Source organism: Astatotilapia calliptera, chromosome 2, assembly GCF_964374335.1.
Source record: "Astatotilapia calliptera chromosome 2, fAstCal68.1, whole genome shotgun sequence".
Taxonomy (NCBI): Eukaryota; Metazoa; Chordata; class Actinopteri; order Cichliformes; family Cichlidae; genus Astatotilapia; species Astatotilapia calliptera.
The window spans coordinates 3407201-3548469 of NC_137423.1; the positions used below are offsets into that span (position 1 = coordinate 3407201).

General features: G+C 38.5%; 13 protein-coding genes, 1 long non-coding RNA gene and 2 pseudogenes across 21 annotated transcripts in view; 5 read left to right on the forward strand and 11 right to left on the reverse strand.

The window, feature by feature from the left end:
• The window catches only part of LOC113009384 (signal-regulatory protein beta-2-like), a 4272-nt pseudogene extending 1045 nt beyond the window's left edge, over nucleotides 1-3227 (reverse strand). The window contains exons 1-3 of the transcript XR_013910407.1: nucleotides 3052-3227; nucleotides 435-758; nucleotides 1-350 (exon numbers count right to left, since the gene is read on the reverse strand). The exon at nucleotides 1-350 is cut by the window's left edge and continues 1 nt beyond it. The product of XR_013910407.1 is annotated as a signal-regulatory protein beta-2-like (transcript). The remainder of the gene's footprint in view (nucleotides 351-434; nucleotides 759-3051) is intronic.
• Nucleotides 3228-9952: 6725 nt separating this feature from the next.
• On the reverse strand, nucleotides 9953-13612 carry LOC113017917 (signal-regulatory protein beta-2-like). The gene is made up of 6 exons (XM_026161017.2): nucleotides 13570-13612; nucleotides 13096-13410; nucleotides 12647-13006; nucleotides 12174-12302; nucleotides 12041-12084; nucleotides 9953-11949 (listed from the first exon to the last, which is right to left on the reverse strand). Exons 1-6 carry the CDS (start codon nucleotides 13610-13612, stop codon nucleotides 11818-11820), a joined length of 1023 nt encoding a protein of 340 aa, XP_026016802.2. The 3' UTR covers nucleotides 9953-11817.
• Nucleotides 13613-16426: 2814 nt separating this feature from the next.
• Nucleotides 16427-17336, forward strand: LOC145420447 (uncharacterized). Its single transcript, XR_013901759.1, has 2 exons — nucleotides 16427-16630; nucleotides 17013-17336. It is a non-coding gene; the product is annotated as an uncharacterized LOC145420447 (long non-coding RNA).
• Nucleotides 17337-22286: 4950 nt separating this feature from the next.
• LOC113009377 (uncharacterized) lies at nucleotides 22287-24018 on the forward strand. Its single transcript, XM_080304298.1, has 3 exons — nucleotides 22287-22453; nucleotides 22586-22930; nucleotides 23027-24018. Exons 1-3 carry the CDS (start codon nucleotides 22411-22413, stop codon nucleotides 23395-23397), a joined length of 759 nt encoding a protein of 252 aa, XP_080160424.1. The 5' UTR covers nucleotides 22287-22410; the 3' UTR covers nucleotides 23398-24018.
• Nucleotides 24019-32039: 8021 nt separating this feature from the next.
• On the reverse strand, nucleotides 32040-33645 carry LOC113023092 (signal-regulatory protein beta-2-like). Its single transcript, XM_080309223.1, has 5 exons — nucleotides 33197-33645; nucleotides 32752-33108; nucleotides 32510-32638; nucleotides 32388-32428; nucleotides 32040-32281 (listed from the first exon to the last, which is right to left on the reverse strand). Exons 1-5 carry the CDS (start codon nucleotides 33537-33539, stop codon nucleotides 32138-32140), a joined length of 1014 nt encoding a protein of 337 aa, XP_080165349.1. The 5' UTR covers nucleotides 33540-33645; the 3' UTR covers nucleotides 32040-32137.
• A 9495-nt stretch (nucleotides 33646-43140) lies between these two features.
• Nucleotides 43141-47816, forward strand: LOC113029865 (uncharacterized). Of its 2 annotated transcripts, none has more exons than XM_026180896.2 (6): nucleotides 43141-43226; nucleotides 43388-43726; nucleotides 43814-44152; nucleotides 45653-45763; nucleotides 47004-47077; nucleotides 47458-47816. In XM_026180896.2, the coding sequence occupies exons 1-6, from the start codon at nucleotides 43184-43186 to the stop codon at nucleotides 47581-47583; spliced, it is 1032 nt and encodes a 343-aa protein (XP_026036681.2). In that variant the 5' UTR covers nucleotides 43141-43183; the 3' UTR covers nucleotides 47584-47816. The 2 variants fall into 2 exon arrangements, with proteins under 2 accessions (XP_026036681.2, XP_080165343.1); XM_080309217.1 differs by having other exon boundaries at nucleotides 47004-47069.
• A 3092-nt stretch (nucleotides 47817-50908) lies between these two features.
• Nucleotides 50909-52674, reverse strand: LOC113009368 (uncharacterized). 2 transcript variants are annotated; one of them, XM_026147633.2, is made up of 6 exons: nucleotides 52609-52674; nucleotides 52150-52470; nucleotides 51705-52061; nucleotides 51485-51601; nucleotides 51164-51213; nucleotides 50909-51067 (listed from the first exon to the last, which is right to left on the reverse strand). In XM_026147633.2, exons 1-6 carry the CDS (start codon nucleotides 52649-52651, stop codon nucleotides 50969-50971), a joined length of 987 nt encoding a protein of 328 aa, XP_026003418.2. In that variant the 5' UTR covers nucleotides 52652-52674; the 3' UTR covers nucleotides 50909-50968. The 2 variants fall into 2 exon arrangements, with proteins under 2 accessions (XP_026003418.2, XP_080165331.1); XM_080309205.1 differs by having other exon boundaries at nucleotides 50909-51213.
• A 3919-nt stretch (nucleotides 52675-56593) lies between these two features.
• On the reverse strand, nucleotides 56594-60407 carry LOC113009360 (uncharacterized). The gene is made up of 6 exons (XM_080289922.1): nucleotides 60368-60407; nucleotides 58049-58372; nucleotides 57618-57974; nucleotides 57402-57515; nucleotides 57194-57243; nucleotides 56594-57106 (listed from the first exon to the last, which is right to left on the reverse strand). Exons 1-6 carry the CDS (start codon nucleotides 60405-60407, stop codon nucleotides 56990-56992), a joined length of 1002 nt encoding a protein of 333 aa, XP_080146048.1. The 3' UTR covers nucleotides 56594-56989.
• A 2847-nt stretch (nucleotides 60408-63254) lies between these two features.
• LOC113029875 (uncharacterized) lies at nucleotides 63255-65321 on the reverse strand. 2 transcript variants are annotated; one of them, XM_026180901.2, is made up of 6 exons: nucleotides 65166-65319; nucleotides 64749-65072; nucleotides 64223-64561; nucleotides 64009-64122; nucleotides 63687-63733; nucleotides 63255-63578 (listed from the first exon to the last, which is right to left on the reverse strand). In XM_026180901.2, the coding sequence occupies exons 1-6, from the start codon at nucleotides 65206-65208 to the stop codon at nucleotides 63465-63467; spliced, it is 981 nt and encodes a 326-aa protein (XP_026036686.2). In that variant the 5' UTR covers nucleotides 65209-65319; the 3' UTR covers nucleotides 63255-63464. The 2 variants fall into 2 exon arrangements, with proteins under 2 accessions (XP_026036686.2, XP_080145833.1); XM_080289707.1 differs by having other exon boundaries at nucleotides 64749-65321.
• Nucleotides 65322-72042: 6721 nt separating this feature from the next.
• LOC113009352 (uncharacterized) lies at nucleotides 72043-76900 on the reverse strand. The gene is made up of 6 exons (XM_080304305.1): nucleotides 76836-76900; nucleotides 76364-76693; nucleotides 75924-76280; nucleotides 75705-75815; nucleotides 75454-75497; nucleotides 72043-75358 (listed from the first exon to the last, which is right to left on the reverse strand). Exons 1-6 carry the CDS (start codon nucleotides 76879-76881, stop codon nucleotides 75242-75244), a joined length of 1005 nt encoding a protein of 334 aa, XP_080160431.1. The 5' UTR covers nucleotides 76882-76900; the 3' UTR covers nucleotides 72043-75241.
• Nucleotides 76901-81687: 4787 nt separating this feature from the next.
• LOC113029792 (immunoglobulin superfamily member 3-like) lies at nucleotides 81688-83764 on the reverse strand. The gene is made up of 6 exons (XM_026180805.2): nucleotides 83660-83764; nucleotides 83164-83493; nucleotides 82727-83083; nucleotides 82521-82637; nucleotides 82152-82201; nucleotides 81688-82060 (listed from the first exon to the last, which is right to left on the reverse strand). The coding sequence occupies exons 1-6, from the start codon at nucleotides 83700-83702 to the stop codon at nucleotides 81944-81946; spliced, it is 1014 nt and encodes a 337-aa protein (XP_026036590.2). The 5' UTR covers nucleotides 83703-83764; the 3' UTR covers nucleotides 81688-81943.
• A 3028-nt stretch (nucleotides 83765-86792) lies between these two features.
• On the reverse strand, nucleotides 86793-90409 carry LOC113028592 (uncharacterized). Its single transcript, XM_026179006.2, has 6 exons — nucleotides 89933-90409; nucleotides 89430-89747; nucleotides 88993-89349; nucleotides 88784-88897; nucleotides 88498-88547; nucleotides 86793-88122 (listed from the first exon to the last, which is right to left on the reverse strand). Exons 1-6 carry the CDS (start codon nucleotides 89973-89975, stop codon nucleotides 88003-88005), a joined length of 1002 nt encoding a protein of 333 aa, XP_026034791.2. The 5' UTR covers nucleotides 89976-90409; the 3' UTR covers nucleotides 86793-88002.
• A 25901-nt stretch (nucleotides 90410-116310) lies between these two features.
• On the forward strand, nucleotides 116311-119448 carry LOC113029846 (uncharacterized). Its single transcript, XM_080304309.1, has 5 exons — nucleotides 116311-116850; nucleotides 116967-117311; nucleotides 117657-117779; nucleotides 118442-118512; nucleotides 118659-119448. The coding sequence occupies exons 1-5, from the start codon at nucleotides 116796-116798 to the stop codon at nucleotides 118773-118775; spliced, it is 711 nt and encodes a 236-aa protein (XP_080160435.1). The 5' UTR covers nucleotides 116311-116795; the 3' UTR covers nucleotides 118776-119448.
• A 4257-nt stretch (nucleotides 119449-123705) lies between these two features.
• On the reverse strand, nucleotides 123706-125766 carry LOC113029800 (uncharacterized). The gene is made up of 5 exons (XM_026180846.2): nucleotides 125452-125766; nucleotides 125024-125374; nucleotides 124799-124927; nucleotides 124666-124709; nucleotides 123706-124561 (listed from the first exon to the last, which is right to left on the reverse strand). The coding sequence occupies exons 2-5, from the start codon at nucleotides 125304-125306 to the stop codon at nucleotides 124430-124432; spliced, it is 588 nt and encodes a 195-aa protein (XP_026036631.2). The 5' UTR covers nucleotides 125307-125374; nucleotides 125452-125766; the 3' UTR covers nucleotides 123706-124429.
• A 3800-nt stretch (nucleotides 125767-129566) lies between these two features.
• Nucleotides 129567-130392, forward strand: LOC113015785 (histone H1 pseudogene; annotated as a pseudogene). Its single transcript, XR_013912668.1, has one exon. The product of XR_013912668.1 is annotated as a histone H1 pseudogene (transcript).
• Nucleotides 130393-138512: 8120 nt separating this feature from the next.
• Nucleotides 138513-140750, reverse strand: LOC113029857 (uncharacterized). Of its 3 annotated transcripts, none has more exons than XM_080304318.1 (6): nucleotides 140534-140747; nucleotides 140086-140394; nucleotides 139553-139900; nucleotides 139255-139395; nucleotides 139110-139165; nucleotides 138513-139031 (listed from the first exon to the last, which is right to left on the reverse strand). In XM_080304318.1, exons 1-6 carry the CDS (start codon nucleotides 140574-140576, stop codon nucleotides 138903-138905), a joined length of 1026 nt encoding a protein of 341 aa, XP_080160444.1. In that variant the 5' UTR covers nucleotides 140577-140747; the 3' UTR covers nucleotides 138513-138902. The 3 variants fall into 3 exon arrangements, 2 of the variants coding, with proteins under 2 accessions (XP_080160444.1, XP_080160449.1); XM_080304323.1 differs by having other exon boundaries at nucleotides 139255-139392; nucleotides 140534-140746; XR_003273511.2 differs by having other exon boundaries at nucleotides 139553-139850; nucleotides 140086-140750.
• Between the last annotated feature and the right edge of the window lie 519 nt (nucleotides 140751-141269).

The following is a 141269-nucleotide window of genomic DNA, read 5'->3' on the forward strand; positions in this document are numbered from 1 at the left end:
TTGAATATTAAGTATAGTTCCATTTCCAGATATTATTTCCCCACATGTGGCCACAGCACAGTAGTAAGTCCCAGCATCAGAGGAGCTGACGCTCTTAGAGAAGCGATAAACACATCTTTTCTGAGGGTTAGATCTGTTCTCATATTCATTATGTCTTTTCCCGTCAGTGTAGATGATGTTTGGATGAGATCCCGCTCTGAACCAGAAAACATTATGATCTCCTGGACACATCTTGTTCTCAGAATCGGAGAAGACTGAACACTCGAGAGTCGCTGTGTCTCCTGAATAGACTGGATTTGATTCCATCTGCTTTTGGACAACGATATAGTTTGATGACCTCTGAGTGTTTCCTGTGTAATACAAAACACAAAGACATTCTTCAAAACATGCTCAGAGATTTTTAAAATGTTTGTAAAAGTAGAACAGTTGAATACCTTTTACTAACAAATACATCCCGCTCCATTCACCACTAACACAACTGCCTTGCTCACAGTGATAGTAGCCCTCATCTTCTTGGACTGTCTTCACAATAGTCAGGTTGCCAAAATGTTTATCAATTTTTGCCTTAAATCTTGATTCAGGAAACTCTGGAGTATAAACAGGCTGTGTAGTTCCATAAAATGTAACAACTAATTTAAGAGCATCTCCGACACTCTGCTTGTACCACTGGACTCTACTGCTGATCTCTTTAGTAGTTCTAGCGCATGTTAAAGTTGCTGCTTCACCAAGATGAGCGGTTTTCACTGGAACCAGAGAATCTGAGTGAAAACAAAACATAGAAAAAATCACGAGACAAAAATAATTTAAAATTTAAAAATACTCTTGTTATTGTATATACACACAAATCTATTCAACATAAATAATTATATTTCAGACATATAATCAGAATAAAAAAGCACTTACAGCGTTGATGGAGAAAAAGCAATCAAATCAAAAAAATCAAATCAAATCACTTTTATTGTCACATCACATGTGCAGGCACACTGGCACAGCACATGCGAGTGAAATTCTTGTGTGCGAGCCCCACAAGCAACAGAGATGTGCAAACACAACAACACAAACGAGCAAAATACAAGAATGGCCAACCTGAGACTAATAAATATATGTACAATATATAATAGTGTATGCATTTCTGGATGTGTATACTAAATATTTTCCTACGTGTGTGTGTGTGTGTGTATACACATTTTTACAAATTAAATAGTAAAAAAAATAAAAATAAAATAATAATAATAATAATAATAATAATAAAATATATAAAATATACAGAGTTGAATATGTGCAAAACAAGTGGCATTTATATACAGTATGGAGTGCATAATGTTAAATGCAGCCCATAATATGATCATCTTGACACTGCTCCTTTGTTGTGGTGTTTCAGCAGGTCTAAGAGGAGAACTGTACATGTTGGGTTAGACTATAAAATGTATTTGATTGGTTAACATAGAGCAGGCTTAAAAGTACACTTCCTGTCACACTGGATGTGTACTTACCTCCCCACATGAACGTTCTAAAACATATTTAGAAATTTTTTTAGAAAAAACTCTTTTTCTTGTTTTCTGAATATTTCAGATTAGTCAATTTTCACATTTGACTATCTGATAGGAGAAGTTAATCACAGAAACAGTAAAATGCAGTTCTATTCCTGGTTGTACTACTTGCTGCAAGAAATATCTCAAATACATTATACTCTGCACTTTAGAGAAAATTTGCAACCTGCATGTTTCATTGGTGCAAGGCCATGTCATGTTATTCTTCGGAAGAGCTGAAGAGCAGGATGAACAAATACTAAATGGTTTTGCTTCTTCAAAGACAGAACTAATATGCAAGTTGTAGAGCATTTCATAGAAAACAGCAGCAGACACTTAATTATCTTAAGTTTATTACTTAAGTAATAAAATTCTATCCATCCACTTTGGTTACCTCAGTTTTGTTAAGAAGAAATGCCAGACATCTTTATCGATAATCTGCAGCATTTCCAGGATTAATACTAAGGTGTGTCTCCTACGTTCAGCTCCTGCTTCAGTGGGAAATCTATGACATAACATGTCCATGTCTTGGCCGATATCCTGTAGTGTAAAAATGCATTTACATAGTACTTATAGAAACACATGAAATAGGTGGGAGAAACAGCGGTGGTGCCAAAATTTCAAAATTAATCCTCATTCAAAACCAGCCCAGTGGACAACTGGCAAAAGCTCCAAGGGTAAAGTTTCTTTTTCATTACCATCCAATATAAGATAAGATAAATTATGATTACCGCTGCAACAAAGTACATAAGCATCTAGAATAATAGGTGGCTGTAGCTCAGGTGGCAGAGCCGGTCAGCCACTAATCAGAAGGTCGGTGGTTCGATCCCAGGCTGCCTCCTGGCAGCATGCCAAATATCCTTGGGCAAGATACTAACCCCATGTTTGCCTACTGGTGGTGGTCAGAGGGCCCGGTGGCGCCAGTGTCCGGCAGCCTCGCCTCTGTCAGTGCGCCCCAGGGCAGCTGTGGCTACAACGTAGCTTCATCACCAGTGTGTGAATGTGTGTGTGAATGACTGAATGTAGTGTGAAGTGCTTTGGGGTCCTTAGGGACTAGAAAAAGCGCTATAGGGTTTTATCAATAAAACCCTAAACTGGCACAATTTTGCTGACAGACGTTAGAATGAATAAACAGTACAGATAATCTGTTACCTCAAAATGTCTTCATTTATTATTCATTCATTGGTTTAACTGATAGATCGACACATTTGTATGGATGTATATTGTTCAATTACTTTAGCTCACTTTAGCTCACAAGACAGCACCAAATGCAAACGTGCACCCGGTCAAATCCTTCTGCTCACCGGACCTGGAGTACCTGATGATTAAGTGCCGGCCATTCTGGCTACCGAGGGAATTTACAGCAGTATTATTACGGCTGTTTACATTCCCCCACAAGCCGACACTGACCGAGCACTCAGGGAACTGTACAGCGCGATCAGCAGCGAGGAAACCGCACACCCAGAGGCAGCGTTTATCACAGCCGGAGACTTTAATAAGGGAAACCTGAAGAAAGTCTCACCCAAACTCCACCAACACATCCATTTTAACACTCGTGGAGATCGGCTACTCGACCACTGCTACACCTCTTTCCGGGATGCGTACAAAGCCCTCCCCCGCGCCCCATTCGGCCAATCAGATCACCGCTCCATCCTGCTCCTGCCCGCCTACAGGCAGAAGCTGAAACAGGAAGCTCCAACCCGGAGGGCGGTACACTGTTGGACGGACCAATCGGAGTCTGCGCTGCGGGACTGTTTTGATCACGCGGACTGGGAAATTTTCACGTGGCTGCTAGGGACATTGATGAATACACAGACTCAGTCTGCGGATTTATCAGGAAATGCGTGGAAGATGTCGTCCCATCCAGAACAGTCAAATCCTTCCCAAATCAAAAACCCTGGATTAACGGAGATGTTCGCGCGGCACTGGCGGCACGGAACACCGCCTTTGCCTCCGCGAACACATCGGACTACAAACACGCACATTACCAACTCCGGAAGACGATCAAAGCAGCCAAACGTGAGTACAGGGACAGGGTGGAGCAACAGTTTGACAACCCTCGGAGTATGTGGCAGGGACTAAACACGATCACAGACTTTAGAGGGAAAACCAGCACACCGCAGACCACGGCCTCTCTGTGTGAGGATCTAAACGTATTCTACGCTAGATTCGACACAGCGAACACCATGAGACCGGACAGTGTGCGCACCGCGGATGACGTCAGTGCGCACACTGTGTCTGAGGAGGATGTGCGGAAGTGCTTCAGGAAGGTGAACGCACGCAAAGCTACTGGTCCGGACGGGATTCCCGGCCGCGTCCTCAAGTCATGCGCGGCTCAGCTGGCTGGAGTGTTCACGCACATCTTCAACCTTTCCCCCTCTCTGTCTGTAGTCCCAGCCTGCTTCAAAGTGGCCACCATCGTCCCTGTACCCAAATCCTCCACCATTTCCTCATTGAACAACTGGCGACCTGTAGCCCTGACCCCCATCGTAAGCAAATGCTTCGAGAAGCTGGTCAGGGACTTCATCTGCTCTGCACTACCCGACTCACTGGACCCTCTACAGTTCGCACACCGCCACAACAGGTCCACTGATGATGCCATAGCCCTGACACTACACACTGCCCTGTCACACCTGGAGAAGAGAGACACGTATGTGAGGATGCTGTTTGTAGATTACAGCTCAGCATTCAATACCATCGTTCCCTCGAAGCTGGACAGGAAACTGCAGGATCTAGGACTGAGCAGCTCCCTCTGCAGCTGGATCCTTAGCTTCCTGTCTGACAGACGCCAAGTGGTCAGACTGGGCAGCATCACCTCATCCCCCGTCACACTGAACACTGGTGCTCCACAGGGGTGTGTACTGAGCCCTCTCCTGTACTCACTCTACACCTACGACTGCACAGCCACTAACAGCTCCAACATCATTGTGAAGTTTGCGGACGACACTACAGTGGTGGGTCTTATCACCAACGGTGATGAGATGGCTTACAGGGAGGAGGTCAGCGCCCTGACCCACTGGTGTCAAGACAACCATCTCACCCTCAACGTCGCAAAGACAAAGGAGTTGATAGTGGACTTCCGGAGGTGCAGAGAAGTACACACCCCCATCACCATCAACGGCGCTGCTGTGGAGAGAGTGAGCAGCTTCCGGTTCCTTGGCGTACACCTGGCTGAGGATCTTACGTGGTCAGTACACACAAACAAAACAGTGAAGAAGGCGCAGCAGCGCCTCTTCTTTCTCAGGAGACTGAAAAGATTCGGCATGAGCCCCCGCATCCTCAGGACCTTCTATCACTGTGCCATTGAGAGCATCCTCACTGGATGCATCACCACCTGGTATGGCAACAGCACCGCCTACAACTGCAAAGCTCTCCAGCGAGTAGTGCGGTGCTCTGAACGGATAATTGGAGGTGAGCTTCCCTCCCTCCAAGACATCTACAGGAAGCGCTGCCTGAGGAAAGCGGGGAGGATCATCAAGGACTCCAGTCACCCCAGCCATAAACTGTTCAGACTGCTTCCATCAGGAAGGAGGTTCTGCAGCATCCGGTCCCGTACCAGCAGACTGAGAGACAGCTTCTTCCATCAGGCCATCAGACTGATGAACACGTCATAGACACCTCAGCTTCATTACTGGAACTTTAACATTATGCACTCCATACTGTACAGTAACACCACTGTTTTGCACATGTCTCACTCTGTATATTTTATTTTAGATATTTTATTTATTGTTTACTCTATTTAATTTGTAAAATATGTGTACACACACACACACACACACACACACACGTAGAAAAATATTTAGTATACACATCCAGAAATGCATATACTATTATATATTGTACATATATTTATTAGTTTCAGATGTAGCCATTCTTGTATTTTGCTTGTTTACATTATTGTATTTGCACAACTCTGTTGCTTGTGAAGCTCGCACACAAGAATTTCACTCACGTGTGCTGTACCAATGTACCTGCACATGTGATGTGACAATAAAAGTGATTTGATTTGATTTGACAAATAAGAGTATTCATCATTACTTTTATTACATTTTAATTGTAGAACCAGCTTTTGTGGTAGAAGCAGGACTAATGTTAATGAGGTAAAATCATAAACAAGTAACTAATACAAAAGTCATTTGTGGCTGATTCCTTGCTTTTTGTTTCACAAGCTGTGCGAAACAAATGATGCATGGAAAATTCAGCAGTGATGAGGCTGCCTGGTTTGAATCCACACAGGATTTTTTTCTCCTTTGATTTTTAGTGTCTGTGCATGGGGGTTATTGTTTGCAAACCTTATCAGGATTTCCAAAAACTCTAAATTTATATAAAGCATCGCTTCCTGTTTTGTACTCAGAACTGAATTGTGCCTGCCCTAATTAATGGGTTTGAGAACCTATGAGAGAGGAAGGCTAGGGTGCCATTTAATATCATATTCTGAAAGCTACTGGTGCAGACAGTTGCATACAAAGTGTCCTTGTGTGCTATGTGTGGCATGTTGCATGTGTGCTGTGACACACATTTGTTAAGGCATATGTGAGAGAGGACTGTCCACTTCTTTTGCGCTAAACTATTGTATTTGATCTTTTTGTAACCGCAACCTAGCTGTGGGTAGTGCCTGCACCCAATCAGCAAGTCGACATGAAAGACAAAGTCGTAACACTGTGAACAGGCTACATACACATCCTGTAGATAACAAAATACTTGTGTGTTCGGAGTAAACAGGTTTGCAGAGAAGTAGCTAGCCGCGGCCTGTATCTCACAGTTCAGCTGCCACATGTGGCTTTGCTTGTTCTTTCACAGGCACTAACGTACAAATACCGCTGCACTTTGAAATGAAAAAGGATAAGTCAATTCGGTTAAACTATCTTTGCACAGTTGTGTGTGCACTGGCCATTGTTAGCTTTTTGATGTGCTCCTAAGTGCAACATTTTTGTTTTCATATGTAAACAGTTCCTGTACATGCAGCAGTCATGTCAAAGTTTCTCTGTTTCTGCAGAAAACGTGTTACTGCCTCTTTCTAAAAAGTACTTACTGGTTTAGCTTGTAAATAAGGCTGTTATATATCAGAATTATCTGGTTGCCTCAGTGTATCCATTCATCCTTTCCTTTTCTGCCACTTATAAAGGTTTAGATCACAGGAGAAGCAGTGTAAGTACAGCTGGAAAAACAGTTCATGCATTTATTATTGGGCTACTGTAATGCCTTATTATCAGGATTTCCTAAAAACTCCCTAAAAACTCAATTGATTCAAAATGATGCAGCAAGATTACAAAGAGGGATTACAAAGGGCGACCGTGGCTCAGGGGGTTGGGAATCGCATCTGTAACCGGAAGGTCGCCGGTTCGATCCCTAGGCTCTCTGTCCTGGTCGTTGTGTCCTTGGGCAAGACACTTTACCCTACTTGCCTACTGGTGTTGGCCAGAGGGGCCGATGGCGCGATATGGCAGCCTCGCTTCTGTCAGTCTGCCCCAGGGCAGCTGTGGCTACAACTGTAGCTGCCTCCACCAGTGTGTGAATGTGAGAGTGAATGAATAGTGGCATTGTAAAGCGCTTTGGGTGCCTTGAAAAGCGCTATATAAATCCAATCCATTATTATTATTATTAGAAAGCGAGAGCACATTTCTCCTATATTGGCTTCTCTTTATTGGCTGTTTGTTAAATCCAGAATTTTAAAATTTAAAATCCTGCTCCTCACATACAAGGTCATGAATAATCAGGCCCCTTCTTGCCTCAATGACCTTATAGTACCATATCACCCCTATCACAGTATTTAAACGTAGAATGGGAAGCAGAGCCTTCAGTTTTCAAACCCTTCTTCAAACCAGCTGCCAGTTTTGATTCGGGTGACAGACACTATCTGTACTTTCAAGATTAGGCTTCAAACGAGATAAGAAATAAATTAAGGATAGCGTTAGGGATGAATCAGGTGACCCTGAACTCTCCCTTAGTTAAGCTGCAGTGCGTCTAGGCTGCTTGAGGATTTTTTAGTCACCCTTTTCATTCACTATTTATTTTTTAAAATTATAATTTATAATAATTAATTATAATTTGTTATAGATATTTTTTTTTATTATTAATCTCTGACTCTCATCCACATCATCGGTTTGTCTTGTCTTTATATCTGGTTCTGCTGGAGGTTTCCTGCTGTTAAAAGGAAGTTTTTCCTTCCCACTGTCACCAAAGCACTTGCTCATAGGGGGTCATGTGACGTATGGTGCGCTCTGTTTTCTTTGTATTATTGTAGGGTCTTTACCTTAAAATATAAAGAGCACTGAGGCAACTGTGGTTGTGTTGTGACATTATATTAACAAATCTGAATTGAATTTAATTTAATTGAATTGAGGCTACCAGATGTCCCTCTCCTCAGCCACTGGGTTATTGAATAGTTTATTTGTGGCTTGTTATAGTGCATCCTGTGAATGCTTGAGTCTGAAGGTTGGGCAAAATGTTGCATTCCTTGAGTTGTTCAGGAGAAGTTTTGTGGCATGAGAGGGCTGTTGTTCTTCTAGGTGAGGGTGATGAAATTGGTGACTGACTTTGCCACGAGAGGTTTGCTTGGGCTACAAAAGCGTTTAGTTGGCTGATATGTATCGCTGTAATATTTACACAAATGCCAGGGCCTGGTTTCAGCGTTAGTGGTTTTAATGTTACAGTTGATGAGCGTAAAAGAGGACGCCACTTGTGTGGCAGGATCTTATACCATTTCCTTTCATCATTTCTCACCTGTCAGGAAATTGCACAATAAGCTAAAGCTTCTTCTAATGCATGTACCGAACTACAATGTCACGTCAGATGAAAACAAGCCAAAACTGTCAATTGTTTGTCATTCATGTTTTGAGGGTGTCAGACTAATTTCAGCCTTTTAAATCTCATATCACAGGATTGCTAACACTTCTTGCTCAACTGTAAGTTTGTTAAGAGTACTGAATTTGCTGTTAGTCTAGATGAGCCCTCTCACAACAAAAGAAGATGATCTGTGAAAACAGAGAAGTGTCTCAGAATACGTCACGGGGCGATCGTGGCTCAAGAGTTGGGAGTTCGTCTTGTAATCGGAAGGTTGCCGGTTTGAGCCCCGGTTCCGACAGTCTCGGCCATTGTGTCCTTGGGCAAGACACTTCACCCGTTGCCTACTGGTGGTGGTCAGAGGGCCCGTTGGAACCAGTGTCCGGTAGCCTCGCCTCTGTCAGTGCGCCCCAGGGCAGCTGTGGCTACAATGCTGCACACATTCACATTGTGTGTGAATGTGTGAGTGACTGAATGTAGTGTAAAGCGCTTTGGGGTCCTTAGGGACTAAGTAAAGCGCTATACAAATGCAGGCCATTTACGTTTGTCTTTGTCTGACCAAAATCAATTTAGAAAATATTCAGATCAGTTTTAAAAGTTTGAATACCACACTGTAACAAAAAGAGGGGATCTCTGATTCCGAGGACCCAAATATACATATTTGGTTTTAAATTTTTTTGATGCATTTAATTTATGAAACAGTTAAACAAAACGAGTGAGGACAAAAGAGAGATAAAAACCAAGAGGCCAAGTGGAGTAAACAGTATCCTGACATCATATATTGAATTACAATTTTCAGTATAATTACAATCTTAACTGAAATGAAACACTTTACTGCAGTTCAGCTCTGCTAAAGTGGACATGTAATATCCCTGGGGATGATGTTGGCTTATTTTACTGGTATAAAGTGAATTTTGGATATATTACTGAAACAATTACTTCAGGAAGTTTTTGCAAAATTTTATGACTGACTTAAAATATTACTAATCAGTGAAACGTATTCAGTAAATGTATTCAGAGTTTTACTTTATTATTATTATTATTATTATTATTATTATTATTATTATTATTATCCATCAATCCATCCATTCGCTTCCACTTACCCTTTTCAGGTTCGCTGGGGGTCATAGTGGGAGAGGCAGGGTACACCCTGGACAGGTCGCCAGTCTGTCGCAGGGCTAACACACAGGGACAGACGACCATTCACACTCACAATCACACCTATGAGCAATTTAGAATAATCAGTTAACCTATCCCCACAAACTGCATGTCTTTGGACGGTGGGAGGAAGCTGGAGTACCCGGGGAGAACATGCAAACTCCACACAGAAAGACTTTGCTGCCCTATTATTATTATTATTATTATTATTATTATTATTATTATTATTATTGTTATTATTATTATTATCTTATTTATTATTGTCTTATTTATTATTGTCTTATTTCATGTAGACACCAAAGGTTTTTCTTTGCTTTAGAGCACCAAAGCACCAAAGTTCAATCAAGGCCTGTTATACTGAAGTTATAATAGTCATTGTCAGAATATCCTTTTATTCTAATATTGGCATGTTTCATTAATCAATAATCCACATGTCTGAGCATAACACATGCTCTGGATGACACATTTTTTGCAGAGCTCACAAGCTCTAACTCTGAGACTGACAGAAAGATATATGACTCTCTGTGTGATACATATATTTTTTTCATATACTCATTGCGTCATATTGTTAATGCATTAAGTTGTTGTATGTCATATTCTGTGCCACAAAAATAGGTATATACCTGTAAAGTCTACACAAAGTATAAAAGTCTGCCTGTTCATGTAAAACACTGTATATCTACACCCCACATATTATCAGACATTACTGTTACCTTTATATTTGTATTGATTGTTATTGTGCTTTTGCACCAGTGTCTATTATTATTGTATATAATATATTAGACAGACTATGTAGCACCACAAAACCTTTAACTTCTACACTGAATGTTATATTTTAGTTTAATTGCTTTAATAAATTTGTAAAAATTTCAAGCAGCCTTTCTTCATTTTGTCATAGCATATGAGGTAAAAATGTATTTAATCCATTGAAATAAGGCTATAACATGACACATGTGGAACAAGTGATAACCTGTGAAAACTTCTTGAATGTTATATATACAATTATTACAACATGTAATAAAATACAGGAGCAGACAGTTATGTTATTATTTATAATAGATTAGACAAACTATGCAGTGCTACGAATCCTTGCCCTGCTGGGTGATCACTACAGGGAGACTGTGTTGCATCCCCCTCCTTCCCTCTGCCGCCCCAATTTTAACAACAACAGGTAACTAACTGAACATCCATCTGAAGCACAACCGGCCAAAAGACACCAAAAGACAATGAGCAACAATTTTTAACAATAAAATCTTCCAGAACACTGACGGGATGAAGGACCAATATGTTAAGCCAAGCAGGGCTTTGTAACCTTTTAATAAAAAAAAAAAGAAAAAAAGAAAAGCTGTTAAAAATGATAGCAGTGTTGGATGACGTTAAAAAGGGAATAGTCAAGTTTGGTTAACAAGTTTTAGCATACAAAGAGAAAGGAAAATCTTATGTCTCATTGATCAAGGATATGCAGTGGAACACAGATTTTCTTGCAGTAATTTTTTATTTCAACATAAACACTGATTACAGTACAAAAAGACGGTCTTTCACACAAACACCATGATAAAAACTTTACCATTCCATTAATAGTTTATTATTACAGTCTCTATGCAGGTATTTTAATGTTTTTTTCAGTGGAAACAGTGGAAGACTAAATGTGTTTCAATCTCAAAATACTTTTTCTACATATTCAAATTCTGACATGTTTAACATATTTAATCAGGTTGCTCTTGATTCTTTTAACTATGTTTACACAGTTGTTTGATTTCGGAAATTTCACAGCAATTGTTATGTGCCGAAAGATGAACATTTTTTATGCAAATCAGAGATGGTCGAGCAGAAAAGGTTCCAAGAAATGTGCTGCTCTGGAATTAAGTGACCCTTGAATCAAATTTGAATCAGAATACTTTATTAATCCCTAAGGAAATTGTGTAGGCTACTGGCTACCTTTTCCTGGTACATGAATATCACCCTGAAAATAATATTTACATTAATACTTTACAACAACCTTGCAGTAATTTACAGAAATGTTAATTAAAAAGGAATGGGTTGTTAGCATGACAGGAAAGAAAGTAGGGGAATTATGTGGGCACCCATGTAATCACACCCCCGGTGCAGTAATGTCCATTTTTAACATAATTACTTTGATAACGTGGGCTTTATTAAAGACAGCACATAAGATTGTAAATAAAACAGTCATGACCAGACTACAGTAGGAATCTTGCAGCTTGGATGTGTATGCAAGTGTATATGTAAAGAACTAGAGCATAATTTCAACACATAAAAGCGCATTATCTATAAGATGAAAAAAATCCTCTACTGTAGATTGTTTCATACCAAACAACGGTAAGTAGATCTAATCCAGCCCAAAAGCTTTGATGGCTGTGTAGATCTGCTGCTTCTCTGCTGCCTTTGCATCCTTTTTGTTGCAAATATCAGCTTCCATCACGGCAAAGACAACAGCAGAAAACATCTGTGTGTCCTTAATCTATTCAAAAATGTAAAAATGCTTATTAACCTTTAATATTTATTTTTAATTTTCATATTTGTGAGAGTAATCGTAGCATTTAATACTTTACCTGTTGTCTTTTCTGATCACTAAGGTTTTTCTGCAGGACAGGAGCTTGATCATAGTACAGAAAGACAACAAGTTAATATCAATTTAAGAATCTTTTATTTTGTTTATAGTGAACTGTGAGTAACTTCAATTACCTTTGTGATCACTGTTGTTGTTTTTTTTGGTTAAGTAAATGAGGACAGCAGTAACAATAAGATTTATACCCATGACAGCACAAAGCACAAAAACAACTGTACTGGCTGTCTGTGATGATGCACTGCTTTCTGCAACAATAGTAAAAGTGAGAAAACAAAATTAGAGTTGCCTAATAGTAAGATTACAGTAGTTGTGAAATAAAAATGTGTATTAATTACTGGTACTTAAATATAAATGTATATGTAACATGTATATATCTATCTACTTAGCACTTTTAATTCTTATTCTTATTTTTGTTTTCATGTCTATTTAAGCGTAATTTATGACAGTATGTTTGCACTGAAGCACCGCAGCAATTTCCTAATGTTGTAAACCTGCTCAACATTTGGCAATAAAACCCTTTCTGATTCTGATAAATATTATCTGATTTATGTATATTATATGTCTTGATTTAAAAATCAGGCACAGATACCTTGAACATCCAGTGTAGTTCCATTTCCAAATAATATCTCCCCACATGTGGCCACAGCACAGTAGTAGGTCCCAGCATCAGAGGAGCCGACGTTCTTAGAGAAGCGATAAACACATCCATCCTGAGGGTCAGATCTTTTCTCACATTGATCAGTTCTGTTTCCATGAGTGTAGATGATGTTTGGAAGAGATTTATTAGATCCATCTCTGAACCAGAAAACATTATGATGTCCTGAACATGTGTTGTTCTCAGAATTTGTCAGAACTGAACACTGAAGAGTTGCTGTGTCTCCTGGACGGAGTGGATTTGATTCTGTCGGCTGCTGTACAACAATATAGTTTGATGTCCTTTCAGTGTTTCCTGTGTAATACAAAATGTAATACAAGTAAATTATTCACCACATTCTCAGAGGCATTTAATAATTTTGTAAAAGTTGGTCAGTTCATTACCTTTTACTAACAAATATGTCCCACTCCATTCAAGTTTAATCCAGGTGTCTATTCCACAGTGATACATTCCCTCATCCTCTTGGGCTACATTCCAAATGGTCAGGTTGCTAAAATCTTTACTATTATGTGCAGAAAATCTTGACTGAAAAAACTCTGAAGAAGGTTTTCCAGAAAGTGACACTAATAATTTAAGAGTATCCCCGACTCTCTGCTTGTACCACTGAACCTTTCTGCTGCCGAGCTCTTCATTTGGTAAAACACATGTTAATGTTGCTGTTTCACCAACATGGACTGTTTTCACTGGAACCAGAGAATCTGCGGTAAAAGAAAACGTTCAGTTTTTATGTTATTATCTCTCTTATTATCTCTATGTCTATCTATATATGAATCTATTCAACATAAATAATACGTTCAGTTTGGTCAGATGGTCAGATAAAACAAAAAACAAACAAACAGAAACAAATCCCCCCTTACTTCCTCGATGAAGAAAAAGCAATGTAATCCATAAGATGACCATCTTGAAAATGCACCTTAGGGTTTTTCAGTAAGTTACGAAGGGGAAATGAGAACACTGGGTTAGACCATAAAATGCGTATGATTGGTTAACACAGAAAACACTTAAAATAAACTTCCTGTGACACCAATTTCATCTTGATCTTTTTCTAAAACATATGATCTTTTTTCATCTCCTGTCACAATGTTTGTTCACTTCCTTTTTTTGACTCTCTATGTATGGTTTAATATGTACTGCAAAAACTGCCTAAAACACCACAAGTTCTGCAGTTCAGGGAAATGTTAAGTTGAGGGACCATAACATTTTGTTCTTCAGTAGTGTTGAACAGCACACAGCATGATTTATTTTCTTCAAAACCAGAACTTATGTGGGTACCACTTTACAATAAGGCTCCCCTTATAGATGCTAATAAATAGTTTATAGCTATATTATTAATTAATCTGTAAATGCTTTATAAACCATTATTAATGGTTTATTATGCATTAGTTAAGGGTGAGAAAGAGGAAAAAATCTGACCGGTTTCTTGCCAAATAGTGAGCCAAATGTGTTCACCTATATATTTCATCTAGAGTTGCTATATTAAACATTTCAGACTAAGTTACTATGCTGTAAGCACAATCAGCATTTGTAAACATATTTTTTATCATATAAAATTGTACTTCAGAAATGCATTATAAATATCCACAACTATCAATCGGAGCTTTGTTGTAAAGTGTAAAGCATAAAACCATTTATTAATGAATAATAAATATTTATAAATGCCAAATGGGAGCCTTATTGTAAAGTGTAAAGCATAACACCATTTATTTATGACTAATAAACATTTATAAATGACAAAAGTGAGCCTTAAATGTATAATGTCACCATTTATAACACTTAGACCTAAATTACAATCAGTGCTTGAAATAACATTTAACTACTGTCAAAAATGGCAATGTATTGTAAGAGTAACACATGTAACATTAAATGTGTTTTTTAAAACACCAAACAGTCACCCACTCCAAAAAAAGTTCATGCCAGACTGGTTCAAACTGGAAATATTTTTTGTATGTCCTTAAATAAGCGTCCCAGTGGTCCATCAGGGTGTCGCGAACCAAGCCAAGATGACCACTCAAGAACCATCAGGTGTTCCTGATGGACATGTTCTACGGACATGTCCTTTGATGGTCATCCAAGCCCTTTCGATATGCTGTGTATGACTGCCAGATTGAGGATCTACAAACCACCTGCTGTGATTTACAGTGTAATGTCTGTACCCTATGTTTGTCAAAACATTCTTGTAGGCTCTCCACTCATCACTGATAATGGCACTACCCAACTTAACATGCTGTCTGATCAGAGGAACAAGGTGGCGCCTTGATCGTTTTTCAGCAAGTTTTAACACGAGCCCTCGCCTTTTGTCTTTAATTCCCATCATTCCAAATACCCATTTCTTCCTTTTCCATGTATTTCCAAAGCGTCCACATGCATACTGAAAACAAAAAGAATAAAATTAAACAGAATTAAAATTAAAAAGAATAAAATTAAATATCTACAAAGAAACATTCAAAAAGATGGTTGCTTCTACTAATTTTTTTTACTTATGGTAAAGGTTTCCATGTTTAGAGGACACATTCAGATCTGCATTGATTCTAACAAACCTGTCTGAGAGTTTACCAACCTTTCGCTGATGACGGAGACAACTTTCATCTATAACCACAAATTCTCTGTCACCACCAAGACGGTGTCCATTGTTTATTCTGTGTCTTTTAATTGCACGTATACAAACATGTCGAATGTGTCTTGCCATGCTACTTAGTGTTCTGGAGCTGCCAGCCACTTCATCATCGATCATATCTATTTGTCTGAGCCTGAGCCCTTGTGAAAATCTGTGATAGAAATTGAGGCAATTATTACTTACTGAGGCCCTAATTTTATTTCACAAGTCTCGTATTAGTGTTCAATTATGAAAGGTGCATTGCTATTAATGTCTACATCTACATATACCTGTAAATGAACTTCATCCAACTGAAAAGAGATGTTTTTGATTTCTCAAAGAGGGAGCCAGTTCTAATTGTTCTGGAAACTTTCCTATGACTTGCTCTTTTGCAGCACCTGAGAACATATCAATGAGTTAAGTAAAGAAATGGACCCTTAAACAAGAGCATTAATTGAAAAGATAATCACAAAATTAAGTATGAAGAAAATAATAATGAAAAGAGGTTAATGCTCCCTCTTGCATTGATAACCGAAATATTTTGTTATATTTACTACATGCACTACATTATCATGCATTATACATACCACATATATTGGTCTTTCTTCACCACGGAAATCATTTTCATCTTATGGTGACAAACTGGACATCTAAGCTTCTTTTTTAGCAGGTGTTTCTTCTGCAGCCATTTAATGAGCCTTAGTGCCTTATATTTAGTTTGTTTTCCTTCTATTCTGGCGCGCAATCTCATTCCCAGAGACATTCTGGTGGAAAAAAATGAGTAATTTATTTTATTATCACCTCGAAACACCGTAAAATACTCTATGGGAGTCTAGTGCAAATCGGTTCAGAGTTAAAGAACTTCACATGCTATATAAAACAAGCCCTATAATCAAAAATAGTCCCACGCAAAAAAGAGGATTGTCTCACCTGTTATAATGTGTCTCCGACTTTGTTATGTAGATCTAACCCGCTGGATTCATGCTAAAGAAATATGTTCTGCCGCCAAAGGGAGGGAAAACAAATTTAATTTAAACGCAGAGGAGCTTATACAACCATCCAATCACAGTTAACTTTATTAAGGAAAGCCCCTCCTCTCAGAGCGTGACAGGCAGTGGAGCGCTCTGGAAGGTCAAGCCAAAGGGGCACGAACAGACACACTGAAGGCGCTCGTTCAAGTTGCTGCGCCATGGATGGAGCAGAAGATAAAAATTTGTGTGCGTCTGCGACTTACACAGTTAGCACACGTTCGAAGAGATACAAAAAGCAGAGACTGGATGATCTAGATTGCACTAAGCCAACGACGTCAGCAGTTAGACATGAAGGTGAGTATAATGCTAGCTAGCTAGCTACCGAGCCATTTGGCTGCTAGCTACAGTGGCTAACTAACATCACATAACATGTGAATAGCTCTATTACTATCGGTTATTCCAAACGATTGATATCACTTAGTTGTATATTTTTAGTTTTGTTTATGTGCATCATTACATTTATATTAAACACCCTGGTAAGGCAGTACACATAAGAATTATTTGCCTTGTTTTAGAAATGTCTGAACCACCACATGTGTATATAACATAATTTTTACAAAGTGGCTTTTTATAAATTCAAGTTGTAACCGTTTTTAATCAATATTTTATTTGAGTTTCCCAAGTTTAGATTATAAATTATTTTAGTATTGTAATTTAATAATTGTTTGTTCTTTAGATTCTTCTTCTAATCCTGCCCCTACTGCAACTGCCCTTCTTAACAAGGAGCGAGAGAAATTGACTTTTCTTAAGGAGAAACTGGAGCGCGACACCCTGATGGACCACTGGGACGCTTATTTAAGGACATACAAAAAATATTTCCAGTTTGAACCAGTCTGGCATGAACTTTTTTTGGAGTGGGTGACTGTTTGGTGTTTTAAAAAACACATTTAATGTTACATGTGTTACTCTTACAATACATTGCCATTTTTGACAGTAGTTAAATGTTATTTCAAGCACTGATTGTAATTTAGGTCTAAGTGTTATAAATGGTGACATTATACATTTAAGACTCACTTTTATCATTTATAAATGTTTAGTAGTCATTAATAAATGGTGTTATGCTTTACACTTTACAATGAGGCTCCCATTTGGCATTTATAAATATTTATTATTCATTAATAAATGGTTTTATGCTTTACACTTTACAACAAAGCTCCGATTGATAGTTGTGGATATTTATAATGCATTTCTGAAGTACAATTTTATATGATAAAAAATATGTTTACAAATGCTGATTGTGCTTACAGCATAGTAACTTAGTCTGAAATGTTTAATATAGCAACTCTAGATGAAATATATAGGTGAACACATTTGGCTCACTATTTGGCAAGAAACCGGTCAGTTTTTTTCCTCTTTCTCACCCTTAACTAATGCATAATAAACCATTAATAATGGTTTATAAAGCATTTACAGATTAATTAATAATATAGCTATAAACTATTTATTAGCATCTATAAGGGGAGCCTTATTGTAAAGTGGTACCGGTGTGTCCAAACTTTTGACTGGGAGTGTATAAGTTTTAATTTTCTAAGTAATCACATTTCTAAAGGTACTACTGATATAGAATTCCCACCAGATCTCATTAACAACCCATCCAATCCACACATGCAATGAAAACAAACTATAGATGTGTACTAGAAAAAGTTTTATTTCCTACGAAAATGGTGTGTGGATGCCATGTAGCAGAAATGTAGTGGAAGTGTTGCTGAAAAAAACTGAAGAAGGAACTATCTGCTGAAAAGAGGTGAAGAAGCTGAACTGTCCGCTGAAGATGGCTTTATTTGAAAGGGTACACTGAAGAGAGTCAAGAAAGCAGAGGGAGAGAGAGCGGGGAAGACATGCGGCAATGGCCATAGGCGTGATTTGAACCTGCGCCGCCTGCTCTCAGGGTGCCTACTCATCTCAGGAGGCAAACCGGCACTCATCCCAGAGAGAGATATGACGTAATGTAAAAAAAGAAAAAGTAAAACAGGGAGTAATGGGAACGCACACACAGAGCCGCAGACAGACACACAGAAACATGACTGAGAAAATATGAATAACATGACAGGGAACAGAATGAAACATGAGAGAAGCAAGTCTCAAGAACTCCCAAAAAAGATAATCACAGCCACACAGAGGGAGACACAGAGGGCAAAGACACAAGGGGCCATCGGAGTCTAAGAGCCAAGCATCTATCAACACTCTGTTCATTCTTTCCAATGACCTCTCCTTATGGAAATGACAGTTGGCTATTGTCTTTGAAAGCCAGATTGATGCCGAGCTACTGGAATGTATATTTTTTGTATTTCTAATGGGTATTTCCATATTTCATTACCAAAGGCTGGTGCTTTGCAAGCTGAGAGGATAGTAGGTTTTGCACATACATTTTGGAAAACCCTGTGCTCTCTGACAGGAGGCTGACTAAAAACTGGCTCTGAAACATATGACAAAGAAGACCCAGGACTGTTGAACAGCTATTGGACAATAATGGGGCAACTTTCACCAAGTCCAGCAACTGGTCTCTTCAAATCCCAAACAATTATGAACTGTTGTTAAAAGAAGAGAGGATGCTACTCAGTGGTAAACATGTCCCATACTGTTTTTATATACATTTTACACAGTGTCCCACATCTTTTAAAACTATGGTATACACGTATCAGACTGTGAGACTGAAAACATTGATTTGGATGAATGAAAAACACTACATCCAGATGGACAGAATCCACTTTCTGGCATTACCATTTGTTAAATTCACTTTTAATGTGACATATTTGTATCACTAGAGAATGTAAATAATAATAATAAAGTCAGTTAAATTTAATTTGACAAGGATGAGATGGTATCGTAGTGATAAGATGGTTACCTCAGGGAACTGATTTAAGATTTAAAGTCTGAAGTCATGTATTGTCCACACATGTCAGTAATAATAGGATTAAAAATTAGTGACCAAAGCAGTCTTAGGATACATGGAGAAGAGTGACTGGGGCCTGGTGGTATATCACATATGTTTGGTTCCTTCTGCCCAAACAAGTGGGCTTTACGAATCTTACGATTAGGTATGGTATGGTGGCATTTACGAATACAGGACAATTGTACAATGACAAACACAATGTAATTGCAGAGTGTTAGGTCATCTTTATAATTACTTTTTTTAATGAAGTGTAAAAATGCATTTAGATTCTGCATAGAAATAAAACAAGAAACAAGAAACAGAAGCAGCGGTGGTCTTTATTTATTAATAATTTACTGGTTTAACTGACAGATTAACAAATGCATATTTTTTTATTTTCATAATCTAATATTTTTACAAAGCAGCGAGATTTACATGAAAGTATAATTTTTCATTTAGGCAATATATTTTGTAATTGTTTTCTTCAAGAATCACTGTGGAATAACATTAAAAGAATGAAAAACTTACCAGCAGGTGGCAACAGAGCATTTGTCACCTTGCTGGGCCAGATGTTCCTGCTCTTCTTCTCAATTCAACTGAAAATCATTTCAACTAATTTATGATTCTTTTAAACAAGTAGCAAATAAGAGCTGTCATTTTTATCTATCATCTATCAGCACTTATAGCTATCCATTTTAATTGTAGCAGCAGTTTTTGTGTAGTAGGTCTAATTGTGCTGGTACTTTGTATAAAAGACAAGAAAGTGCTGAACAAATTAGTGTTCAATTGAAAAAGAACTGCAGGGAATTAATGGGCTAACATTTCTGACATCCACCCACCCTGCGGGGGAATGCTGTTTTTTTTCTTCTTCCTGTCTTGTCTTTCAGGTTCTGGGTGCCGCAGGTGAGGAGCGTTACGGCTGGATAGCCATGGGATCAAAACGGCCATGTCTGACGCGCCAGCCCCCCCGGTACGAGCGTCGCGGTACGGCGGCTCGAGCAACAGGCTGGTAGCAACGTAAAGGCTAAGAGGATTTTGCGGACCTTTTAGCGACTGTGTGGTTTTTGTGTGATTGCGCTCCTTCCCGTGCTATTCTGCGCCCCCCTCCCCCTCCCGATTACGTCCTTCTCTTTCCCCTCAGTCTACGTCCATTCTTGTTCATAGTCCCGTTACCTACTGCATTGACTGTTGTAATTCTCTCTTGCATGGTTTCCCCCCCCCCAAATCCCTCCATAAGCTTAAACTTGTTCAAAACTCTGTTGCTTACATTATTACCAAATCACCTCTGTTCTTCAGGAACTTCAATGGTAAATGGTCTGCATTTGTATAGCGCTTTACTCAGTCCCTAAGGACCCCAAAGCGCTTCACACTACATTCAGTCATTCACACACACATTCACACACTGGTGATGGCAGCTACATTGTAGCCACAGCTGCCCTGGGGCGCACTGACAGAGGCGAGGCTGCCGGACACTGGCTCCACCGGGCCCTCTGACCACCACCAGTAGGCAAACATGGGGTTAGTATCGGATCCAGAATGGGTTATTTGTGGATCAAGCTTTTTCCAGTGCGTTCTGTGAATGCTTGAGTTTGAATGCTGGGCAAAATGTTGTTGAGCAGTTTTTGTGGTAGTGCTAAATAAACTGGGGCTAGTGTATCTTCTAGGTGAGGCTGCTGCAATTGTTGACTGCATGTGCCATGAGGGGTTTGCTTGGGCTATAGCAGTTTGTAGTTGGCTGGTATGTATGTGGCCTGGTTTCAGTGCCAGTGGCGTTAATGTTGTGGTTGATGAGTTTAAAAGAGGACACCACTTGTGTGGCGGGCTCTTATTGAGAATTGCTCAATAAGCTAAGGCTTCTTCTAATGCACGTACCTGTCTGCAATGCAATGTTAGATGAATAAAAAACAAAACATTGTCAGTTGTTTGTCATTGATGTTTTGAGGGTCTCGGATTGATTTCAGCCTTTAAAACCTCTGATCAAAGAATTGATAAAACTGTCATTTTCAAATTCTGAATTTGATGGTTGTCTAGATGAGAAGATGTCTTTAAAAACAGACTAAGAATACAAGGTTTTTCTTTATCACTACTGAAGGAAATTTCCGTCCCCGGTTTCCTCCAAGGCGTGAGCGATAAGCAGAGTTTTGTCCTTTCCTTATAAGTAACACTCAGGTATGCCGTTCAGCTGGGTTAGTTACAATATCGGGAGCAGTTAGGAGAACAAAGTGATACAGAGACTGTTCAGATTGCTTTCCCAGAATCAACTCAAAGGTTTATTAAGTATACAACAGCTTATATAGAGGAAAAAGGTTCGTGTGTCAGCATGTTCTCAGTTCAAATCGGTACAGACCAAATAAGGAAACGTCTTCCTGCCTTCTGAGCAAAGAAGTATCCTTTGTGTAGTTTATCTCTTCAGTTACAATTTATGATCATCCCAGCAAAATACACTTCTAGACATAGAATACAGAGTTCTTTCATTAGTGAATTCTGAAACAAACCACCTGGCCTTTAACGAGCCTTTTTCTAAGAGATAAAGAAAAAGGGAGGATGGGAGTAAGGAAGTGGTCTCGTCTCTGTGGTATTTTCGACCTTGGGGTATCAGCCTGTGAGTCTTACACATTAATTCTTGGGTCACAGAGAAAGAGAAAAACAACTAGTAAATGGGCCTTATTGAGTAACAGTTTTCCTGTATAATATCACTATAAAACAATATCCTGTAAATGCTACCATGGTATCAAAATATCACAACAACTACCAAAATCAAAGTATTCAGATCACTTTTGCAATTTTTACGAGAGGAAGAAATCAAGAGATTTAGTGGAGAATAGACTATCATGAAATCATGCATTGCGTTACAATTTTTGGAGTAATTACGATCCTCAATGCCAAATCTATAACCGTAGGAATTAGTAGCTATTGCTTTGCTTCAATGATAAAACATTAATCTCAATGTATATATATTTTTAACCTATATCTATGTACAATTTAGGTTTTAAAATACAGATTATGCTGGGGAATAATCAGTGAAAACAAACTGTACAGCTAAGTTTCACTAAAATGGTTTGTAAAATTTTACAGGAAGTGGATTTTCTGTGTTTCAGCCAATGACTGTAATTTCCACTTCGTACCCCCTGATTATCTTGTGACCAAGTCTTCCTTTGAGTTGGAAGACATCAGTTGTGCGAGAGAAGGCTGAGGTACCACAATGATCAGAAGGCTGCTTTCTTTGATTCTTCTAAGTACATTGTGTAAGTTTACTTCTGCACTGAAACATGTGACACTGCGATATAGGGTTGAGTAATATTTGTTAAATTTAAGGTGCTTTGTCCTGTCATGTTCGAATCTAACTGATACCGTATTTTGTTTTGTTTTGTTTTTAGGTTTGACTGAAGGGGATGAGGATCCTTTCCAGAGCTCTATAACTGTGACTAAACTTGGAGATAATGTGACTCTGACATGTAAAATCCCTAGGGATGATGTTGGGTTGTCTTACTGGTATAAGCTGAATTTTGGAAACATGATTGAAACAATTGCCTCAGGAAGTTTTGACAAAATATCACTAAAGGGACCATTTAACAACTCAAGATTCAATGCCACAAAAGTGGGTGATATCTATTCTCTTACCATAACAAATGCAACCAAAGAAGATGAAGCAACGTACTTATGCCAAGGAGGAACGGCATACATAATGGAATTTTTTAATAGCACGCTTTTGGTCGTGGATGGTAACGTATTTTAATTTGACTGTTTTTGTCATATCTGCTTCTAAGCCCAAATAATTACAGTTAATGCTATTTCATGACTTTTTATGATTCACACAGATACAAAAACGCTGCAGAAATCTTTCACCGTGAAACAAACTTCAGACGTGGAGTCAGTACATTTGGGTGATACAATGACTCTGCAGTGTTCGCTCCTCTCTGAGAACAAAGATGACACAGATCAGTGTCCAGATGAAGACAAAGTGCACTGGTTTAAAGGTGGATCAGAATCCCATCCAGGCAGCATTTACCACGGCAGTCTCAGAAATAAAGAGGACGGGAGATGTGACTACAGTCTGTCCAAAACTGTAACAAACTCATCTGATGCTGGGACGTACTACTGTGCCGTGGTGACATGTGGACAGATCCTGTTTGGTGAAGGAACTGTGGTTGAGATAGGTATGTATATTTTTTTAAATTACTTTGTTTAATTATATAGAGATCTTAAATGGTCACAATTCTAATTGCCTAAAATCTTTTGCTGATTTTTTCCTACATGTTAATTCACTTCATTGAAACTGTTTTTATGCTTCAGGGAATCATTTGATAGGACTTTAAAACATATCTGTAATTCTTATATTATGCATTAATGTAAATGTAATATTTGATTTGCTACTGTTACCTGTGGACTTGTGGACTTAAATGGCATACAACTCTTAAACTTCTAAACCCAATAAAAAGCCCAGAATTAATTTCTTAATGCTTTCCACATTCATCATAAACAGTATTGGGACTAACGCGTTATTAAGTAACGCGTTACAGTAACTACGTTATTATTGTGGTAACGAGCACGGTAACTAGTTATTATGCCAAAATCAGGAACGCGTTAGTCGTTACTGGGATTTAGATAGGGTCGTTACTCGTTACTTCGTGTGGTGGCATCGCGGAGCTTCCACAGATTCAGTAACATTAGCAAGTGGTGGAGGCAGCAGGTGGATGAAGGAAAAGGGACGCAGAAGGAAAAGAGACCCGAGGTCCAAGTGTGAACTGAACTTCAGGTAAGAAGTTATGACCTGCAGTCTCTCTGGGTCAGATATAAACCAAGTTTAGGTGGAGTTTATTTTCGTTATGCTGACTTTTTCCGTACTGCGTGCTAGCTAGCATGACGGGGTTTCTATACAGCTGGGTGGGTGCTATGAAGTTAATGATGTTGAACTTTATTTTGTTCATAAGTTATTAGAGTTGCCAACCGTCCGGTCTGGTATTCAGAGAAAATATTACGCGTTTCTTATTGAGGTGAAAAGGAACAGTTTGTCCCGTAATTCAGCTACAATGAAAAAGGCACAAAGCTGGAGTTATTCTGTGTCTTTGCTGCACAGCTGCCTCTTCTTCTCTCATTCTCCCCCCTCCCTCTCCCGTTTCTACTTCAATCATGAAAACTGATCAATGATCAGCTGATCGGCTCTCTTGTTTGTTTATCGCTTACTTTGCGCCGAAAGAGGAAACCAGCAGATGTCGCGGTAAACAACAGCAGCACGTTTAAGCTTGATCAGCTGTTGTTAGAATTTAATATTAATTTCTAGTATCAGCTGATGTTTGCTGGAGCCACAGCTGTAAAGCTGCTGGTCATGATATCGGTTTGTATATCTGGTGAGAGGGAAACATGAAGATGAAACCAGGAGATGACCTTACTGGATCATCAGAGCTGAACAGGTGATGGAGAAACAGGTTTACCTTTTAGGTGACATGAATGAGTTGAAGGGAAGTTATGAACTGTTTCTGAGAGACAAATAACACCAGGATCCTTTTTTAGGTAGCTGACAGCTGGTAACTGTCCAGGTGCGGATCTATTAAAGTTTGGTCAGAGGGGGCCAGGTAGGGCATTAACAGGGAGAGGGGGGCACAAAGAAATACTTTTCTATCTTATTCTCATTTAAAATGTATAGCTTTTAAAAAATAATTATCTGAGTCTTACAACAAACGATTGATAGATTGATGCATATATACCACCAAAACAGTGCACATCACTGTCACAACAGCGTTTGTTTTCATTCAAAGGCTTTATGATTTTTCCTATAATGGTATTCAGTTTCTGATGGCACAGATTTCTGTGGTGTCTGGTGTTCTTTGTATTTAGTTTCATTTCCCCTGTCCTGTTATTAGGTTCATGTGTGTCAGCTGTTCTCCTTGTGTTTCCACTTCCCCTGATCATCCCTGTGGGTATTTAGTCTCTGTGTCTCATTCAGTCTGCGTTGCGTCGTCTGTGTTACATCCCTCATGTGATGTCAGGTTAAGTGGTTTCAGGATTGTTGTGCAGTTCATGTTCCTGTAAGTGATTCATGTATTTCATAGTTTTGTCATGCACTCAGGTCCTGTTCACAGTCATTGACAGTCCTCCTAGTTTTGTCATAGTTAAGTCAGTTTTCCCAGTGTAGGTTCTAGTTTAGTTTCGTCACTGCCCTTGCTGCTTTATGTTGCCCCTGTATCAGCCATAATAAAGGCTCGCCTTTTGTTAATTCCGTCTCCCTGTCTGTGTTCACACCTGGGTCCTCCATACACTCTCCACACGGTCTCTAGTCAAAATGCCCAGGCCAATTTTCTGTCCCAGTCCAGCCATGTATGCAGCTCATCTGCAGTCTGGTGTTACCTACATCTTCCTATTCAGAAGGCAGAATTTCAAATTTCTGAGTACAATCAAAGCACCACGACTGCAGTTTTTATGTTGGATGTAAAAGGCGCACATGACGCTGTGACGTAGGCTAGAATCATGGCAGCAGTCAATGACGGTCCAGACGTGGGATTTCTCTCGTGGAAATATGCACATTATCTTTTCCTGTCTATTGGTAGGTGGCACAGTGCACTTGTGGCAAGTAAGCAAGCTAGAAGACTGGCAAAGTTATGGAAGCAACACATTAACAAGAGAATTCTGAGTAAAACCAAAGTTACTTTCCCTAGTAACTAGTTACTTTGAAAGTAACGAGTAACTTGAAGTAACTGAGTTACTTTTGAGAGAAGTAACTAGTAATGTAACTAAGTTTTTTTTTTTTTTTTTTTGCCTGTCCCATTTGGTTCTTTAGCCATCAGAATTGTTGTCTGAAGACCAACAAGGATACCCAATGGATTTACTTTGCCAAACGGATCATCGTGGCATTGCCGTATTGGTCCATTTGGTCGATCTTTGTTTTTATTATTTATTATATTTTATTTTCAGATGTTACAGACGGGACAGACATGAGTGAGGGATAGGAAAGGGAGAAAGAAAGAGGAAGGAAAGGAAAAACAGAAGGGGAGAGGGACAGTGAGAAAGGGGGGGAGAAAAAAAATAAAAATCTCCTGGATCACCTGTTGAGAGAAGAATAGAAAACAAGCAAAAAAAACAAAAAAAACAAAACAAAGCAACATACTAAACACAACACCATCGCATTAATCTAGCTAAGTGTAAACAGCAGTAAATACTAAATATTCAATGTTGTTGTGCAGCACGCAGGACAGATGTGCTTCGAAGTAGCAGCCAAGAAAGGTGTAATTTGGGTCTACGAGCAGTGAACACCCGTGTGCATACCTGTGTGGATCAGCGCGCTTGTATTCCAAAGGTTTCTCCATGTAACGATCTGCTAGGGAGTGTGGGGGGCCACAGCCCCGTCCTCCAGGGTGTGAAGCAGGTATGGAGGAGATCAAAACTCCAGACATCCAGAGGCCCCCAGAACACAAGAGACCAAGGAAGACCAACAGAGGGGCAGCCGCGCCACTGTCCCAGTAAGAGCTGAGGAGAGTCCCAGATGAGGGCTCACTCAGCAGCCGCGGAGCAGAAGCCAGGGGGATTTGCAGTGACGCGCCCGTGAGCTCCGCCGGCCCCCAGCTGTGCCTGAGTGACCGAGCCCCAGGCCGAGAGGCCGGGGGCACCCAACCTCCGAAGTGGCCCGAGCGAGCCCCAGGCTCCAGGCCCCGATAAGCGGCCGCCAAGGAGTGAGCCGGTGTGTACCTGGACGCCCACCCCCAGACACAAAGAACCACCAACGCACCGACACCTGAGGGAGTCCGCCACTGGCAGGGGAAGTGGTGGTGGGCGGAGATAGGCCTCCAAACCTTGGAGGGTCTGAGGTGTCCCCAGAGAGGTGGCGTCTGATACCCAACCTGACATATAGACACAGACATACAGGCACACACAGACACAAACATCCATTCCCCCCCCCCCATGCTCTCATGTAGCAGGTAGCTCCATGCCCTCCTGGGTTTTAATTGCACCTTAGAACACACATGCATCAACACTACAATGAGCGGGTGGAGGGAGGTTTGGAGTCTTCTCCCACCCCCATTCTCTGCGGCCTGCTGGAGCGGGAGGGCTAGGAGGAGTTGGCCGTCCGACTGCGGTCTGGGGTGTGGGGCCTCCCTGCTGCTACGGAGTCGGGGTGGTCTGCCTCTCCCCACCGCAGGGAAAAGGGTAACACCACCTGGGTCTGGGTGCAGTTCCCCCCTCCAGGGGCAAGGGTACCTAGACCCGGTTTGTAGAGTACGCTTGGGGAGTGTGATTGTGTGTACAGCGTCTCTTTATGTCTGTCTCCACGTTGGTTGAGTGTGGAGTGAGTGCATATGAGAACTAAGTTACTATTTTAAAGTAACTTACCCAACACTGATCATAAAGCATTTCATGGCTCACAGAGACTGACTTAAAATGTTATTAGTAAGTGAAATCCACTTATGGTAAAAACTATTCAGTGTTTCTTTCATGACATTTAATAATATTTTCTGTTTACAAATTATAAATGAGAATGAAAGAATTTAGTGTATTTTGTTTTCTGATTTTAGGACAAAAGCGGGACCCGGTTGTCATTGTGCTCGGCATGCTGCTGGCTCTCTGTGTGATTGTGATCGCAGTTCTTATTTTATCCAGACACTAAAGGTTTTTCTTGCTTTGCTTTCTTAAATTTAGAACATTCATGATTTTTGGAACCAGAATATCAAAGAAAACATTGTAGACAACAAAGTTTAATCCAAGGGCTGTTGTATTGAATTAATAAATCTGATTATGAAATTATTCCTTTTTATACTCATATTGGCATGCTTCATTAATGAAAACATATAAAAGGCCCATGTCATAGCATAATACATCTGGTGGACTGGTTTTTGTTTACTCACTGTAGCTGTGAGACTAACAGTAGGATATTTGACTAACTGTAACATACAAAATGACAACTCTCGCAAAACGCCTTGAATCAGCTGTTGTTTTTTTACTTAGCACCAAAAATATACAATTTTCAATTAAAATTGAATTGATTTGAATGAATTTGGTCATAAAAAACATTGTATCATATTGGTTTTTTTTTTTTTTTTTGTGTCCCGTTTGGATCTTTAGCCATCACAATTGTTGTCTTAAGGCCAAGAAAGATGCCAAGCGGATTTATTTTACCAAGTGGATCATCATGGCCTTGCCATATTGGTCCATTTGATTGACCTTTATTATAATTATGAATTTATTTTATTTTCAGTTGCTACAAACGGGACAGACATGACTGGGGGATAGGACAGGGAGAGAGAATGAAAGAAAGAGAGGGAGAGAAAGAAAACCAAAGGGGAGAAGAGACGGTGAGAAGGGGGGGAAGAAAGAAAAACAAAAACAAAAAAAACAAAACACCTGGGTCACCTGTATGGAGAAAAAAAACAGAAGAGAAAGCAAACAACAAAGAGCAACATAATAATAAAAAAAAAGCACCATCACAATAAACTGTAAAATTGTATCATATTGTTAATGCATTTAGTTATTCTATGCTATATTCTGTGTTACATCTCCTTTGATGAATAAAGTCTATCCAAATTATAAAAGTCTACCTGTCTGTTCTCATAAAACAACACAGTGTGTTTGCACATCTCAATATTATTTATTGAGATGTGCATATTTTTGTGTTTATTGTTATTGTACTTTTGCACCAATCTCTGTCTTTATTGTTTTGAATGTATATGATAGATTATGCAGCAAATTCATTTTCTTCTGCCATTTTGAACACCAGTCTTTACTACTACTACTTACTTTTTTCTTACTACTCCTAAAGTGCCGTGAAAATCAAGTTTTATTGTTAACCCAGCAAGTATATAGTGGGACAAAATATCGTCCTCCTGGATCAAAGGTGAAAATTGTAAAAAAAAAAAAAGAAAAAAGGAAAAAAAATCAAATATACATATATACAGAAATAAGATAAACTAAGAATAATCACCACAGTATTGTACTTGAATAGAAATAGAGTAAGAATGAAAAGGAATGAGAATGAAAATAAATAAATACAGCTCACACAGCACATACAGGGAGCAGAGTGTAGTCATTAGCACTGTCGCCTCACACGAACAAATTGTGCTGAATTTGCATGTTGTCCCCATGTTTGCGTGCCTGCTCTCCGGGTACTCCAGCTTCCTCCCACAGTCCAAAGACATGCAGTTAGTGGGGAGAAGTTAACTGATATTTCTAAACTGAATTGGGGGGAATCTGAGTGTGAATGGTTTTCTGTCTCTTTTAGAGATGGGCCAGAGTCCCTTCCAGGCCCTATGACAGTATCAGAAATAAAGAGGACGAGACATGTGACTACAGTCTTTCCAAATCATCTAATGCTAAAACCATACTACTGTGCTTTGCTCACATATGGAGAAATCCTGTTTGGTGAAAAAAACTGAAGTCGGAATAATATATTTTTAAATTCATATTTTAGTCTTTGTTTATCTGTACTGATTACAGCTGTATTGATTTCAGTGAATAGAGGTCTTCACATGGTAGGTTCAGGCTTTCAAAGGTTATATGAGTTAGATCAGCTTAATGTGTTCACAGCCCGAAGTGTCACAGTGGTTGGAAACTTACATACTACTTCTTCACTTTACAGACTACAGTTTTTTGGTTATTTCATATGCGCCTTTCTGCTTCCTCTGTCAGCTTTGGTCTGTTTTTTCCTCTGTGCTTTTCTTTGCTTGTGTTTTCTCCTCATTTCCTGTGGTGTCACATAGAGGCACCTGCATTTCAGCTGCTCATGTTGTCTTGCACAGCTTAGATGGAGGTTGTTGTTGCTGTTCTTGTCACAGATAATGGGTGGTTGATTATGGTTATCAACTTTCTCTGCTAACTCAGAGCTTCTGCTTCAAGCTCTGTCACATCATTTAATTCTTGTTATTTATAAAAGAGATTTAGTAATATTAGAATCAAACATAAAAATGATTTTTCATTTCTGCATCACCAACTGAATGTGACACATACAGTTTGTGCTGCTGTACAGCTGGGCTTCGGCTCAGTCTGTAATTAAATGTGTCCTCTTCCATTCAGCATGGAAATAAAAGAATGAGAAATTTTGAAGAGAATTTTAATTAACAGAGAAGTAAACATGATCAGTAGGTAGTCTCGCTGAAACTCCAGGCAACTAACTGAACATCACAGGAAGCACAATCGGCCAACAGGCGGCGTTGCCAGCACCACTAATAATCAGCAATCTTTCACAATAAAAGCATTCAGAACACTGATGTGATGGAGGATCAATATGTTAAGCCAAACGGTGGTTTGTTCACCTTTTTAATCAACAGACAAGGAAAACTGTCGCTTTTACAGGTGTCGTATAACGTTAAAGAGGGAAGGGTCAAGTTTGGTCAACACGTTTTAGCATAAAAACGCATGATATTCTCTCATCATGCAAGGATATGCAGTGTAACACAATCAAATTTGCTTCCAACAATTTTTATCCATCCATCCATCCATCCATCTTCTTCTACTTATCCGGGTCCGGGCCGCTGGGGCAGCAGCCTAAACAGAGACGCCCAAACCTTCCTCTCCTCAGCCACGTCCTCTGTCTTGTCCAGGGGAGCACCAAGGTGTTCCCAGACCAGTCGAGAGGTATAATCTCTCCAGCTTGAACATAAACACTGATTTCAGTACATAAAGAATTTATTCATCACAGACTTCATGATGAAATTCTGTAATTTTTAGGCATAGTTTTATATTTTTATAGTCTCTATGCAGGTATTTTAATGTTGTTGTTGTTGTTTTTTTAACCTTGAAAGAATAAATATATTTAAATACCTTTTCTACATAATATTCAGAGTAAATACAAGGTTTTTTTAGGCTGCTCTTGATTCTAACACAACACAGAATGCTACGTGTATCAAGTTCAAAAATGTTCATGCAGAGACGATCAGACTATCTGTATGGAAGCCCGTTTCCGCCACTAAAAAAAAAAAAAAGGATCCATAACTCAAAATTTCAAGTTATTTTCTCAAAATTTCGAGTTATTTTCTCGAAATTTCGAGTTATTTTCTCGAAATTTCGACATATTAACTCAAAATTTTGAGAAAAGCAACTCGAAATTTCGAGTTAGCGCTGCCAATCAGTAATCTACGTGAATGACGTCATTTCCATGTTACCCGGAAGCTGAAGCCCTCAGCTACAAATGCTACAGCTAAGCTACCGGTATTACATCCAGTCGTGAATGCACAGATTGCTGAGTGTTTTCAGCCTGGCTTCACAAATGATGAAATCCCTGTGTTATTAGCTGAATCACATGGTGTTACTATCAGCAAACATACTTTCATTTGTTGGGATCCGTTTTTGAGTGCGCGGTCCTGCGCCATATGCTTCCGGGTAACAAGAAAGCGACCTCATTCACGTATATTTTTGATTGGCAGAGCTAACTCGAAATTTTGAGAAAAGTAACTCGAAATTTCGAGATAATAACTCGAAATTTTGAGAAAATAACTCAAAATTTCGAGAAAATAACTCGAAATTTCGAGTTATGGATACTAGCTTTTTTTTTTTTTTAGTGGCGGAAATGGGCTTCCATATATCTGCTACACTATCAGAGACAGTCTAAAACATGTGCTGGTCTGAGATGAAATTACCCTTCAGTCAAATCTGTGGGGTGTTTACTGGGTAAGCATTTTCAATGTGAGTTGATGTCACCCTGAAAATGGTATATTACTTAAATTAATACTTTAAAACAACCTTGCACTATTTTGCTGAAATGTTAAGGAAAACACTTGGTAATGGGAAATGTGAGGAAATAAAGGAATTTTTAACATGATTACTTAATTTGTTTGGAGGAGTTTTTCTTTTACTTCATTAAAGGCAGCACATAATAATAATAATAATGTAAATAAGCAACAGACATACACATTAGATGTGTGTGCAAATGTATATGTACAGAACTACAACAGAACTTTAAAACATAAAAGCGTATTATCTATAAGATGAAAAAATCCCATAAAGTAGCTCTAATCCAGCCCAAAAGCCTTGACAGCTGTGTAGATCTGCTGCTCCTCTGCTGCATTCACAACCTTTGTTGTGCAAATATCAATTTTCGTCACAGCAAAGATAACAGCAGAAAACATCTGTGTGTCCTTAATCCGGGAAATGTCCTAAATAAAAATATTATAAAATTGGAAAATATTAGAAAATATCAAAACTTTTAACCTTTAATTTGTTTAAGTTCATATTTATCAGAATAATGTTAACATTAAGTACCTGTTGTGTTTTCTGATCATTAACCGGAGCTTGTTGATAGTCTAGAAATATAACATTCAATTAAGAATTAAATGTCTAATAATTATTTTTGTTTATAGCAAATGGTGAGTAACTTCAATTACCTTTGTGATGATCACTGTTGTTTTTCTTGGTTATGTAAATGAGGACAGCAATAACAAAGAGACTTATACACATGACAGCACTGAGCAGAAAAACAACTGCACTGGCTGTCTGTGACAACACACTGCTTTCTGGAACAATAATAAAAGTAGTGAGAAAATAAAGTTAGGATTGGCAAAAAGTAGGAGATATCACATCCTGATGAGAAATATTATATGCATTAATTTCAGAATCATTGGGGTACCTTGCATATTCAGTTTAGTTCCGTTTCCCAATAATATCTCCCCACATGTGGCCACAGCACAGTAGTAAGTCCCAGCATCAGAGGAGCCGACGTTCTTAAGCTGATAAAAACATCTTTTCTGATGGTCAGATCTTTTCTCACATTGATCAGTCCTATTTCCATCAGTGTAAATGATGTTTGGATGGGATTTATTAGATCCAGCTCTGAACCAGAAAACATTATTAACTCCTGCACACGTCTTGTTCTCAGAATCAGAGAGAACTGAACACTGTAGAGTTGCTGTGTCTCCTGGACGCAGTGGATTTGATTCTATCGGCTGCTGTACAACAATATAGTTTGATGTCCTTTCAGTGTTTCCTGCATAATATAAAATGTATTACAATGACATTCTTCAAAAAATACTCTGAAAGATTAAAAAGTCTGTAAAAGTTGGTCTGTTTATTACCTTTAACTAACAAATATGTCCCACTCCATTCAAGATCACACCATGTTGTGGTTCCACAATGATAAATTCCCTCATCCTCTTGGATTGTCTCCAGAATAGTCAGTTTGCTAAAATTGTTTGCGTTCTTTGCAGAAAATCTTGATTTCAAAAACGGAGAAGCATACACAGGTTCTGTATCTCGATATAGTGTCACAATTAATTTAAGTGTATCCCCAACACTCTGCCTGTACCAGTATACTTTACTGCTGATGTATTTGGGTATATCACACTTTAAGGTTGCTGGTTCACCAAGCTGAACCATTTTCACTGGAACCAGAGAATCTGAGTTAAAACACAACAGCATTTCGTATTAGGTTAAAATGTTTTCAAAATATTATTATAAAAATATTATCGATAAATGCTCACAGATGTATTTGACAAAAATAATCCAGTTTCAGATTTATGGACAGAATAAATTTGTACTTACCTCCTTGATGAAGAAGAAGCAACATCACCCATAACACCACCATCTTGACACTGCTCCTTCTCGGGGGTTTTCAGCAAGTTAAGTTGGTGAACTGAGCGTGTTGGGTTAGATCATGAAAGGAATTTGATTGGTTAACACAGAAGACACTCAAAAGTACACTCCCTGTGTACACTCCCTAACCTCATCTGTTTCTAAAGCATATTATCTTTTTATTCTCTTTGTTCACTTTTCACTTTTGATTGTCTATTTCTGGTTTAGTATTGCAAGAAATGCATCAAATACCTCAAGCTCTGCACTTTAGAGGAATGTTGAGTTTAGGGGCATTTTGTTCTTTAGCAGTGAGGCCAGTGTTGGGTGTAATGCGTTACTGTAATTAAATCACTTTTCCACTGAAAAAGTAGAGTAGCTAATTACTGTTCATTTTAGGTATTTTAATCACAGCTACTTACAATGTACTTGTGTTACATTGTAAAATAATTAAACTCGATGAATATCGTTATTTAATTTCAATAATTTGTCTTGTAAACGTAGAAGTAAACTCTGCTGCTTTAACATCGCTGTAGTGCAGCTGCGTGTCATTTCGCGCCACTTTCTTTTCCAAAGTTCCACAGCAGTTGACGGAATCAACTATTTGGGATTTCCTAACCTGGACGTGTGAGCATGCATCAAGACATTTAGCAATGCATGTACAGTACCGTGCAAAAGTCTTGAGCAGCAGTTCCCTTTCTTTATATTTCTCTGGGAAATATAGTACATAAAGCAAAAACAGTTTGGACAATTCTGTTGAGCTTGAATGTGAATATTTGATATATTCAACTTTATTCTTATATTGGTTTTCTTCTTCTTTCTTGTATATTGCTTTCTTTACTTTCACAACTTTGTGGTTTTGTTACCTAATTTCATTGTGCAGGCAACTGTACATGACAATAAATCATCCATATCTGACAGCCATTTTCTGCAATCATTTAATTTTCTCCAAATCGTCTCCTAATATGGATGAATGCTGGCTGTAACCTCAAGGAAGAAACTGGGAAGTGTTTTTAAAATGTGGAGTTAAATTTGTTAGAAAATGCATTAAAAACAAGTGCAATAAAAATGGCCCACATGGAGAGAAATGGCTGGTGGTTTATTGATTTCACACTGATGTCAAGTAGGCTTCTACAACGTTTCTTTGCCATTGCCATGAAAGATGACATGAGGTAACTGCTCCATTAAAAAACAGGCAGCAACAAACATCTAGACAAAAACCTTTAATGGACTCAATTTTAGTAGCTGACCTTAGAGCAAATAAACAGTAAAAAGTTAAAAAACACTTGCTTCAAAACCTCTGTATTTCCTTTTTATTCAGTCAAAATCTCTTCTTTTATTAGTTACATTTAACTTATATTTCAGTATAGTATATTTAATAGTTTAAAATAATAGTTGTATTGATTTTTTAAATAATACTTGTACAACGTAGAAATATTTAAGTAAAATTACCAATAAGTCACCAGCAGATGGCAACAGAGCATTTGTCACAACTTAGTCAACATGTTGGGCCTGCAGTGACCTCAGCTCAGTCGTCCTTTAAGACAGCAGCAAATAAGAGCAGTCATCATTACTGTTATACACTCATTTTACTCAATAATGAGAGCTAATGTAACAACAGTTTTTATTGTAGTAACATGACTAATTATGGCCTTTTATCCCTATCAAGAAGATAGAAATAAAATATATTTCAAATTTATTTCTAAAATAATTTATACAATTGACCTTAATAACTTAAAACATTTATAATGAAAAAAAAGGCCAAACAAATTTGTGTTCAGTTGAAAAATCAACATTGCAGAGAGCTGGCCGGCTGTCTTATACATGTTATGTTGTTGCTTTGGGTGAATTCTGTTGCATCATATCCATATAATACCAGCTTCCTTTTATTAACAACAACAAAAAAAAAGAATACAGAGTTTTATTTTCAATCTGTTTGCATTGAGTTCATTTTATGTAAAAAACATAAACAAGTAACTTAGAATAGGTAATTTATCCACAATACTTTAGCTGATGTTTCACAGGCAGTGAGTGGAAAAATCAGCAGTAATGTGGTTGCGTGTTGTGAATCCACAGGGGGTATTTTTTTCTCTCTTGCTTTCTATTTTTAGTTCCTGTGCAGGGGCTAACTTTAAACCTGTTTCCGCAAGGCAACTAAAGTTAAAGCAAATATTTTGTGCACTAGCAACTCGTAGCATATCACGTTAGCACTTGACATGTGATATGACGACTGTTCTGTAAGAATTTCCATTGCAGCAATGTGGTTTCCTTCATAACTTGTTTAGAAAAAGCAATGCACTGCTTAGTCACGCAACATAGTTATGTTGTAAGCCATGTTATGCACAGCGTCCACAAACATTAGTATATTAAATAACTGATTAGTGCCTATCTTGAAGTTTTGAGATGCCAACAGACAGGAAGCCATCAGTTGTGCAAATCGCTATCTGATATTATAGTCCCTTAATACTAGCTATATCTTATTCTTATCTCTGGGGTGCCAATTAGTATTTGTCAAAGCTACTAAAATGGCTAATTTGCATGCAAAGCGTCATGTGGCATGTGTACTGCAAGGCCCATTTGCTATGGCATATGTGAGGGAGGGCAGTTGCACGTGTTTTAACTCAAACTATAACATTTCACTAACTTTAATCTAGCTGCATATAGTGTCTATAATTTATCTGGAAGTTGAAGTGAAACACAAATTCTTAACAGAAATAACCCTAACCACCTCCCCTCCAGTTTCCTAATGAGGACGTTGCAGGTTTGGTAAATGTGGCTGTTATCAGTGGCCACGACTGGAGGGTCAGAGCACCAGTGCTAAAGAACACATTGCACACAACAGGAAAACACAGCTGGTACCTGACAACATCATACAGAGTTCAAAGGTTAAGCTATCATTTCTGAGCCATTCAGTTGGTTCCAAATTCATACTGATTATATGAGTTTCCTTTACTCAGTATGAATTGGGTTAAAGGCTTTTGCTTTTCAAAACCAAGACTCTCAAAGCATAGAGTATGTTGTACATATTATGAAGCCTGTTGTGGTAAATGAACTAAACTTGAACAGTGTTTAAAAATCAAAGGTTGTTCACTTTTAACCAAACTGTGGTTGGTGGGTCTGCAAATATTTTGATCCCCTGACCCACCTCATAAGAAACCAGACAGCAATCATTGTGGTTTCTAATATCTGTCTTCACTTTCTCCCCAATCACACCCAAGTTAACCTGGTGGTCTGCAAACCTCTTCTGACCTTTGATCGATTAAACTTTATATGTTACATATTTAACATCATCACATTTTAACTCTCAAAACGTGACTGAAATTATTTTTATTTCGATATTTAGCACAGCTGTACTTCTGTGGAGTTTGTGATTGAAAGCAGTTCTTTTTGTACTCCTCTGCATTAATGCATTAATTAAACAATGTCCAGTACAGCAGATCTGAAAACTATCAGGTTAACAGTTACAGCTAAAAATAGCTTGCCGAGGCTTGTTTTCAGTGAGCTACATATCCTGTTGATACCAAAATTCATATGCGTTCTGAGTAAACAGGTTTTGGCGGGGTGTCGGAAGCAGAGAAGTAGCCAGCCACAGCCTGCATCGCACAGTTCAGCCGCCACATGTGGCTTTGCTTGTTCTCTCACAGACGCTGACGTACCTATACCACAGTGCTTTGAAATGAAAGTACAAGAGCCTTGTTGATTTTGTCAAACTGTATCTGCACAGTTGCATGTGCATTGGTCATTGTTAACTAGTTTACATGCATCAAGCGAGAGCAATATTCTCCACACATAAAAGATTCCTGTCTATGCACCTGTCATGCAAAAATTTGTGAATTCTGCAGAGTCCTGATTAAGCAACGATAAAACATTTGCAACATCTGAATGATTCCTTTATCTGTGCAACAGGGTTCACACTCTTCAGAATTGCACCTGTACATGTCATACTGTGGGTTTTTGTTGGGTTACTTAGAGTTTTATGGTAAATGGCCTGTATAGCGCTTTGCTTAGTCCCTATTGACCCCAAAGCACTTTACACTATATTCAGTCATTCACACACACATTCACACACTGGCTGTTTCTCATTGTTATCTAAAGATGATTTTTTTATTGTTTCTATGTTTTTGCATTCTGAGTTCTGTTCATATGTCTGTATTCTGCTTTCTACTAACTCATTTTCCAGTATTTATTAGATCGGCCTGCTTTGTGTTGTCTTTTTGTCAAGTCTCTCTGAGATGTTTCCAATTTGAATTACTTCTTAATTCATTTTGTAGTTAAAAGTCTCCTCTGTTTTGCATTTAATTTCACTATGTGTCTTTGTCCTTAATTAGTGTCACGTATATTTATCTGTGCATCAGAATGATTGGAGGCAAATTGTGACCTTACAGGTGACTCACCAGCCTGGTTGCTTAATTGAGTGACTGGGTTCTGTGGTTAATCTACCCACTGTACCTTTCGCTTCAGTTGTCCTTCAATGCACATATTAAACAAATATATAGGACTGCTTTCTTCCATTTGCACAATATCTCTAAAATAAGAACATTTCATGTCTCAGAGTCACACTGAAAAACTAGTTCATGCAAATATTACTTCCAGGCTGGACGACTGTAGTTCATTATTATCAGGAAGTCCTAAAAACTCCCTGAAAAGCCTTCAGTTAATCCAAAGTGTTGCAGCAAGAGTCCTGACAGGGACTGGAAAGAGAGAGCAGATTTCTCCTATATTGGCTTCCCTTCATTGGCTCCCCATTAAATCAAGAATTGAATTCAAAATCCTGCTCCTCACATACAAGGTCTTAAATAATCAGGCCCCATCTTATCTTAATGACCTTGTAGTACCATATCACCCTATTAGAGCACTTCGCACTAGAGCACTTTGTAAGTAGACCTCTATGCATTGAATCATACTTGTTATTAATCTCATGCTCTCTTCCACAGCGTGTCTTTTATCCTGTCTTCCTTCTCTTGCCCCAACCAGTCAGAGCAGACAGCCTCCCCTCCCTGAGCCCCGTTCTGCAGGAGGTTTCTTCCTACTGTCCCCAAAGTGCTTGCTCATAGGGGGTCATATTCCCAACGACAACGCAGCCCTGCCTCCCATACTACTTTTAAATATCTTAGGAACGACAAGTACAACAGCAGTCTAAAAGCGAAGTGCTCTATTGGGGTGATATGGTACTATAAGGTTATATGATAAGATGGGGCCTGATTATTCTAGACCTTGTGTGTGAGGAGACAGATTTTTAAATTTAATTCTGGATTTAACAGGAAGCCAAGAAGAGAAGAGAAGAGAAGAGAAGAGAAGAGAAGAGAAGAGAAGAGAAGAGAAGAGAAGAGAAGAGAAGAGAAGAGAAGAGAAGAGAAGAGAAGAGAAGAGAAGAGAAGAGAAGCCAGCATAGGAGAAATATGCTTCCTCTTTCTAGTCCCTGTTAGTTCTTGCTTTTCACAGAGTTTTTAGGGCATCCTGATAAAAATGAATTGCAATAGTCCAGCCTTGAAGTAATAAATGCATGAACTACTATTTCAGCATCACTCTAAGACAGGATGTGTGCTGGATGTGTCCTATATATTTGTTTATTATACACATTGAAGGACACATCCCGGTCAAAAACTACCAATAACTTCAGCTTTATCTGAATATAAAAGCAGAAAATTAGGCGTCATCAAGATCTTTATATCTTGAAGATGTTCCTGCAGTACACTGCAGTTCAACCAATTGGTGTGTGTTATCTGGCTTCATGGGTAGATTCATTTGGGTGCTATCCACGTAGCAGTGAATATATATGCTGTCACGATATGATTGGCTGGAAATTCCCACCAGGTTCTTGAGTTTCCTTGGCAGGGCTGTCATCTCTTCAGCAGTTCCACTCACCTGAAGCTGATCTGAGGCGATCAGGCTGGAGAGATTTAAGCTCTACGCTGACGTTCCTTCACTGGCAGTTGGTAATCGGCTCTCCATGCTCCATGTTCTTGTTGCGACATGCTTTACTTACCTTGTTTTCTTGTACCATAGCTCTCCCACTGTTTCCAGCTACTGTCAAGTTCAACCAGTGCTAGATCAATAAACATTGTTAAACACTGTGCCACCTCCGCTTTGGGTTTCTGCGTTTGGGTTCAGTTCAGTTCTGCCTTTTCGGCCATTTTTCGGCCGTATGTTATGTCTTCAACTGATCCTGAGTCTATTAGATAGATGTGATTCAAACCACTGCAGTGCAGAACCTTCAATATCTACAGCATGCTATGATTGCTGAAGTAAAATATTATCGTCAACAGGATGAGCACAGAGATGAATCGACTGTCACAGGCCATAAGAAGATCATTTGTAACGTTCACAAATTCTGTTTTGTTACGGTGATGAGCTCTGAAACTTGATTGGAAATCTTCAAATAAACCATCCCTCAGCAGATGATCAGTTAGCTACCCTTTCAAGAATTTTTGAGATAAGAGGTAAGGTTTGAGATTGGCCTATAACTGACACAGTGTCAAGTAATGACATGTAAGTGAAATTTTAACTACTGCCATATTGAAGGCCTGTGGTACATAGCTGATAAATAGAGATTAACGCGTTGATCAGTGGTATGACTTCCTTTTCAGTCTTGTGGGGATGTGGTCTAAAAGACTGATGGTTTTCAGGAAGTTCACTCAGAAATTCAGAAACTCAATTGGAGAAAAAGCAAATATCCTAAAGCCTACTCTTTCAGTCCACTCACTCTCTCTCACTCACTTCCACATTTTAATCATCATGTTTTATTTTTACATACATTCAAAATCCATGTATTACTTAAACCTGACATTTTCTCAGTACATGTTTATTTAAATAAAATAGGAATTTGTGGTCACGGTCTGCGGGAGGCAGACCGAGTAAAGAATGAGTGGAGGACCCAAGTGCGGACACTGACGAGGAGACGGAATTAACTTTAACGAAAAATGAGCCTTTTTTGGGGGCTGATACTTAAGCATACAAAAATAAAGCAAACAGGCTGAGACCAAACTGAGACAACTATGAATAAACTGTGACAAGACTAGAGAGACAATGAAAGCTATGAAGACTGATAATACTATGAAACATGAAGGGACACTATGAAGTCTAAAATGAGACATGGGGGAGGGAACACAGACGACACCACACTGAACGCAGGAAGATTGTGAGCTTAAATACACACATGAGGTGACCGGGGGAAGTGGAGACACATGAGGAAACAGCTGACTAGGATGAACATAATGATGCCACAGTGGAAGTGAAAACTAAGTACATAGAACATGGAAACAAGACTTCCAAAATAAACAGGAAACATTACGAGACATGACAGGAATTTGACCACAGAGACATGAAACATGACAGGTAGACATGAAGCAGGGAGACTTAGAACAGGGGAGAAGACACAAAAAGATCTACAAAGCAAAGGACTAACACAGCAACCTAGGCATCGTAGCACTTAATAAGGTCAATTAAACTGAAACTAGAACACAAGTGGAAAGCAAAATACAATAAAACTCAAACACTGGGGTTTCATTATTTATTTATGTAACCTGTAGTGTCTCATGTCTCATTTCCTGAGATTAGAGGATTACCATTCTGCTCTGAAGTGGTAAGGCCCACCAACCAGCATGTGTACAGTGAACTTTAACCATCAAAACATGAGTTTAGTTAATTGATCTCCTTTTGCTCCAAAGAAGAACTTTAATATCATAAGCCGCATTTATTTCTCACGCTTTATTTCAGTTTCATTCAAAGTTTCATCTTTCATTTCAGCAATAAAGCAATTGATTTGCACTATGGAAATATTTTAGTCAATATGTGGTGCAGGTTTTGAAAAATCACAAAAGTTTATAAATTAAAATCAAACTAACATCCACACATAGCTTGAAAGGGTAAAAAGGAACAAACTTTATTCATTTCACATACAAAAGCTAAGTTACAAGAATTAACAGGATTCTTGAAAATACTGAAATTATACCCTAAACCACCCGAAACCTAACAAACCCAAAGACAAACACCAGTATTTTACTTCATTACATATTTGTTTTTGAGTGGGAGTCCAGTAGCGTCAGTAACCACAGTAGACAACTGCACTGAAAACAAAGTCGCAAAGCACTTAGTATTATACAAAATTTAATCCAATGATTCATGTTCTTGGACAAGAGTTGGCAGTTAAACTCAGTCATGTAAATAATGAATTACACCTCCATTTATACTGCTTTAATATTAAGCTTTGCTTTATTTGAGTGGGTTTAGAAAACAATGAATAAAACAAAAGCTGCTTAGAGAAAGATCAGAACATGCTGTGTATGAGAAGTTATTTCTTGAGACCGAAGTTAACGGTTAGCTTACTGAATGTATGAAACAATTACTGTCACATGGATTGCCATGAGACAACGCCAGCATAGAGGGAAATAAAATGTAGGTTTGCTATAATATTATACTTTCTTTGCACAATTGATAGCAAGATTATTAATTCACGCATATAAGGGACAAAAAACGTTGGGCTGGGCTGTGTGACTGAGACGGAGAGTTGCAGGAAGCAAACAGCTGCACTGCAGATAAAAGTTGAGATAAGTTTTGCTTACACTCATTCTGATCCCCGCAAAAACAAATGTAAGGCATTATAGATCTCTTGTACTGCTTTGGTCAATGAGGGGAGTGCTGATCTTTTTGATTACAGATAGACAACTCAGGCTTTGCTGTTGTTTCAGATGCTCAAACAAAACATAAAAAATGACTAAAACAAAGTTAATCTTTTTAGTGAACAAACCTTCTAATAGGGTATTTACATCTTACATGTGTGCAGTATTGTAGCTACATCTGAAAGCAACTATCCAGTTGAGTTTGTCAGTCACAGCAAATGCAAAGAGGATCTGCTGTTGGGCACAACCAACCTAACTTTGTTTGATTGATCATTATTTATTTAGTTGTGGCTCTCTGCATTTTTTAAGTCTGGATACTAAATTTAAGTAATTTGGGTATAAGGATGGTTTTGCTTGCATGGTTGGTATGTAAATTATGGAAAGTGTAAGGTCAACTTCAGGGTGTGAGATGAGATATAATAAAATAATAAAAAGTATATTATTTTAATAAAAAAAAAACTGTCAGTTGTTGTTCATTGGTGTTTGAGGGTATGAGGATAATCATAGTCTCCTAAATCTTTGTTCAAATGATTGGTAAAACTATCTGCTCAAGATTTCTGTGGTTATCTTGTGTGGATTGTTCATCATAAACAAACTAAAACACAATTTTGTTTTGAATACAACTGTATTTCCATGTATATATAATTCAGGTTTTCAAATGCAGATTATGTTACTCTTCCTGGAGAATTATCTTTGAAAACAAACAGAACAGCCTATATTCACCGTAAAGGGCTTGTAAAATATTACAGGAAGTGCATTTTCTGTGTTTCAGCCAATCACTGTGATTTCGACTTTCTAAACCTTGATCCTCTTGTGACTAAATCTTCCTTTGAGTGGGAAGACATCAGTTGTGCAAGAGAAGGTTGAGGTACCACAATGATCGGAAGACTGGTTCCTTTGATTCTTCTAAGTACATTGTGTGAGTTTACTTTTTCTGTACTGTGGGATGTAGCATTGTAAATCATATAAGACAAATTGTATAAGGCTCTGTAATATTTTAAACTGCATGATGATTATACATATTTTTAAGTATTTTGTCCTGTCATGTTCTAACTGCTACTGTTGGTTTCTTTTCTTCAGCTTTGATTGAAATGAGAGAGATTCCTCAGCAGATGTCTTTACATGAGGCTAAACTTGGAGATGATGTGAATCTGACATATGTGAAAAATAATGCAGAGTTTTCTTACTGGTATAAGTTGAATTTTGGATACTTGCTTGAAACAGTTGCTAAAGGAACTTATGGAAGAATATCCCTCAGTGGACAATTTAACAACTCAAGATTCAGTGCCACAAAAGTAGGTCATGTGTATTCTCTTATCATAAGAAATGTAAGCAAAGAAGATGAAGCAACTTACCTCTGTCATGCAGGATCGGTATATGAACCAGAATTTATAAATGGCACAATTTTGGCAGTGAAAGGTAAAGTATATTCATTTTATTGTTTTCTTTCTATATCTGTGTCAAAATCAAACCAAATACAGACATGTATTTTTGTGAATCACACAGATCCTAAAACTCAACTTAAATCTGTAACTGTGAAACAAACTCCAGACATGGAGTCAGTCAAGCTGGGTGATACAATGACTCTGCAGTGTTCGCTCCTCTCCAAGAACGAGAATGACACAGATCAGTGTCCAGATGAAGACAAAGTGCACTGGTTCAAAGGTGGATCAGAATCCCATCCAGGCGTCATTTACCACGGCAGTCTCAGAAATAAAGAGGACGGGAGATGTGACTACAGTCTGTCCAAAACTGTAACAAACTCATCTGATGCTGGGACGTACTACTGTGCTGTTGTCACATGCAGTGAGATCCTGTTTGGTGAAGGAACAAAAGTGGTGACAAGTATGTTTTTAAAGTCTTATTTAAAATATTATTATTTATAGTGATCATTGTTGCCTGTATTTCTGTGAATATATACTGGAAGTCTTCAGATGCTAGTTTCAGGCCTCTAATAAAGCAACTCTACCTAGATCAGCTTGAGGTTCTGACAATTCTAAATACATTATATAAACATATAATGTTCTCAAGGCTTACAGCCCGCAGCCTGTTTGTGTTTGTCATATTGCAGGTGCCATTTTGCTGCCTTTGTTGCCTTTGCTGTCTTTGTTCTTTTTCTGTTCTTTTATGTGAATGTTTTCTACTCATTTCCTGCAGCGTTCTGTGTCACCTAAAGGCCTCTGCATCTTAGCTGTCCATATTGTTATATGCATTTAGTTTAGATGGTTTTATTTTAAGTATGTCAAGCTAGAGGCCACAAACACTTAGGATGCAATACAATCTCAAAATACAACGCTTCATAATAAAATAAAGAATACAGAATACTAGTATTAGTTTTGGTTTTTTGAAAACCCCATTAAAGATCTGTGAAGCCATACTTGGAACAGCTAAATAATAACGTGTTGATGTTCAGTAGAGGGTTGCACTATGAAGCAAGCTGAACATAGCCAGGCCTTCTTTGTGGTAGCTGGATTTGAGAAAACCTAAAATCTAGTCAGAGATAACAGGTATCATGTTCATCTTTTTCTGTTAACCTAGATTTAACCTCTGCACAATTACACAAAGGGGACACAATTAAAAAAACTTGTCCAATCAGAACATTATTAGAGGAATGGGGGGAAAAGGAATGTAGTACTTAACAAATGTAACTGATAATTTTCTTTTACTTGAGCTCTATTAGCTCTAATTGCAGCTATGTAAAAACACCTGGAAGCATTAAGACAAAACATAAAAATAAGTCATATATGTCACACAAGCAGTACTACTTTAACTTCAGTTTCATATGGTGGTGTTATTATGATACGACCTAACAAGTGACATGTGTATAAAATGTTTTCCTTCAGTCGATAATCCTTATTGCTCTTAAAGCTTACTTTCACTAAAGATAATTAGCTAAAATATTGGACTTTCAGCGAAATGAAACTAATATAACCTGCTACAGACAAGATTGTGTTTTTATCGTATGTTACCGTGGTGATAAAGTCAAGTCTAAAGACATCTGCCTTACTGATGCTGAAAACTTTTACTTTCAGCTCAACATAATTCATTATCCATGAACCTTGGATTGCAATACACTCTGTTGTGTAGTTAAAAAAAGTGCAGCTGAGGTTGATGAGAAAAAACATTGTCTGTAGGCAATTTTCCATAAACTACGAGGAGAGAATGATTTTATTTTTTATTGTTATTAACTTGGTAATGAGTAAAATATTAGTAATTAATATAAATCAATAAAAGCCATCTGCATGAAATTTAATTGGGTCTAACAGTGAGTCATGTAGATGTGCGCTAGTACACAATTACATAAATGGGATGTAAAGTGTCTGCTGGGATGTTTTCTCGTTCCAGATGAGTTCCCGCTCAGTGCTGTGCTTGTGACGCTGCTGATCTTCTCTGTGCTTGTAAATTTTGGTCTGATTGTCTCCAGAAAAAAGAAGCCAACTTGTGAACAGTCCAAAGGTACAGTGGTGCATCACATTTCCATTACACCACATTTGTGTGTATACACATTAATAGTATAACATTAGTATACAGTAATAGTTACCTTGCTAGTACCGGTTGCCTTTAGAACTGCCTTAATGTTTCACATCAGAAATTCAACACAGCTTTGGACTCAACAAGGCTTTGCTACTGAACTGTAAGTTTCCTTATCTTAGCTGATAGGAGAAAATTACTAACGAATCACATGATAAAGCATTAAGAAATGCTACTAAAACCAGGACATAGCTATGTATTAAACAAAATATCTTAAAATAGAGTTGGTTCTTTGTAGGAAACTGTAACTTGGAACAAAATCTAACAGACACCATGTTGAACTGCAGTCCTGTGCTCTGCACCCAGTAATGCACGGCGTGATACATTTTGGTCAGAATTAGAATTATTATCAACTGCATGGATCGATCAGACCTGCCGTGTGAGTCTATGTCACCAAACTTTAAGTGGCGACTTTCTGGATGAGTCAAAAACATAGATTACTCAAACGTTAAGCACAAGTGCTTTCAAACTGCTTTCATTAGCATGACAATGACTCCACTTGACCTAAGCAGTCATTTCAGCAGACAGATTTTAATCTAATAGTCTATTTCAGAAGTGGTAAAGCAAGAGTTTAGCAGTATGAATCTTCAGGTACAAGCTCAATAAGGAATTAAAAATGATTTATTGATATGCAGAATTCACTTAAACTATTTGGAGATTGGACTCTGATGCCCCATTGCAGCAGAATGAAACGCTGGTGGTGGAGATGAAGATGGAAAGTTGGCTGGACATGAGAGAGGCAGGGATAGGGAGGAGGTGGGTTTCACAAAGGTGTTTGCAAGGCAGGATGACAGATTAACAGTGAGATTTAATGTATGCGGAGTGGAGGCTGAATGGCCTGAAGAAGGTGGACAGAAAGATGATTGGACCAGACCAGTGATGTCAGCATTGGAACAATGGTAGTGTGGGAAAGTGGAAGTGATGTAAAGCATAAACTAACCAGCAAATACCCAGGAAGCAAACATAAGTGTGACTACAGAGCTTCCTTATAAGCTTCATTTAGGAAAGACTAAACTCTCAAATGAATGTTTCCATGAATGAAGCTGTTTTTAGAGCAAATGGATGCCCTATGCAGTATTACTATAATCTTGATAATTAGCTTCTTGGATCTGACCTAAAAGGCTTTAAAAATAAATCACTCTTAATGTTTTCTTTTTCTGAACAGGAGGAGAAACCGTCTCCACTCAGCCTCCAATCAATGACCAGGGTAGATCAACTGCAGATCAACTGAGTAATGTGGTACATATTGTAAATACTGCAAAAAACATGATCATAATGTTAGCATCCTACACTGGACAGATGCAGATTCTTAGGGCTGAAACACACAGCTAGCATTTTCTATGAGAAAACCGAGACATACTGAGATACAGGCAAAACTACAGGGTAGTAATCGACTTTACCTCACATCCTTTCAAAAAGTTGCTAAAAGTAAACTGTGGGAGATTTAGTAAAGTTTAGGCATGAAAAGAGTTTGACTGGGCCTCAGTATCACACTTCACGTTCAACTTCAAACTATGACTATGTTCTGTGTGTTTAATATAAATTGTAAAACTGTTTTAAAATGGTTATTAAATTCCAATTCTGTTTTCTGTCTTCTAATTTCTGTTAATAATCTGCAGGACGGTGAAGAAGTAGGAGTCAACTATGCGGCGCTGGACTTCCCCTCGAGAAAAGCTAAAAAATGGAAGAATAAGTGGGAGCTACCAGATGACAGCATATATTCTGGCATGATAGACTACCAGTAAAATGCTCTCCTCATCAAGAAGGAATATTTAACAATTTTCGTGCTGATATATTATTGTTAGTAGCACTGCAAAATAGATTAGGCTAGAGATGGGACATATGTTTTGTAATGCTGGCTATTTAAATCAAAAATATATATGTTAAGATTATGTGGATCTTTATATTATGTACTATCAGATTTGAGTTGAGTAAATCAAACTGAAATAAATATCAATCATAATTTAGTGTTAGTGAATTTTATATTCTCCTTTATGTTTCATGAGACACTTTAAATATACATAAAATTGACATGAACATGACATTCCACAAGAGGATATGCTTTAGATTAAAACCAAGACTTAGCTAGATGGTGTGACAACTTGTAGGGTGTTACTTACAGGATTCTGCAGAATGATGGTGGCAAATGCTGAAGGTTCTCTTTTCAAATTTATTATTGAACCTACACTGTACCTTGACACTGATTATGAAGTGATACTAAATTTAAGTTTGACGTATCCTTAATAGGGATTGCAGCTTCGATGTAAGATGAAAACCATCCATTCGCTTCCGCTTATCCTTTTTCAGGGGCGCTGGAGCCTATCCCAGCTGTCATAGGGCGAGAGGCAGGGTACACCCTGGACAGGTCGCCAGTCTGTCGCAGGGCCAACACACAGGGACAGACAACCATTCACATTCACACCTATTGGCAATTTGGATTATCCAATTAACCTATCCCCACAAGCTGCATGTCTTTGGACGGTGGGAGGAAGCCGAAGTACCCAGAGGGAACCCACGCAAACACGGGGAGAACATGCAAACTCCACACAGAAAGACCCCGGCCTGATGTTGGAATCGAACTCAGAACCTTCTTGCTGTGCAGCAACAGTGCTAACCACCGTGCCACCGTGCTGCCTCATAAGATGAAAACATGACAGCTTATTAAGATAATGTAAAGTTTGTTGTTTCAAAACATAAACAACAATCAGATTCTGCAGACTGATGATTGCTTGGTCCTTATTTAATATTCTGGCAGACTCTGTACCTATTAACCCTTTAGAGCCGGTCGGAGCGGGCACGCTCCGTTTTGCGTAACTATTTTTAAATCCCGGTAGCTCTGCAACCATGTGAGCTAGCGCAATAATTTTTTTGCATATGAAACCAGAGGAGTTGTACTTACATCTTATGCCATCAGCTTGTCCTAGGTCACAGTTTCCTTCCCCATATAGCTTTGCAAAAACTGCATAAAAAGCACTTGCAGCAACAAAAACATAATATTCCAGAAACACGCTTTGCCGATCCGATCAGCTGTTCATAACACTTCCTACGTTGGAATAGACGTCAGCGCGAACTTTTGCATGTCCGCCATTACCTGCCCGAAACCGGAAGTGACGTCATTTTTGCGGAAATGTAGTTTTTTTTACCATCAGGGCCTCATGAGCCTATACTGGTGTTTTTAAAAGTTATCTTTGACTTTATGACTTTCTGTGTCATTTCTGGGATGCTTAGGACTCATATTGCACTGCTGGAAATAGTTTATTTTGATGCATATGCTGCTTTTTTGCAAATTTGCATTATAATATTTATATTCGTTTTTCCTGCAGTATATAAAAATTGTTGTATTTCAAAAATAAAACTATGAAGTCACTCAAAATAAATTTCCTGTGGTAGGAAACTTTTTTGTATTTACAGTTTTGAGGGATAAGCCTCTTAAATTTCTCTTTAGAAATATATGTTAAAAAAGCAAAAACGATTTTCAATTTTTTTGTAGTTTTTTTGCACTTTTTTGCAATTTATGTAATTACTATGCACTTAATGAATACATATTATTAAAATCTGGGCTATAATTGTTGTATTGATGTATAGCAACTTGAAATGCTCCCAAAAATGGCTCCTCAGCATGTAAAAATAGAATATAAGCTCTGGCAGACTTGGTTCTATGGTAGGTCTTAAAGGGTTAACAGATAGCTTTGTTAGCACCTAGTGCATGTTGGTTGCAAGGCAAGCAAGCAGATAGCAGTGTGCAAAATGTGCATTTTATCAAACTGTTGATGAAATAACTTACAACACATTTATAAAATGATAATATAAAGAAACACTGAAATGAAGTAACATGTGAATCCCATACACTCGGACTGGCTGAACATTGGAAACCATCATAATATCATGAGTTTAGGCTCAATGCTAAGAGAACGAGGCTACTCATCTTGTAATTGCAACTGAATATTTCTTGTGTGTTGTTGCTTTCTTCACGGAAATAAATTAATGAGACTGAATTTTAGTCTGACTGCATCAGTTGGCTGAGGTTTTCTAATAGTGGTTTTCTTTGTTTTTCTCAGTCTGTTTCCCCAGGCATGTCTCCATCTGTTTGGTACCTCTGTGCCTTGCCTCTGTAGTCGGTTATGTCTCTGTTTATTCTCTTTTTGCCTTTGTCAAGTCTGTATGTCTCACGCTGTGTTAGTTTCCTATTTTAGTTTGAAAGTCTCTTGTCCTGCATGTGTTACATTCAGTTTTGCTTCCCCTGTCATTAGTCTGACTTTGTTTATCCGTGCTTTGCTTTTCCCAGCTATGTTCCATATTTGTAATTGCCTCATGTGTGTATTTAAGTACTCCGTTTCCCCCTGTTCTTTGTTACGTCATTCAATCAAGGGATGCTGTGTGGCAGGTAGAGAGTGGACCCAAATGCAGAACTTTGCAAACAAACATGAACTCAAAAGGTAGCACTGGCAAACATGACAAAACATAAAGCACAGTTAACTGGAGTAGGCTTACTGAAATGCTAACGCTGACTGATAGAGCGTGTGCAACATGAAGGATATAACGACGGCATGGTAAATGGTAAATGGCCTGTATTTGTATAGCGCTTTACTTAGTCCCTATGGACCCCAAAGCGCTTTACACTCCATTCAGTCATCCACCCATTCACACACACATTCACACGCACATTCACACACTGGACATGACAAAGATCTGAGGAAACTCAGGATACGCTTAACTAAGAACAAGAAAGTGCAACTCAAAACAGTTGAGTGAAGATCCAGGACAGTGACAGAAGGTGAAATAAGCACATAGATGTGTATTTATTCTGAAAGAACTCTTGTGCAAAGTAATTAAACATCCCAACACCAGCCCCAGCCCTTAAAATAAAACTGACCCCCACCCTACCCCCATAGGGACTAAATGTAATCTTCTTCTAAATGTGAAAACCAAGGCAACCATTTTTCACAGATAAAAAACTACTCATGTCACAAGTACAACAAATACTGACAGCACAAATTGCATTAGTGATGAAGCAAATTTATGACAAAGACTGAAACTAACAATACCAAAAAGTCACAAACATAGACTCTGTAAAAGGATGTCAGGTTTATTTTCAAGGACATACTCAATATGTTGATACTTCATCAACATTTAGGAGTAGACACTAGTCTCAGTAAACTCCCTCTTCCTTCTTCCTCTGGTTTTTCGTTCAGAGAAATTCAGTGCAGCGTAGTTTATATCAGCTTCAGTCTGTGTTATAATAAGAACACACAAACATAGTTTAGATTGTGATGAGGAACTCTTTAGACATATGTGAACTGAACAGCTGTAATTTCTCGTACTTACTGATTGGAACAAATTGTCGGTTTGGACTTCTGTCACAGCGCTTTCGTATCCTTAAAATATACATTGTAACAATAAATTATAATAGTGAAATGCACTAAATGTGATATTACCTTGTGAATTTATTGTCACAAAAATCTCACTCATAGACATAGATACATGCATTAAACAAATTCAGATACACAAAGTAAAGGCAGTCACTGTGGGGAAGGAGGTGTCGTACAGATTCATTAACAATTAATTTACCTTATGGTGTTATAGGAAAACTCATTTAAAGATTTTGTTTGTAAAAGGCATGACTCTTTACCTTCAGATAACACTTACCTTTACTTTTCTTACATATGCTTTGTCTGCAGATGAGGAAAACATTTCCAATGACTGAAATGGCCAAACAGCTTATTAATATTGCCATTTGATTAAACACGAGTTGTGTTGTTCGCTCTACAAAAAAGAACACAAAAATTACATTCTTAAAAGGTCTTATAACTTATCTTGATATTAACATAGTTTAGTATAAATGCCAGCAAATAAAACAAAATCATACCAAGTTCAACTGTAGTTCCGTTTCCCAATAATATCTCCCCACATGTGGCCACAGCGCAGTAGTAAGTCCCAGCATCAGAGGAGCTGACGTTCTTAGAGAAGCGATAAACACATCTATCCTGAGGGTCAGATCTTTTCTCACATTGATCAGTTCTATTTCCATCAGTGTAAATTATGTTTGGATGAGATTTATTAGATCCAGCTCTGAACCAGAAAACATTATTAACTCCTGGACACGTCTTGTTCTCAGAATCAGAGAGAACTGAACACTGTAGAGTTGCTGTGTCTCCTGGACGCAGTGGATTTGATTCTATCGGCTGCTGTACAACAATATAGTTTGATGTCCTTTCAGTGTTTCCTGCATAATATAAAATGTATTACAATGACATTCTTCAAAAAATACTCTGAAAGATTAAAAAGTTTGTAAAAGTTGGTCTGTTTATTACCTTTAACTAACAAATATGTCCCACTCCATTCAAGATCACGCCATGCTGTGGTTCCACAATGATAAATTCCCTCATCCTCTTTGATTGTCTCCAGAATAGTCAGTTTGCTAAAATTGTTTGCATTCTTTGCAGAAAATCTTGATTTCAAAAACGGAGAAGCATACACAGGTTCTGTATCTCGATATAGTGTCACAATTAATTTAAGTGTATCCCCAACACTCTGCCTGTACCAGTATACTTTACTCCTGATCTCCATGGGTATATCACACTTTAAGGTTGCTGGTTCACCAAGCTGAACCATTTTCACTGGAACCAGAGAATCTGAGTTAAAACAAAATGAAGAAAAACAAAATTTTGTTTTAGACGAATATCTTAAAATTATTATTAACATAATTATTGATAAATCCTGACAAATCTATTCAACGTAAATGACAAATGACAGAAGAAATTAGCACTTACTCCCATGATGAAGAAGAAGTAATATCATCCATAACACCACCATCTTGACACTGCTCCTTCTCGGGGTTTTTCAGTAAGTTAAGTTGGTGAAAGGAGCATGTTGGGTTGGGCCATAAAAGAAATCTGATTGGTTAACACGGAAGAGACTCAAAAGTAAACTTCCTGTCACACTGGTCTCATTTTGAGCTTTTTAAAAACACATCTTCTCTTTTCATCTTCTGTTGCAAGGTTTCACGTTGTTCACTTTTTATGTTTGACTGTCTCTGTTTGATTTTAATTTTAAATCTTAAGCACAGAAACAGCAAATGGCAATTCTGCTCTTGGTTGTCTTGGTTGCGATATGCACTGCAAGAAATACCTCAAATACATCAAACTCTGCACTTCAGAGGAAATTTGAAAGCAGAATGTTTCATTGCTAAGAGGTCATAATATCTTGTTTTTCAGACGACGTGAACAGCAACATGAAACGATGCTGCATGGTTTTACTTCTTCAGAAAACAGAACAAATGAGTATTTTATTTATTCATATAGGAAACTACCTAGAAGCAGATATTCCACCGAAAGTCACCCACATTAACCACATGTCCAGAATAAGACCAACATTTTAGTTGTGACTGTCAATGGACTGAAAGTAGTCAAAGTGCAATCAAAGTGCTTTTTTACTGCAAGCCAATTCAATCCATGCAGTCATGCAAACATTCATACAAGCGCTTTTCCCAACACCTAAGCAGCATGATGAACATTTGTGGACACATCCACATTGGGAGAAACCAGAGGGGCAGCATCTTCATGAAAAATACTTCAACATGCAAAATAGATTAGCTGGGGAATGAATGACTAAGCTTTTGATTGGTAGAAGACTCACTTTTTTCCTGAGCCGCTGCCACCCCAATCTGAGGATTCAAAATAAGTATACTTTATTATTTCAAGACAGGGTAGTAATAAGGAAATGATGCACAAAAATACTAAGCATATGTCCCAGCATATATCAAGGCTGAGCACTGGGGGTCGGTGTGCATCTGTGAGCAGACTCACAAGAGACTGAGATGCTTATAAAGCTGACTCTCCTCTCACCACTGTGAAATTACTTATGCGGATCATTATTATATGCATGTGTATATTATGTGGAAACACAGGCAGCAGAAGGCAGTATAGGAGCAAATTATCCTGCAGTTGATCATCTGAGCACATAGGTTTTCTTCACTAATCACCTTAGGCAGTGTAGAAGATTCAGACTTTATTGTGAATAAAACTTTGATTAAAACATTTATGAAAAGGATTCAGATCATCAAAAGGGGACAGTCGACTCCTACGCTGTCGAGTTTGAAAATAAAACAAAATCAATGTCATCAGTGTCTTGGGACAACATTTTCACATTAGTAGATATGAGAAATCACTTGGTTGACCAGATTTTTTAAGTTGAACCAGTTATTTTATAAAATACACCCACTTGATATGAAACTGTATATTTTAATCTGGTCCAATCGTTTTTTTTAAATGTATTAAAAAGTGATTGAGCAACTTTCTCTTTGCCTCTTTGCACTTGGCTACAAACAGCCCCAGTGTGAGCTGGAGGTCACTGCTTGATGAAGGCATAAGAAGCCACATCATCTGAAAAAACAAAAACCTTCTTCCTCTTGTCTGCCTTTAGAAATTATGTCCTTAAAATTATGAAAACACTCATTGACAGAAGGGGAGCTGTGAATGATCTGGCCTGAAAACTGTCTTGATATCACACATTCTCAATGCACCCAACCCAGGCCAAGTACTATGAAGTCATGTTTAATGAAAGAGTACAGATGATAGTCAGAACCCGCACCCACACCCAAAGGTTATAGCATTTGACACAGCCGATCACATGGCAGGTAATCTCAGCTGTATTGAAATTCAGACAAAGTATCATAAAAATGATTTAAATTGCTTTGAATATGGGATGGTTATTGATGCCACATGGGCTGCACAACCATGCCTAATATCTAGTGAGAAGCAGTTCTGTGGGAAACAATGCCTTCCTGATGCCACATTGAAATAGATGGGGTACATCAACAGAATACCACGGTAGGTGCCCTTCCTGTCAGGTACGAACAAGAAAGAGTTTCACAGAATCATCAAAATCTGATGATAACAGATTCCAAAACATTGCCCAGTCAGAGTAATCTCAATTTCCACTTCAACATTCAGCTGGCAGTCTTAATTTGCTGTAAATAACACAAGAGTATTGCTCTATTCTGCCTTGTTTTAACAATCCAACCTGTTGGTAGCATGTTGATGTGGGGATATTTCCCTGGCAAACTCTAGGGCTTAGTACCAATTAAATATAGTTTAAAATGCCACAGTCCCTTTATGACAACAGCGTTTCCATTTTCTGATGACTACTTTGATTAGGAAGCACACACAATGTCACAATGTCCCTGCACTCAGTGAAGTCAACCTGCAATTAAACCAGATCTCATTCTAATACAGCACCTTGGGATGTGGTGGAATGGGAGAGTTGCATTTAAGCGTTGCAGCTGATTTTCAGCAACTTCATGATGTTATCATGTTAATATGGACCATTAATATGCACCAAGATCACAGAGGAAAGTTTCCAGCACCTTGTTAAAGCTATGTCCAGTGTTGGGAAGGTCACTTTTAAAATGTAGATTACAGATTACAGAGTACATGGCCCAAAATGTATTTTGTATCGTATTACGTTGCGTTACTCAATGAGAGTAATGTATTATGAATACTTTGGACTACTTATATTATATATTATCATGCATTTTAAAACTACATGATGTACTATTGCTGCGTGATTTATTACTATTACTGAAAGTTACTCACCATACCAATACATATTAGATTTTTAAATCTTAATATAAAATGAGTAACAGTAGGTGGACATGAGGTAAGGCTGCACTTTTTGCAGCGACCTCGTGTAGAAAACTATATAAAACAAGTCCGCGGCTCCGAACTGTAGTAAAGGGACCTCTGGCTAATACGTCGGGTTCGTGTCGGGCTCGTAGCTGAAAACTATAGTTTTTTACTTTGCTGTCAGGATCAACAGAGACAGAGAGAGGCGTCAAAAGGCTGCTCCAAATTAGTAATAGCTTAATAGCTTACTTACAACTGGGCTCGTCAGGTACTCTTTTTGGCTGCAGTGGTTATTATTATATTTACATGCTTCTCCCATTTCTGGTCAGTAACAACTCTTACTTTATGACTCTTCTTTGTCTCCCTCCCTCACGCTCACAGACACATAACAGGTATGGCAGTCGAATTTCCCAGAGGAACCCACCCGAGGGATTAATAAAGTTCTATCTTATCTTATCTTATCTTATCATTCTCCCTGCAGCACGGACTACACTGCCCATGAGGCTACATTCTTTAGGGCTATGCCTGTAACACTCTGTCTATTGCCTTCATATTAAATCATTTTTTCAATAATAATTAAAAAATAAATTTCTTCACGTCATTATGTGGGCCGCAAGTAGAGGTGACATCGTCCGCGAGATTGAGACCCAGGCATTAGAGCAGGGGTGGGCAATTCCAGGCCCCGAGGGCTGGTGTCCCTGCAAGTTTTAGATCTCACCCTGGGTCACCACACCTGAATCACATGATTAGTTCGTTACCAGGCCTCTGGAGAACTTCAAGACATGTTGAGGAGCTAATTTAGCCATTTAAATCAGCTGTGTTGGTTCAAGGACACATCTAAAACCTGCAGGGACACCGGCCCTCGGGGCCTGGAATTACCCACCCCTGCATTAGAGCCTCTTATTGCCTGTTTTGTTTGGGTTTCCAGAGGGCATAGCCTAACATATAAAACAGGAAAAGACCACCATGTAATCCATTTACTTCAGCAAAGTAACTGTATCCTGAGTACCGCTTTTTTAAATGCTAACTGTAACGGAATACAGTCCCCAATACTGGCTATGTCATAATGAACTATTGCATTTGACCCACTATTGGTTAGGTGTATGTAATAAAGTATTTGTTGAGTGTATGCAGATATTTTCTTATGTTTTTATATTCTGTCAAATGTTTCTCAAACACAGTCTCAATTTCCACATCAGAATTTTAAATTTGCACAAAAAAGAGCTTTAACCTGTTTTGCGTTCTGTTGTTTGAAGTCACAAAATAGCAGAAACAAATAGATACCATTGACCAAACATACAAAGCATTGGAGGAATTAAAGAAACATTTATTAATTCAAAATTTAAAAAAAAAACAAGGACTACGTACAGTTTCAAATTTTGCCCTCAGATATGCAATAAATCTAAGTTACAGGCTTTGAGAGCCCAAATGGTGGAACAAACAAATTGCCAAGTCTCAAATATAAGGTCAATAACAGAATATGAGGTTCCTTTTAAAATTCAGGAAATGCTCAACATTGTCATGAAGTTCAACATTTAACTTGAGAGTAGGCGCTGTCCTCAGCAAACTCTCTCTTCCATCTTCCTTTTGTTTTTCTTTCAGAGAAATTAATTGAGGCGTAGTTTAGCTCTTCATCAGCTTCACCCTGCTTTATAATTAAAACCATGAGCAAAAACTGTAATAAATAACTGGTAAAACAATATTTTAACTAACAATATTTGTTATTACTTACAGCTTGGTGCAATTTGTCATTTTGTGCTCCTGATATAGCACTTTCTGTTCCTGTAAATATGACAGTAGGTCAAAAATGCACTTAATGTGGCATTCGTTCCTGAATTTGTCTGACATGTACATATAGAATATATGTTTATTTTCCATTTTCCAAGTGCAATGAGGTCAGTTTTGCCTTTAAGAAAGACTATAACTTCTATAACACTTACCTTTATATGGTTTCCATAATCTTTGGTAGAAGATGAGGAAAACATTTCCAATGACAGAAATGGACAAGAACACTAATAAGGTCATTTGGATAGATATTGATTGTGTTGTTTGTTCTGGAAAATAAAAACAAATAAATCTTCTTAAAAAGTCTTATGCCTCATTTTAGAATAACATGTTATTGTGTATTAATTCCAGTACTTAATTCATAATCGTACCAAGTTCCACTGAAGATCCATTTCCAAATATAATCTCTCCACATGTGGCCACAGCGCAGTAGTAAGTCCCAGCATCAAAAGCGCTGATATTTTTAGAGAAGTGATAAACACAGTTTTTCTGAGTCTCTGATCTTTTCTCACATTCGTTTTTTCTATTTCCATCAGAGTAGATGATGTTTGGGTGAGATTTTTGTGATCCTGCTCTGAACCAAAAGACATTATAATCTCCTGGACATGCCTCATTCTGAGACTCAGAGAGGACTGAACACTCAAGAGTCACTGTGTCTCCTGTACGGTCCGGTTTTGATTCTGTCGGCTGCTGGACAACAGAGTAGTTTGATGTCCTCTGAATGTTTCCTTTATAATACAAAACACAAACATTCTTCAAAGCATGCTCAGAAGATATTTGATAAATTAGGGTGCAAAATTACCTTTCACTAACAGGTATGTCCCACTCCATTCAGCATTAATCCACTCTGTGATTCCACAGTGATAGATTCCCTCATCCTCTTGGATTGTCTTCAGAATCATCAAGTTGCTAAAATTCTTATCATTATTTACATTAAATCTTGAATTTGAAAATTCAGGACCATATTCCGGTGGTGTATTTTTATACAGTGCCAATATCAATTTAAGAGTTTCTCCAATGTTCTGCTTGTACCAGTAGATTGCTTTACTGCTCAGCTCTTTCGGTAAAGCACATGTTAAGGTTGCCGCTTCACCAAGTTGAACTATGTTCACTGGCACCAGAGAGTCTGAGTTGAAACAAAACACAGAAAAACAAAATTTTGCTTGAAAATTTTTAAATTGTTATCATTTCAAAAACATTATTGTTATTATCTATAACTCTACACATATATATTTTACAATAACAACGTATATCAGATTTATGAACAGAGAAAAGTAGCCCCTTACGTCCTTGATGAAGAAATAGCCATGTCATCCATAACCCCACCATCTTGATACTACTCCTTTTTAGGAACCTCATTGCTATTTCTGTGAGAGAAGGAAGTGAGATGAGTGACTGGGTAAGACCATCTATGCATATGATAGCTCTGATTGGTTAAAACATAATAGATTCAAAAGTACACTTCCTGTCACATTGATCTCAACCAGAGGTTTTTCTGTTTCATCTTCTGTTGCAGTTGTTCAGATTGTTCAGTTTTCATATTTATATTCGAGTTTGTGATTGTAATTCATCTTCTCAAGCAAAAAGCATGGATCCATGGATAATAATTATTGGTACATACAACAAGATATACCCCAGATATGTAACACTTTGTAACACTTTCGAGTAAATTTGCAATGTTTCTTTGATGGGAAGGTCATGAAATTTCTTCCTTGGAAGAGTTGAAGAGCAGACTGAACTGATAGAATAATAAGTGCAAGATTTTATTTGTGATTTTTTTTTTGATAATCACAATATGCAAGCTCTTTTTCTATTAGTTAGCTCCAGGTACACCCTTATTCAGAGATCATGGGTATTATGATTGTCGTTATGAAATCAATTTTTTTGTCAAAAGGTTTTCTTTTTCATCCCTGGCTCAAACTACCATCAGGTTCCTTACCTCCAATTTTTTTCTGGGGGAGTACTGTGGTGTATCTTTAAGACTGACTAAGACTCACCCCAGTCCATTTGTTTGTCTTCTCCACTTCCAAACAAGAGTTGCTCCACCTGAGACAGCAAGGAGGAAGTCTGTGCTACAGCCCATCAGCATCAATGGGGAGTGCGTGGAAAGGTTGTCCAGTTTCAAGTCCCTGGCTGTGCACATAGACATAGACCTCCAATGGAGCTCAAATACCTTGGCGGTTGTAAAGAACACCCAACAGCTTCTCCACTTACTGAGAATCCTCAGAAAAGTGGACCTGAAGTGGGGGCTGCTGATTGTCTTCTACTGTTGCTTCATTGAAAGTGTGCTGACATACTGCATCTGTCTATGGTTCTCCAGCTGCACCATGGCACACAAAAAGGCACTTCAGAGGGTCATTAATATGGCCCAAAATATCATCGGACATCGTCTTCCCTCCCTCAATGACCTGTACAGCACTCACAGGGCACGCAGCATCCTGCAGGATTGCACACACCCAGGACACCGGGTGTTAAGCTGCTGCCGTCTGGCACGAGATTCAGTTTGCTGAGGTGGCGGACAAACAGACTCAAGGATAGCTTTTACAGGGCAATAGCTCAAATCAATGCTAACAGACACCAAAGCGCTCCTCAAAGACAAGAGGAGGGCCTTCCGAGCAGGCAATAGAGAGGAGGTGAGAATGGGTCTATGGCGTTATTAAAGGGAAAGATCAGAGAGGCTAAAGAAAATTACAGGAGATAGCTGGAGTGAAAACTCCAGCAGAAGCGCATGAGAGTGGTGTGGAGTGCCGTGACACCCCTCTCCCACTGATTACTTTTACTCACGACCAGATGCAAAGACAAATGAGAAGACTCCACTCAGGCAAGTCTGCTGGCCAGGCAGGATGAGTCCCCGTGTCCTCAAGGCCTGTGCAGCCCAGCCTTATGGATTCTTTAATAAACTGTTCATGTTGAGTCTGAGTCTGCAGAGGGTCCCATTGCGGTGGATGACATCATGCCTCGTTCCTGTACCAAAGATGCCACGTCCCAGTGGCTCCAGGGTTTCGAGCCTGTGGCACTGACTTTCCACGTCATGAAGACCCTGGAAAGAGTCATTCTTGACAAGCTTCCAACCTATTGTCAGGCCACATCAGCATCCCCTTTAGTTCTCTTACCAGCTTACCAGAGCTGAGGACGCCATTGTCTGCCTGCTCTATGCCCATCTGGACCAGCCAGCGAGCACAGTGAGGGTCATGTTTTCAATAACATCAGGCCGACCCTTCTGGGTGATAAGCCCACAGCAATGCAGGTGGATGCCTCTCTGGTGTCCTGGGTTGTTGATTACCTCACAGGAAGATCACAACATGTGTGTCTTCAACATTATGTGTCTGACAAGGTTAGCAGCAACACAGGCACACCACAAGGGACTGTCCTCTCCCCTTTCCTCTTCAACCTCTACACCACAGACTTCAGCCACTGCACAGAGACCTGCCATCCTCAGAAGTTTTCTGATGACTCTGTGGTGGTTTTATGCATCAGTGAGGGCGATGAGATGGAGTACCTGGCTGCGGTTCAAGCCTTTGTAAATGGTGTGAGCAAAATCATCTGCAACTCAACGTGACAAAGACCAAAGACTTGAAATTAGACTTTAAGAGGACCAAACCTGTGACGCCTGTTTCAATCCAGGGAGTCGATGTGGACACTGTGGTGGACTACAAATACCTCGGAGTACACATGACAATGCCCAATATTTTTTATGAGTCTGTTGTGGCGAGTTGTGGGTGGCAGATACCAACAGAGTCAATAAACTGATCTACAAGGCCAGTAATGTTGTGAGTATGGAGCTGGACTCCCCTAAGGTGGTGTAGGAGAGGCGGATGTAGTCCAAAAAAATGCTGGACAATACCTCCCACCCACTCCATTATGTGCTGGCAGGTCACAGGAACACGTTCAGTGAGAGGCTGAGATTAACCAAATGCACCACTAATCTCCCTGTACAACTCCTCCATCTAATGCACAGTTCACAGTGCAATAGTTACACATTTTTGCACATGCTCTGTAGTAAAATTAACAAAGTTTTACAGTTGTCAACCATATATATTTCACCTCTATAATATACTGGATATTTATGATTGAGCTATTCGTATATATTAGAGTTATTTCTTATATTTCTTAACTTTGTAATATATTGTGTTATTTAATTTAATCCAGTCTGTTACAGCTATTGTCTTGGAGCAACTGTAACCACATAATTTCCTTTTAGTATTCTGATTCTGATGATGATATACATTGTGAATAAACATGCTCCCTGTGGGGACACTGAAGAGAGATTAGGCTGGTAGTCAAGCTGCCTCTGGCTCTGTTTTCACTCCTCTTATATCAATTATGATATTGTTAAATTGTTATAGACATTTCCAGATGTCTGCATAAACAGAGGCAGGGAAATAGAGCAGGTAAGTTTTCCCTCACTAATCAGCTTTGCTAACATGTAGAGGAGTGCAGTGTAAATCGATCGTGGCTCAAGAGTTGGGAGTTTGTCTTGTAATCGGAAGGTTGCCGGTTCGAGCCCCGGCTCGGACAGTCTTGGTCGTTGTGTCCTTGGGCAAGACACTTCACCCGTTGCCTACTGGTGGTGGTCAGAGGGCCCGGTGGCGCCAGTGTTCGGCAGCCTCGCCTCTGTCAGTGTACCCCAGGGCGGCTGTGGCTACGATGTAGCTGCCATCACCAGTGTGTGAATGTGTGGATGACTGGATATGTAAAGCGCTTTGGGGTCCTTAGGGACTAGTAAAGCGCTATATAAATATTTGCCATTTAAATAAACTTTTAATAACTTTTCTAGAACATTTCTAGTATATTAACAATGAAAGCCTTAATAAAGACAGGGGCACATTTTGAAACTGGACAAAGACAACCAGAGTAAACACAAAATTTGTAATCATGATTTTATTTATTAAAGAAAAAAATCTGTCCAAACCTACCAGGCCCAAAGTAACTGCCCTCTAAACCTATAAAATGGTAAGTTTAGGTCTAAACTAAAATCAAACATTTGCAATAACTGGAAATTACTTTTACGTTCTGTGTCGTGGTCCTCCAGTCCTCCTGTGCTGGCTTTGGGGGAATGAGCTGACTTGGGGACTTGGGTTTAGTGCATAATTTTTACATTTATGATTTTCTAGTTTCTCTGTTGCTATATTGTGTGCTTGCATTAATCACACAATCTGCTGCAGTGGCAGGTCCTCCTCTGGTTGCCACCCTGCAGTCCAGCACGCAATGTGTTGATTAACTCACATGTTGACAGTCATGTGATCAGCCTGTCTGTTATTTAAACATTTTTTTAAGTAACGCAATAATTACTTTTCCTAGTAATTAATTAATTTACAATTAGTGTTTTGAAGAAGTAACTAGTAACTATAACCGATTACTTTTTTAAAGTAACTTGCCCAATCATTATGTTAAATGTCCAAATAACCATGGAGAATTGGCACCTCCAAGTTTGAGGCCATGGTTCCTAGCTGGTCTGTTGTGGTGATCAGGAGTCTGAGCGCAAAGATGTCAACTTGTTCAAACTACATCCCTGCCATCACCAGTGATCATGAAAGAGTACGTGAAAGTACATGAAACTATATAAATAATGCATGTAGTCATCCATAATTGGTTTGTGGTGCTTTAAAACCTCAATCTTAGCATTTTGGCCTCTGCCATAGTCTTCTCGAGCTAAAAGCAATCATATTTGGAACACAGAGCACAAAATTACAAGCCAAAGCTTGCAAGTGACTTAGTAAGGATTTTATGAGTTCATAGCACACAATGCTTGTGTCAGTGTTGGGATTGTCATGCAAAAAAAAAGTGAATGTATTACACATGACTTACTTAGTCACTGAAGAAAGCAATTCATTACATCGAAATAGTCTCAATTTTTGCATAGCATCACAACCTTTGATCTGTACACAGATTTTCCTTTGATTTTTCGTTCTCCCTGCTGGATTAAATTCACAAATGACCTGAAACCAGATTATACTGCATTATACCTTTGATAACTAGATGTCATTAAATAAACATAAAAAGCATCAGGAGAATTAATTTTGATTTATTGCAGAAAGGATGACAAGTTCATACAGTTCAATCAGGGATGACAAAAAATGCAACAAAACTATGTTGGCTTTGAGAGTCCAAATATAATAAGTAAAACACAGACATTTAAGTTAAAAAGAGTAAAATCAAAGAGTTTCAAACACCGGGTCTGTAACAGGATGTCAGGCTCACTTGAAATTTCAGTTCTATCATTTAACTTGAGAGTAGACGCTCTCCTCAGGCGGCTCTCGCTTCTTTCTTCCTCGTGTTTTTCTTTCAGAGAAATTTAGTGCAGCATAGTTTAGTTCTTCATCAGCTTCGGTCTGCATTGTAAGTACAACAGACAAAACAAATGTTTCTTAATCTGGTTTAGATGGTTATACTAACTTTTCAGACATTTTAACTAAACACCAATATTTTTTATTACTTACCAGTTGGCATAAGGCGTCATTTTGTGCTTCAGTTATTACACTTTCTGCTATAAACATGAGATCATAGTAACAAATACATATTACTAAAATGCACTTAATATGCAGTTTACTTCTGAATTTTTTATAACCATAAAATTCAGTGATATAAATAAATTCTTCCAATAATTAACATAGGAATAATAACCACCATGGAGTGTATTTGCAGTGTATACAATGACTATCTCCCCCATGAATTTATTTTATATAAATGATTAGTCTTTAAATTATTTAAGTGTAACGGAATAATTTTGTTCTCATAATTTTAGATACCTGTAGCTCTTACCTTTAATTGGCGTACATATTCTTCGTTTGCAAACAAGGAAAATATTCCCAGAGACAGAAATGGCCAAACAGACTATTAAGGCTATTTGAAGAAACTCAATTTTTTTGGCTTGCTCTATAAAAAACAAACAAAATAATATGTTCTCAGAATGTCTCATCACTCATATTTTAACATATTTGAAGTATAAACACCAGTACTGAACACAAAATCATACCAAGTTCGAGTGTCGTCCCATTTCCAAATAATATCTCTCCACATGTGGCCACAGCACAGTAGTAAGTCCCAGCATCGGAGGAGCTGACGTTCTTAGAGAAGTGATAAACACATGTCCTCTGAGTATCAGATCTTTTCTCACATTCATTATGTGTATTAGCGTAAATGACTGGATGAGATTCATGAGATCTGTCTCTGAACCAAAGAACTCTGAGACCTCCTGGACACGTCTTGTTGACAGAGTGAGAGACTGAACACTGGAAAGTCACTGTGTCTCCTGGATGGATTGGATTTGATCCTGTCAGCTGTTGAACAACTACTGATGCTTTCTGATTGTTTCCTGTGTAATAAAAATGCAAAGACATTGTGCTGTCATAGTAGCTGAAAAATATTGTAAATGAGTGTTACGTTCCCCTAAAAAGGTTCAGGGGATGAGGGGGATGTAACAAAATGTGTCCAGGTCGAAAAAAGGAGACAGAGAGGCAAAAGAGCTTTTTTTAAAGCTTATATTAAGGATGTACACTTACCTTTTACAAACAAATATGTGCCACTCCAGTTAGTCCTAATCCACTCTGTGAGCCCACAGTGATAGATTCCCTCGTCCTCTTGGACGGTCTTCAAAATAGTCACATTGCTGAAATTGTTATCATTATGTTCCTCAAATCTTGATCTAGAAAATGCAGGACCATATTGCGCTGGTGTAGATTTAAACGATGTCATAATTAACTTTAGGGTATCCCCGTGATTCTGCTTGTACCAGTGGACTTCTCCACTCTGGAGCCCTTTGGGCAAAGCACATGTTAAGGTCACTGGTTGACCAAGTTGAACTGTTTTCACTGGAACCAGAGAATCTGAAAGAAGAAAAAATATATAAAAATGGAAAAAGCTTTTTCTTGCAACAATCAATGCACGCAAATTTTTCCACATAACAAAAAAACCCTTACATCCTTGCCGAAGAACAAACAATGTCATCCATAAGACGATCATCTTGACACTGCACCTCGTTCAGGACTTCACTGGTGTTTTAGTGAGTGAAAGAGGTGGCATGATTGTATTAGGTCAGACGCTAAAATGTATCTGATTGGTTAACACTGAAAAGACTGAAAAATACACTTCCTGTCACATTGGTCTCATCCTGGGCTTTGTGAAGCATATCACCTCGCTTTCAACTGTTCAGATGTACAGAAATGCATTGCAAAAGGGGACAAAAGAACAAGCAGAGCCAATGTCCTTTTTCCAATTAATGTGGCAAAGTTTGTGGCAAACGATTCAGCAGTCGCATTAAATATCACCCAGGTTTACCCCATGGTGGAGCTAGAGGTAAAGACAGGATAATGGCAACTGCAAGATTTTAGCTGTCATTATCCTTCCTCAATTAAATTAGAAAGACTTCTTTCATATCAGCTGGATCCAGAAAACCTAAAAGCCAATGGCACTGTTGTATCATGTGTCATGATAGTAGCCATGAAATCAAATCATTATTTGTCAAGACAGTTTTTCTTAATATGGCACTGACCAAACCCTCTTTCAAATTCAAATGTGCACCATATAAACTTCCTCTGAACTGAAATACACGGATAGAGGTCAGAGGTCACAGAGAGAAATGGGAAATAGGAAAAAAAACAAAAACAGAAAGGATTTCTGAATCTTTTAATCTTTAGTTTTTAAATGTATTTAATAAACTCTAAATGCCCATAATTTATTTTTAACTTGCAAACTGCTTTGAGATCTCAAATTAAAGTTAAAGTTAAAAAAAAATTAAATTAAATTCATACATCTATTTTCTACTGCTTATAAATCGTGTCAGGAATCTATCTTATATACAATGTTCCCAAAACACCTCACCGAAAAGGTGTCAAAGGTGCATCAGTGTCAGATACCCACATCTTCAGCTGTTTCCTTTGATTCTGAACTTTTTAAAAAAAATGATCAAAGTGTGTTTGAGGTTTGACAAAGTTGCTATCAGCAAAGGCTTACCAGCAAACCTCCCACAGAGCCTTTCCTCCTTGTTATCTATGCAAAGCGTAAACAACAAGAAGCACAGAAGTTAAGCTGGCTCATAACTCAAGCATAAAAGAGTCTTAAAGGGAGAATGACCACTAGTGGTGTGCGGATCGATATTGAAATATCGATTCTTCCGATACCAGTAATTTATGTTCTAGAATCGATTCTCATATTAAAATATCGATATTTTAGTACTTTGGGGTAAATTTGTAGTTTTTCATTAACAGGAACACAGTGGAAAGAAACTATCATTCAGATCGTCTAAATTGGAAGGAACTACTTCCGCTTCTGCCTTTCACAGTCATGTGCGAAATACGGCTGTATAAATGTGTCGCAGCCCCTGGCGTGCGCATTCACAACAATGGCTGAGCGTATAAACGGAGGGATGTGCGCACGTATTTTACCTCCACAAACAGCCAAGACGCGGTTTGCGATACATGTGGCAAGACAGTGAGGTGTTGTGGTAACACCACTAACTTCGTCAAACACCTCACAGTGAATCATATCACAGAATATGACGAGGTTATGTTGAGGTGAACTGAAGAGGAGGAGAGGGGCAGGTGCTGCTAGGGCGAGACAGACGTCTCTGAGTCCTTTAGTGCTGCAGGCAGGCAACGTGTTCAAATAGCGCACAGCTTCAGGTTTTTTATTTCTAAATAATAATTCTGCATTATGAAGCGATAAGAACAAGTAGTCTGATGTCCTGTAATCATTATGAAGCTTTATTATTATATTATTATTACAATTTCATAATACAATTACATATTGTATTATAAACATTACGTTTTTGTACAAAGTATCGGTATCGGATCAGTATTGTCGATTTACCCTGAATTTTACTTGGTATCGGATCGGAAAGGAAATCAGTGGTATCACACATCACTAATGACCACAGTTTAAAGGATGCAAAGTGGCTGATTGGCTCAAAGAAGGCCAACAAGGAGATGATTGGACTAGTGTAATGATGCCACTATTGATTTTGACACTGTGGGAAAGTAGAGATGTAAAGAAGAGACTACCAACTGAATACTGAGGAAACAGGCAGATGAGTGATTACAGACTGTCCTTATTAAACTAAGAACAAACGTAATCAATAGACTAACAAATTTTCTAATTCCATTATCTGATCTGTTGGATATTGCCTGCCTCTGCTAAATTCTTTTTATACCTGGTGGAGATAAAAATGTACTTCGCCCTCTGATTTTAAGTGCTTAATCATGAGTTTACAGCACAATCAACAATGAAATCAGAAATGGACTTTCTCTTTCAACAATCACGATTCTGTTAAAGATGATATTTTATAGCGGGATGATCTGGATGCATCCTATTTCCAACATTTCATTAAGCACAACTATTTCAGTGTGAAAACAGTCAGCTAGAAATGTACGTTTTCCACCTGCCTGGTTGTTGACATTAGAATTCCCTACAAAGGTGAGAGGTCCGGCCTCTCTTTTCAGCTTGATAAAATGCAGCTGCAGACCAAGGCTGCTTTGACATTCTGCAGTTATGAAGGGCATCTCTGGAGAAATTACATGTATGCTTTTTGGCTTTGCTAGTAATAATGCACCTATGACTGGCTTACAGAGAGGAGCAACCACACCTGTGCAAAAAGATTAACCACAACTGTTATTCACAAGCTATGATTTGTTGCCCATGACGCTGTAAAACAGATTACAGACCTAGGTATTGATCAACTTTGACTCCAAAAATGTCCTGATGATCTCGGTAAATTTAACAGCGTGGCCTTATTCTCTGTTCAGAGAAATGCGTATGTGGGTAAAATAAAGCTGCAGATGACCCTTTGCAGAAAAACTCCATGACTAAAGCAGATTGCTGTCTGCTTTAATGATTCTGACGTGGAAAACTCTATTGTTACAAAATATTTCTCAATTTTTAGCATTTTGTGCTGTTAAAGTTTGAGATTTGTCATGGAAACTCAAAAGACACTGCAAACACCCGATGAGCTTGTTCGAAATGGTTTATTCACATGTCGCAACATGGAGAGAGCGCGCTGGTCAAATGCCAAAGTCATCTCTGAAGATGGGCCGCCACCCTATAAGACATGTATAACATATATATATAAGACATATATATAAGACACTATAGTGTCTTATGTATGAACAAAAAAAGCACAGAGACAAAGAAACTCCACAGCACATCACGCAGGTCTATACCTCCCAGTTCAGCTCATCCTTGAAACCTTCCTATATTCTTGGGAATGCTGGGATTATTACTGTTATTATTATTATTGTTATTATGTTTAAATTTGGAAATTCTTTATTTAAAGTTCATAATAAATATGTAGTTGTGGTTGTATATATATTTGAGCCTCTATGTAGATGTTTAACTTGTGTGTATTAGAAAAAAAAATCAAAAATCAATGGAAATTTGTGCACCCAACTCTAGATTTTTTATTGTGATGTAGAATGCAAGATATACATTCATGTTTTCTATGGCTAAGTTCTTTCTAGTTGATATTTAAACATATTAACACTCCAATAAATGCATCAGAGAACAACTTAGGGCTCACCGTTTTGCCCCAAAATACACTGGCAGCAGGGGATTGAACTAAGAATCGTTCCGTTATGATGACCTCTACCTTGTGAGCTACTTTTTAAGGTGTGTTAATTTACAGTAAGATAGTTTGGGTTAATGTTAGAAATCCATTTCCCCGTGTAAATGTTTTCTGTTTTCTAAAAATTGGTGCTCACCTGATTTTGTGGGAGAGCTGGGGCTCTATCAAAACTTCAGTGGGACATGCTGATACACAATAAGACAACAAAATATTTATTAAGACAATTTATTACAAGACTGCAGCAAAATGGTGAAATGTCCTACATGGTTACATATGATGTAATAAAAGTATTATTTACAGTTCACTGTTGCAGAGTTACAAATATTAACACACTCCACTGGTATATATATGAACATATTTAAATTCCCATTTGGTAGACATCCTGACTTCTTATGTGATTTTAGTAATGTCCATTTTCAATCCCGTACATAGTTTTTGATGTGCTTGTGCAATAATGTAAATGAGATAAAAGACAGAGTAAAACAACAGCCATTCATGACCAAACTGCTGCTTTATTAAACACTGACAAAAGCATGAACAGAACAACATACCAAGGAGTGATACGTAGACCTAATTCAGCCCAAAAGCCTTGGCAGCCATGTAGATTTGCTGCCTCTTTGCTGCCTTTGTGTTGTTTTTTGTACATCTGTCAGCTTTCATCATGGTAAAGACAACACCAGAAAACATCCACGTATCCATATTCTAGGATAATAGAGTAAATAAAAATATTATAAATATCAAAACACATAAAATCGCTAAAAGAAAATTCAAAATTACAATCAAATTTATAGCATTGAGAACTTTACCTGTTGTATTTTTTGATAGCTGAAGTTGTTCTGCAGGACAGCAGCTTGAATGGTAAATGGTCTGTATTTGTACAGCGCTTTACACTACAGTCAGTCATCCACCCAGTCACACACACATTCACACACTGGTAACCAGTGGTGAATGTGTGTGTGACCACAATTCAGAGATGGTCCTGGTGTTTCACCGGGATGCTCTCTCCACATTGCAATGTGTTTATTAAACTCACTTCAAATCAAGCTCACTGGGTGTGTTGCAGGTTATTGTTAAACTTTCCATAACAAGCTTCTGTGAAGCACTTTGGGATTTTTATCTTTATAGGTGCTATATAAATAAAATTTTACTTACTTTTTTACTTACTTATCCCAATTGAGCTCCTGATGAAGGCTCTCAGGGTCCTGTTGAACTTGTATAGTTCTAGGCATTCAGGTGTGGGGTATTGAGTCATAGGCTTCTTGTAGTCAATCCAGGCAGTCCACAGGTTGGTCAGTCTGGTCTTGCAGTCTCGGGCGACAGCTCTGTCTACCAGTAGCTGGTGTTTCACTCCTCTGGTATTCCTGCCAATTCCTTTCTGTGCCCCACTCATGTACTGATCCATGTGCCTGTTCCTCTAAGGCCCTACCCATATGGAAAAGATATATATATAAATCTTATAAAGTTTGTATCTGTCTTGTGTGAAACTTGTATGAAAAGCATACAAGAGTGAAAACAGATATAAGATCCCTTGAAAAATTATATAATGAAACTTGTATGTTTTGGATACTTACTAAAACAATGTATGAAAGTAATGAGAAAGTGGCCACTTTCATGAGTAATCACATATAAGTTTTTACTATTTCTTTTCCATATGGGTATGATGCCTGACAGGAGCTTCCATGTGGTACTGAGGCAGGTTACTGACCAGTAGTTGGATGGGACCAGTCCCTTCTGTGGGTCCTTGGGGATCAGGAGTGTCCTGCCTTCAGCTAGCCCAGGGGTCTGCAACCCTCGGCTCCAGAGCCACACGTGGCTCTTTCATCCTTATACTGCAGCTCTGTGTGAATGGAAAAAATACATTATAAGTATTTAACTGAAGTGTTAGTTCTTTTTAGAAAGTGTAATTCTAACTTGGAAGATTATTGTGATCTTGAAATATTAAAATAAAATTATATTTTATTATTTTCATTGCTCAAAATAAGTGTCACACTCACAGAAGCCTGTATATCCGCCAAAAGTCCATGCATTTATCGAGACTTTCAACCCTGGGTAGGCCAAGTATGAGGAAATGTAAGAAAAGAAAAATATCTTAAGAAAATACAACATTTAATGATGCCTGGGCAGATGGAGAAGGCTGATCTGAGTAAAAATCAATTCAAGACGTGGATGAAGTCTGCAAATTCAACTATATATGCAAATTTTGTGGCAGCTCAGGAAATAGTCAGGCATGGGAAGCTGTCCATGGACGGAGAATATATGAAGGATTCATTCATTAAGATTTCAGAACACCTAATCGCAGACTTTAAAAACAAGAGAGATGCCTCTCTCTGCGAAGACTGTCAAAGACAGAACCACAGAAATGGCGTTGCTGTTTAAGGTGGAGCACATGTACTCTGATCTCCTGCTTTGTAACAGATTCTGGTGGCTGTCCAGAGGAGAGGTGCTGAAACGCTTCGCTGCATGTCAGCGAGAGGTGAAAACTTTCACGAGCAGCAAAGGGCTCACCTTTTCTGAGCTGGAACAGCCAGAGTGGCTGGAAAAGCTGCACTTCATGGTGGACATGACAGTGTTAGTATTTGAGTCCAAACGGAAAGTTTTAGCCAGAGATTTACAGAGAGGCACACTTTCTCACTTCCCTCTGTAAGGGAGTGCAAACAAGCTCATGAGTTGATCAATTCTGAGTATTAGCAGTCTGCAATCACCACAATGCAAGCATTGTTTGGGAAACGATTCAGTGAGTTCAGAGAGAAAAACCCACATTATGCTTCCCTGTCCCTCCTCTGACCATCGATCCATCCCTATTAAATGTGGCTGCAGGTGTAAGTCAACCTGATCTGGAGATCGAGCTGGCTGACATAGCTGACAAAGATATGTGGGTGTCCCAATTCAAACACTTGACAGGGGATGTTGCCCATAGCAGGCCAATAAGTTCAGAATCACAAACTCGTGTTTGAAACATGGAATGCCATCCCCAGCATCTACATAAACATGAAGAAATATACATTTGGAGTCCTATTGATCCGCATACGTATGTGACTAGCTATTCCACCATGAACTATGTTAAAAACAAAAACTGCTCATGCCTCACAGGTGACAGTTTACAGTTCTGCGTAAAGATGAAAGTTGCTTTGTACAGCCCAAATTTGCAGACGCTGTGCGCAGAGGTTCAGGAACAGAAGTCCCATTAACCAGTTAAAATAAATATTTATGCAAATATTTGTTTTCCATTGTTTAGTGACATATTGTTTTTTTCCAATTTATTTTTTAAATTCAGGTCAAGGCTCCAAAAGCCCAAAGGCGATATACGGATGACCCCTCACAATATTGTTTTGCCTGTTACATGGATAATTTAAGTTCAGCTTTTTAATTCATTTGAAAGACGCCTTGGACTCAGCGTGTTTCTCTTTTGTTATTATTTTTTTAAGTGTTCAAGATGATCAAAATGTGTTCATTACATAAATAAAATCTAATTTTCTCTGTAGCACTTCATGGGTTTCATAACCAACACATTATAATTGATTATACAAAGCATAAAGGTAAAAAAACAACAAAACAATATATACAGTGTTATCTGCATTTCAGATGTCACAAAGTATTTGCGGCTCCCAGTGTTTGTCTTTTTTTACATGGAAATGGCTCTTTGGGTGTGAAGGTTGCCGACCCCTGAGCTAGCCATTCTGGGTGTGTCTCATTGACCAGCAGCTGGTTCATTTGTGCTGCCAGACGCTCATGGAGTGCAGTCAGCTTCTTCAGCCAGTAGGTGTGAATCATGTCAGGGCCTGGTACAGTCCAGCTCTTTATACTGGAAAAGCTTCCTTCTTAAAAGTCTGGCACTGTGGTTACTGGTTCAGGTTCGTTGTTGTGGTCTGCTCTTAGATCCACTAGCCTTTGTGGGTTGTGTTCTTCTCGTATTGCTCTGGAAGGACACGGCCTTGGTGGTGCTGTTCATATATTGTTCCCCGGCCACTGAGAGTACACCTTTGATGATTCCATGAAGTAAAGCTGCTATATTGCTTCGAGCTGCTGGTCAATGCTGTGAGTCTTTGCTTGGATGTAGATTGACAGTAAACTGACAAACTTTACTTTTATGGTTTGCTTGATCTCTGACTGCTGGCTCACTTACCTAAAAGTCGAATGGGAATCAGCCTTTAGCTTTCATGCCCTGTTTTTGTTAAACAAGCCTCCTGATTCAAGAGACAGACTTCACTTATCCTATTTACTCACTATGTAAGTATTTAAACGACATTTTGCATTTAATCATTAGTTATTATTAAACTATCGCTCTCTTCCACAATATCTGCTTTATTCTGTCTTTAGATGAAAGTATATCTAGTTCTGCTGAAGGTTTCTTCTGTTAAAGGGAGTTTTCCCTTCCTACTGTCACCAAGTGCTTGCTCAAAAAGGGAAGATTGATTTTTGGGGTTATCTCTCTATTATTGTAGGGTCTTCATGTTACAAAACAAAGTGCCTCAGGTTGAATGTTATTGTAATTTGGTGCTAAATAAATACAAATGAATTGAATTGATTGGTCACCTATCTCTTAAACACACTCTCAGACTTGGAGGTACTAGAGCCCAGTTAACAACAAACCTTCCCAGCAGGAATCAGTGAGCACTTGTTGAAGCCAGAAAGCCCACATAAAATATAAATTAAAAAGAAAAATATTCCCATGATCTCTGAACTGGAAACCTCTGACAATTTGACTATGGCTAAAAATTATATCCTTAAAAGTTATGGATATAATTATAAACAGAACAATTAACAAAAAGCACCATTTGTGTAGCCCAAGACCTACCAGCAACTAGCATGTTCATAGTGCCATTTAGAAAGTCTATGTGATTAACAAGATATTTAGTACATTTGTACATGTAAGATATGAGTTCATTGTTTGAGAGTGTGGTAGTCGAGATTTTATCGTTTTTATATTAATTCCATATTTTATGTTTATTTAGACATTTTGCGTGACTTCATCGAAAGTAAAGACTATTTTTGTTTTATAAAACATTTAAAAAAGAAACTGAAATGTAATGAAATGACACAGACAGGGCACAAAGACACATAAAACACACAGATATTCATCCCCAGATGCAAACATAAACTGGACCCAAACGCAGACAATGGAGATGAATGTGGATCTTTAACAAAAACGAGCCTTTATTCTTGACTGCACAAAAAGCTACAAAATAAAAGGTGGCGGAGGAACTGAGAAAAAACAAACAAAAAGCTAAACCGGGAAAAGCTCAATTAAAGAACATGAGGAACATAGAAAACATTACCAAAAACCTGAAACTGGAAACGCGGAACCTAAGACATGGAAACCTTGAGGAGGAAATGCAGGATGAAACACGGGGGATGACAAACAGGAGAAAACGCAGACAATCTGACAGAGGCAAGCGCACACTATATATTACACACAGAGAAGTGAGGAAATGGCAGGCAGGCAGGGAACACAGCTCACAATAATCAGACGAGATGAGACCAGGTGGAAGCAAAACAGAATACACTGATGCACAAGACTCTCCGAAGTAAAACAGGAAAGGGGAACATAGAACCAAGAACACTAGACACAACACAAGTAACACAAGGGAGGCACAGAGAACACCTAAACACTGGAAATAATTACAAATAACGAATAAACTAACAAAATCAATGAATATTAATAAACATAAACTGGGAGTCACTAGACTCCGGACCCTCAAAGCAAGTCATATTCATCATAATACATGTCATTATTATTGTTGTTATTATTGCTGTTGTTGTGATTATTAGCAGAGATGATGCATTGCAAGGCGGTCCGTGCAGCTGTGCATGATATAACACTAACATGCAAACTAAAATGGGACTAGGTGACCTAGCATAAAAACAACGAAAGCTATAATTCACATTCAAATTTCCATTCAACTATTTAAGGTAGAAACAAACTACATTATCTAATCTTAAAAAAAAAACAAAAAGCAGCAAATATAAAGTCAAGCTCACCTAACAGGAAAGACAAACAGGCAATACAATGCTACTGCAGTAACAAACAACATGGCTGCAAGGCTCAGTTCAGATAAACTCATCAACACAGTTGATCCTGACTCTCACATTCCTGAATTTATACTGTCAGTCTGCACAAGTGTTTTCTCACACTACAGTATCTCCAACAAAAACAATTTGTTTTTACAAGAAAAGCTTCTAATTCAGCAGCACTCAACTTAATTTCTCTTACAAAGGCAGAAAGCTACCTATGGAATGAGCGGGACTCACGTCTCCTCTCCAACAGGAGTGTGAATCCACTGATTAAATCACATAGTAGTTTGAGGATTTTTTTTTGTTTTTGTTTTTCTTTTGCAAAATTTTAAGTTGATGTGTTGATTTTTCTTTTCTTTGATATTTTTTCCTAATTTTCTTTTATTTTCTGTGTTTTTGTTTTTTCAAGAAAACACACAACACTTGAAATCAGGATTTAACTTGAGAGTAGACACTGTCCTCAGCAAAGTCTCTCTTCCTTGTGCTTCTCGATTTTCTTTCACTGAAGTTCAGTGCAACATAGTTTACATGGCCATCAGTTTCAGCCTGTGTAATAAAGATATGCAATAATAACAACCAGGTGAAATAATAATAATGAGCTTTTCAGTTTTAATTGAATAACAAGCATTTTCATTACTTACTGGTTGGTGTGAGGTGTCAATTTGGTCTTCCGATATAGCATTTTCTATTCATAAAGATGAATTCAATTATTATGACAAATACAAAATAGTAACATGCATTTGATGTGGCAACTATTTCAAAATGTATTTCCTAACATATAAATATATAACACAAAACATTTAATATGTATTCATATTCATATTTAAACAATGGAAATGCTACTTGAATAACGGGGCAATCTTAGCTTTGGAAATCATCATACAACACTTACCTTTATTTTGTATTCTTTGGTTGCAGATGAGGAAAACATTTCCAGTGACAGAAATGACCAAACACACTATTATTAAGGCCAGTTGAATAAATGCCGACTGTGTTTTTTCCACTACAAAACAAACAACCAGAAAGATATATCAAAGTTTCCAAAAAAAATCACTCATATGCTGCCAACATACCTTGACTATAACTTCCAGTAGTAAACAAAAAATCATACCAGCTTTCAGATCGGTTCCATTTCCAAATAATATCTCCCCACATGTGGCCACAGCACAATAGTAAGTCCCTTCATCAGAGGAGCTGATGTTCTTAGAGAAGCGATAAACACAGCTATTCTGAAGGTCAGATGGTTTTTCACATTCATTGCTTCTCTTTCTGCCAGTGTAGATGATGCTAGGATGAGATTTGTCTGAACCAGCTCTGAACCAGAACATATCACGATCCCGTGCATATGTGTTGTTGTCAGAGTCAGAGAAAACTGAACACTGGAGAGCTGTTGTGTCTGCTGGATTGACTGGATCTGATACAGCTGGCCACTGAACGACAGTATAGTTTGATGCCCTCTGAGTGTTTCCTGTTTATTAAAAATATAAAGACAATCGTCAAAACATGCTCCAACACACTAATACATTTTTTGAAAGTATGCCAGTTTATTACCTTTTACTAACAAATATGTCCCACTCCATTCAGGATTAAGCCATTCAATGATTCCACAGTGATAGATTCCTTCATCCTCTTGGACTGTCTTCAAAATGGTCAGATTGCTAAATGTTTTTTTATTACATGCGTCATATCTTGATCTAAATATTTCTTGACCATACTGAGGTGGTGTAGTTCCATACAGTGTTGAAATCAGTTTGAGCTCATCCCCGATACTCTGCTTGTACCAGTGGACTTCCAAAGTGCTGAGCTCTTTATTGCTGGGTAAAGCACATGTTAACGTTGCTGGTTCACCAAGCTGAACGATTTTCATTGGAACCAAAGAATCTGAATTAAGAGAATACAGAAAAAAAAATGATGTGAAAATGTTCAAATGCAAAATAATTCATTTTATTTTCAACACATTTTTTTCTATTTGACATAATTTATCTTCATAGAATAGTTGTGGAGAAAATTAAAGAGCACTTACATCCTTGATGAAGAAAGAGCAAAGTAATCCACAGCACCATCATCATGACACTGCTCGTTGTTGAGAACACGGTCTTTCAGTGAGTGAAGGAGGCAAGATGATCATGTTAGGTAAGGCTGTAAAATGATTCTGATTGGTTAACACATATAGATTCAAAAGGACCCTTCACGTCACACTGGTTCCCTCCTGGGCTCTGTAAAACATTTCACCTCTCTTTGATATTCTGTTGTAATTATCCATTTGGTTAATTTTTACTTCTCTCTTGGTGGTTATTCGTTCTCTATTCCTTCCTTTTCTTTTCATCTGAAGGACATAAACAGTGGAACAGTCACCACTTCTGTTTGTGGTGTGTAGTGCAAGAAATAACACAAAAACATTACATATTGAATTTCTGATGAAATTTGACATCTTGACTTGGAGAAAAGCTGGCGCACAGGATGAAGCGAAGGCTTTTGCCCAACTAATGTGCAACTTTATTTATTTATATGTTTTTGCATTTTTCATAACAAACCAATCAGCACTTGCATTGAATGTCACCCATGTTAACCCCATGGTGGAGCTAGAGGTAAAGACAGAATAATGTTACCTCCAAGACCTTAGCTGGTATACACTGTTTTACTTTCTCAATCAAAATGGCATGTCTTCTTTGCATCAGCTGGCTGTATAAAGAATATCAAAATACCTATACAAAGATATGGTATAGACCTAAGTTATGAAATCAAATCATTATGTTCTCAGACAGTTTTCCTTTATTAGTCTGAGCAAACTCTGCACAGCATGGACTGATTTCATGTCCTTTGAGATTGCAGATTTCAAGATCAACAATTGTACACTGCTCAAAAACTTCAGAGAGGCACTTTGAAAACATATCAGACCTCAAAAGTCCTGAGGCATCTCCTCCCAGATCAGGATCAGGGCATCAGTGAGCTCCTGAGCAGTCTGAGGTGCAACCTGCTGGTGTCAGATGGACTGAAACATAATGTCCCAGAGTTGTTCTAATGAATATAGATGACTTGAACACTGGGCCCATTCAATTCCTTTATCCTCCAGGACTTGCCTGCATACTCTTGCAACATGAGGCCATGTATTCTCATAGTCTGTCAGTGGATCCAAGGACATCTAATGGCAGTAAGGGTACTGGTGCCTATCACTTTGAGGTCTGTGAATTTTTCCACGGATTTCCTTCCTCAGACCACCAGTGACCCAACAACAAACTGGTCATGCTAAATGATATTACAGGAATGTTTTACATGGATTCTACAGACGCTTTCCATCTCTTGCATGTGCTCAGGGTGAACCTGCTCTCACATGTAAGAAGCACAGGTCACCAGTGGTAGATCCTGTTCGTCCTTGCACAAAAGAGTATATATACCAGTCCTGCTGATGGATAAGGACCTTCTATAACCCAGCTCTCCTAGATTAACTGCCTGTCTCCTAGAATCAATTTAATTCAATTCAGTTCAATTCAGTTTTATTTATACAACGCCAAATCACAACAGTCGTCCCAAGGCACTTTATGTTGTAAGGTAAAGACCCTACAATAATACATACAGAGAAAAACCCAACAATCATATGGCCCCCTATGAGCAAGCACTTTGGCAACAGTGGGAAGGAAAAACTCCCTTTTAAAAGGAAGAAACCCCCTGCAGAACCAGGCTCAGGGAGGGGCGGGGCCATCTGCTGCAACCGGTTAGGTTGAGAGAGGAAGACAGGATAAAGACATGCTGTGGAAGAGAGCCAGAGTTTAATAACGAGCCACCATCAATATTCTTGAGACTGTGCTGGGAGATACAGCAATCATATGTGATGTGCTATTCTTGAGGAGTTGGACTACCTGTGTAATACCTGTAGTGTCCAGTAGTAATTGAAAAATTGTGCTATCAGTTATAATTGATTTGATGACATACGCTGATTGAAAGGTGTTTCTTTGTTGTTGTTGTTTTGTTTAATTTAAGCCCATTCTTAAATCTATTGAAAATTTGTAGACAGTGAAAAGTCATGAGGAGGAGTCACAAGGAAACCAGTCAATTTTAGTCTGCGCTACCAATTCTGCCAAGAGGAGTGATCCAGTATCCATTCAGAGTACCCAAAAGCATCTGGGGGCATAAAACCAAATATCATTGGAGGTGTATGCATATATCAAAGCCTATTTATAAACGTTTGACTTTGTGTAGATAGAAGAGAATGCAAAAAATACATTAAAACTTATAAACCCTATCATTCTAGGTATTTTTGTATTTATGCTATTTAATCATTCTACCTTGAAAGAAATCATTAAAAGCTCCAAATTGCCATGACATTCGTGCCTATGATGAGTGTAAATGCATCCAGAACAGTATGGCATGGCACACCGTGGAAGGAGTGGGGAAGGAGGACCCAGGCGCGGTGCTCTACGTATAGACAGTGTTTATTTACAGAGGGTGATATCAAACAACAATAAATCCCCGTGTTTCTCCCCAGACTCCCGTGTCGTGTCCTCCAAGTGCTCTCTGCTCCCGTGTCTGCACTCCCGGTGCTAGCTGCTCCTTAAGCCCTCCACGCTCCTCCTGCGGGAAACAATAGCGGCAGCAGTCAGGACACTGAACAATGGCAGGCATACACTACACGACCAAAACCTAAACTGGGTAACTAACGTGGAGTCCCAAGCAATGATCCCGCGTCGGTGGGAGCTCCAAGACTCTCCTAAGTAGCTCCCCCGACGAGCCCTGATCAGCGGCAGGTGTGTGGCTTCGGGTGTGGCCAATCCTTCCACAGGGCCACACCCCTCAGGCCTGCAGGTGGCTGAGCTCCATCCTCCAAGCATACCCGCAGACGTACACACACACGCACACACACACACACATCTACAAGCATGGAGAAGAGCAGCAGCAACACCAAAATACATATAATAATGATAATAATAATATAATACATAACTGCTCAGGGATCCTGGGTCGCCCAGTCCCAGGACCCTGACAGTTTCTATGCAGTTCTCATTATACATCCCTATCAAAAGTTTAAGACCACTTGAAAAATAGCAAAAAATTGTATTTTGCAAGGTTAAATCTTAACAAAGTTCCAAGTAGAGCTTCAACATGCGACAAGAAGAAATGGGAGTGAGACAAAATATTTGTTTAGAGCATGCAATATATTGAGAACAATGCTTAAAATGAAACAGGCTCTTCTACAGCTGACCTAAAGTTTAGGACCAAATCTGTGCAGAAATGTGGATTCATTGTCATTTTCTGTCAGGTAGTCACATTGTCATGATGTTCTGATGGCAAAGGCAAAAAAAATGTTTCATTTTTGAACATGTTCAGGTTATTAAACTGCATAAGCAGGGTCTCTTGCAGCACACAATCAATGCTGAGGTGGGATGTAGTAAGACAGTGCTGGTCAGATTTTTTGGGGTCGGAGGATCCCATTGGCTGTCATCAAGACACTGGACGATCCTGAACCCAAATTAAGGATGTTACCGGTACTAACTGCAGCCCCATAACCATCAGATGGCATCTGAGACTGAAGGGCCTCAAAAACAAAAAACGTATTCAAAGGCCTCGTCTCTTTGAACAGCACAAAGCTCACCTTTTGGAAGTTGCAAGAGAGCACCAAACATGGGACATTGAAAGGTGAAAGAAGGTTTTATTCTCTAATGAGAAAAAAACTTGATGTTTCTAATAGTTTCCAATGTTACTGGTATGACAAGCAGATCCCACCTGAGATGTTTTCTACAACCCACGGTGGAGGGGGTGTAATAATGGTCTCAGGTGCTTTTTCCTTCTGTGGAACAATGGAGCTTCAGGAGGTGCAGGGGCATCAAACGGCCGATGGCTATGTCCAGATGTTGCTGAGAGCATCCCTCATGACTGAGGGCCCTCGTCTGTGTGGTAACGACTGGGTTTTTCAACAGGACAACGCTACATTACACAATGCCTGCAGGATAAGGATCTTCTTCCAGAAGAATAACATCACTATTTTGGCCGGTCCTGCATGTTGCCCTGATCCAGTTGAAAACCTTTGGGGATGGATGGCAAGGAAAGTTTAAAAAAAAGATGAACAACAGTTCCAGACAGTAGATGCCCTTTGTGCGGCCATCTTCACCACTTGGAGAAATGTTCCCACTCACCTCATGGAAACGCTTGCATCAAGCTTGCTGCAACAAATTTTTGAAGTGATTTTCAGAGGAGCCTTAATGTAAGGTTAAATCAAAGGTAAATAAAGAAAAAATCAACTGAAGTTCAAAATACAAATTTATGTGTGTGTTTTTTTAAAAAAAAAAATGCCTGTCCACATTTATCATTACTCTGGATTTTAATGTTCCATCAACTGTCAAATTTACCTATTCTAGTCTATTAATATGTTCTCTGAGATGAAAACCAACAGACTAATCATTCTTCTAATCTGTGTTTTTTTTTAGCTACAGTTCCATTTGTATAAAGTAAATGAAGCACAAACACACAAACGGCTTCTCTAACATTAATAAGGTATAACTCATAAAGGTTTGCATATATATAGTATAAATTATTTACCACAGTTTACAATCAACCACTGAAAAAAATGGCTGTGCCCAGATTGCTTACATATCAAACAGATACGGGATAATAAAATAATTTCTCTACTTTAACATAAAAGAAGACACTATTAAATATTTACACTTGGGTTTTAAGGGGTATTTATTATTTTCTTCATTATTTTATTTACGGGTTGTACGGAAGCCCCAAATGCAATTTCATTGTTCTCTGACAATGACAATAAATAAATAAATACTAAATACTAAAATACTATTAGCAAAACCACCCAAATTCTAAAAAACTGACCAGTTCTTTTCCCTGTAGTATCTTGCCCTAAACATAAAAAAGAATCCAAAATACTGAATGAAATTGTTTTTAATCAATGAAAGCAAGGAGACAGGTTTATACAGATAAAAAATTCAGGGATTTCAAAAATGTGACAAGACTTTGTTTTAGTTTGAGAGCCCAAACTTGTCAGCAATGAGGCAAATAAACTGCTCACAGTTAGTATTTAATCAAGGCAGCAAAATAAGAAGACCTGTCACAAATAATAGGATCTGCAATCATGTTTCAGGTTCAATTTAATTTTTAACGGGCTCTTCACCACTGATATCAGCTTCAGCTTTTAACTTGAGAGTAGACGCTGTCCTCGGTAATGTCTCTCTTCCTTCTTCCTCTTGTTTTCCTTTCAGAGAAATTCAGTGCAGCGTAGTTTAGCTGGTCATCGGCTTCAATCTGTTAATTAAATATTAGAAGAAAAATATTGATGCTGAGCTTTCCAGGTAGACAATATTTTAATTAAATAACATTTATTTTCATCACTTACTGGTTGGTTCAACTTGTCAGTTTGTGATTCTGATACAGCACTTTCTTTTCCTAAAGATAAATAAAATGTTTAAAACAAATATATATTAGTGAAGTGCACTTTTTTATTTTAGATTGCATGATCCTTAATAAAAATCCTGCTGATAGGAATGTGTTATTCAAAAAAATAAGTTGGTACACTAAGCAGTGGGGGGGACCTCATTGTAAGCAGGTTTATTAACAATGGTGTGATTGACTCCTGATGATTTTACAGAATAACTTATTATATGAATTTTTACGTTAAATCCATGAATGATTGGTCTTTCCATTATTAAAGTCTAATGAGATCATTTATGACTTTTAAACAATTGTAATGTTTTATAACACTTACCTTTAAATGGTTTACATACTCTTGAGTTGAATATGAGGAACACATTTCCAATGACCGAAATAGCCAAACAAACTATTAATATTAGCATTTGAGTGAATACTGATTGTGCCGGTTGCACTACAAAAACACAAAGAAAATGTTTTAGTACTCAAATCAGTATAAAAATATCTTGTTTGTTGTTTAGAACAGTTAATGAAAAATCATACCGAGTTTCAATGCAGTTCCATTTCCAAATAATATCTCCCCACATATGTCCACAGCACAGTAGTAAGTCCCAGCATCAGAGGAGCTGACGTTCTTAGAGAAGCGATAAACACATCTCTTCTGAGTCTCAGATCGATTCTCACATTCATCATGTGTATTTCCATGAGTATAGATGATGTTTGGATGAGATTTATTTGATCCGGCTCTGAACCAAAAGACACTAAGATCTTCTGAACATGTTGCTTTGTCAAAGACAGAGATGATCGAACATTGCAGAGTCACTGATTCTCCTGGATGGAGTGGGTCTAATACTGGAGGCCACTGAACAACAGTATAGTTTGATGTCATCTGAGTATTTCCTGTGTATTACAAAAGATACGGAGATGCTTTAAAGCTTATAGTAGAAACTTTAAAGTTTGTAAAAGTAGCTCAGTCTTACCTTTTACTGACAAATACGTCTCACTCCACTGAATGGGATACATCCACTCAGCTATTCCACAGTGATAGATTCCCTCATCCTCTTGGACTGTCTTCAGAACGGTCAGGTTGCAAACATTATTAGCATTTTCCACATTAAATCTCTTTCTAGAAAACTCAGGACTATATTCAGGTGGTGCTGATTTTGACAATGTCACAATTAATTTAAGACCATCTCCAGCACTCTGCTTGTACCAGTGGACTGTTATACTGCCGAATTCTTTAATGGGCAAAGCACATGTTAATGTTGCTGCTTCACCGAGCTGAACGGTTTTTACTGGGACCAGAGAATCTGAAGAAAAAGAAAACACAGAAAAATAAAATGTTGTAAGATGTGGAAAATTTTTAATGCAAAATTATATTTATTTGGTTTCTGTTCCTGCAGGTCACAATATAAATCATCATGACAAGTTTTTCACTAAGAATAATTTTGGACAAAAGAAGAAAAAAGTACTTACATCCTTGATGAAGAAAGAACATTGTAATCCACATCACAATCATCTTTACACTGATCTATGTTAAGGACTTTTTTGGTATTTCAGTGAAAAGGAGGTGAGATGATTACAATAAGTCAGACTGTAATGTGCACCTGATTGGTTAACTCTGAAAAGATTCAAATCTACACTTCCTGTTACATTTACCTCCTCCTGGGCATAGTAAAAAACGGCCACCTCTCTTTTATCTAGTGTTGAAGTAATCCTTTTTTAGCTATTGTTTTGTACAATTTCGTCTATCCCTGGATATTTATTATTTTTGTTAGTGAATCTTAAACATGTGTGCCATATAGTCTTAGAAATATATTAGTTCATCATGGTTTGCATTTTAGAGGAAATTTCCTGGTTGGCTGTTTTGCTGGCAATGACAGTTTACTCCTGAGAAGCACTGAAGAAGTGACTAAACCAATATCCCCTCCTAAAGAAGATAACCTCACCTCTTCAAAATCAGAACTGCCATATTTGCAGCAAAATTCATTGTGAATCAACCAACATTACTGAAGTAGTTTAATAACGATCACACGTGTTAACCCCATGGTGGAGCTAGAGGTAAATCCAGAATGATGCTAAACTTATACTGCAGCATTTTACTGACTAAATCAAAATAGAAAGCTTTTCTTTGCATCAGCTGGATTGAGAAAACCTACAACCTCAGATAATAATTATGAAATCAAGCCTTTATTTGTAAATGTAGGCATCTTTATCTGCCTCGTTGAAAACTCATTGTTTTATGCATCATTAACCCTTTAAGACCCACCATAGAACCAAGTCCGCCAGAGCTTATATTATATTTTTACATGCTGTGGAGCCATTTTTGGGAGCATTTCAAGTTTATATACATCAATACAACCATTATAGCCCAAATCTTAATAATATGTCTGCATTAAGTGCATAGTAATTACATAAATTGCAAAAAAGTGCAATAAACTACAAAGTTAGAGAAAATCAGAGACTCATCCCTCAAAACTGTAAATACAAAAAAGTTGCACAAAATAGTTTCCCACCACAGGAAATTTATTTTGAGTGTCTTCATAGTTTTATTTTTGAAATACACCAATTTTTTTATACTGCGGGAAAAATGAAAATAAATATTATAATGCAAATTTGCAAAATAACAGCATGTGCATCAAAATAAACTATTTCCAGCTGTGCAATATGAGTCCTAAGCATCCCAGAAACGACACAGAAAGTCATAAAGTCAAAGATAACTTTTAAAAACACCAGTATAGGCTCATAAGGCCCTGATGGTAAAAAAAACCCCTACATTTCCGCAAAATGACGTCACTTCCGGTTTCGGGCAGGTCATGGCGCTGATGGACGTAGGAAGTGTTTTTTTGAAACGGAGTGTCCCCGCTCCAACCGGCTTTAAAGGGTTAAAAGTTTCTTCTGGGCAATATGAATCAACTAAATGCCCCCTATTCCAGTCAAGAACAGGTAATACAGATCAATGAAACACATTTCAAAAGTATTTCAACTCAAAGTAGCAAGAGAAAAATTATGAACATATTTGATGATCATGTCAATAAAATCAATTTTTAACTTGATGCCTTCTCAATACCCACTTTAAATTTTGCAATACATTTATTTTTACGATGTTTTTTATTTAAAGGGCTTTAGAAGATGTCATTTTAATCATACATTATATAGTATTTTATTCCATACACTTAAAGTACTTTGTTTGCCTCATATTCACAGTCAATTTAGAATTACCAATTCAACTAACTTGGATGTCTTTTGATTGCGGGAGGAAGTTGGAGTACTTGGAGGAAACCCATGCACGCACAGAGAGATCATGGATACACCACACAGAAAGGCCTCAGCAAGGACTTGTACTATAAGCCATCTTGCTGAGAGGAAACAGTGCTAACCAATCCGTCAGTGGACCAACTATTTGCAACTTGTGTGCTCCAAAGAGCTCTTAAAGTATAAACCCTCAATGGTCATGAGAATTTGCATGATTATGATTAAGGAATTGACCTCCCAGCCCAAAGCAGTTGTTTTTTAGCCATAACAAAGCTAAGTCAGTTATATTAATCACATATTCTCTGGAATAAATATCAATAAATGAAAATTTTTTCCAAGTTTGTGTTGTGTTATCCCTGACATGATTCTGGATCTTTGACCAATTAGCAGATATCACCTGGTTCATGTTCCTATATTATATTCTCCGGCCTTCTTAGATTTAGTTTTGCTTCTAAAATCTGTTTATTACGGAGCCCCATAGGGGACATGGGAAAAAAAAATTAAGATGGACTTTTGCGAGATCTCGCAAAACTAACTCGGGATCTCACAAAACTTTTGAGAGATCTCGCAAAACAAACTTGGGATCTCGCAAAACTTTTGCGAGATCTCGCAAAAGTTGAATTCCAACAATGGCGGCAGCTACTTAGTTGTAATATTAGGCTTCCTGGGTCACAAAATACACTTTTAAGATATTTTGAGGCGTGAATGTAGTTGTGTAAATGTCAGATATCTGCTCGGTTTACAAGACATCACATATTTGCAAAAGTGCTCCGACGTTTTTGGAGATCTGACACCCACCATCTCGAAGCTAACGGGAGGTCGAGACCTACTACAGCCGGGAGGAACACCGCTTTCCCGGCACATCGTGCCTCGACCTCCCGACCTCCGTAGAATGCGGCTAAAACTTTTGCGAGATCCCGAGTTTGCTTTGCGAGATCTCGCAAAAGTCCGTCTTAATGTTTTTTCCCTCCCATGTCCCCTGTGGTGCTCCGTAGTTTATAGTTGTAATTTGCTTGTAATCCTAATTTTACTTTACACTGTCTCTCCTGTGTTCCCTGTGACTCGTTAAGTCTCTGTCACCCTGCTAGTATTGATTCTGGTACCCATTTGTCCTTTGCCTTGTTCTTAGTTTACTCCATGCGTTGTTATTTAGATTTATTTCACCTGTGTATAGTTACCATTGTGTCTCCACTCTGCCCTCACCTCTTGTGTTTTTGTTACCTCAGTTTGTTTCAGTTCCTTATCGTGTCATTCTGAATAACAAGGCATGGAGTAACCATTTCATGTTTACTGTTTGTTTGCCCATGAGCTTCCCCCCCTCTTTGGATCTATGGCAGGGGTGTCAAACTCCAGGTATCCTGACTCTTTTACACGTGACTCTGCTGCAACACAGTAAGTAATTAGCAAGATCCTATAGAACGTGACTGCATAACCCTACTCAAGAAAATTTAAATAAATGTAAGTGTTGGGAAAAATGTGTATTCTTCTAGTAAATAAACTCTTCAAACTTGTTTAGTGAAATCCGCCTTTTGAGTCCACTCATCTGGCATCTGATGTGACAAAACTGCATTGTAACATTGTTTCTCAAATCAATACCAACCATAGTTCTATAAGCAAAGTTATTGCTGACATAATGACTTTTTTTTGCATTAAAGGCTTTCTAAATTGTTATTTTAAAGATGTAGATGAGATTTAACAATAAATATTGTATAGAATCTGTCCAAATACAGAAAAAATAGGAAAATAAGCACTAAAATGTGTGTTTTGGATTGTTCCTTTTAGAAATAAAATATCTTGGAAGCAAAAATATAAAAAAAAAATTCTTGTACTGTATTGCATTAATTACAAAGAAAAAAACAACAACTGACACCTCAAAAATATATTTTTAATTACAAAAAGTAGGACAATCATTGAATACAGTTTAAAATCAGGGATTTGAGAAATGCGACAAAACTAAATTTCTAGCTTTGAGAGCCAGTCAGTAATGAAGCAAATAAACTGTTAACAGTTAATATTTAATGAAGAGGGAAAAAAAACATGACTAAAGGGTCACAAATATAGAATTTCAGGAGATTGTCGTGGACATTTTAAATAAACCCGCAAACACCTTGGTGAGCATGATTTAAAGTGAGTTTAATAACATATTGCAATATGGAGAGACTCTGGTCAAATACCTAAGCAGTCTCTGACGATGGCTGCCGCCCTTACATCTTATATACAAACAGACAAAGACATTCCACAACTCCTACATGTTGCCCAATCTCACAGGCCTATACCTTCCCTTCAAAGAGAGAGGGAGAGAGAGAGGTAAAGAATTACACATGTTTTTGCCGAGCCGTCACCTAGAGATTAGCAGGAGTCTCACCATCTGTTTAACGTCTCCCATGAACTAACAATGGCTCCTTTCTGTGTGTGTGTATATATGTGTGATAGAGCATAAGGCCCACTTGTGGTGCACATGCATACAACTGGTGAAAATGTAATTCTACAATTACTAAAGTTATATGGTTAAAACATGTGATCAATACAAAAAAAAGCAATCTTCCACGACATTGTTACTGGCATCAGCGTTTAACTTGAGAGTAGACACTGTGTTCAGCACCCTCTCTCTTCCTTTTTCCTCTTGTTTTTCTTTCAGAGAAATTCAGTGCAGCGTAGTTTAGTTCATCATCAGCTTCTTCAGTCTGTGCCGTAGTTAAAAACAGTTATATAAAAATAAAATTATATAATTGAGATAGAGTTCGGTAGATAGTCTAAGGAGCTTGGAAAGAAAAGCGTCTGGACTTCTTTGAGTTGCTTGAAGACGTTTCACCTCTCATCCGAGAAGCTTCTTCAGTTCTAAGGGTCAAATGGTGGAGAGTCCCAGATTTAAACCCAGTGGGACTTTCCCCCACTGGGGATGAGAGATGAAATGTCTTCAAGCAACTCAAAGAAGTCCAGACGCTTTTCTTTCCAAGCTCCTTAGACTACGATGACCTGGATGACTGAGAACCTTCACAGACAGTTAGATAGAAAAACAATTGTCACATCTTTTAACACCAATAATTATTATTACTTACAAGTTGGTGCGAGGTTTCAGTTTGTATATCTGATAAAGCACCTTCATTTCCTAAGAATAAAAATAATAAATAAATAAATAGTGAAATGAACTTAACTGTGTCATTTGACTTAGAACCTAAAAATCTCATGCATAGAAATACATTGTTCTAATAAAATATATTAGATTGATTAATTACTAACCACTATAAACACCTCAATTATTGCAGATTCTATTCATCGTTCTTCTGTAGAACTTATGATATTGTATATAAAATGTATAAATGTTTTACTTTTTATAACGCTTACCTCTATGTGATTTACATACTTGTTGGTTGAAGATGAGGAACGCGTTTCCAATCACAGAAACAGCCAAACAAACTATTAATATCGTGCTCTGAATGAATACTGTCTCAGTTGATTCTACAAAAACAAACAAACAAAAAGTTCTCAAACATTTTTATCACTCGTGCTGATTTTGTAAACAGAACTTCCAGTTTTTAAATAGAAAATCATACCAAGTTCCAGTGTAATTCCCTTTCCAAATAATATCTCCCCACATGTGGCCACAGCACAGTAGTAGGTCCCAGCATCAGAGGAGCTGACGTTCTTAGAGAACTGAAAAACACATCTATCCTGAGGGTCAGAACTTTTCTCACAGTCATTACTTCTATTTGTGTCAGTGTAGATGATGTTTGGATGAGCATTATTTGATCCAGTTCTGAACCAGAGAATATTGAGACCTCCTGGACATGTCTGGTTGTCAGAGTCAGAGAAGACTGAACACTGAAGAGTCATCGTGTCTCCTGAACGAACTGGGTTTGATTCTATCTGCAGCTGACTAACTGTATAGTTTGATGTCCTCTGAGTGTTTCCTGTGTAATAAAAAAAGATTTTTTTTCAAAACACGTTTTAAAACAATTTCAAACTTTGTAAAAGCATGTCAGTTTATTACCTTTTACCAACAAATACGTCCCACTCCATTTAACTCCAATCCTTTCTGTGTTTGCACAGTGATAGATTCCCTCATCGTCTTGATCTGCTTTCAAAATGGTCAGGCTGGCAAAATCATCACCTATGTCAAATTTCAAACTAGTAAATTCAGGACCAAAAGTAGGTTCTGTAGATTTGAATACTGTCATTATTAACTTCAGAGTTTCCCCAAAACTCTGCTTGTACCAGTGGACTCCTCTACTGCTGAGCTCTTTGGGTATAGCACATGTTATAGTCGCTGGTTCACCAAGCTGAACAGTTTTCACTGGAACTACAGTATCTGAATTAAGAGAAAGCAGAAAAATAAAATCTTGTTTGATATATATTTAACTTGCACTACATGCAAGGTACATGTAGTGCAAGGTAACTTATAAGTGCAAAACTATTTTTACAGCAATTTATATGCATCTGTTTGACAAGTAAATTCTTAAGAACATTTTTAGACAAATTTAAAAAAGCACTTACATCCTTGGTGAATTAAAAACAATGTAATCCATAAGATGATCATCTTGACAGTGCTTCTGTTGGAGACCACACTGGTATTTCAGTGAGTGGAGGAGGCAAGATGGTTGTTTTAGGTCAGACGGTATCTGATTGGTTAACACACAATAGATTCAAAAGTACATTTCCTGTCGCAATTGCCTCATCCTGGGCTTTGCAAAACCTATCACCTCTCTTTCATCTTCTGTTGCAACTGTCCATTTTCCAAACAATAACACCGTATAGTAATGTATAATGTATAATGTGTATGTGTTAGTCCCCATAGGGAAATTACTCCTCTGCATTTAACCCATTCACCCAGTGAAGCAGTGGGCAGCCACCAATGCAGCGCCCGGGGAGCAGCGTGTGGGGACGGTGCCTTGCTCAGGGGTACCTCAGGGTAGCTGTTCAGTCGAACCCCCGACCTTCCGATCATGGGGCAACCACTCTACCTACTGAGCTATCCTGCCCCCCCCCCCCTTTTTTTAATTTTTTTTTTTTTAATGTTGCCTCTATTTGATTTTTATTCTTGTCCTTAAACCTTGAACACTCAAATAGGACACTGCAAGGTACAGATATATATCATGTTTTGCATTTGAAAACAAAGTTTTAAGACTCATCATTCGCTGGGGAGAAAGAATGCTACCTCAAAATTCAAGAAGAGCTGAAGAGCAAAGCTGAACCAATGCCTCTTGCACGCATGAGATGATTTAGCCTCTTGACAAAAAGAGATAATGAGTAAGTCGTGGGTCAAATTATATAGCAACAACACTGCAGTTGTTGAGATACCCGTGTTGCAGAAAACACATGATAAAAAATGAAAAAAAAAAAAACTTCGCAAAGCAGCAATTCTGCAGGAATTTGTTAGAAGTCAACTATCTATCCTGTCACGTTCCTGGGTCTGACCCAGCGTTTTGAGTTTTAGTTTATTTGGATGATATGTTTGAGTTCTTTAGGGTAGCTAAGTTGTTTACTAGTTTCCCTTTGTGTTTTCTACCGCTGTATTTCAGTTTCCCTTTCCCTTTGCCCTTCATGTGTTTCATGCTGCGTGTCTTATGTTGTCAAGTTTATATTGTCTTGTCTGCATCACATGTTTCCTGTTATATTTTGAAGGTCTGTGTCCTATGTCAGTGTAGTCAGCTTTGCTTCCTTTGTCTCGTTATGTCAGACTAGTGTCAGCTGTTTCCCCATGTGTTTCCACTTCCCCTAATCACCCTTGTGTGTATTTAGTCTGTGTGTTTCTGTTCATTCCTTGTCAGGTCGTCTGTTGTTCACGCCATGTTCTTTCCTCCAGGTTTCATGTCCAGGTTTTTTCATATTGTTGTTTAGATTTCCCAGTTTAGGTTTGTGTTAATTTTGCTTCAGTTTGCCTTGCCTTTTGTTTGTACCTTTTACCAGCCGCATTAAACGGCTCGCTTTTTGTTAACATTCAAGTTTTGTTCCCTGTTCCTTGGGGTCTGCGTTTTGGGTCCTTCTCATCAATTCATACAGTCTGCCCTCGCCAGACTGTGACATATCTTCTCTGTCCAAAATGTGAACAATGGCATCCTTGAAAGAGTGACCTTTGTCCTTTAGATGCAGAGCATTGTCCTGTTGAGGTGGCTCTTGTCTCCCATCTCTAATCCAGTGTTTGAGATCCCTTGCAGGAAGGAGGAAAAATAAAGCAAATTTTGTGGTCATTGAGTGAAATCCAATTCAGTTGTGCAGTTAGAAGACAGAAGGTGGCATTGCAGATAAAATAGCTATTATTACCTTGGAATTCCACAGTTAAACAGAAATGACTAAGAGACCACTATGAATGACTCAACTGTCAAATTCCTGCAGAGAGTAAGGTGAGTTCTGAAGATTCAGCTGAATGGGATGAACAAAATCCAGCCAATCAATACCTAAGTCCTGCCAGTCATCAAAAACCTTGTTGAGACAATAAGCTGACGGAAAAAGAAATATAAGCAACTGATCTCAAGACAAGGAAGCTCCTTAACATGCATGGAGGGTTTCACCCCTAATCCAGCACCCTAACACTCAGGATTAATGACTGTCAGAAAGAAACACTATCTGAGATGATACAAGAAAGATCCATGAGTACATAAGAAAGTTGGTCACAACTGATCGTGTGCTAAGTGATGCCTCAGGCTTCAGAAACCAACAAAAGAAGAGGCACATGAAAAAGGAACCGTTGTGGAAAGACAGAATCCTGCAAGACAGCCAGCAAGTGGAAAAAAATGGATGACAAAGAAGATCGTACCAATGGCTGGACAAAGAAACTAATCTCTTCATACAAATCACGGCAGCACAGGAACAAGTTCTAGGCAAAAGATCTAAGTACTTTAAGCACAAGATCAAGATCATTAGAGACCCGGGTTTACCAGATGCAGGCTGTTCCCATGAGATAATCCAGCACATAACAACAGGGTGCAAGATGCTTGCAGACAGGCTATAGATGGAACACCATAACCAAGGGGCCAGCATAGCATAGAGGACCATTTGTGCAGAGCATGGCCTAGAAAATGAGATACACCCCAAAGGCGTTCAGAATGACCAAGCTGTGGGACTTCCAGAAACAGACAAACTTGTGAAAGCTAACCAGTGGGACATAATAGTGGAAGCAAGCAGAGGAAAGGGCTATAGTGATCTATGTAGCAATATCAAATGATGGCAACATTAGAAAGGACCACATGAACCTCAGGAAATACCAAGAGCTTCAAATATAGTTAGAGAAATGTGGAGGTCTCCGTGTTAACTGGACCCCTCGATGCAGTGATGCTCAAACTGAGAGAGTGGCTCCAGTAGATTCCAGAAACAACATCTGAGTTCTTTTTCCAGATGAGCACAATCCTGCAAACAGCTAAGATTCTGCATAGGGGCCTCAAGCTCCTAGGGTCAAGCTTGAAGGACAAAGATCATCCAGAGGGTGAGGGATTAACTTTCTACTACCATAATCATTATGAAAGAATAAAATACTATCAATTTGGTTATTTTAATCTCACACAGAAAAAGCAAAACAAGAACATACAAAGATAATATGTTAAGACCAGTGAACACTGAAGAGTCACTGAGTCTCAAAGAGTGACAATCTTCTCCTGAACAGCAGCATAGTTTAATGTCCTGGTTTTTTCCAGTGTTGTAGAAAACTATTAACAAATGGTGTATCTTGTATTGACTCAGAACATTTTGCTGAAATCAGCTTTTTGTAAACATTTGAAAAAAAAAGGAAAAAAAGAAAGACAAAATCTACAGATCACAGATGTTTCTATCTGTACATCACCCATTAAGAGCGGCGCATATGTGTTTGCACAGCTTTTCATTGAACTGTATAACCAGAATGTCAGCGATGCAATGATTCACAATCCATCACAATTCCCAATTTGTTATAATGTGTGAAGTACAGAAAGAAAAAAAGTGATACATTACCTTGTCACTGCTTGCCCAAATTGCACAAAATACGGGCATGTCTATGCAGGATTATTATAGCTACATTATCATTAGAAACAATAGCCATGAAAAGAATAAAAATATGTTAACGTATCAGCATTTGACTTTACTGTCTTGATGCATGTTCAATCATTCAGGTAAGAAAATCCCAGAAAGTTTATTCTGTTCATCTGGATGTAGCGTTTGCAGTGATAGAAACACTTTGTCACACATCCAAGTGACTTTTTCAGACTCAGCTGAATGCAGAATTTTAACCAGTCTTAAAAACATTACCTTTGTATAATGACTGGAGCTAGCACCACTGAATGAACAATGGGCTGTGAGGTCAGGTTCATGATCGTTACAGTTTTTCTTGATTGCTTTGACCTGGATAAAGAAACTGGGATCATCATCACTATCTCAGCAGAGCAGAAGACACCTCTTGCAGATTTGTTAACCTTTTCTCAATTGACACAATTCCTGACCACCACTGATCACATCCTAAGACACAACCTTATGGCCACGAAGCAGCTCTACAGAGTTCGATTTCAAAGGAACTGTGGTGTTTTGAAGAAGGCCAGATGCCAATAGGTGGAGGTAAGGAAACTCCACTATACTGTAATAATGCCTTGTCACATCATGCAGTTAAAGTCAACTGGAGCCCCTTTCATTGTAATTTTGCTTGAAGCTGCGGGGGCACATCATGTCTTCAATCTCTGCAAAGTGAGGAGACGTGGAAGGGACCTCATTGGGTACAGGGCTACTTTCACAGTTCCAGGACAGAGGGGTGCCAACCTAACCATGTGTGCTGCCATCTCCAATGAGGTTGTCCGATTCCATATCCCCACTATTGGCCCATACAACACATAACGCCTCATGACATTCCCGAATGCACTTCATGAGAGGCCAATCACACCTGAGGAGAGAAAGCTGTTGAGGCTCTTTGTCATTATCTGGGATAATGGGGCTTTCCACCACTCTCACCTTGTCATAGAGTGGTTTGCACTATAACCTTGTTTGATGATGCAGCTCCTCCCAGCATATTCCCCATTTTTGAATCCTATAGAGGAGATCTTCAGTGCTTGGAGGTGGAAGTTTTATGATCACCATCCCTATGAGTAGATGCCCTTGCTGGATGCAATGACTGCCACTGCAGAGGTGCAGAGGAATGTCAGGGTTGAATACGGCATGCAAGAAGATTTTTTCCCTCACTGTAGTATCAATAGTAGGTATTTCTTATACTGTAATAGTTTGTTGTTGTTGTTGTTGTTTTTACAGTATTTACAGTATTTACAGTATTTAGGTTTTCAGCAACAGGTTGAAAAAGTCATGGAATCAATAAAACTTAATCAAAGCAAGATGTCCACTACCTAGCACCTTGCTACTTACCTTGCAAGTGGTGGACATCTTCTTAAGCTCCTTATGTAGGATGTGGTTGCATCTAATTAGCATGTTTTATTTATTTATAAATATTTATATTTCAAAAAATCGTATCAATCATATCAACTGGTATGTCATGAAATTCTTTTTTTAAAGTTGGGCATAGAATTTATTCTCAGTTAAAATTCATTCTCAATTAACTCAATTAGCATTGAGAAGTTGATTTATTTGTTTATTTTTCTTAAACTGAGATGTCAGTTCTGTGTGCTTAGAGTGATTTTACTACATTCTGACACAAAAAGCAGATGAAAAAGTATATAAACAAACACAGACCAGAACACTTTCTGTAATGGTCTAATTAGGATAAATGTTAGTCTGACGATGCAATTGTTGTCTCAAAACAGTGGTACTAAACTGCTTCAGCTCTTCAGTTTCAGCTAACGCTAGTGATCTTTGTTTTGCACGAAACAAAGGAAGACGAAAGGTCTCTTGAGAAGCTTTTTATCTACCTTTGCAATGTCTTCCTTATATTTCTTTGCAGAGCATTGTTTGCACACTGAGGCAAACACAAAGTCACAGTCATCACTGACAAACAACTGTGGATGGAAACTTAAGCATTTCTGTGGTTGGGCCTTCAAAGAAAGATGTGAGGGGCTTTTCTTTCTGTCTCATTCTCTAATGCAATCTAAAGAAGATGGACTTGCACCACTATTCTAAAACATTTTGAAAAGTGAGATGACAATATGTAATCGTCATGAGTATAACAAAAAGCTTACAAAGGCAATTAAAGAGTTAAACAGGGAAGGGTAGAGATCCACCTTCTCAGTCATATGTGACCATTGTTATCACACTTTTTTGTGTTTTCTTTTTTTCATAGTAGCCGGTATAAGAGGGGAGGTGCAAATCAATTGTTCCTCCAGGCCTCTGTGGCAACGGCAACTTTTAAAATGTTTGCCAAATTATTGTTTACAGGTTTGAAGCCCTGATGTGGTTTGTTTCCAACATGCCTGGCTTAGAGCAGCTTGTCCAGATTATTATATAATTCATCTAAAAGTAGCTTGCTTAAGTCTGACTCTTCTCTCACTTCCTATCCAGTTCAAGTTAACAGTGAGTTCTGTTGTGAGTAAACAGCTTCAGTGGTTGGTCAAAGGATGGAGACATGGCCCACCACAACCTTTGTCTGTCAGTGTTGCTGTTGCATGTGGCTTTGCTTATTGTTCTCTTGAGAGAAATGCGGAGGGCCTTTAGAAAGTGCTGTGAGACCAGCAAGAACCTTTATTCATCCTTTTTAAAATCAAGAGATCGGCTGTTTTAGTGTAATAAAAACCCATTTATCCATCTAAGGTCGTGGCGGACACATGTACAATTGTAATATATACAGTTCTTTAACCGAACTGCAGTCTGTCATTAAGTTCCTGTCTTTATCTTCTAGCACTTTACCTTTGCTTGATACCATATCCAAATGATAGCAGAATTAGGACATGGTATGCAGCCAAAGATAAAGAGGCTAGTTTTGAAGATGTATTAAGATGTGAAATCAGAAGACTGGATTGAGCTTAACTGTCACTGTGAAAAGTACCCCACACCAGTCTGCATATAAGTAACCTAAGCAGGAAGAGACACACAAAACCAGCATACAGAGTTGGGGAGGTGGTTGAAATAACACCCTTCATTCTCCTTAGTCACCTCAGAGGACTGTTTCATGGTGTCACAAACAAATAATGACTTGAAAAAGCTGAGAAGTTTCTTGCTTCTTAGGTCTGTTCTGAGGAAACCGCTTCAGAGGTTGGTCAGAGGCCTTCCACACCCTTCATTTGTGAGTGTGGCAGTTGAATGTATCTTTGAATCACTGAAATGTTAGATGAAAACACTTTCACATCAGACATTCAGACTATAAGCACGGATTGTATTTCTAACATGATTCGGTTAAACATGAGAAAGCTGTCATACACTTTGGCAACCTAATACTTGTACAGTTAGAATACAGTGATGTATATTATTGGCAGTTGACACATATAAAGCTCTGTTTCTACTGTGCCTACAAGCCTTCCCTAAAACCCACAGGTGGTGTAGCTCTCAAAATATCTCTTTTCTGTATCATTTGAAATTAAAACTGTTCCTAAATATTTATAATATTTAAAGTTAGGTCATTACGATTTTAATTGATCAACCTACTTTTCTAAACTCTGGTAAACTGGAACATTTTAGTTTATGACATAAAATAGCTTGCATCATAAGAGTGAGGTCTGTCTGATTTACAAACACGATGAAGCTAAAACAAATTCCCAGAGCTTGTGCTGGGATTATGATTGTTCTAGGATGCCCTCTGGATCCAGTGGAGGTGGTGAATGTCAGGAGATCGCTGGCTAAGCTGTCATCGCTGTTGGACCACATCTCCCACCCCATGCAGGAGATTCTGACAGCACTGAGCAGCTCCTTCAGTGGCTGCAGCACCCACGATGTGGGATGGAGGGATTCTGCAGGTTCTTTCTTCCAACTGCTGTCATCTTATCGTATCTTATCAACAAGAATTTCAGTCATACTTTAAATATTCAGAATAAATAAACTGATAATTGCTTTCACACGTCTACCAAACGCTACTAAGAAAGAAATACATCTGTTACCAAATGAAAAGATAAAACATGTTTCCTAAACAGGAGCAAGGTCATTTCCTATATTTCAGCCAATCACTGACTTCTGCTCTGAAAATATTCATCACCTTGCGACTAAAACTTCCATTTGGGCAAGAGGAGCTCATAGTGTGCGATAAGAGTGCTGCACCACAATGACCGCACAACTGACTGCTTTGATTCTTCTTTGTACACCATGTAAGTACATTTCTTTGCTAGAGAGAAAAGCATGATAGTAAACTGTTGTTTGTACTGCACTGCGCATCTTTACTAAGGCTGTTTATTAATGTTTGTAACAATAATTGCTTTGATTTGTCATTTTGTTAACTGTAATTTTTCTTTCTTCAGTCCTGATTCTGACTGCTGACCTTCGTCAACCGATTTCTTTGACTGCTGTTGAACCTGGTGACAATGTCACTTTAGTGTGTAAGGTCTCTGGGATGGAATTTAAATTTTTCTACTGGCATAAACAGCCTCTTGGACATATGGTCCAAAATGTTGCCAAAGTCATCCGTGGCCGAAGCACTATTTCTGAGGAATTCAAGGATTCACGTTTCACAGTTATAAAAAAGGCATCTCAGTATTTTTTAACTATCAGAAATGTCAGTAAAGAGGATGAAGCAACATATTTCTGTCACACTGGAACAGATTATGCTCCTAAGTTCAGTGGTGGCACATTCTTGGCTGTGAATGGTAAAATGTTTTTCTTTTTCTGCCGATCTCACAGATCACACTCAAAGTTTTAATGAATTTAAAATAGTTTACATTGTGAATGTGTCTTAATTCACAGATCACATTCACCATTCATCTGTCTATGTGAAACAAAGTCCACAGAAGGCATCAGTTCATCTGGGAGACTCAGTAACATTAAATTGTTCTCCTTTCTCTAACAACAATGAAAAATCAGTCCAATGTCTAGATGAGCACAGAGTGTACTGGTTCAGAGTTGGATTGGAAGGATTTGATCCAAACATCATTTACACTCTCAGAAAGAGCAGAGATGAAGAAAGGAAGAGAAGTTGTGTCTACAGCCTGTCCAAAACTATACAGAACTCCTCTGATGCTGGGACTTACTATTGTGCTGTGGTCACATGTGGAAAGATCCTGCTTTGTGAAGGAACTAAAGTGGAGACACGTATGTATGCTTGTATGTTGTAGGTAAAACCATTGACACTAAACCGCTCCATTTAACATAAATAATATAAGTTTGTTTCTTTATATAATGACTCGTTTAATATTAATCAGTGTTTATACTTCAAGCACTTTTCATCATCATGTGTTGTATCTGCAATCCATAATACAGCATGATTTATTTTGACTAAACATTAATGACCTTTGACTTACCAACTGTAGATACTGACTATGTGTGAGCTTATTGTGTTCCATCTGCAATTAGCCAGTAAATAAGTATAATAAGTAAATAATATCTTTAGTGGTTCATAATGAAATAATACTATAACTTACTGTTTTTTCTAGAGTTGGGATCAGAATTTGGGTCATTTTCCCTGTACTTGGAGTATTCTTCACCGGCTACATGACTTTGATCTGCATTAACCAAAGGAACACCAGTGAACACTGCAACGGTAGGGAATATTTACAGATACAGATAACTAATGCTTGCAGATTTAATGATTAATCAAATGCTTTCCAAATGGTATTACATAGTGGAACAAAATTTCATGCTACTTCTCTGCATTCATAATGCCATTAATTTAGACAAGCTCTCTTCCAACCACTTTATGTTTTGCACTTCGTTTTGCTTTTTTCCCCACTTTTAATTTTGTTTTCATTGGTATTTAGGGTGTCTAGGTCTGTGTAACTAGGGCTTTAGCAGTTATTTTCCCACCAACTGCCATCAACCTTTAGAAGCCACTTGCAAACGGTCAGAGTATGCTGCTTTTATAATAATAATAATAATATTAGATTGCATTTGTATAGCGCTTTTCGAGACCCTCAAAGCGCTTTACAATTCCACTATTCATTCACTCTCACATTCACACACTGGTGGAGGCAGCTACAGTTGTAGCCACAGCTGCCCTGGCGCCATATTGCGCCATCGGCCCCTCTAGCCATCACCAGTAGGTGAAGTGTCTTGCCCAAGGACACAACGACCAAGACTGTCCGAGCCGGAGCTCGAACCGGCAACCTTCCGATTACAAGACGAACTGCCAACTCTTGAGCCACGATCGCCCCTTTTTCCATAACATGCATTAAGGACAATTTCGTTTATTTTTTTTGCCAAAGGTTTGCAAGATATCAACCATTAAAATAATGAAAGACCTCCACTTCCTGAGACACAGTTCATATTAACATCTAACTAGAATATAAATAATTAAATGATGACAAGCATTTCAGATATTGGCTAATCCATTCCAAACGCAGCATAGATCCTCTTTTGCTCCACTGCTTTTTTATTCCTTTTTCTAGTACTGTGAGATTTTATCATTTTTATTATCTGATGACAGAGTTTTTTTTGGTATCTCAGGTTCTATTTTCTGTACACTGCATTCTTCAGTATAAAAATTGCCTTTTTCTGCTGTCCTATTTGAAAACATTCTGATAATGAAGTGGGCATCGGATGTGGACCCTTAGTTCAAGTAAAAATATACACCTTTACACCAGTACAAAAGCAGTCCAAGTTCAGCCCAGGCGGCACCTGAAAATTCTTGCACTGCCACTGCAAAGAGAGTAGGGGTCACAGAGGGGTGTAAATCTTGGCAACACTAACCCACCTCTTTTTTGTTGAGATATTTATATTTTCTTTAAAAAAGTATTTCAATGTGATAAATCTTAGAAAGCAGCCAAAGACAAAAATAGTTTTGGCACAACAATACCGAAACTTAGTCATATGTAAACATACTAAGATGGCTTTGCATTTTTAAAGGGGGAATGAGTGGGTTTCAACCTGTTGACAAGGCAACGTTGGATCAATCAAATAATTTGGTAAATGTGTGCCACTTTAAAATTAATCGAGCTGTATAATATAGTTTTTTTTTAAATATGCCAAATTAGAGATGTCTCAAATGATATATTTAGACAAGATCATGAACCCTAATCTATTAAATATAAATAACACTTAAATATGTGAACATTTTGCAGAATGACAAAGACAGGACAACCAACTTTGCAGCACTGCGTTTCTCCACAAAAAGAAAGAACAGAAGAGTGTACACAGAGTGTGTGTACTCTGTTCTCAAAGCAGATAATTACACCTAATGCCCTTTCTAATGTATGAGCAGTCCTTGAGTACCAGACATAGTATATTTATAAGTTATTAGCATTTAATAATAGCTGCAGCCTCACAGAAATAGAAAATGATTTTGTTTTTGTTTTCTTGTGAGAGAGCGCTAGCCTTTCAGTTTGGTAATTAATCACCCCAACTTACTTGGTACAAGTTTAACATTTATGCATGTCATTAATATTTATATTTTGTGTTTGTATTGTATTTGTAAATGTGTATTTTTGTATTACTTTCTCATATAGGAAAACTGATTGTAGGCTACTTCAGTATGTCTGTATATTTGAGTTTCAGATACTTGATGAATATTTTTTTTTATTGTTTTTATTGTTTGTGCTGATTTTTTACTTTTTGGAGTTTGTTGTAATTCCAATAGTGACTTTGATATCTTATAAAATTTTGGATTTCACTTCAGTCCTCGAAATAAAAATTTTCTGTTTTGTAATTCTGTTTGTTGATTCACATTTTTGATGAACTTCTATTGAGTTTTATGTTTCTGGATTGATTTGATTTCTAGCTTTCCACAGTGTTTCACTGACTTCTCCTCCTGTTTTGTTTCTGTGTTAATGTCTTTGTCATGAGTCGCTGTGTGGCAGGCATGAGTTGGACCCAAAATGCAGGCACTCAGGCATGAGGTTTAAACACAAAGAACTCAGCTTTATTTGCTGGCAGGGGAAAGTCATAAAAAAAACTAAACTAAACTAAACTGGAAACTCATAAACTAAACTCACAGGGAGATCCACACAGGATGAGGGACAACATGACACTGACTCAGAGAAACACAGGGTTTAAATACACTGGGAAGTAACGAGGGGCATGAGACACAGAAGGAGAGCACAGCTGAGGGAAATCAGAACTGACGAGACAAGGAAGCGTAAATTGAACACACTGAGATAAGACAGAGACCTTCAAAGTAAAACAGGAAACACATAACACAGACTGAACAAAAGACACAGACTCACATGCAGGCACTACAACAGAGGGAACAGAGACGTGGGACCAGGGCAGACACAGACACTGACTGGACACGGGGATATAGCAGACAGGGGAGACAGCAACTAAGGATTACACAGAGACAAACCATAAGACACAACTCTAACAAAGAAACCAAAGCATAGAAATGATAAATAATATATAAACTCAAAACCCTGGGTTAACGACCCAGGCATCCTAACAGTCTTGGTACTACTGTATCTGTTATTGTCTGTTTTCTCTTAAGGTGGGTTTTGCTTTTTGCTGTGTGATTGTCCTATTATTTTCACCTCTAATTCTTTTTACCTGTATCTTGGCCCTTTTTGATAACAACATGGTGAAAGCAGAGCTCAGTAACAAAGGGTTAATAATTATTGTCCTTACAACATTAATAATTCCAAGTGTTGTACAGGGCCAAAAACAAGAGCAATAACCAGTAAGTAGCAAATGCATTTAGAAAAATAGCAATATTTTAATATAGTAACAATTTAGATTAAAGAAGAGTAATATGATAACATTATAGCTTTATTTTTTCACATTTCAAGCTTTTTCAGCTGCTTATAATTAGCATCTTATAATGTTTTGATATGCTGAACTGAAAAGTCTTTAGGTAAGATGTGAAAAATATAGTGAAATCTCATGTTCCTGGGGAGTTTGAGGCGTACAAAGACAGAATTAAGCAAGAAGTCTATTTCAAACTGTTCCAATGACGTTGGTTTACAGTTTCTTAGATTTATTTAAGAAATGTAAACAATGCTGTTGGTGGAAAGTCAAATCTTCTGATCCAGAGAGTAGTCAGGAGCCAGGTCGAATGATGATATGTGAGCCGCTTATTCTGTTCCTCAGTTCAAAGTAAGGTTGCATTGGTGCCGCCCTATAAACGACAATAGTGACAAATATGGTGCTGGACTGGTGGGACAGACAGTTTGGTCTCTTGACTCAAGAGCATTGGTTGATACCCCAGGGAAGCCTCAAACTGGGTACAAACCAGTGGCAATGGAGGTCAGGGAATTATGGGCATACTCAACCCTGGCCAGGTGCAAGCTCCAGGTGCACAGATAAGTCTAGACCACATGTGTCAAAGTCAAGGCCCGCGGGCCACATCCGGCCCGGCGTACATTTATATCCGGCCCGCGAGATCGTTTTATATAGATGTACTATTATTGTTATGCATGGCCCGGCGATATGAGGTGCTAATAATATACAAACTACAGATCCCATAATGCAGCACTGCAGCCTCCTTGCTGAACGCTAGGCTAACTGGGAACATTCCCGTGTCAATCAAGTCAAACTTCTGTTATTGCGGAGCTAGCCGCTCACAATGGTGGAGAGAAAAGTTGATTCTGAAAGCAGAGCCTTTCAGCGCCAGTGGGAGACTGAATATATGTTTACAGACATTGATGGTAAACCCGTGTGTCTTATTAGTAGAGCTAATGTGGCTGTAATTAAGGAATTTAATTTAAGACGGCACTACGAGACAAAACGTCAGGATAAGCTGAAAAATGCAGAGCAGAAACTACAGAAAGTAGAAGAGCTAAAGAAGAATCTGACATTTCAGCAGACTTTTTAAACCAGAGCAAAATCACAAAGTGAAGCTGTTGTGAAAGCAAGTTTTATCGTAACAGAGGAGACAGCCAAATCATCCCGGTACCACTCTGAAGAGCTGCATGATGAAGCTGTGCGACGTCTTGTGTCCAGACAAAACGCAGATTTTGGCAAATGTGAGCCTGAGGAGAAATACGATTGCTGATCGGGTTTGTGAGATGGCCACTGATTTAAGAACACAGTTGTGTGAAAGAAGCAAAAACTTTATTGCATACTCTCTTGCTGTGGATGAAAGTACAGACATGATGGACATTGCACAGCTGACCATCTTTATCTGTGGAGAGGAAATATTGAACATTAAATCGATGCAGGAGGAGAACTGTACCGGTGAGTTAACAGCATATCACTGCATCATACACCAGGAAAGGCTGTGTGGTAAAGTCCTAAAAATGGAGCATGTAATGATCACCATAACACAGACCATAAATTTTATCTGAGCTAAAAGTTTAAATCACCGTCAGTTTCAGTCTTTTATGTGGGAAATAGATTCAGAGTTTGCCGACATTCCTCATCATACAGAGGTCTGTTGTTTGAGTTGGGATAAAAATTCTCAATCGAGTTTTTGAGCTCAGCAAGGAAATCTGTCAGTTCATGGACATGGCATGTATGATGCAGTGAAGGCATTCCAAGTGAAGCTGTCACAAATGCACCAGTGCAACCTGCCTCACTTTCCCTGTTGCCAAGTAATGTTGAACCAAATCAGCGGACTTTGCTGAACTGCACCTGTGCAGATTCAGATGGAGCTGCAGTGTAATAATGCACTCAAGGGAAACTACGACACTGAATGGCCCTGAAGGAAACTGTTTCCAGGGCCTACTCCGTGGATCGGCTTCCTCCGAGGCGTGGACGTCTATCAGCAGAGAATGTACCTTCACCTATCAGCAGAGAATGTCCCTTAGTCTGTAACACAGTCAAATATATTCTCAAGTAATATTCAAGCATGCCATTCAGCGTGTTAGTACGAGCTCGGGAGCAGCTTGGGAGAACAAGAAAACAGAGACTGCTTTAGATTGTCTTCCCAAAGTGACTCAACTTTATTCACAAGTACAACAGTTTATATACAGGGTAAAATTCATGAGACAGCAGATTATCAGTTTAAACCAGTACAGACCAAGATAAGGCAGCGTCTTCCTGCCCTTGGGTGAAGAAGCATCCTTTGTGTAGTTTATTAGTTCAGCTACAATTGTGATTATCTCAGCGACATATTTTCAAGGCACAAAACGAAGAGTTGTTACATTAGTGAAATCTGAAACAAACCATTTGGCCTCAACAGGCGTCTAAAAGATTAAGAAACTAATGTAGCTGAGGGAGTGATCTCTGTGGTATTTCAACCTTGTACCAGCCTGTGATTCTCACACATCAATTCTTGGGTCAAAGAGAAAAACACTGAAACAAAGGGGCCTTATTGAATGACAGAGTTTTCCTGCATGATGTCACTATAAAACAATATCCAGTAAATGCTCCCATGGTACTAAAATACCTAACAGGCCCGCACAGTTTACTACTTCCATTCCAGAAGCAACGCCCAGCTCCGTCTATATGTGGCTCCAACCTTGTGAATGCTTTCATTAATTTTTTCTGGGGTTTTTGGCAGCATGTTCATATTTCTAACTTACATAATTTTGACAGGATATATTTAAATGTTTATCTTGTTTGGCCCGTGACCTAAAGTGTGCCTTGAGTTTTGGCCCCCTGTGCAATTGAGTTTGACACCCCTGGTCTAGACCATGTAGGTTTGCTTGCAGCTTCTGGTTCACCATCTCCTCTCGATCTGCCCATTAGTCAACCTGTGGAAACAAGAAGCGAAGTACATCACTCCACCTCTCTTCTCAGGTGGAGAGGTAGCTTTTCCTTACTAGCCCACCTTTGGGAACTTTATGCTTTCTTAAGCTTCTTGACTTTTAGACATTACACATGTTCAGCATTCACTCATCAGCTTGCAATATTTAAGGACTGGCTCATGCTTCTACTTTGTGGAAGATTGTTGTCATCTCTGGTGATTGGCAGGTCCTCTGATGTTTTCTTCTTGTCTCCACTTTGTAATTTTCCTTTCTTTGTGCAAATTACCTGCCTGTGAATCTGGAGTTTGTTATTTTAAAATATTTTCAAATAAATCTTAAAAACTGTTGCTGGTCTCTCCGATTCAAAGCATTTCAGTGGAGTTTTGTTCATAGAAACTAAATGTCAAGTTGAAATCAGGTCCTTTGTACACCATGTAAGTGGATTTGTTTTCTAGTAGAAAATCATGATGTTCTTTGCACTGTGCTAAAAACCAGGCATTGCAAAGATGTACTGCTATGTATTAATCCTTGTACTATTTGTCTCTTATTTGTTCTCTTAATTGTCTTTCCTCTGAACCACACTGCAGAGATTCCTTAACCGATCTTTTTGACTTTGCAAAATAATTTTTTTGTAGAATTCTTTCACATTTCAGAATGAGAAAAGAAGCTCTCAGTATTTTTTTTACTATCATCAATATCAATAAAGAGAATAAAGCAGAATATTTCTGTCAAATGGGGATTGGGTATTTACATGTACTCAGCAATGACACATTCTTGACTGTGAAAGTTAATATTGATCTTTTTTTACACCACTTTTTTTATCAATTTAAAAAAAAGATTTAAGTTAATAAATTATCTTAATTCACAGATCAAACAATTTCTGTGCCCAAGTTTGATTCACGTTGCCTCAGTTTGGTTTTTGCTGCACTCCTGCAACAGACCTTCATCTTTTGTTGATTCATTCTGAGTCTGTGTTTGGGTCCTAACTCCACTACATTGTTAACTATGACTATTTCAATGTTAATGACATAGATTCTAAAATATCCAGCCCTGGTGATAACAAGCATTTAGAAAACTGCCAAATGAAGTTCAAAAATACTGTATTTGCACTAGAAGGTGTTTTATTTATTAATTACATTTATTAATTGTATTAATGTTGAGAAATACAATAACCATAAGAATTAGGGCTTTTTTTTTTTACAACAAAGTCCCAAAAATATGGTAGCAATAATGATGCACAATGATAAATAACATTTACTTTTAACAGCCCACTGTTGATTATTGATTTATCCTGCCTATACGACACAGTGCAATGATCAAAATCACTTCTTTTACTGATGTTGGAATGTTTAAACTTCTCTGTTTCCCTGTTTGAATACATCAGCAATTTCCTTTTACTCTTTATTTGTGGCTACAACACATTTCTTTTTTACTTATTCATGGTGATATCATCATATAAATCATAAAACAGAAACAGAAAAATACATTTGGGTTAGATTGCATATTCACTATATAATTACAAACAATAATAATCCCCTGGTTTCATAGATTTATGTTTTTGACATTTTGACTTAAATGGGTATGTGCCAATGTGGTATGCGTTGCTATGCATCATTCATTCCAGACAAAACTAGGAATGTTGCTATTCAGGACTGATCTTGACATGTGTGCAAGTATGTACATTTTCAATCTAAATACATCTAGACATTGATAATAATCTGTATGGAAAGACAATACAAAAAAACCTATTATCACCAAGTGAACAGCAAAAAAGTTAATTTTATTCCAACGTATGGTAAATAGACCTAATCCAGCCCAAAAACCTTGACAGCCATGTAGATCTGTCGCTGCTTCGCTGCCTTTGGATCTGTTCTTTTACTTCTTTCAGCTTCCATCATGGTAAAGACAACAGCAGAGAAAACCCATGTGTCCTTATTTGTTGAAAATACAGCCATTAAAAACATTAGATATATCATAACTTAAAAAATAAACAGAAAAAAAAATGAGAATAATTTTAGCTTTAAGTACTGTACCTGTTGCCCTTTCTGACCACTAAAGTTTTTCTGCAGGACTGCAACTTGATAATGAAACACAGAGGGAATAATTAATACAAATGTAAGATGTATGCCTTTATTACACAAAGGACTACAACACATTTAAATTACCTTTAGAATGATCACTGTTGTTTATCTTGATTGTGTATATGAGGACAGCAATAACAACCAGGCTTATAACCAAGACGGCAAAAAGCAGAAAAAGAGCCATACTAGCTGTCTGTGACCACACACTGCTTTCTGCAATCACAATAAAAATTAAAAGAAAAAGAAAAAAGATGAGATTAGTGTGTAATAAATAAAAGCTAATGGTTACTTGTAAAAGTGCAAGATCACATATATTTTCTATTTGATAGAACAATGATAACATTACCTTGAATATCCAGTGTAATTCCATTTCCAAATAATATCTCCCCACATGTGGCCACAGCACAGTAGTAGGTCCCAGCATCAGAGGAGCTGACGTTCTTAGAGAACTGAAAAACACATCTATCCTGAGGGTCAGAACTTTTCTCACAGTCATTACTTCTATTTGTTTCAGTGTAGATGATGTTTGGATGAGCATTATTTGATCCAGTTCTGAACCAGAGAATATTGAGACCTCCTGGACATGTCTTGTTGTCAGAGTCAGAGAAGACTGAACACTGAAGTGTCATCGTGTCTCCTGAACGAACTGGGTTTGATTCTATCTGCAGCTGACTAACTGTATAGTTTGATGTCCTCTGAGTGTTTCCTGTGTAATAAAAAAAGATTTTTTTTCAAAACACGTTTTAAAACAATTTCAAACTTTGTAAAAGCATGTCAGTTTATTACCTTTTACCAACAAATACGTCCCACTCCATTTAACTCCAATCCTTTCTGTGTTTGCACAGTGATAGATTCCCTCATCGTCTTGATCTGCTTTCAGAATGGTCAGGCTGGCAAAATCATCACCTATGTCAAATTTCAAACTAGTAAATTCAGGACCAAAAGTAGGTTCTGTAGATTTGAATACTGTCATTATTAACTTCAGAGTTTCCCCAAAGCTCTGCTTGTACCAGTGGACTCCTCTACTGCTGAGCTCTTTGGGTATAGCACATGTTATAGTCGCTGGTTCACCAAGCTGAACAGTTTTCACTGGAACTACAGTATCTGAATTAAGAGAAAGCAGGAAAATAAAATCTTCTTTGATGTGGTAATTTACAGTTTGTGGTAAACTATGTTTACAACAATTTATACATACCTATTTCACAGGTAAATTTTTAAGAACATTTTTAGACAAAATCAAAAACTTACATCCCCGGTGAAGAAAAAGCAATGTAATCCATACGATGATCATCTTGACAGTGCTTTCTGTTGGGGATCTCACCCGTACTTCAGTGAGTGGAGGAGGTAAGATGGTTGTTTTAGGTCAGATGGTATCTGATTGGTTAACACACAATAGATTCAAATAAACACTTCCTGTTACATTTGTCTCAGTTTGGGTTTTACAAAACCTATCATCTCTCTTTCATCTTCCGTTACAACTGTCCATTTTCTTAACAATAGCACTGTTGCCACTATGTGATTTTTATTCTTGTCCTTAAACCTCAAGCACTCAAATAGGACTTGACTCAGTCACTACTGCTATTCTGGCATGAAGTGCAAGGTATGGATATATATCATATTTTGCATTTGAAAAGAAAGTTTCAGGACTGATCATTTACTGAGGAGAAACAATGGCATCCTAAAACTCTGAAGAGTTGAAGAGCAGATCTAATTCCAATTCCTTTTACATACATCAGATGATTTCTGATCTGATTTCTTTCCTCTTGCAGAATCAAGATAATGGGCCATATTTGGATTCAATTATTTATTAAAAATTATATAGGAAACCACACACCATCTTTGTTAACTTAACAAAGATGGTGCGGCCACGTCCAGACGCCTTCCTGGCCGCTCCGCTCCGACTATCCACTTTTCATGTTTTTTGCTCTGGTTTACATTCCAAAGAACCTTGAACCTTGAAATGTCATATTCCAGAAGAACACATCATAAAAAAACAAAATGATGAATACCAAAGAATACTTAAACAACAACCAGAAATTCTGCAGGAATTTGTTGGTCATGAAAATTCCAGCAAACATATATATTTTAGTTAATGCACTCTGAATTGCTGTTATTCATAACTATTCAGCTTTTCAGCTGTTGAACATCCATCCATATTTTATCCTGCACAATTTGGTTGCACAAACAGGAATCTTCCCTAGGGGAAGGCCTTGCTTGAAAAGAGAGGCCTCAAAGAAGCATTTTAGTCTGGTCTTGCTCTATTCTAATCTTCTACTGAATGAGCGCATCACCATATCACCAAGTGGAACCTGAATTAAGCTACTTTTATGATGAACCTCATTCCATCATCAGTACCCACAGTTCATGGTCACAAAAAAAGGCATGAATGCAGACCAATGACAGTAGAAAATGCTGTAACAATCCCCAAAAGTAAAGCCTAACGGTGTCTATTGGCCAGAGCTTCAAATTAAGAACCTGCTGACATGAGGACCTGCAGCAGGTACTGAAAGAGGAAACAGAGAAAAGTCATTGGGCCTGCGTAGACACTAACTTTTTTTTTTAAAGTTATTACAATCAGAACAGACAGGACTGTGGGGCAGATACAGAAAGAGGAAGGAAAAACAGTTAGGAAGAGAGTTAACAGAAGGAGAGTGAAAGGAAAATAGAGGAGATGAGAGAAAGAGAGAGAGAGAAGACACTAAAAATATTCTTTATCACCTGCTGAAAAAGACAAACGTGCCGCCAGAGCAGAGTGTGCCCTGGGCCCAAGAGACCCTCACCGGGAGGGAGCCAGTACATACCTGAGCTCCCAGCCCCGAACCACCAATACACCGGTGGGTGGGGGCATCAGCCACTGGCTCCCCAGGTGTGGTGGGGGGATAGGCCCCCACACCCGGGGAGGCCTGAGATGTTCCAAGAGAAATGGAGTCTAAGACTCGACCTGGCACATAGACATAGACATACAGGCACACACAGATAAAGACATGCATCCCCACCCTCATTTACACATATACAAATACTCAGCATGCTAATCACTAATGTATTTTGGTGAGGTAATTAATATCTTTAGTGGCTGAAATTTTGAAAAATATCAGTGAAAGTATTTACCAACAAATATGTCCCAGTCCATTTCATGTTTGTTAGCCACTTAGTGACTCCATAATTTTGCATATCATATCGATAATGATTGGAAAACACTGTCCAAAGTCCCAAGAGGTAAATCGTTACTGACTCATGGTCATAGGCTGTAAAAAATATAGATGTTGCTTCTGGGTTTTGTCGTTAAGCCAAAAACCTGCAAAACCTTAACAAAACCTGCAAACACGGTTAGCATTAGTAATAACACCTTTAATTCTCGTGCATGAAGAGAGACGTCAGTCAAGGCCTCTGATAGTAGTTTCTGAAGATGAACAGCACATCCCTTCTTTAAATAAGGTCCCCAGAGGGAGAGAGAGTTTTACAACCTTGATCTCCTCTTACAGTGTTACCTAAAGATTGCTCCCTGCCCTCCCCAAGTAATGTAAGTCCTGGGTGTCTCCAAATGTCTCGACGACACCCAACTGTGTGTGTGCAGTAAAGTTGAACCTGAATGCTTGTCATGGTTGGATGATCCCCACCGGCAACCTACCAGTGTATGTTTTCGTGTGTTGTCCTCCTGTTCTCTTCCCTTTCCATCTCCGGAGGTTTGCTTACGGAAGTCGTCGCATCCGACTTGGAAGCACTTCCACGCAGGAGTCGCCACACCGGCAACTGATGCAGTGCTCAGCTGTTCCCAATTATCCGCCATCTTGTGTGGGCTATTTAACGGTGGAGTTGAGCGACACTCAGCGCGGGAGTATTCGGTAGTAGCTTTGAATGTCTTGTTATATGAAGACTGTGAAGAGAAGTGAACTTACCTTCGTTGTATTTATCTCCTTAGGATTAAGGATGGAGAGGAGATCGCTGGGGAAGAAGTCACAAGCACAGATTCACTTTGGAGGAAGACATGGGACGCACTACCACACACATATGGGAAACGGGGAGGAACACACGGAGGATGGGTTGCACACTGAACTGTTTTTGAATCCCTTTTAACTGTAAATAAACTCACTGTCTATTCCTTCCACAAGCTCCGCTCTTGGGTCCCTCATTCTACTCTCCGTGACAATGCTATCCCACATGTGTACATATAAGTGGCACAAAAGTAATATTACTAAAACATGTGAGTAATACATTAAATAAAAGTGAAGCCAGTGTGAAAATGTGTTAAAACTTCTTATTTTTCCCCCAAGGTTAGTAAGTCATGGGTTTTCTAAACATGAAGACTAGGAGAAAATGACCCTACACTTTATCGTTGACCATAAACTCTTTCCTGAAGAGTTCACAAATTCAACAGGTACTGTAGTTGTACGTCTAAACACAATGTGACATCTAACTTTTGTTGGCATGTATTTCTATTGTGGGAAAAGTTATATTTGTTACATCCTGATGCACACTTCCTTTTCTGATGCTTGTAATGAGGTTTGTTGGATTAGTTGTTTTTTTTTATTATAAAAGATATATGATATACACTGCCAGTCAAAAGTTGGGCATACTTTCTCATTTAATGGTGTTTCTTTATTTTCATGACTATTTACATTATAGATTCTCACTGAAGGCATCAAAACTATGTATTAACACATATGGAATTATGTAGTAAACAATAAAGCTTTATATCTTAGATTCTTCAAAATAGCCACCCTTTGCTTTGATTACTGCTTTGCATACTTTTGGCATTCTGTTGATGAGCATCATGAGGTCGTCACCTGAAATGGTTTTCCTACAGTCTTGCAGGAGTTCCCAGAGATGCTGAGCAGTTGCTTGCACTTGTGCAATTACCCTGTGGTCCATCTCATCCCAAACCATCTCAATTGGGTTCAGTGTGCCGTCAATTTTGAATCACTCCCCAACAGTGACTCCAGCAAAGCACCCCCATACCATTATCTCCTTCTCCATGCTTCACGATGCAAACCATGCATGGGTCACACAAAGACATGGTGGGTGGAACCAAAGATCTCAAATTTGCACTCATCATACCAAAGCACATATTTCCACTGGTTTAATGTCCATTCCTTGTGTTTCTTGGCCCAAAAAAATCTCTTCTGCTTGTTGTTTTCCTTAGTAGTTCTTTCTTAGCATCTGTTTGACCATAAAGACCTGATTGGCGCAGTCTCCTCTGAACAGTTGATGTAGAGATGTGTCTGCCATTGGAACTCTGTGTGGCATTTATCTGGGCTCTAATCTGAGCTGCTGTTAACTTGTGATTTCTGAGGCTGGTGACCAGTGTTGGCAAGTAATTAGGTACTAATTACTGATTACCTATTGCCAGTCTTGGCAGCCGGGGGTCAGTCCGCCAGGGCCTCCGCTCCTGGCCGCCACCCGGCACACAATGCACCCGACCCCTATGGCGCCTCCTGGGCCTGCGGGAGGATGGGCCCATGTCTCCTCTTCGGGCTGTGCCCGGCCGGGCCCCATGGACTAAGGCCCGGCCACCAGACGCTCGCCCTCGGGCACCCTCCCCGGGCCTGGCTCCAGGGCGGGGCCCCGGTAACCCTATCCCGGGCAGGGTAAACTGTTCCCTCGGTGTCCTTTTCATAAGGGTCTTATGAATCGCTCTTTGTCTGGTCCCTCACCCAGGGCCAGTTTGCCATGGGAGACCCTACCAGGGGGCAAAAGCCCCCAGACAACATAGCCCCTGGGATCCCTGGGACACACAAACCCCTCCACCACGATAAGGTAGCGATTATTGCTGGAGGAGGTGGCTGGGGAGGAGGGAGGTCTGGGCCTCTTTGCTTAGGCTGCTGCCCCCGCGACCCGGCCCCGGATAAAGCGGATGAAGATGGATGGATGGATTACTGATTACTTCTCCAAGAAAGTAATTTTTTACTTTACTGATTACTTATTTTCAAAAGTAATTAGTTACTTTATTACTTAGTTACTTTTTAAAAACACAACACAAAACCTGAATATGTAACAAACCAATAGACCTTTCAGCGCAATTCTATTGGTTTTTTATTTTGGGTTTTTTTGCATAATCCATCATATAACATTGAATCAAATAAATGAGTGACAGAATGTTTCTCCCACTGCAAACGTTACATCCACATGAATAGAATTAACCTTTTGGGATTTACTTACCTGGATGACTGAGCATTCGTCAAGATATAATATTGTGAAGATGAGATATATATCTTTTTTTGTTGAACTAAAAACGGGTCCCTGCTGTGTGCTTAGAGTGACTTTATTACCTAAAAAAGTGTATGAAAAAGTATATAAATAAGTCCAGACCAGAGCACGTTTCTTAATGGTCTAATTAGGCTAAATGTATCATGGAACACATCCAAAACATGTCAGTCTGACAATGCAGTTGTTGTTTTAATACGGTAATACAAAACTATGCCAATATCTGTTCAGTTTCAGCCAACGCTAGTCATCAGTATCAAAGAAAGACAAAATGTTTTGAGAAACTTTTTATCTACCTTTGCAAAATCGTCCTTATATTTCTTTGCAGAGCATTGTTTACACAAAGAGACAAACACAAAGTCACAGTCATCACTGACAAACAACAGTGGATGGAAACTTAAACATTTCTGTGGTTGGGCCTTCAAAGAAAGATGTGAGGAGCTTTTCTTTCTGTCTCATTCTCTGTTGTAATCTAAGGAAGTTGGTCTTGCACTATTGTGTAAATAACACATTTTAAAGATCACAATATATAATCGATATAACAAAACAACTTACAAGTGAAGTTAAATAGTTAAAAAGGGAAGGGTACACACTCACCTAATCAGTCACACTGTGACTATTGTTATACATTTGTTATGCATACTATACATTTGATATTTAGAAGCACAAAAATGACAAAAAGGTAAAACTAAATCAAAAGAGTTTATTTAGCTAAAAGTCTTGTGACTCTTCTCTCACTTCCTATCTGGTTCAAGTTAACAGTGAGTTCTGTTGTGAGTAAACAGCTTCAGTGGTTGGTCAAAGGGTTCAGAAATGGCCCACCACAACCTTTGTCTGTGGGTGTTGCAGTTGCATGGGGCTTTGCTCATTCTTCTCATGACAGAAATGCAGAGGGCCTTTAGAAAGTGCTGTGAGACCAGCAAGAACCTTTTATTCATCCTCATTTATTTTTAAACATTTTTTTAATAGAGAGATCAGCTATTTTAATGTTATAAACTCCCGTGTGTTCATCTATAGTTATGGTGGACAAATATACAATTATCATACATACAATTCTTTTGCAAAGCCACCACCTGTAATTAGGTTTCTGTGTAGCATTTTAATGATTTCTCAATTTCAATTTTTTCTCCACAAATTTTAAGGGACAACACTGTTGAGGCTACTGGTACAAAAGGCCAGATATTTATTCTCCTTATAGTCTAGTTCTAACAACACAGTGACACAAGAAAAAAAAAGTATGCATATTCAGCCAACGTGAAATTGTTCATTTGTTTGGTGTATTTTGAAGAGGTATAAAGATGCGAAGTCATAAGACTGGATTGATCTTAACTGTCACTATGAAAAGTACCCCACATCACACAAAGACCCCTCATCTTATGTGAACATAGTTGAAGAGACACAGTAAACAAAACAGCTGAGACTTGAACTAAAAGAACTTAATGTTTGTTTAGACAGCAGAAAGATGAAAAAACAAAGAAAAATCTACAACAACCTGCATGACCTGTGATAAATAAATAGGTCTTATAATTTAATCAAATAGTTCGCTGTAATTTCCTAGTACAGTTCTGTGTCTGACCTGTGGTCAGATCTTACACAAACAGCTACAAGCAAGGAAGCTAACGATTGTAAAATATCTTTTCAAACAGGACACCGATAACTTGATTATTCTTTTCACATGTTCTTCATCTCCTTTTAGTACTTCGTACATCCTTTTTGTGCACAACATTACTTGCACCTGAAACACACAAAGACAAAAATAGCCATGGTTGATGCATGATGGAAACTTAAGCATTGCTGTGGTTGGGCTTTCAAACAGGGGTGTGAATACAAACAGGGTTTCTTCTTGTCTCTTTCAATCTCAGGTATCTGATCTTGAAACACTGTGTCATTTGTTTGTTTGTTTTGTTTGCTGTTGTTTTTAAAGGGAAATGATAATACTATAGTTTTAATGTGACTAGTTTTTATATCAGAACAAACATCTGGAGTTGTTAAAGCCTATGTGAGAAACAGACACGAACACTCAGACCTGTTCAGTCATGCTGTGACTGATTTCAGTAACACTGTGGTTTGTTTTTGTTTGTTTTCATTGGTAATTGCAAGGAAACCAGGGGAGGTGCTCATGATTCACTTGTACTACTCTGGTCTCTCTTTTTTTTCTTTTTTTCACAAGATTACAAGAGTATATTTGTTTTGACCACCTCCCCTAAGATTGTCAGAATGTGTTAACTTAGTACAATAATAGATTTTTAGCCCATTCAAATTAACGGTACATAAAACTTCATGATGTGTCCTGTTCTGAGGAAACAGCTTCAGTAGGGTTGGTCAAAGGCCCACCACAGCCTTCATCTATGAGTGTTGCAGCTGAATGTGACTTCCTTGTTGTTCTCTCTTTTTTATGTAGCCATTATTTTATATTATTATCATAAAAAGCCAATGAAAAGACACCTGTATTCCATGTTTTGATGTTATTTTTAAGAAAAAACTAAATTCTAAGTTTCAATGGTAAAAAATCTTGTATCTTGCACCTTGGTGACAAATACACAGTTAGTGTCCTCTGTCTCTCAAATACTGTACATGCTTTCTTTGTGGTTTTTCCCTAAAACCTACAGAATGTACGATGTAGCTCTCAATTTCCCCTAAATACTCAGGAAAGGTCAGCTCTACCTATATTGATACACTTCATTTTCTAAATCCTGGTTAACCAGAAAGATATTAAGCTATGATCAAATAAAAAGTTTGCATCATAAATCTGATGTGTATCTGATTTACAAAGAAACATCATGAAGCTACTACTCTAAGTAAAATACTGCTATAAAAAGATTCCCAGAGCTTGTGCTGAGAATGGCACATAAGACTTTCTGACACATCTTAAGTGGTTATCAAAGTAGTTACTCCGAAAGAAAAACCTCTTAGATCCAGTGAAAATATACACAATGTTCCCTAAATGGGAGAAAGGCCATTTCCTACATTTCAGCCAATCATTGATTTCTGCTTGTCAAACCTTCGTCACCTTGTGATGGCTGTATGCCTCCTATTTGAGCAAGAGAAGATCAGTAGAGAGCAACAAGAGTGCTGCACCACAATGATCATAACACTGGCTGCTTTGATTCTTCTTTGTACACCATGTAAGTGCAATTCATTGCTCGTGAGAAAAACATGAAGAGCATGTTTGTACTACACCGTGGTACACATTTACTGTTGCTGGATATTTATCTAACAGTATTTACATCGATTTTGTCATTTTGTTAACTGCATTTTTTTTCTTCTTCAGCTGTGACTCAAACTTCAGAGGTTCCTCAGTTGATCTCTTTGACTGTTGTTGACCTTGGTGACAATGTTACTTTTGGCTGTGAAGTCTCTGAGAAGGAGTTAAAATCCTTACACTGGTATAAACAGTCTCTGGGACACTTGCCCCAAAGTGTTGCTTCTGTTATTCTGGACAAAATAACTTCAACTGATGCATTTAAAGATTCACGTTTCACATTGAACAAAGAAATATTTACTATCAGAAATGTCAGCAAAGAGGATGAAGCAACATATTTCTGTCAAATGCGAACCACATATTCACAGATGTTCAGCAGTGGCACATTCTTGGCTGTGAAAGGTAAGATGCTACCAATGGCACTAAAACTGTTATGTTCAGTGAACAGTTAAATCACTCGCACAAAGAATAAAATCTATTATTAATTGTTTAGGTTACAAATCTGACTTAATTTACAGATTACAACCAGCAGGAATCAATCTACATGAAACAAGTTCCAAAGAAAGAGTCTGTTCTGATCGGAGACTCGTTGGCTCTCCAGTGTTCACTTCTCTCCACGAGCAAAGAAAAAGCATTCCAATGTCCAGATGAACACAGAGTGTACTGGTTGAGAGCTGGATCTGAAAGTTTTACTCCAAGCATCATTTACACTCACATGGACAGCAGGGATGAGGCTCTGAAGAGAAACTGTGTCTACAGTCTATCAAAAACGATACAGGACTACTCTGATGCTGGGACTTATTACTGTGCTGTGGTCACATGTGGAAAGATCCTGTTTGGTGAAGGAACTAAAGTAGAGATAAGTATGTATTAACATTTGTATTTAAATCCATCTCGCATTGAACCATTTAGCCTGGCTAATGGGAAGAGCTGAAGTCAAAACAACAATGTTTTATTGAGATATTTTCTGTCTTAATCATGTTTTATGCAAACCACTGGACATAAATGACACTATGCAAAATAAATAGACTTGTTTTCCTTATATAATGATTCATTTATAATTGCGATAATTAAAATCTGACAACTTTTCATTGGCTAAAATCAATGAACTTTGACTTTTGTAGCTATTGACTACTTATAATTTATGTGTTTTAATTAATCATATTGATCCTAAATGTACATAATGCTTTATTTTATTGTTTTTCCAGAGCCAGTATCAGGATTTGGGTTGTTTGTTCTTGTGCTTGCAGTATTCTTGACCAGCAGCATGATTTTGATCCCCATTCTTGTTTTCTACAGCAATCAAAGGAATGCTTGTCAACGCTGCACAGGTTGGAAATGTTAACAAATACTGATAAATTAGTGCTTTTTTGAATTTTTTTGAATGATTACCATATGTAGTATGTGTGACAGAGCAGCTACTTCACTGACTGTGTGCAGCAAACATAGATACTCAGACATGTGCATATACAAAAACAAGCACAACACAGACTTTGCAACTTAATTTCCATGTGCATTAGAGTGTTTGGCATCATTGTCATGCTGGAGAAAAATTATATATTCATTGCAAATCAGATTTTTTCCAGATGATATTTTATGGTTTATTCTTAATTCCTTTTAATTTTGACGAGAGCCTCAATAACACTGCCTTAAGTGTGTCAGGCCTTTTATTTATTAAGGATGTGACTTGCAGGTGCTGTCAATCTGCTGTACACATGTTTTAGGCCTGTCACTTCATCTTTTGAAGTTAGTTAAACTAGATTAAGTTAAAACAATCTACAGTTCACTCCCCTTTCTCCTACGTATTTCCATACTCTACAGCTGACATCTGGACCAAACACCTTCATTTGAACATGCTTTGCATAAGTTAACTTCTTTTTTGATTAGCTCTTTAATTTTTCTTTATATTTTCTGTCATACTGTCACAATTTCAGTACATGAATTGCAGTTATTATATGTACACATACTGAGAATGGATTTCTTTTTTTGAAAGGAAAAATGACTGGCTCCCATCATATTGGCAAGTCAACAGTGGATCAATCAAATTCCATACATACGTTTCTGGTAAATATGTGGCACAATAAAGCAATTAACCTTTTATTTTAATAATGTCATATCATGCAGCGATAAATAATAAATAATAAAAATGAAAAGAACATCAACTCTGACCTCCAAAATTTCAGCAACACTAACATATGAATATTTTGCAGAATGACAAAGACACTGCAACCAGCTGTGCAGAACTGGGTTTCTCCAGAAAAATAAAAATGAGAAGAGCAAACACAGAGTGTGTGTACTCTGTTCTCAAAGCAGATAATCACACCTAACACCCTCTCCAGGGCAGCGCAGGGCCGATGCAGCGACACACTCATTTCAAAGTTATCAGCATTTATTTCCTTGCTGCTTCGTTTTTTCTTAGCAACATACTTTCTTGTGGGAAACTCAGTTTGTTAAGAAATCACCGCAGCTTGCTTGTCACTATTTTTGCCATCACCATATCTCCGTTATCATAGTTATTGATATTATTTTGCTGCCATAAAAAATATATTTTTTGTATTAGTTACATAGAACAGCTTCTGCAGGCTACTTCAGTTTGTCTGTGAAATCAGTTTTTGCTTATCGTGGTCCGAGAGTTTTCGAGTATAGTTTTAAATATATCATAGGAGTTTATGTTTTGATTTAACTTTTAGATTCCTTTTTTGAATTCTTTATAATTCCAACAGTGGCTTTGATTTCTTGTAATATTGTTGAATTGTTTTTTTCTAACTTCAAATATTACGTTTTTGTTTTGCAATTATGTTTTTTGGTTCAGATTTTCATTGTTATTCTATGGATTTTAAATTTGGGGGATATATTTGGGGAAGCTTTTATGTTTCTTTTTTTATTTGATTTATTATAATTTTCAACAGTGGATTAATTTCTCTTCCTGTCTTGTTTTTATGCCAATGTCTTGGTTCTTCTGTATCAACTAGTCTGACCTGATTAAACTGATAATCACCATCTTATAATATTCGTCTTATATTATTTCCCCTTAAGCTTGAATCATACTTGGTTAGTTCGAAGTAATGAGGATGTCTAAAGTTTCTGTATAGCAACAATATTTTCTGGCACAACTTCACCTACTTTTAAGGTGCATGGAGAAGAAAAGGACCTGATGAGAAGACTCCAGTGGAAACGCGTTGGTCACTTAATAACGCTTTTCCGTTATACTTTAAGTGTCTCTAAAGTTTCTGTATATGCAGCTCTGACTGAGTGAATTTAATCATAGGTTGTGGTATCTAAAATTTTAATATTTTTAACAGCTGAAGAACAACTTGAAATGACAGAATGTGAATCATCTGTTAAACTTAAAAGAGGTACTGTGCATTGATCAAAAACAGTAGTTTTGCTAATACAGTGGTAAATGGCCTGTATTTATATAGCGCCTTACTAGTCCCTAAGGACCCCAAAGCGCTTTACATATCCAGTCATCCACCCATTCACACACACATTCACACACTGGTGAACGTGTTGGGGAGTAGCGGAATACATGTACTGGCATTACCTGTATAAAATACAAAATATGAGTAACTGTATTCTGTTACAGTTACTGCTTAAATAGTTAATAACTAGAATACAGTCACTTTGTTAAAATAAATGGATTACACTGCGGTCTTTTCCTGTTTCATATGTTAGGCTATCCCATCTCTATCCCCTCTCTGATTTTGGTAATTCCACGCTTTGCTGGAAACCCAAACATCAAATCCTATGTTTTGACCCTGTGCGACCCACAACCGATCATGGTGTGACAGTGTGAACGGCACAAATCCGATATTTTCAAATCCGATCTGGGTCACTTTGTATGTGGTGCTGAATCCGATACATATCCGATGTTTTAGAAAGCGACTGCTGTTTGATGGTCATGTCGCATTAAATCCGTCTTTTACGTCACTGACACAAGACAGACGCCAATTATCAGCGCCGGAGAAGACATCGTGAACGCTTCCTGGCCATCCAGTGAAACTGTTGGGAAGACAACGTTGGAGAAACGTGAACATTTTATTTGTACTGTATAATCTGCAGATTCTGACAGAAACCTGCAGCTATCCTTTGAAGCAGCGCTCCTCTTACACAGCAATAAGGATCATTATTAGGTTATTTACATTATTATTTAAATAACAAAATAATTTAAAGCAAAAATTGGGAAACGTAAAGTCCGAAGTCTTTATATTAAGGGCCATCAGTCAAACAATACTGTTGCTCTGGGTCTAAACAGAGCGCGTTGTGTGTGACGTCTTCTTTTGCGCATGCGGCCGCTTTGAGCGTTCACACTAGAGCGCGTTTGCTGTCGCATTTTATTTGTAGTGTGAACGAGCAGACAAATTCGGATTTGATCAAAAAATCTGAATTGAGCATTAAGACCTGCAGTGTGAACGTAGCCTAAGAGGCTCTAATGTTGGTGGTGTCAGTTACACAGTGGACCTGGAGCCAGCACAACAGAGCCAGCCGTGCACGGGCAGGAATGTATTTCTTACTTGGACATTCCGACACCACTTCACATTTAAATAAGAAAGGGATGGGTGAAGTCTGACTGTACAATGCAAACTCTGTTTGCCAACAACCAAGCTGCTCTCAGCATCAAAAGACTCCACCTCCAACCTAAAGAAACATCTGGAAGTAAGTTCTTTTTAAAAAACTAACGTTAACCTACTGCAACTACCTTGTATTAGTTGTGGTAGCTACCTGGTTATGTGCCACTTCAGTGTCTTCGATGCACTACTGCTGTGTGGTTTATTACTATTACTGAAGGCTGCATTACAAGCTACTAGCTGGGAAAGCCAATCCCAATGTCCACCCAATTGTTACTCATTTTATAGCAAGACTTAAAAATCTAGTTGGTATTGCTTTCAGAATTGCAAATGGTTAGCATGGTATTCAAAGTCAGGGAGGTGTTTGTGGTGCTTTACGCTTGGCTTATAGCACAGTATCACAAGAACCTAGAAGCAATTAAAGGTTTCTGATTCAACTGAGACAAATATGCAAATATGACAGAGAAAATGTAAATTGGAGTAAAAAGTAGTGTAGTGTAGACAAAAGAACAATTTTTTCTAAAAATATGAAGGTGATATAAAAAATACAGCTGCGGCTGAGTGAAGTCTGTTCTGAGTAAATCTAAAGTTAACATGTTATTTGTTTTTTCCTCTGATTTTCCCACTTTTTTTCCACTTTTGCAATGTAGCTCATATTGTTTGCAAAGTCTTCTTTATTTCCTCCAAAATCTTTTAATGATAATATTCTTACTCTTAATGTTCTTACTAGGCTATTCCTTGAAATCATGTTCTGAAAATTTATGTCATGGACGGCAATATGGACGTAGCTCATTGGTCTTAAAACTGAAACCAGTGGACAAAAACCTGCATTCTTTACTAACCAGGAGGGATCTGGTTATCTGGTTACTTAAGAATGAAGAATTACTCTTTTAATTTAAAAAAAATCTAGCTGTATAAAGACCAATGGGGAAATAACTCTAGTCACCTGACCTATGACCTCTGTTAAATCCTCAATGGTGAGTTCATATTGTTATTCACTGGTTTCAAACCTTCTAAAATTCTTCATGATGTTCATTTTGACTAAGAAGCAGGTTGCAATGTAGTATGTGGTGACCTTGTAATTGAAGCCACTGTGTTGTGAAGTGCAGGGTCCCTCTGTGTCTCAGCTTCCTTGCTCTTGACATACAGTTTTAAAACACTGAAATGGCGAATTCTAGTTCCAATTTCTCTTTTCAGGGGGAGAGGTTGACTGGCTTTTCCTCAGCAGACCAGACAAACTGCAGACCTGTCTACAAAAGGTCTGTTTCTAGAGTTGTCATTGTCATGACTAGAGCAGGCATTTTGAGGGGCATACTGCTGCTTTAAGAGTCTCCTTAAGTCAGAGCACGCATCTACTCAGGTTTGTGTCATGCACTGCGAGCGGGAATACTGGGTTAGAGGCTTGCGTGGTTATCCATACAGCCCCAACATCATGCCAGCGCATTTTGGGGATTGCATGGGCACTGATTGGTTTTCTATTGCTTATTTGCAGGGAGTAAAGGTGCCCTTTATTTGCAAGGTGCGCCTGCTGCTTTCCACACAGGGAGGAGAGGGGCGGGACGGCGGGAGATTCTCTGGCTGAAGCAGCAATTACTCCATCTGGAGAGCAGAATGTCGTAAAATCGCTGAAATCTCTCTCTCAACGCATTTCGGGCAGTTTGTCTGAAGTTTGTCCGTTCTGCGCTCCGGATAGGTTGATTCCGTTAAAAATTTTAATCGCATTAATCGTGATGACGCCGTTAACGCGTTAACACTGACTGCCCTAAAACAAACACAAAAACTTAAGAAATGATGATATAGACTTATAATTTGCACACATGTGTTTTCTAAATTCTATCACACACATCTATGCAAAAAGTGAGCGCGAGGGGCCCTCGGTGTGCCTGCTGCTGTGCTGAAGTCTCACACACAACCTGTCGAAAGGGGAGGGGGCGGGCTGCTTCCAAGTAGTGCACATTTCATTCATAATATTGTCACTCCAAGCCCATTTTGTATTAATTATTTTTCCTGGGTTGTGTGAAATCCCAGAAAAAAACCTTATACAAGGTATATGTCTATTAGTCTATTAGTCCATGTTGTGGGGTTGGGTGATACTAGAGTGCAAAATTACTGATGGAAAATTGACAGAGGGAGAGGGAGTGTTCGCCCAGGGTACCAAACATGCTAGGACTGTCCCTGAATGTAAGAAATGCAAATGTAAAGATTGTGAAATGTAAGTCATTACAGGTCATGATGTAATCACCGGGGATTGCTATGCAATGAGAGTTTTAAAAAAAAAGGAAAACGAGAAAATGACCACAAGATTGTATGTACGCTGCTGTTGGATGAGACTCTTATAGTGAGCAGGAAAATGTAATGATCTGTCCTTAACCTGTCCATTTTAATATTAAGGAGAGCATTACTCATGAAATGTACACAAATAATGAATACAGCAGTTAGTTAGCCCTGAGTCAGTGTGGCGACCTCTCCAGAGTATACCACACCTCTTGCTCTGTGATAGCTGCGATAGGCTTCAGCCCCCCAGTACCCTTAATATGGATAAGAGAAAGAGAATGGACAGATAGAAATCACTGTAAGAAAAATATTATAAAACCTCATTAACTCCTATCTTTTACTTTCAAATGCTAAAGGAATTTTAGTGATGAAAAATGTTTACAAAGCTGCAAAGCGAAGTTGAACAATAACAAGATTTGATAGAAGGTGTTTTATTTAATAATGTTGACAAACACAGTAACATTGAGAATAGGATTTTAGGACAATTCATTACAACTAGACTGCAAAATGATAAAGACAATGATGTACTATGATGCTTTCCTTTTAACCCTCATTGTTCTACATTTCTTTCTTCTGAGACACAAATCAACACTATGCACTGATCACAATCACCTTTTTTCTTAGCTTGAAATCTGTAAACTTCTCTCATGTGTGGTTTCCCTGTTTGAATACATCAGCACCTTCCTGTTAGTCTTTAGTTTCAGCTACAGTACTTTTCTTATACGTATTCACCCTTTACTTATTTCTCCAAGATTTTATCATCATACATCATAAAAATGAAATTTAAAAAATGCAGTTGGTACAGATTTAATTTGCATATTTACTACATAATTACCAAGAATGATAATCCCTTTCACAGATGTCTGTTTGTTTTTATTTTAATGGGTATGTGCTTATTTGGTATGCACCCTAACTATCTGAACCTCATACACTCCAGACTAAACCAGGAACGCTGCTGTTCAGGGCGGATCTTTACATGCATACAAACATGTACATTTTAATTATTAAGTTGCGATCAATCAAAGTGCATTTAAACATGCTGATAATAATATGTACACAAAGCCACATTATAAAAAGAAACAATTAGCTCTAAGCAAACATAAAGAAGATTATTTCATACCAAGGCATCATATATAGACCTAATCCAGCCCAAGATTCTTGGCAGCCATATAGATCTGCTGCCTCGTCACTGCGTTTGCACTCTTTGTTATACTTCTGTCAACTTCTATCGTGGTAAAGACAACAGCAGAAAACATCCATGTGTCCTCATTCTGGGAAAATGCAGTGCATAAAAAATATTAGAAACATTAAAAAGAAACTTAAATAAGAAACATGTTATATTTTTTAAGAATATTCTCAGCTTTAATTGCTTTACCTGCTGTTTTTTCTCATCACTAAAGATTTTCTGCAGGTCAGCAGCTTGATTGTGGAAAATACGGATAACAATGGATAAAACTCAAGATTTATATGCTTTTATTAAAAAGAGAATTATGATTAACTTCAATTACCTTTGGGATGATCACTGTTGTTTATCTTGATTGTGTAAATGAGGACAGCAATAACAATCAGACTTATAACCACGACAGCGCAGAGCAAGAAAACAACTCTACTAGCTGTCTGTGACCACACACTGCTTTCTGCAATCATATTAAAAAGAAAAGGAAAAGATGAGATGAATGCCAAAGTGCCATTTGTGACATTTTTTCTAATTAATAGAGTAATGATAACATTACCTTGAATAACCACAGTAGTTCCACTTCCAAATAATATCTCCCCACATGTGGCCACAGCACAGTAGTAAGTCCCAGCATCAGAGGAGCTGACGTTCTTAGAGAAGCGATAAACACATGTCTTCTGATGGTCAGATCTTTTCTCACATTCATTACTTCTGTTTTTGTCAGTGTAGATGATGTTTGGAAGAGATTTATCTGATCCCTCTCTGACCCAGAGAATATTGAGATCTCCTGGACACGTCTTGTTGTCAGAGTCAGAGAAGACTGAACACTGGAGCGTCATTGTGTCTCCTGGATTTGATTCTATCAGTAACTGACTGACTGCATAGTTTGATGTCCTCTGAGCTTTTCCTGTGTAATACAAATCACATTCTCCAAAACATGCACAGAAAAATGTGAACATTTTTAAAAGTAGATTGGCTTATTACCTGTAACTAACAAATATATTCCACCCCATGTAGTTCCAATCCATTCTGTGTTTGTACAATGATAGTGACCCTCATCCTCTTGAACTGTCTCCAAAATGGTCAGGCTGCTAAAATTTGCATCATTATTTATCCGAAATCTTGAGCTCAAAAATCCAGGACTAAAATCAGCTTTAGACTGAATCAGAGTAACTATTAATTTAAGAGTATCCCCGACGCTCTGCTTGTACCATTTGAGTCCCCTAACGCTGAGCTCTTTGGGAATAGTGCATGTCAAGGTTGCTGGTTCACCAAGCTGAACAGTTTTAACTGGAACCAGAGAATCTGAAATAAGAGAAATAACATTTTGTTTGACGTTGTAACTTTCCAATGTAAAACTCTTTTATTCTGTATATGTCTATTTGACATGAAAATCCTTAACTAAGAACATTTTTAGACAAAATAAAAATGCACTTACATCCTTGGTGAAAAAAAAACAATGTAACCCAAAAGACGATCATCTTGGCTCTGCTTTTTGTTGGGGACCGTACTGGTATTTCAATGAGTGAAGGAGGTGGAATGATCGTTTTAGGTCAGTAAAATGCACCTGATTGGCTAACACAGAATAGATTCAAAAGTACATTTCCTGTTACATCTACCTCTGTGCTTTGTAAAACATATCACCTCTCTTTCATCTTCTATTGTGTTGGACTCTGGTTTTTAACACTGCCAACATGGTAACTATTTGTGTTCTTCGATCTTGAAATAGCTATAATGTGTCACACTGTACATTTCAGGGAAAATTTGTAGATTGAATATTGGCCAGGGGGACACGACATTTTACCACCTGTAGAGCTAAAGAGCAGGCTGAACAATGGAGATTTATAGTCTTCAAAAAACAGAATATTTGGCCATTTTTGTAGCAAATTTCATGAGAAACAATACAGGATTATTCACATATTTTTACTCTGTATTCACAACGTCAATTTTTTGTTGTTGTTGTTTGTTATTAATGTATTTGAAATGATATACCACTTTTCTCAGCTTACTGACCAACACACTTTTAACCACACATTCATAAAGCACAGAATATACAGTTCTGCTCTCAGCATCACTCCTGACACTGTAGTAATCCATTTGTATGTGTGCTGCTCCACTCCTCCCCAATTTAAAAGGAAGACACAAGAAGCAACTTATCCTAAAACAGAGAATGGGCATCTTTCAGTGTAGAACCACCACCACTCGTAATTTTCATTCATACCCAATTACCCTTGGCTTCAATCCTAGGTGTGTAAAGATTTAAAGGCCACTAACCTTGAAACCTTCTATCATTTAGCTGTAACGTGAAATTTTGTCCTTACAGTTTATAAACAGAATAATTGACAAATAGCAGCCGAGTCCAAATCCTAACTGAAACTAGGCTGGAATTTATTTATTTCTTGTAATGAAAGCCCTGGTCTTTTACACAGACCAGGCGTTGGTTGTTTAACAAAAACCAAGCTGTTAGATTTGTATTGTTGATTGTCATTTACGCTTAGAAATATTTACTTATATATGCTTAGAGTTTTGTAATTAGTTGTAGATTGGTAGAGGTTTTGATCCTTGATAGTCTGCAAACTTTGTGTGTATTAGACAGCACTTTGGGAGCATGAGAGGTCATACCGTGTCTTATTATTTTATGGTAGGATTAACGTAGTTGCGTCTGTTCTAGTCTAAGTGCTCTTTGTTTAGATGAACTGCAGGACTTCCTCACCGTGTTATCTAGGATGAACCATCTAGGGGGAGGGGGAGGCTACCCTCTTCCTGACCAAGGATGTTTGACCCTTTGATCAGCAGTCCACACACACACACACACACACACACACACACACACACACACACACACACACACACACACAGGCAAGGTACTCTTTGTGTATGTAGACGTCGTATGTTAATGAACCTATGCATATTCATGTAACCTCAATAAAAGGACAGTGTATGGGGGAACGGACGAGAGCTACTGGGGTCAAGCGAAGGGACGGCGCTCTGTCCAGTCTCTCCCGTGCACGAGTACCATGAAGAAGTTTGCCTACTTGCGTCTTGCTTGCAGTGTAATTATATTGTCTTAACGTTCCAGCGAATAGGTTCAAGCTACAAACCTAACATTAATTGGTCCTTCGATGCCAGAGCCCTGGGATCGCATTCACCGAGGGGGGGGATGCACGCTGAAAGACTGACGTCAGCCAGGAAGTTCCTGTGGATTCGCTGTCTGTCTTTCTCCTCGATGAATGGCGATCGGCGGGATTCAGGCTGATATTACACGCTAAGCAACGCCAAGTAAGTTTAAAGAGGCCGACTCTATAACCGTGTCGTTGTGCAGTCTCCGCCATTTTGTGAGGCGTTGAGAAGTTCGCTGCTTTGTGGAGCGATAACTGGGTTAGTGTCCCGAAAAAGAAGTTTTGGTTAAATCGCCCAAGGGTCCCAAGCGTCCGGTGAGTGTCCGGTTTTGAAATCGCCCTGGGTGTGTGTCCCGAGCGTCCCTTCATTGGGTTTTGTCGCGCGAGTGGGTGAGCGTCCCACAACTGGGTCAGGGTCCCGAGCGGTCCGGTGTGAGTCCGGAGTAGGCCTATTTTGTGTTGTTGTCATTGTTGTCGTCGTCGTCGTTTTTGTTGTTGTTGTGTGTGAGTGTGTGCGGAGCAGAACATGTGGTCTGTGACACCGACTGTTGTTGTTATCATGGGTTTCTAAGCAACCAAGAGTGAGTTGGAGGGAGACAGACGTTTGTGCTGGACTTTGCTCCTGGCAGCTGACACAAAATGTTTATTCTTTAGCTTGCCCTGATCGACAACAGCCTGTGTGCCAGACCATAGACGTAATTGAGGTGGATAGTTGTTAAAAGTAATCTACATTAAGCTTGTGGTTGCTTAAATTCAGTACAATGACATGTGAGGTGAAGTGATATACGTAAATATTTAAACTCATGAAGTGCATAGAGGCACTTGACCTGTGTGAAAGACTGTCGTCTTATTATGAGCCATTGTTGAGATATAGAGCACATCTGTGAAAACAACTAATATGCTCAACCCTGTATGAAACATCTAAAAATACATGATGGAGAAGCTGTGTTGAATATGTAAGTGTAAGACTTTGCCACTGTGGGCAGAGCATGCAACTACTGTGTGATGTCGCGTTGCAGTTTTGTTTTTGTTTTTTGAGCTGATGAGCAAGCTACACATTATCAGATCAAGAGCTGTCTGAGAACTACTCAAAGAGAGGGAAACAGAGAGTGTGCAGCGTTTCCATGAGCAGTTTTTCTGCACCTTGACTCGTGTGTGTGTGTAGCATCAGCATCATGTTTTTGTTTATTTGTTTTGTTAGATTAAAAATAATTAAATAAACTGGTGATCATGCTTATGGATCACCATGGCACATATCTCCAGCCATATGGTTTATTTATGCAGATGAAAAAGTGAGTGTGAATGTGTCTGACATCACAGTGTTTTTGTGCACTGTGTAAAAGTGATTGCCTCTGATTGTGAGTGAGAGCGGTGATTTTGCAGACCACCAGCTATTGTGAAGAAAAAAAAAAAGAGTGAAAAAGAGACAAATTACTACATTGTAGACGAAGAGAAATAATCATAGGAAAAAGGTTTTGTGTTGATCAGCCGAAAAACAACTACAATGTCATTTTCTGCTTTTAAGAAAGGATTGTTCACACAAACACAGACAGAGAGAGAGAGAGAGATGTGTGTTGATTAAGCAGTGATGATAATAATGAACATGTTTTAGTTTGTCACTTTCAGGTGAAAAGCAGACCTGTATCAATTTTCCACATGCAACAGTCGGAAGAAAGTTATAGTTTAACATCATTGGAAACATGCAGGCCAAGTTTCTGGCTGACTTATTTAAAGCGCAATGTGTATGTGTCTCTCAACCTCACAAGCAAGCAAGCTCTCACCCCTCCCTGAAGACAAGGAATGCAGCTCCAAAGCAATAACATGATAAAGAGACAGCATCAAGTCCTGAGCAAAAAAGTCCCAACAAGCAGCAGCAATGTGGATAAACAGCAGCAGAAGAAGAAAGCAAACCCATCTTCCTGTCTGATTGGATGAATTCCACGGAAGGGCGAGCAAGATGGTGGCGTGAAGAATAGTTTTTGTTTGAGTTCTCAGCACGAGACACTTATTTGACGTCTTTCTGGCCTTCGGGACTTTTTTGGAGATCAGCGCGCTAAGCTTGCTGGATTTGAGGTCAGGTTCTGCGGCGGCAGCATGTTGAAATGCTCAAAAAGGACTGAGTGACTCGGGCAAGCCACATGCAGCTAGCATGCTGGCTAGCGACATGAAAGAAATGGACCCTTCATGATGCGTTCAACGTGCCAGCGCTGTGGTGGGAAAGGCTCCATCATAAACACGCCCTGCGCCGAGGTTCAGGCCAAGAAGAAGAAGACGATGACTTCCAAGCCCAAGAAGGTCGGCCTCAGCGTGGGCGAGCTGATTGTGAAAGCCGTGGCCGCTTCCAAGGAGCGCAACGGCCTGTCCGTGGCCGCCCTCAAGAAGGCTCTGGCTGCCGGAGGCTACGATGTGGACAAGAACAAGGCCCGTGTCAAGACCGCCATCAAGAGCCTGGTGGCGAAGGGCACTCTGGTGCAGACCAAGGGCACCAGGACCTCCGGATCCTTCAAGATGAACAAGGCTACTGAGAGCAAAGCCAAGAAGCCCGCCGCGGCCAAAGTCAAGAAACCGGCAGCAGCTGCTAAGAAGTCGCCCAAGAAGGCAGCAGCAGCACTTCAGCTACTAGACAGGACAAAGCTGAAGGAGAACTGCCGGGACTGTTGAAGTGGGAGAGGACAAAAGAGTGAGAGGACAACAGAGTGAGAAGACTAGGTGAGAACACATAGGAATTATTTAATGTGGGAAATCAAAATTTGGGTTAGCAAACCTGGGGAAAAGAAAACTGACTGCTTAAGTTGGAAAATTGAGACGGAGTCTGAAACATATACAAAATCACACACACACAAGCAGAACATGCATTAACCCTACTAACAATTCCAAACACAAAATGACTCATGAAGACTCATAGCACATTAGTTAAGAAATGATTAAATAATAGCAGAGAAGTGTGTAGGAAAGGCAGCTTTAAGAACATGCTCTGCTGGAGATGCAGCTCCACAGACATGCATTAGACCTGCCTAATAACACAAACACACATGCAATGAAAATTAGCTTGTTATCTTTCATCAGTGTTAAATTAGTGTCAATTTAGCAGACACTTGTTATTAAATACTGAATGTATCCAATGCAAAAAATTGACTCTCCAGGTTGCAGGACAACAGTTTAACTTTTGTGGGAAAAAAGATCCTGGTTTGACCAACCAGTGATCAGACAATAAATTTAGTTGTTAAAATGGTAAATTGGGAGAAGCTTCCTGCTTGATTGAGGCAGCACATGTAATTTACTGTATGAGGGAAATTGTCTTTTGTGATACTATTTTGAACATGCTTTTCTGTCGTCCTGTCAACTTAGTGGGTTAATAGCTGATATGCAAATTAGTTGATCGGTTTTAGATTAATGAAAGGTGATTGAATTCTAGCACGAGTGAATGAGATGTGTTGGAGTTGTTGTGTGTTGAGTGGAGACTCTAAAACACTGAGTTTCCTGTTTTGATGTGCGAGTGAATCCTGTATTTAGATACACAACTCTGAATACATCAGAACAAACGTCTTTTGTGAAGTGCATGACAGCATGTCACATGTTTTATGATGAAGGGAAAAAGGAAAAATTGAATAAAATAGATCTGTGGCTTAAATGAGTGAAGAGCACAGACCGGGTGATTAAACTCATAGCTAATATGACATTAGGGTTATGTTGTGTGTTGTGCAGCTGATGGTTGGTTTGGAGTGAATCTAGCTGATGATTCTTCTCCTGTTGTGAAGATGATGAGGAGTTTGTGTCATGACTTAACAAGGCCTTTTTATTTTGATACTTTCACAGTGCACTGAAAGTTTTGTTCGATAATCTCTGTTCTTTGAGCAGATCTGCGAGTCGGGAATTAAAAGCGTTACACGTCGTCAAGAAAATTGTTGCAAGTGAGTTTCTCCACATTTAAAATGGGTTCAGGAGAAAGCCACTTATTTGGGACAATTAGGAAATGAGAGTCCCCCCCAAAAAGGATTCAACGAGGAAATCCAGTCTAAATTATTTTTCTTTTTGAAATAACGTCGGTTTGCTGAGCGTGGAAAAGAATGCGATGATAATTTCCACAATTAGCAAAAGAAGGAACCACTGAGTGAATGAGTAAGAATTTTAAAATAACTGACTGACTGACTGAACATGATTGTGTGAAGTTAACCCCCACCTGACAAAGGTGCAGATGAACCCATGTGTTTCCTTTTACAGGAGCAGAAAGATGACAGCAACACTCGAGGTTGCATGATGATTTAACCTTTTAAATGCCATTTTCTGTGTCTGTGCATTTATCAGGTGTGTTATTCATAGGCTTGAGTTGCTCACAGAGATAACTGTGACAAAGTATGCATACGCCTGCGCAAGCGCTAATATTTGCATTTTCTTTTCTTACAGCATGCCAGTTCTTCATGTGAATTGATGATGCGATTTATACCAGGACAACTGGTTGATGTTTTTTCCTACTACAGGATTTCTGGGTTTATGTGTGAGGAAAACTGTGTTTACAGGTTATGAGTGGTGATGCTGTTGCATTGTGTTGATGGGAAAATGTGAAGGTTACTTTGATAATGTGAATAACATGTGTGAAATTTCCTGTGTTGAGAACTGGTGTTACTTCTTTCCACAGCTAGGGTTGACTTTATGGTGTTTTTATGGCACCTCTGGAACCTGTTGACCTGTGTCTGACCTCTGTCTGACTACAGTCAATGTGTATTGCTAATGTTAGTTTCTTTGAGAATGCTGTGGAAGATTCAGCTGAAACGGACAAGTGACATGAGTAAAACAAATAAGAGATACAGTGTTTCTGGGATAGTTTGATATGGGCTCATTAGCTGGCCACTTTTGAGCCCATAGTAATATATAAGTGGAGTGACTTTGCTTAAGAGCAGTCACCGATTACATTAATGTTGCCTGAGTACATGGGATGATCCATGTCTGAGGCGACTTATGAAAATAATTGTAGTTTACTGATTTGAGAAAACCTGCACATGACACTTGTCTTGCTGATGTTGAATGCTTCTTGTCCTTATGATACAATTGTTTACAGGTATGGAGTTTGATTTTACTTGCAGATTTTGTTTTCCAGGCCATGATGGTGTGTATGCAGGCTCCTGGGAGGGCCAGGTGTTAAGCAAACTTAATATGCAAAGCTCACTAACATTTTCATTGCAGGATTATAGGTCCAGGGTGGTGCTGCTCCAGGGGAGGAGATGCCCTGATGTTGCCTGGGATATGATCTAGCTAATCTTTTTCTTTAAGACTGGAATCCAGGTTTGGTGAGTTGACGCATGGGTGTGTCCATGCGTCAAGAGGAGGGGTCCAAGGATTAACATTAAACAATGTTTTTTATTATTGTTGCAGTGATTTGTGTGATTAGCCGTTTTATTTACAAATATTAAACCTATGCAAGTGGTGCACCCATGTTCAGATGAGGCTTTGATGGCCTATAAGTGAAGTTCACTGAACTAAAGAATGTGGTTTGATGATTGTTGACATACTCTCCAAATAGTTTGTCTTCCTAGCAAGGAAATACAGGTGCAGCAGTAATCTCCTGAGAAATCTTCAGAGGCCCAGTGAGAAGCGCATAGCTGACAGGACCAGGCAGTGGTTGAGGTCAAAGATCAAGCTGATTGGGGCCCATCATGAAATCAGACCTTGGAGCCACAGCAAGGACCATGAAACTGCCTGCAAAATAGAGGAGAGGATCGTCCACAAGATGGGAGCTGAGGCCAGGAGAGAGGCTTCAGGAGGATCAGAGATCATCTTCAGCACAGCAGACATCACACAGAGAGCTGTGCTACTAAGCTTCCAGGAAATCAAGAGGAGACTTCCCACAGCAAGATTTTAAATACAATGAAAGATTCAATATTGACGCTGAGGAAGACGACTAAGGTGTACGACGTGCTCTGCCTTAAACCTTCAGCAGCGTTGGAACATAAACACTCAGGGGATGAGGAGCGTGCCAAGCTCCATCGACAGCGCAGAAGGAGTTCGAGGATGACATCATGATTCTGTGAAAAGCACAGGAACCAGAAGCTATGGTGGTGATGACACCAGTTTCCTATGAACATCACCTAATGCTGTGCCACTGTACTGTGCATACGATGACACTCTGAAGGCTGCTGGGATCATAATAGCAGTAAGACAACCCTGCACCCTTTCCACAGAGGTGTTTTCTGCAGAGTATGGACAATGAAGGACAATGAAGGAGTCATAAATATCCCCCTCACAGGACGAAGGCCTGAAGTGAGGTAATGGGAGGCCATAAAACTAGAGTGCTGAGAGGTCTGCAGCTTTGGAAATAGCTGAGAACCATGTTGACAAACAACAAAACCAACTGGTATGTTTGAATGTCTATTCTACACACATTTGGACTCTGGTCCTATGGACAACGATGGAAACAACTGGAAGAGACATTCATGACGCCCTGCAGAACTCAAACCACTCTGCAGAGAGACATGTGATGTGCACACCTGGAGGAAGCATTACCAAGCTGAGATGTTTTTGAAAATGTTACTTTTTTATTTTCACTATTAAATTAACAATTTCTTTGTTTGCTCGTAAGATGCAGTTTGCCATGAGATGAGCTCAATGAATGGGATAACTGCTAATACATTTGTTGAACTGTGTACCTTTTCAGTAATTTAGGGTGATTTGACATATGCTGAGTATAAAAATGTTTGCATTGAAACTGTCAGACATGAGGTGATCATAACTGGGAACTTTTCAAGCATAAAGGTCAAAAAGGGGGGAAATGTTAGATTTGTATTGTTGATTGTCATTTACGCTTAGAAATATTTACTTATATATGCTTAGAGTTTTGTAATTAGTTGTAGATTGGTAGAGGTTTTGATCCTTGATAGTCTGCAAACTTTGTGTGTATTAGACAGCACTTTGGGAGCATGAGAGGTCATACCGTGTCTTATTATTTTATGGTAGGATTAACGTAGTTGCGTCTGTTCTAGTCTAAGTGCTCTTTGTTTAGATGAACTGCAGGACTTCCTCACCGTGTTATCTAGGATGAACCATCTAGGGGGAGGGGGAGGCTACCCTCTTCCTGACCAAGGATGTTTGACCCTTTGATCAGCAGTCCACACACACACACACACACACACACACACACACACACACACACACACACACACACACACACACACACACACAGGCAAGGTACTCTTTGTGTATGTAGACGTCGTATGTTAATGAACCTATGCATATTCATGTAACCTCAATAAAAGGACAGTGTATGGGGGAACGGACGAGAGCTACTGGGGTCAAGCGAAGGGACGGCGCTCTGTCCAGTCTCTCCCGTGCACGAGTACCATGAAGAAGTTTGCCTACTTGCGTCTTGCTTGCAGTGTAATTATATTGTCTTAACGTTCCAGCGAATAGGTTCAAGCTACAAACCTAACACAAGCCATAATAAAATGGCTGGCATAATATGCAAGAACAATACAGTCTGGAAGTCCAGAGGTCAAAATGGGACATGCCCCTGATAATGACCAAGCTAGGATTCTGTGGGACTTCCAATTAAAGACAGACAAGCTGTTGATGGCTAACCAACTGGAACAGGAGTGGTGGACAAGCAGAGGAAGACGGCCGTAGCGATAGCTGTAGCTGCACCGAATGACAGCAACATCAGGAAAAAGGAACATGAGTAGTACCGAGAGTTGGGAGGAGAACTCCAGAAGATGTGGAGGGTAAAGGTAACAGTGGTCCCAGTGGTAATCTGAGCACTTGGTGCAGTGATCCCCCAAGCTAGGCAAGTGGCTCCAGTAGATCCTACGAACACCGTCCGAAATCTCTGTCTAGAAGAGCGCAGTCGTAGGAACAGCAAAGATACTGCGCAGTCTTTAAGAAGAGTTTAAGAGAGAACAGTACACCGAGCAAGTGGAGCCACAGAGTAGCTTCACTTAAATGTACGGCAGCTTCTTCATTTATAATAAAATATGAATGTTATCACAAAACAACAGTGGACATTTCAAAGATCTTCATAAATAACTGCAAATGCCATAAACAAAGTTGCCACCATATTTAAATGATAATTGAGGAAATAAATGTTAGTTCATTCATGAGGTTCAACTTTCCTCTCATTTGTAATCTGTTAGGTAGCTTTAGTAAGATGAACGTGGCTTTATGACCAAGCAGAGGCACGATATTTGTTGTCCTGCAGTGAGTTCTGTTGTCAGATGGAGCCAGTCTACAGAGCATATGGTACAACTGGTCTGTGGGCTACTCTTGTCTGTGGTTTTGCTGGTAAGTCAGCAAGCCACAGAGAAGCGCAAAATTATAACAAATACAGAGGTGAAACTGAGTGTTAAAACCTATGAAAAGTGTCCCCTCTCTGCTCTATTCCAGACCACTTGTCTGGAATATTCGGCAGTCACTTACGTAATCCGCTTCCAGTAACATTCATTCAGGATCCTGGAGGAATCACTGCACACGCACGGTGGGTGAACCCCCTGTCCGACCGGAATCACAGGATTCTGGTCAGACAGGACTATAAAACCACCATGTCAGTAACCAGTAAGGTTCAGTTCTAAAGTGCTTCTGAAATAAACTAAGTAGTCAGGCTGTGTTTTCAAATAGGTGAACTCTACTGGGTGATCTTCTCCTCCGTACAATGAAAACTCAGAGCAGTTTGTCGGGATAAGGAGGTGATCAGATTAATTAAATATTATTAAAATAAATATTATTCATATCAATCTTAATATTACTATTAATAATACAATTTTATGAAGTCATCCAGATTCACAAGGTTGAGGTGGTTCTGGCATTTGACAAGGATGCCTGCTGGGCACCTCCTGGGTGAGTTGTTCCAGGCATGTCCCATCGGGAGAGGCCCCAGGGCAGACCCAGGACACGCTGGAGAGATTATATCTCTCGGCTGGCCTGAAAATGCCTTGGTGTCCCCCTGGACAAGCTGGGGAAGGTGGCTGGGGAGATGCTGCTGCCCCTGCGACCCGGCCCCGGATAAGCGAAAGAAGACAGATGGATGGATGGATAGATGCTGATTAATCTAAAGAAATGGAAACAAATTATGTGTTTTTGAGACAGGCTGCTAGTAACAAAATGTCTAAAGACACAATTTAAAATTCATTCATCAAAATAGTATTTTATTGTTTATCAGTAAGTATTGTATTTGCAAAGGTGGGGTAATGGGTGGCATTACTGGAGGCATTACATAGTTAATTAGCTTTTTGCTCTATAGAGTATAGATTGCTGAGCAGAAGTCAAAATAACCACATGCCCCAGAACCAACAAGTACCTGCATCCCAGGAAGGGGTAGAACTGTCCAGTGGAGAGTGGTGACCAGAGATGGGCAGTAACGCGTTACTTGTAATGCGTTACTGTAATCTGATTACTTTTTTCAAGTAACGAGTAAAGTAAGGGATTACTATTGCAAAAACGGTAATTAGATTACTTTCCCGTAGGAACGCTGCGTTACTGCGTTACTAAAACCGTGATTTTTTGCGAGAATGTCTCACGACAGTGACGTAAGCGAGTGCGCCGTTAGTGACAACAGCTGTGTGCAGATCAACAATGGATCACATATCGATTGTGGGAGAGAGTATGAGCGTGCAGCGTTTAAAGCGTGGAAGTACTGACCTTACTTTGAGTTTGATTCCATAAAAAGTGACAAAAACATTAGTGTCCGCTGTGCGTGGGAAGAAAACTTCTTTTTACAGCGAAAAAAACCCTAAACTTCCAAACAAGCACCGAGTAGCTACGACGTAATGGGAAACTCACAGAGACACTGGCGTATCCTTCCACTGACCGCGGCACACCTGCACCAGGGTAAACCTCCGCCTACCGTAGTCCTGCTTTACAGGTGAAAATAGAGCAACAGGACCGCTGAGTCTTTGACTTTATTTATTTTCTGCTGTGTTTTACTTGCATGTATTTGAAAGACTGAGTGTAAACACAAAAAATATTTTTATTTTATGTGCTGGAATGTGCAGAAAATATCTTTAAATGTTAAACTAATTTATTCAAGTCAGAGAATGGTGCATATCATTAAATTTTTGCTTGATGCATAAAGTTAAAAGATTAAAACTGATAAAACAAGTTAAAAAAAGAGACTTTTCCATTTGATTACATTTTGTATGATGGATTATGCAGAAAAAGTAGAATTGGGCTGAAAGATCTATCACTTTATCACCTCTTCAGGTTGTAAATCGTGTTTTTAAAAAGTAACTAAGTATCTAAGTAATTAATTACTTTTGAAAATAAGTAATCAGTAAAGTAACGGGATTACTTTTGGGGGGAAGTAATCAGTAATTAGTTACTGATTACTTTTTTCAAGTAACTTGACCAACACTGGTGGTGACCATCTCCCACAAGGATCAAGGTTCAACAAGCCCCAGACTGGGACTCATTCTTTCCTTTTTGTCACTATGTAACAAAACTTGGTTTATATCACTTTATGGAATTCCAGTTATTTTGACTGTTGTCGAAGTCTGATTACTGTGATTTTAAAATTGGGTATAACCATAATGACTGACAGAAACTTAAATAAAACCATCAGGCCCCACCTCTGACTTAGATACTGTACTTGTAGCTGCTGCCTTTTTCCCCCAAGGTACAGCCACAGCATCCAGCACAGATGGGTCACACACTTGATTTTGCGTAGTTTTTATATTGGATACCCTTCCTGACAAAATGCTCCCATTTATCAGGGTTTAGAACAAGCAGAAAGGGTACACTAGCTTATGACCCATGAAGCGTTTTTGTTTCTTGAATTATTATACTATGAAGCCACTAGGCCTTACCTCTGGAGTAAGGAAAGTCGGCAAGTTTTTACTTATTTCAGAGTAGCCTAGACTAACTGAGTTATTGTCAAAATTTAAGTTTATTAAATTAAATTTAAGTTCATAGCTAAAAATATACACATACAAGAAAAAATGCCACACTGACTCTGTTTTAAGAAATTTCATTAAATAATTAGTGACTTTCTTGTACTGTTGATATTTTGTGTTATATTTTTGTATTAAACTTTATTTACTATCAAACAGGAAACTGTATATCCACTGTAACCACTTTTTACTTTCATTATATTCGTGAAAATAATGTATTCATGTGGATTACAGAGAAACACATCAATATACTAAATAATATTAAAGAACACAACAACACAGACTAAAACCATTCATAGATGGGATTCATACTGTTTTCATCTCTAAAATAGCTTAATAATATACTTTTTAGTCTTTGCACATAAACTGGAAATAGAGTGTCAAAAATATGCAAATAATTACATTTCTAACAAAAGTGAAATATATGTCCACATCCATGATGCTATAGAGCTTAATCCAGCTCAAGAGCCTTGACATCAGTGTAGATGCTCTCTTCCTCTGCAGGTTTTGTATCCTTTGTCCCCGATTTGCTCGCTTTTTTAAAAGTTGGTGCCGAATAAACCAACAAGTCCTCATCTGTCTGAGGAAGCAGCACATGTTAATATTTACACAGGTAAACATGCTGGAAGCTTATGGCTCTGTTTGTCCTTATAATTACCTGCTGATTTTCCTGGTCACCACTTGAAATTACATTTGTTTGCAGGGCAACTGCATCTGTATTGTCATTAAAAAAAAAAGCAGTAAAATTAGGTTATATTTTCCTAGTATTGATTGCTTGATGTGATGGGAGTGACTTTGCTTACCATTAGAATATACATATGAACTCTTCTTTAGCTTCTTGATTGAATAAACTAGACAGGCTATAACAATCAGGCTTATTGCCAAAGCAACACACAACAGATAGAGAATTGTATTGTCCTTCTTTGAGCAGCTTTTCTTGACTGCTGACATAAAAAAAAAGAAATAATGAAAGTTAACAGTAATTAAAATTGTTACCAAAAGTATTTTTTTAGGCATTATAGAATAGATAAAAAAACTAAAATGTAACAAAATGCACAAATCCTCTAATTGCTCCATTATATAAAAATACTACTCAATTACCTTCAGCATCGCCTGTTGTTTTATTTCGAGAAAAAGACTCCACACATGTGGCCACAGCACAGTAATACGTCTGAGAATCAGAAGAGCTGAAGTTTCTGAAGTAGCTGTAGAAACATGTTTTTGTGGAGAGTGCCTCTGAGTTCCTTTCATATTCATCTCCACCATTCACATGAGTATAATTAGAGCCCGGGTTAGATTGATGTGGTTCTGCGCTCAAACAGAACACGTTGTCATCTACTGGACATGTTTTATTCTGGAAGTCATGGAGGACCAAACACTGAAGATTGACTGTGTGTTCCTGATGGACAGAATCAGGTGGAGGAGCTGTAGTGAAAGGAGGCTCAGGTCCTAAGTAATTATAAAAATTAGCAAAATTCAATAAAAAGCTTTGCCTTTTTTTTTATATTAACTATTTGGTGTTCGCATGGTGGTACGCCTATTCATACCTCCATGCACAAATGAGCAAACAATCAATGTAAATTTACAAATTTTACAGGAATCTACAAACATTCTTCAGGTTTTTGTCTACTTACCTTCAACTTTTAAGTAGGTTCCATTCAAAAATGTTAGTTCTCTATTTGCTGTTTTCATACAGATGTAAACTCCTGTATCACTCTGCTGTGCTTTTGTAATATACAGATCAAATATTCCAGGATCTGTTACAGTTCTAATGCGCTGATCAGCACTCTGCGAGCTAAATGATCTTCCTAAGATTTTAGGAAAGTCTCCAGAAACAAGCTTGAGCCAAAACAAGGTTCCTACATCTCTACGGGGACACGTCAGGTTAATATTCTCCCCAACGTAAACAGTCTTTGTCTCGAAAGTCTGTTCATCTGAGCAACCTGACCAAAAACAAAAAACAAAAAGGGAAAAAAATCAGTCCACTCAGTCATCATTAATTTTGTTTGTCCTTTTAAATTTCTTAAATTTCATTACTTTAAATATATATTTGCAGTAAATATTATCTCTCCATATACTTACGACCAACATTGAGCATCAGGAATAAATAAAACATAACCCTCATTTCTGGTGTTTTGACTTGATACTGCTGTAATAAAAACGTAATTTAAATGATCCATCTAAATATAATCATATGAAGTGGGAGGAAACACTTTCAGTGCAGTCTGATTGGCTTCTCGTTTCGTTGGTTTTTCACTGCATTACCGTAGTGGAAACAATATGAACCATCTTTCCAACCTAAGCACATGAAACAACACCAAATGTAGGTTGTGTCATTTCATATTTAAGACTTGTTGTGGGTTTCTCAAAATGAAACTTACAGAAAGAATACATGAAAGCATAATTTTGACTCTCAGCTGGAAAGAAATGTGCAAAAACATTTTTTATAACTTTCATATTGAAATTCACATTGATATTGAAACTAAAGAGCCACAATTATATTTCCAAGTGAAACACATGAACATTTTAAGACCCAAAGACTAAAAATTAACAACATTTTAAATCATTAATAAAAGTTATTGTTTGATTATTGATTACAGGTTTTGCAGATTGAAATTGTCTGCAAAAAACATGTTTTCTAGTCTAATTAAGGTTAACAATACATGTTGATTATGCCTAGCTAAACAGCCAAATAAAGTTGTGATCCATTGGAATTTGATCAATATTGCACCTGATTGTTGTGGTAATTAACATTCACATGTTATTTAAGAAACCAACAGAAGAAAACTAATTACAGAAAACGGTTTAGTCTACTTGC

Coding starts and splice junctions, on each gene's coding strand:
- LOC113017917 (XM_026161017.2), bottom strand. CDS start 13,612: ATGGTCATCTTATGGATTACATTGCTTTTTCTTCATCGAGGAA. Junction 13,007..13,095: donor GACATATTTGTTAGTAAAAG/GTAATGAACTGA, acceptor TGTATTACACAG/GAAACACTGAAAGGACATCA. Junction 12,085..12,173: donor CAACAACAGTGATCACAAAG/GTAATTGAAGTT, acceptor ACTATGATCAAG/CTCCTGTCCTGCAGAAAAAC.
- LOC113009377 (XM_080304298.1), top strand. CDS start 22,411: ATGATCAGAAGGCTGCTTTCTTTGATTCTTCTAAGTACATTGT. Junction 22,454..22,585: donor GATTCTTCTAAGTACATTGT/GTAAGTTTACTT, acceptor TTTTGTTTTTAG/GTTTGACTGAAGGGGATGAG. Junction 22,931..23,026: donor CACGCTTTTGGTCGTGGATG/GTAACGTATTTT, acceptor TGATTCACACAG/ATACAAAAACGCTGCAGAAA.
- LOC113023092 (XM_080309223.1), bottom strand. CDS start 33,539: ATGCTGTTGTGTTTTAACTCAGATTCTCTGGTTCCAGTGAAAATGGTT. Junction 32,639..32,751: donor AACTAAACTGAATATGCAAG/GTACCCCAATGA, acceptor TTATTGTTCCAG/AAAGCAGTGTGTTGTCACAG. Junction 32,282..32,387: donor ATGATCAGAAAACACAACAG/GTACTTAATGTT, acceptor ATTTTTATTTAG/GACATTTCCCGGATTAAGGA.
- LOC113029865 (XM_026180896.2), top strand. CDS start 43,184: ATGATCGGAAGACTGGTTCCTTTGATTCTTCTAAGTACATTGT. Junction 43,227..43,387: donor GATTCTTCTAAGTACATTGT/GTGAGTTTACTT, acceptor TCTTTTCTTCAG/CTTTGATTGAAATGAGAGAG. Junction 43,727..43,813: donor CACAATTTTGGCAGTGAAAG/GTAAAGTATATT, acceptor TGAATCACACAG/ATCCTAAAACTCAACTTAAA.
- LOC113009368 (XM_080309205.1), bottom strand. CDS start 52,651: ATGGTGGTGTTATGGATGATATTACTTCTTCTTCATCATGGGA. Junction 52,471..52,608: donor ACTTCTTCTTCATCATGGGA/GTAAGTGCTAAT, acceptor GTTTTAACTCAG/ATTCTCTGGTTCCAGTGAAA. Junction 51,214..51,484: donor CATATGTAAGAAAAGTAAAG/GTAAGTGTTATC, acceptor GTATATTTTAAG/GATACGAAAGCGCTGTGACA.
- LOC113009360 (XM_080289922.1), bottom strand. CDS start 60,407: ATGGGCATAGAGCAGGCAGACAATGGCGTCCTCAGCTCTG. Junction 57,975..58,048: donor GACATACCTGTTAGTGAAAG/GTAATTTTGCAC, acceptor TGTATTATAAAG/GAAACATTCAGAGGACATCA. Junction 57,244..57,401: donor ATTATGGAAACCATATAAAG/GTAAGTGTTATA, acceptor TCATATTTACAG/GAACAGAAAGTGCTATATCA.
- LOC113029875 (XM_080289707.1), bottom strand. CDS start 65,208: ATGATCGTCTTATGGATGACATTGTTTGTTCTTCGGCAAGGATGTAAG. Junction 64,123..64,222: donor TGGGACGACACTCGAACTTG/GTATGATTTTGT, acceptor TGTTTTTTATAG/AGCAAGCCAAAAAAATTGAG. Junction 63,579..63,686: donor ATGACGCCTTATGCCAACTG/GTAAGTAATAAA, acceptor CTTACAATGCAG/ACCGAAGCTGATGAAGAACT.
- LOC113009352 (XM_080304305.1), bottom strand. CDS start 76,881: ATGATGATGGTGCTGTGGATTACTTTGCTCTTTCTTCATCAAGGAT. Junction 75,498..75,704: donor CCAAAGAATACAAAATAAAG/GTAAGTGTTGTA, acceptor CTTTATGAATAG/AAAATGCTATATCGGAAGAC. Junction 75,359..75,453: donor TTGACACCTCACACCAACCA/GTAAGTAATGAA, acceptor TTTATTACACAG/GCTGAAACTGATGGCCATGT.
- LOC113029792 (XM_026180805.2), bottom strand. CDS start 83,702: ATGATTGTGATGTGGATTACAATGTTCTTTCTTCATCAAGGAT. Junction 83,494..83,659: donor GTTCTTTCTTCATCAAGGAT/GTAAGTACTTTT, acceptor CTTTTTCTTCAG/ATTCTCTGGTCCCAGTAAAA. Junction 82,061..82,151: donor CTGACAAGTTGAACCAACCA/GTAAGTGATGAA, acceptor TTTAATTAACAG/ATTGAAGCCGATGACCAGCT.
- LOC113028592 (XM_026179006.2), bottom strand. CDS start 89,975: ATGATCATCTTATGGATTACATTGTTTTTAATTCACCAAGGAT. Junction 88,898..88,992: donor GGGAATTACACTGGAACTTG/GTATGATTTTCT, acceptor TTGTTTTTGTAG/AATCAACTGAGACAGTATTC. Junction 88,123..88,497: donor CTGAAACCTCGCACCAACTT/GTAAGTAATAAT, acceptor ACTACGGCACAG/ACTGAAGAAGCTGATGATGA.
- LOC113029846 (XM_080304309.1), top strand. CDS start 116,796: ATGCGAACCACATATTCACAGATGTTCAGCAGTGGCACATTCTTGGCT. Junction 116,851..116,966: donor CACATTCTTGGCTGTGAAAG/GTAAGATGCTAC, acceptor CTTAATTTACAG/ATTACAACCAGCAGGAATCA. Junction 118,513..118,658: donor ATTCCATACATACGTTTCTG/GTAAATATGTGG, acceptor AATATTTTGCAG/AATGACAAAGACACTGCAAC.
- LOC113029800 (XM_026180846.2), bottom strand. CDS start 125,306: ATGACGCTCCAGTGTTCAGTCTTCTCTGACTCTGACAACAAGACGTGT. Junction 124,710..124,798: donor CAACAGTGATCATCCCAAAG/GTAATTGAAGTT, acceptor TCCACAATCAAG/CTGCTGACCTGCAGAAAATC. Junction 124,562..124,665: donor GTGATGAGAAAAAACAGCAG/GTAAAGCAATTA, acceptor GCATTTTCCCAG/AATGAGGACACATGGATGTT.
- LOC113029857 (XM_080304318.1), bottom strand. CDS start 140,576: ATGAGGGTTATGTTTTATTTATTCCTGATGCTCAATGTTGGTC. Junction 140,395..140,533: donor CCTGATGCTCAATGTTGGTC/GTAAGTATATGG, acceptor GTTTTTGGTCAG/GTTGCTCAGATGAACAGACT. Junction 139,166..139,254: donor TTCATATGTATATTCTAATG/GTAAGCAAAGTC, acceptor ATGACAATACAG/ATGCAGTTGCCCTGCAAACA.